At 39.0% G+C, this 127,402-nt stretch overlaps 1 protein-coding gene across 7 annotated transcripts; it reads left to right on the top strand.

Moving 5' to 3' along the window:
* The first annotated feature begins 25,084 nt into the window (after positions 1–25,084).
* COBLL1 (cordon-bleu WH2 repeat protein like 1) lies at positions 25,085–118,192 on the top strand. Of its 7 annotated transcripts, none has more exons than XM_054208866.1 (14): positions 25,085–25,970; positions 76,410–76,589; positions 83,072–83,273; positions 84,209–84,437; positions 86,145–86,183; positions 87,072–87,166; positions 87,295–87,534; positions 98,320–98,464; positions 99,068–99,136; positions 104,572–104,833; positions 107,253–107,338; positions 108,659–110,280; positions 111,416–111,598; positions 116,652–118,192. In XM_054208866.1, exons 2-14 carry the CDS (start codon positions 76,498–76,500, stop codon positions 116,736–116,738), a joined length of 3,351 nt encoding a protein of 1,116 aa, XP_054064841.1. In that variant the 5' UTR covers positions 25,085–25,970; positions 76,410–76,497; the 3' UTR covers positions 116,739–118,192. The 7 variants fall into 7 exon arrangements, with proteins under 7 accessions (XP_054064841.1, XP_054064836.1, XP_054064837.1 ...); XM_054208861.1 differs by lacking the exon at positions 25,085–25,970 and adding an exon at positions 26,013–26,466; XM_054208868.1 differs by lacking the exon at positions 25,085–25,970 and adding an exon at positions 26,548–26,568.
* The last annotated feature ends 9,210 nt before the right edge of the window (positions 118,193–127,402 follow it).

Here is a 127,402-nt window from a genome sequence, read left to right as displayed (position 1 = left end):
AAAATATTTTGTTGTCAAATCAAACTTTTTACTTTGAGTTAGTTTTTGCATTGTCGTGATCATTGTGGTTCCTTTTACCAGCCATTTCTTGACAACTAGATTCATGATGCTACTCCTTTTTTGTGCTGCTAAATGAGGTGGTGATGGTTTTTGTCTTCAGTTCATCCTGCATGACAAAACTATTTCATTGGAGACTTCTAGCTAAATAGATCATTAAGAAAGGATCGCTAGATGGTGGTAATACTCATAAGAATAACACTTTTTAAAAGCAGTGCTTTCATAATAGAAGTTTTAGGTATTGTTGGGGTTTTTTTGTGGTGGTGGTGGGTTTTTGTTTGTTTTGTTTCTTTTTAAGTTGTAAAGCTATGAGCACTGGGAGTGCTGTTCTGCTTTAATTCCCCTACATAGAGTCAGCTTTGAGGGTGATTAATTTATCTGCTGTCCAAGTACCTGATACTGTTGTCAGTGAATATTTTTCATCAGTATAGATCCAGCAATAGCTGATTTTGTCTTACCATGGGTGAGTAGTCATTGGGTGGATTCCCCTTGTTCTGTGCCAAATGGAGTTAAATAGTATTTCCTCATGACAGCTAATGAAATCTTTCTGATGAATCAGAAATCTCTCATGAGCTTTTCTCTTTTCTTATTTTTTTTAATTTCTTTTGTTGTTTCAAGTACTGATTATAAGCTATCCTTGCTTTAGAGGGTCAATGGAATAATTTATAGGATGCATTACAGTATTGCCTGTTCAACTTAAAGATTCTACTGAGGGTGTGTATATATTAAATCATGTTTACATGTCTTTTATGAAGAAGTCTTTCTATGCCTTTCTGCTTTATAAATGCAGATGTAAAGAAAATTTGTTTCATGCCGCTTTGTAATTTGAAAAGTGTAAAGTCTGAGGTAGTAATGGTCAGTTAAATGCTTCCATTGCTGATAAAGCTTCTTTTGCACTTAAAAGTTTCTTTTGCCAAAACTAATTGCATTCATGTAATCATATGTTCATTGGTTTTCATTCATGGATTTGTCAGGTGACAATGGGGCTCTCCTAACATAAGTATACTGAAAAAGGGAAGTCAGACGTCTTGAATGCCAAAATCTAAAGTTAACTGCTATTTGGCTTTATAGAAGCTATGGTTCCTTCCTTTCCAGTATTACATACTGTAACTTACCTTTATTGAAATGGCAAATAACACTAACCTGCTATATGATCTCTTAGGACCTAGGAGGTCTGAAAGAAGCACCTTTTTATTTCATAATAAAAATTGTGATAGTCAGTGTTTTTTGGAAACAGTTAAGACTCCCCAAAATAGAGTTGCATCTATCATCAAAAGCAATACAGAAAGCTTTTAAGGATATAAAAATAAAGCTGTTATAAATATGACAGTAGGTAAGGCTTGATGCAACAAAAAAGAAAGATAGATAAACTTAAAAGGAAACATTGCAGAAAAAGAAAGTACAACCACACTAAAGAATTACCAGCTAATATGCTTAATTTAAGCTTCAGACAGAACTGTCTTTCTGTGACTTAAAAAAATAAGGCAAGAGCATCAATTTACAATCTGGTAGTTTTAATGGAGCTCACTGAGAATGAATGAAAAGTAGTTACTCCCTGTGTTATGCTATTGGACAGACTTTTGCACTGAAGAGTAGCTTTAGATTTGTAGCTATAAAGTGGGTTTAGTTGGTAAGCTAGAGGTATTTAGCATTGCTTAACTACGGAACAAATCACAGCCTCTGGCACTTTATGTTTCAATATGATAAAGTTTTCTTTCTCATCTCAATATCTTATCAGATTTTTATCTTTGTTTTTGCTTGTTAACAGTGCAGTCTGGGGTTTGTTCTAGCTTTGTAAAATCCATGGGGGTGCTCTCACTGGCCTCAGCATGTGCACGATCTCACCGCTATCATAGTACTTAAAGCAGAGGTATGTTGTGCACATTAGTGGAAGGAGTGTGCTGGAAGCAGCGATGTCCCCAACTTCAAATGCTCTGTGGTGACAGGACTTCACGGAGTCCAGGCGCAGGGAGAATAGCAATGTTCCACAAGCACTTGCTGGCAGGGTTTTCACATCAAAGGCTGGTAGTGTGACTCGCTATTTCTTCCAAGTTCCTCTCTCCAGCTGAGAAGGCATTTCAGGACACCAGATGTACAGTCACCATTCTTACAGGAGCTAAGCAGACTGTAACTTTCTAGAGCAGTGTGCTTCTCACCAGTCACAGACTTAGGCATATTCATAAAATATTTTCTCCGGAAAGTTTGTCAGATGAGCAAACCCCATGTAGTACTATAGACTCCTTAGAGAATTTTCCTTCCTCCTCAAGTTTCTCTATGGGAGGGGGCCACAATGTCTCAGGTTTGATAAGTGGACATAATTCTAGATATTTTTCACACACAAAATCTTTATATCTGATATAACACATCTTATCTGGAGCTGATACAGGAAGGATATTTACTTAGTAGATAAACTATTTAGTATTTGTGACTTGGTAGCAGACAACTTAAATGTGGTGTGAGGATTTATTTGGACTATGTCTGGTGTAAACACTGAATAGAAGTTAGGGAGAAAGATGAAAAAAGTAGCAGACTAAACAAATGTATTGTAAGTGCAAGGCATGGGATTGAACTCATTCCTATAGCAGGAAGGAGGGAGAAATCAAAAAACAAACATAATGCACAGAAGTTTAATGTTTTTATAGTAGTTCTGTTACATGAAGATTTTTAAGCAATTCATGAGTTTCAGCCTAGAAACTGTGTTGCAACAGTTGTTGTTTGGATTTTTTTTTTAGAATTGGCATGAGTTCTACAAAGTGAAGGGTTTGAATTCAGGCCAGTGAAGGAAATAAGTAGTTTTCCAGTTTCTGTCATTCAGTGCTATTGGAGAAGATGAGACTCAGGTGCATGCTTAGTACAGATTCAACATTTGGCTCAAAACTCTTCATGGAGAGAAATTAGATCATTTGATTATTCATTTTTCTGCTTATTTTTCTGTTCCCTTTTAGCTAAATGTTGAATCTAGGTGCTTCATAAAACAAGACCATATGGAAAAGCTATAGATGCTGTAAAAATAACATGCAGCAGACATTCAAGAAGACTTCAGGAAGGTCTGAATTTTCACGTGTGGTTTCCTAAGGAGGCAATTTCAACACTGGAAATTCACAATAAAATTAATGGACTTACTGAATTCATACAAGTACTGAAGTAAGGAGTTGAAGACAAAAAGAAAGTTAGAAACGAGGTGAAAATTACTGTTAGACACTGTAGGAATAAATTACAGGTGTCATTCTGTAAAACCTGCATTAGGTGGGATTGTGCAAATCAGCTTTCAATGCCACAAGCAGTACACTTGGCAGGCTCAGCTGTAGCAAGTAGAAAGCTCTATACTGAAATAATTCCACACAGCCTGCTCCAGTTACCTCCTATTTTCCTTTCATTCTTCAGCAGTGTCCTTTGTCTTGATGGCAGCAGAAAAACTTGACAGTGGCAATACTGCTGTCTTGCCAAGACTTAGATTTTGTGGTGGTATCTTGTAAACACCTGTCATGACTGTTGTTTCTAGAGGCAGAGGCTATCTTTTTTTTTTTTTTTTTTTTTCTTTCTGTGTTCATATGCTGCTTAGTACAGTGGCTTCTGATTGATGACAGGGCCCCCTAGGTGCTGTAGTAACATAAGCAGTAACTATTGTTCTTTGGCCATATTGTGCTGTTTCTCTATTATTATATTTTGTCCCTATCATGAATAACAAAAATATGTCACTGGGTGACAGAGGGTCCTTTTGCTTTTATTTGTGGTTCAAATATTTTTGGGGGAAAAAAGGCTTAGAAGATGTCTCCATACTTGGTTCACTGCATTTTGTGGCTCTTCTGAAAAGGACACAGGTGTCAAATACCTTATTTATGTAGCCAAAGTGGTTAGTAGTTATTCTAGTTTTTGTAGTGCTGCATGAGAACTCTTGTGAAAAAGCAGTACCCTATTATACAGAATATGTTCAAATACAGGGCAGTCCTGGCCCCCTTGGAATGCTAATTAGCTCATCAAAGGAGGCATGGCTGGGGTCGCATGATATTTGATGAAGTGACAGCTGTCTAATTTTGGCCTTCTTTCATATCAGCTAATTTGGAAAGATAATTTTGAGAGCAAAAGACAAGTAATTTCTTTTAAAACTAAAACTGCTTGGATGAAACGTAAATTATTAAGATAGACCCTACAGGGCGAAAAAAGTTACATGATTACAGGGACTTATATTTAAAACTCTTTCCCTTATACTGAGCACTAGCTTTTTTTCCTTTCATCCTACCTTCATATATCATAGAAAATGAATGTTTCTAATGAACTTCAGCGAGTAAGTTTCAGGCTCTTTTCTATCATATTGCAAGAGAGATGTTGGCTGAGAAGAGGCAAATACAATTACCTTTCTATGCTCTTTGCTTTACTTGACTAGGCACTAACATTAAAAAAAAAAAATCCTGGAAAAGAGATGATAAAATGTGAGCATATTTAAACAATGTTCAGATCACATAAATTCACTTCTGCTCATTTGCTCCTTCTCTTTCCATCTTTTCTCTGTTTTATTTTCTCACAGAAAGTATTGTCTGTCTTTTGAATCAGGTCCATTATATTGCAGCTCAGAGCTCTGATCTGTGAAGCATGAAGTCTTTTCCATCTATTTTTCTTTATGTTAAAATTCTTAGCATTGATCTACTACAGAATAGTAATTGTCTTAAAATAACATGAGTTTTCGCTGAAGGATTATTACCTTCCCAGGACTATGTAGCTAGCTGTCTTCCAGAGAAGAGATAAGGCCCTAAAATTAAACTTTGACGGAGGTAAGGTATAAGACAATACTATAGCACAGTGTTTTGCAGCGTTTTAAATTAGTGGCATGCTGTATGCTGACACCAAACATTTGTAACAGTGCTAGTCTGCCTGCAGTGTGAGACAAATGATGCTCCTAGAATCCGTTCATGTATTTAACAGCATATATTAAATCTGTTTCCATCCAGTGACTGGGCAGTGGGATGAAAAAAAAAAGGTTGTTTCTTCTAATAAGACAGTTATTTTTAAACTATACAAAAAGATTATGGTATAGCCCGTTTTGTGCAGAAATCTGATTGTCAAAGAACAGTTTATAGCATGCTGGTCCTTCCAGAGTGTTCATAAACGATCATGAAGCCTTGCCTGGAGAGGTGGGACAGGTGTGAAGTTACTCAGTTACCACAGGATAATTGACATTTTTAGTCTTTCAGAAATCCATTGTGATTTAATCCAGGTTTTATAAAAGGGTAGTCGTCAATGTTGAAATGCGAGTATGTATTGGTGGGACATCAAATAGTTGCTGGCGGGCTCTGTTGGACTTGTCCCAACTCTGGGAAAAGCATGTGGATGCAACAATCTTAAACCAGCACGTTGGATAGAGGAAGTGGAGCTAGACCCTAGAGGTGTGAAGCACCACCAGTTTTCTTAATTTAGGTTCAGCTACCAAAGCAGTGGGAATCAACAGCATAATACACATTTCGTCCTCGTAATTCCTCTCCTCAGCCTTGTGTTCCCAGTCCATTGCATTAAGTCGTTCATGGGGCACTGTAATAGGAAAAGACCATGAGAGTGAGTGAGCTGGATCAGTGTTCTTACTTTGCAGGTAGAGAGATGAGAGTGTGAGAGGCTTTAACAGAGGGAATAGCGTGGCTGTCAGTCCTGCAGATCTGCAAGTGGACTGAAGACCTATGCTATTATACTTCAAGGTGAAGTAACTCATTGTGAAACTGGATAAGAGACCCTGTTTGTTTGATTTCATGCGCATGCAAAATGCAGATAACATGGCATAGGAAGTTTGTTATTTTAAAATAAGAACTGATACTTTCATCTGCTTTCTGCAAATATCCAATCTTGTATTGCCTAAGAATACCAAGGGTAAAGATACTAACACTTCTGCTTGCTGTAAACAAATTCAAACTTTTGGAATTTATTTAGTCGGCTCTGTCTACTCTGAAGTCCACTGCAACTATTGACTAAAAAATCAGAGAAATGCAGAAAGGTGCAAGGAAACTTGAAACTAGTCTTTCACTTTGGCAGTATCTGCTGTTATTAAACATCAGCTGAACCAGGAAATCAATATAAACATTTAAAATGCAAGTCTTCTTTAATAGATAGGAATACTGTTTCCTCTAATACACACATAACTCAATCTGTAACAGTAAAAACTGTGGATTTCTTAGAGCAGAATTAGCTCTAAAAGATTCTCAGAGTTCTGTTGCATGCTAATTTGTATTATTAATTGGTAGTCTGGTAGTCTGTTCCCACTTTACTTTATTAGGGTGCAGTTCTTCCTTAGATGGATGTTCTATTGTAATTTTTTTCCTTGGAAGACCGTGAAACTTGCAGGGGGCTTCCAAGAGGGCTTATATCTTGGAACTAAAGCAGGATGCAACAAGAAAAACATCCTGAAACTTTAGTAGGGCATCAAAAGAGGAGCGTTCTGGAACTGAGGAAGGAACATTGTTGAAAATTGCAAATACTCCCAACTGGTGGTTAATGGTTCCAAAACTAGAGCCAAAAAACCCCCAACATTGTGCTTGTTGTGCTATAGTTAGATATGAGCTGGGAACTCACTTGGGCCTCATTTGTAACATCAGTATTTTAACAATGTAAACTGCATTTCATTGGACTGTATTTTTAAATTGTTGAGATAGATAAGAATGTTTTGCAAGTAATTATTGCTTATGATGAGATTCAGTAACTTGTGCAACCACTTCTAGCCATTTCCTATAATAAGTGGGATGGTGCCAAATGTAGAATTATAAAATAACAGATCCCCTGCATCAGGATGTCACTAGATGCTAGACAGAGTATCATGGGACTGGTACGAGTTCTGGTGTGAAGAATATCACTCTGACCCAAGAGAAAGAAGTTGTTAGTGCAAAAAGATGCAGAGAACTAGATACAACCAGGCAACTAGATAAACTGTTGTGTTTAAATTTTTAGTTAACTTTCTTTCTCTATAGAACGATTAAATAAAAAGTTGTTTATGTATTTTCATCGAGTATATCTGCCCCTTTTAGAAAAAAGAAAAAAACATAAACCAAACCTTTAAACTGTGTTTTGCAAATGCAAAAATAATGTCTTAATTGGAATCTTAAAGGAATTGCAGAAACATTTCTGTTTATGTTATTGCAGAATCTTCACTTTTGGACTAATTCTACTGTCAGTATTCTTGTAAATGGAACTCTGTATCAATACCTTTGGGATTCCTGCAAATTACTAATAGGTGTTAAGAATTAATTGCACTTTCTCTTTTTAGAACCATCTTGATCCAGACTAACAACTTGGTTTTTTTTTTTTTCTCCTGTATGAAGTGTTAGTGTTCCTTAAAGTATTAATCACATTTCAATTCTGAAAGGACTCCATTCATGAACAGTAGTGTTCTGCGTGCTCTTTTACTTGAATGTAAATTTTTGTGAGCCTCCACAGGGAGGAGCTCCTGAACGTGTATGGTTAACTAAAAATGCAGAAGCAGTCCTATTTACTTCACCATGAAAAAAGAAAAAAGGTCTAAGTGTTTGGAATACTGTACGAATCAAGATGTTACTCTGACAACAGTCAGCTGTGAAATATTGACCATTACACAGAATATACCCAGATTGACTACAATATTCTGGGCAGTAGACAAAGCAATTGTGGAATATGAATAAATTAATAATTCAATTGGTAATTGTCAGTGACTATTCAATAATTCAGTACTCAATTAAATAACTGTTCAGCATATCAACGGACCGGCATTTTATATCTAGGTGTTGCAGGTTGTACCTTCAGTTTGATACTGAAACTAATTTTTATTTAAATTATTTGATATTAAAAAATACTTTACTTCATTATATGTGTTTGTGGTATTTGTTTGTCAGAAGCATGGGAAGAAAGTGGCAAGATTCAAACGCTCTCTTCTAAACTGGACATTATAAGGTAATTCAAACTGGGAATAAATTATCTTCAGCAGAAAACGAGTATAGATTTCTTATATTACAAAATATTTTGGTAAAATGCAAATTAATCAAATATTTATTTAGTGTTCTAGGGAGAAGGAGAATAGAATAAGGCTCCAGATTTGCTGATAGTTAACCCCATCAGAATCCAGGCTCCTAACATGGGACTTTGTCATCTTGTCCTAGAGGAAATGTCAGGTCTTTCTCCTTCTGGGATGGAGTAAGGAGAAAGACGGGAAAAACAGATGGCACTGTATTGCTAGGAGCAAGACGTGAGCAAGAAGTAATCATGATGATGTATTTGAGGGTGAGGTTCTATCTTGGTAGATTTCTCTAGAATCCTTTCCAGTAGTATCTGAGAATCTGCAAGAAATAAAAGATGGCAGTGATGCCTCTTCTTTCCTTGCTGACAAGAGTTGTGGTAGGGGTGACATATGGTACGTTAAGACTAAAACAGTGGCCAAGTTGCTTTCATTTGCAGTGTACTTTAGAAACCTTTTCAGCTTTTAATGGTGTCGCTGTGACAGGCTTATCTCAACTTATGTTAACCGCAGAGCAGCTATTTTAACCTTTCCAGCACATCTCCTCTATAGCCGTCCATTATTACATGAATTCTGTTATTTCCTCTAGTATGATGATAATGCATGAGTCATGGGAACTTTTAATAAATATATAACAAAATAAGTGATAAGTCAACACAGACCTGATCTGTATCTGGATGTCACCAGCATTTGAGAAATTTGGTTGTCGTTTTAGAAGCAGACCAGCAGATGGTGCTCAAAAATTAATCACAGGGTAACTGAGTTGCGATGATGCATTTTCAATTCATTTCTTTTTCTTTTTTGTTCTTTATAGAATGGTTATTACACACATTTCTTAATTAAATTCAAATGTGAATAAGGATGGAAGAACAGAGTGCACAACACTTCTTGGAAATCAATCTCTGAATGCTTACTATTTTTCTTCTAGCAATAATGTTGGTTTTAATTTCATAATTTATCTTATTATATTACTTGATTTCAGTTCAAATGTTAACAGTTTTATCTTAAAACTCTAGCTTTCCACCTAATCAGACTGAGATGGGTTGCCTTGTAGATTTAAGAATAATAATAATGATATTTGAAGGGGTGATGGAAGCTGCAGGTGATAGTTATTAAATTTAAAAAAAAATTAGAAAAAGTCCCTGCCTGAACTGCAGCCTAAGCTGCAAATATATACCTGTAATCGTAAGAGCCTTAGGACTTTTGCAAATCAGAAAATTCAATGCTAATTTCATATTCACAAAGCAAGCATTGGCCTGTGTTAAAATGCAGTAGACTTAACATGCTCTGCCATCCTGTTAAGTCTCAGTTTACGGCTGTGACAACCTGTCGACGTGCTGTATTCTAGATGCTGTGAATGATATGCCCAGGTACTTTGAAAGCTGGCAGCTTTTACAGTCCCCGCTTTCTTGGATATTTCACTTGCACACACCTTGATAAATACCCGCTTCAGTTTATGCAACAGAGTGTGAAAAGGAACCTGGCTTGGGAGCTTTGGTAAACCCCACTCAAGGTGTATTGTCTGTCTTTAATTAAATGTATTGGCAAGTTAATGAAGCTGGTTTGTTTGAATAGTAAAAGCTTAACATTGGCAGTAACTGCCTTGAGGTAGCTGTACTGGAAAGAAGAGAGTTTTGAAAAAGAATCAAATATGTGACAAATGGTATACTGGTGGTGGCGTTTTGTGAAGGAAGAATGAATTAGACTGGTCTTTGGCAGGACAGGATGTATACAGTGGTAGCTTGTGTATCAGTGGAGGCAGACTAGAGAACTCACAATTAATCTAAGAAATATCTGGCAAGTAACAAATTTTGGGTTATGTAAATTCCAGGAAAATACAAGTAGAGTACACGCTACAGAGGAGTTTAGGAAGTAGAAATTATATGTGTGTACCCCGCCCCCCCAACAAAAACAAAACCACACTACATTCTTTAGAAAGGAGAAAATGCAATTTAGAAACAGGAAAAACTTAGAAAACAGATCATTTCCACAGCATGCAAATAAATCAAGGTACTTGTCTTTGTCTCTTGCGGCTAAGCTCATTGTTATAGACTTGGTCTTAAAGATAAACTTTACATTAGTGTTTCAACAAATGCATCAGGGGAAAAAAGTAAAGACTTATCTGCTCTGCTCTCTATTAGGTTGCATGTAAAAGGAAAGGCATTGATATAGGACCTTCAAAACAGCATTTTCAAATAATCACAGCTCTTATAGTTGCTCTGTATAATCCTTAGTGCTTGGCACACCTGCAGCATCCATGAGAAGGGTGTCTCTGTGTTAAGTTTTCCGCTGTAAACTACTGAGACTGCTGCATTTCCAGCAGAAAAAAAAAAAAATTGCTAAAATATAAATTAGGATTCAATTGAAAACTGTGTAAACATACATACAATGTGATTGTCATGGACCTTAAATGTGACTTAAGATCTTTGATAGACTGAGAATGAGTCAGACTACCCAGCAAGTCCAAAGCCATATATATGGAGACTGACTGACTTTCAAGTCTGCCATAGACATGAACAGAAAAAGAAAGGTATTTTTGTAACTGCCAGTGTCACAATAATCCAGTTTGGAAGTTACATATGCTGTGACATGTCTTTGAACTCAAAGCTGATCAAACAGTTTTCTGCTCCTCGGTTCTTATTCTGCTGGCAGCTTAGGCTTCCGGATGTAGAACACCTCTCTGCTTTCTCCCATGTAGGAATGAAGTCGTTTGTTCATGTTTTTAGTGAACAGACAAGCTTTGTAATGGTGTATATTGATTTTGTCGACTGTATACATTACCTGAACTTCCATGGCAGAGTTAGGGACAAGTACAAGCGAGTCGTTTATCAATACAACTAGAATTTTTGAATGCAGCTATTACTCTGTATTGCGTATGAAGTTAGAACTGCAGCTCAAATGCAGCTTGAAATCAAGGCCATTTGTTAGAGTGAATCTAACCTGAAGCAAAGGTGTTTTGGGCATGTTCTCATGGAAGTGGTCAGGACCTCCTTTGGAAATAACAAAGATGATGATGACTATTAAAATTAAGCATGGCCATAGATTTTTCTTTGTCACTTTGCCATCCTTTCTTGGTTTTGATTTTTAGTACTTTTCTTGTTTTGTTACTGTTGTTGCATTTGACATTTACTGCGCTCCACATGGTGTCTGTCAGCCCTCTTATTCCAGTAAAGACTGTGTTTAAAAGCCTCATTTTCTGCTTTAAATTCATAATAGTTTTCAAACAGCTTTATTCACATTCATCTTTGGCTAGGGGATGAGATCATTCTTCTCTTAAACTGAGTGCGTATATTTATATTTTTGTTGATCTCATCCACAGTAGACTTGGCCAATCGGAAAACCAGCATGGATATGCTGAGATGGAGGTCATGGGGCCGAATGTCACAGAGTTCAGGCATGCGGTAGTGCTGACTGCTGTTTTTCTGTGCAGAATAGGAGATCACTGTGACAGAGGCTCTGAAACCTCTGGCAACATGTAGCAGACAAAGACAACTGTAGGTTCAGAGCAGGCATGTATAAGCCTGATGGTTTAGCATCTGTTTCAGTAATAGCTTCAACAGGAAGCTATTTTCACCCGATGCTTGTGGGCTACCTAACATATGGCGTCTCCCACACTAAATTGGCCTTTCAGGAAAATGCAGTATTGATTACCTCAAAACCTGGCTCTTGGTGTAGGTTATTAAGGCTTTAAAGAGAGGGGACAGGTCTCTAGATCAGAGGCCACATGGCACAGAACTGGATGTGTCCACAATACATGTCAGCTGGCCCTTGATGTCCCCTGGAGAAAATAAAATACTGCTCTGGCTCTAGGCATGATTTGTGTGTACATGCACGTGTGTGCGTGTGAGAGAGAGAGAGAAAGATATTTTTTTTCAGCTCAAAATATTTAAAATTATATGAAGGATGTGCAGCAGCTCATGGGACCGATAAACACTCATAGATAGCGTTATACAGAGGGTATGGGAAAGGATGCTAGCTGGTACAGGCAAACCACACCAGAAGTGTGGAAACAATTAAGCAGCATTGATGAACAAGGGCTCAGGGTTCAATCTTGCTCCACGTTTCTATACAATTCAGCAGTATAGACATATTTATGACTGGCGAAAAGTCTGTGATAGATTATTACCTGTCTATCAACGATATCAGAAGATACCAGTGTACCATTTACAATTTTCAGACAATGTCAGTAGAGGCTAATAAGGATTAATGTAGAGTTGTTTATTTAGTATCTACTTAATAAATAGACAAACTGAAATCAATCCCAGAATTATCGCGGTTTCTTGTTCTACCTGCAGAGGGCATTCATACTATTCAGTATGTCATTCCTCTCCAGGTGACAGTGAATTCAAGGAATTATTTATGGTTATCTCAGTTAAGGGTGCGTTAATCAGGAGCAGTGTGATACTTAGTTTAGTGAGCATACCTCTCTTCTGTGAAGACTCTGAAAATCTAAAGCTGGGGATATATGAAACAGCTGAAAAATGTGGTTGTGAGAAGAGTTGTAAGAGATGGTCAGAAATTTTTGTAAGCAAAAATACCATTTTGCTTGCTGAACTACTGTTTCATTTTAGTTGTAAAGTTTTTTAAACTATTGTTATTACCAACTTCTAAGCCTTTGCATTTTAATAATTTTTTGCACTTACTTTGTGCACAGTGCTAAACTCAAAATCCTTTTCAATAGAACTACTCTACAAAGCTTGCACTGAACTTGCAAAGAGCAGCAAAACTTGCAAATACAAATATTTTGAAAAAGACATAATGAAATCAAGCTAGAGCCTAGAAAGATGGTATTTTATTTTCTTGGAACCAAGAAGCGTAAGAGGAAAGAGATCATTATATCAGGGCTATTAACCAAAATATTTTTCAAAGCATTTGTTTCAGTTTTATTATGAAACTGATTATTGTAGTTTTCTTGAAGAGGGAGCATGCCCCTTTGGGAGGCTCAGGAAGTATCTTCGTAAAGGATCTCCCCATCCTGGAAGTGGTGAGGGCAAGGAATGTAGACTAGCTGGAAGAACAGGTCTGATAAATGGTAACCCAGGCCCATTGTACCAGACAATGGCAACTGCTGAACAAACACTGGCAGGGCAGTATTAGTCTGCACAAGAGAGAGCTGAAGCACAGAACACTTGAGATCCTATTCATGAGATAGTTGTTGATCCTTAGGTGCCTCTGGAAGGGAAGATGACTGCTAGAAAGTTAGCAGTCTACAATAGTTGAGAATAGAGCTGTAAGAAACAGAAAAAGAGAGGAACAGGAGTTTCTGCCCCTTTTTGAGACTAGTCATTCTACTTTTGGGCATTCATTCTTATCACAAGCCATAAGACAATATTCTGAGGAAGTCTGTATTCATTATGTCAAAGTGACTGTGAAGTATGTCACTGAGAATCCAGGGCACCGAGATGAGGATAAGGTGCCTGTCAGGAAGGTCATCCTTGGCAGCAGGCGCACCTGTATTGGCAGAACACAGTATCGCTAGAACTGCAGTTTCCTTTCATGTAATAATCCAGCGCGTATTCATGAAACTGAGAGTGACTGAATGCTATATTCCAGCTTCTAAGTGCCTGACAGCTCTCCCTTTGGATGCATATATTTCTCTAGTCTCTTTATACTGTCACAAGCTGCTTGACACACAGCTTTCTCCTCTGAACTCTCATCAGCTCTCTGACAAAGCTTATTGATTATTCCTTAGTGGAACTTACATAATAAATATTGAGTGCAATCACTGCAGATGGTGTGCTAAGACTTGCCGCTCTCAATCATATTTTTAATACAGAGGCCTTTCTGCTTATTCACACTTCCAGTAAAATAGTTTATGAGCCTTAACAATTTGAAAAGTCACTAGGGTTTCAGTGATTGCCAGGTGGAAGAAATTCAGGAAAGCTTTTCTTGCTGTCTGACACAGAGCTCTCTTGCTGTAGAATCCCCCCCCATCCTTACAATAGGCTCTATAATATTTTAGTAAATTATTTTTATGATGCCTAGTACATGCATTTAGGTATGGGAATACAAAAAATACTCTTGGGCCTGCTGGGTCAGATGTTGCTCAAGAGATTAAATTGCAACAGTTACCTGATTTTTGTATGCCTCTGGGTAGTGAAAGGGAGGACGGGAGGAGTTGTTGGAACTTGCTGTTCGTTCTAAATTTGGCAGGGGATTCTACCCGTTTTATTATTCCTCTTTTCTGTTTCATGTACTGCAGATTAAATACACGTAATATTCAAGCAGGATCTGCTGGTGCAGTAGGTCCTGAAGCAAAAAAGGAGCCAGATTTCTAGCAGAAGTGGGAAAAGGCATTACCACCCCATTCCTTTACCACCAGTTCCATGGTGGCAATTAATAGATTAGACTATAATTCCACGGTTCCAAATGGGTCCCATTTTTTGTCACGCCTGCTATGTAAATGTGAGGCCTGACTTAAGAGGTGTTGAGGTGACTTTTACAAATCAGTAAAATCGCTGTGTTTTTTCTTTGGACAAGGTGAAACCGTTAATAATCTCTGGAAAGTACATTTGGCCTTGATGAGACTTCTCACTTGAAAATGATAAATTGCATGCAAAAGTTAAACCATGTACAACAATCAGGTCCTGAGGTTTTCCTGTAACTTCCAGCATGACTTTTTTTCATAGCTTGCTTTTACCAGCTACTAATTTTCTCCTTCCATAAATGAAATCTTTTCTGTTAATCTGTAACTGAAGTAGACTGTTTGCAAATGAAATGCTACCGTTCTAATCAGATTGCTGTCTACTACGGCATTTTGCAATGTGTGGTACTTGCTGGTATCTGGCGCAGCCTGGAGAGATCTTTGGAAAGGCAGGTTTGCTGGATAAACACAAGGAGTGAGCTGTGTTGCATGGACGGATTTAAGAAATATTATTTCACTTTCTTCTTCTCAGCATCAGGTTAAAGTTGTCATGATTTAAGCACATTACAGATTCCTGGTATTCTCTGTCATATCATATTGAACTGTGCTATACTCTTGTTTTTTACCTGGATGATATTTGACTTGCGCAGTCATCAGATAAAGCTTCTGGATTTTAGTCTTTTTTTTTAAGGAACTGCATACAACTTAGATTCCTGTTTGTAAGAGTTAGCTACAGATAATTGCTACAGCTCTAAGAGAAGATCCTCTTCACAGCGGCTGCGATAATGAATGCCGAATGCTGCCCTCACTATCTCCCCTATTTTCTATTTTGCTGAAGATTGCAAAGTGCTTCTTTTCTTATCATAGGCCCCAGATTTCTAGGATTCTTTCACAGAAGTAACTTTCAGAATATATCTTGTGATTTAATTTGGAGTTAAGAGAGAGACTCAGTTAAAACTAGAAAAATGGACATGTGTAAGGATAAAACTTCAATATATTACAAAATTTTTGCTCTGAAATCTGCCCTCTGGCTTTTTTTTCTCCTTCAGCACTGTGGTTCAAATCTTTCTCTGAACTTAGACAAAACTGTGGAGTATGTTCAAAAATGAGTGGTGTAAATCTTTATGAACTAAAGTTTACTTTTTGTCAGTAAACTTTTATTCTGTAACAGATACAATTTTTATCATAAGAAGGATTAAAAATCTGTTATTTTATTGAAAAACATGTGCAAAAATATTTTCATTTATATTCAGTAATCATAGAATCATAGAATGTGTTGGGTTGGAAGGGACCTTTAAAGGCCATCTAGTCCAAGCCCCCTGCAGTGAGCAGGGACATCTTCAATGAGATCAGGTTGCTCAGAGCCTCATCCAGCCTGGCCTTGAATGTCTTCAGGGATGGGGCCTCCACCACCTCTCTGGGCAACCTGTGCCAGTGTCTCACCACCCTCATTGTAAAGGATTTCTTCCTAATGTCTAATCTAAACCTACCCTGCTCCAGTTTAACACCGTTGCCCCTCGTCCTATCGCTACGTGCCCTTGCAAACAGCCCCTCCCCAGCTTTCCTGTAGGCCCCCTTCAGGTACTGGAAGGCTGCTATAAGGTCTCCCCAGAGCCTTCTCTTCTCCAGGCTGAACAACCCCAGCCCTGAACCCACCCCTGAACAATTCCAACCAAAAATTGCAGTAGTCTAGGTAATCAGAAATTCAGTTGTCTCTGCTATTTTAGTTCGAAAGACCTAAATTCAGATTCACATTGACTACCTTTCAGGCTTACATAGGAATGATGCCTGCTTGATGAAGCTGCATTATTTTGCTTCCGTTCTTTTCATACATTAAGACAGTAACAAATCTGATTGCCTGCCTCAGATAGATAGTTGATCAAAGTCATTGGAGCAAAAACCTTGAAGAGTACCAGCGTTAAACTCGGTCACTCTTGACTAAGGGTGAAATCATGGCAAAATTCGTACTGCACTTTTCTTTATGGACTCTGCATTTTTTTCATTGGTGGCATGTGAAGTGGAAAAAAGGTGGCTTGAAAAAGTAAAAATAAAAAAAGGAATAGTTTATTTGCTAGAAATGATGACAAATAGTTATTTAGATTTAATTATTTAATAGATTAAAGCCTTAGTATGCAAGGTTAATGATCTGTCCAGCCCAAGAACATTATTTTTACTTGTGCCACGAATCTATTCCTGTACCTTTGTGTTTCTTAACCATGTAGTCTGGCCTTGCCGGACATTTTTACCTCTTGGTTCTTTTCGTCTCAGTCTTCATATTTTATGCTGAAAATTGTCAAGTTTCTTTTTAGCGTTGATAATCACAGTCTATGTTTTAAAACCATTTCCTTCTGCCATCACAGGAATCTATCTCCTGAGCCACAGTGCAGCTCTATCTCCCTGCTCTTTTTCATTCACTTTAAATGTTTTTAAAATTTTCTGCCCTTGGGCCAAGGATTTTTCTAAGGTGCATCTTGAATTGTTTAAAACGGGTTATGCAGCAGGGTTCTGTCTGTAAAATCAAGAGAGGAGTTAGTTCACTTGAAAAATGGTTGCGTGACTCAACCCAAATTGGTAACATGTTGGAGTCTACAGCTCATTATTTCTCAAATGCAGTTTCATAAGCAGTAAAATAAAAAAGATTATAAACCATTTAGGGTGACTCTCTATTTCCCCTTCTTTTTTCTCCTGCTTCTGCATTTGGGCAGCTCAACTCTGTTTCAATCTTTTCTCTTTAACTGTTTGGCCTGAATAGACTCTGATGCATTTAATTAGCATAAACGTGTTTATCTTTGTGAATCTTAGCTTGGAATGAAGCCCAGGAACTTGTATCTGACTATAATGGGCTGACTTTTAAGGTTCAACCAGGTCAATAAGCATTTCATACACTGCTAGGGAGAGATAAAACATCTCCTTGTCCCAGTGCTGTCACTTTCACACACACTGGCCTCAGAGTTGTTAATAAGGCCATTCAGCATCGCCACTTTACATAGAGCTTCTAAAGTCAATACCCAAGCAAGCCATTCAGCAGAGCTGTAATTTACCTTCTAACACCACCGAACTGCCTTTACCAGCTCTTTGAATGCCTAATGCTTGAAAGGTGTGGTGCATTACAATGTAAAAAATAGGACTGAAGGCAAAATCTTGAAATAATAATTACAGTAGGTTCAAAGAAACCACAGACATCTATAGCACTCCCTTACCTTTATTAAAAAACGAGGCCTTTCTGTTTTAAAGTCAGACCTCCAAATATATCTAAAGAACCTCAGAACATAGGAATGGCCTCTCTACGTCAGACCGAATGTCTTATCTGGCCTGGTATCCTGTCTCAGACAATGACCAAAAATGGATGTTGAGGGAACACTGTAAATGAAGGGAAAGCATATATACTTCCACAATTATTCCTATCATCCAGCAATCTGTGGTTCAGGAACTTCCTGAGCCAGAGATGGTGCTTTCTATTTAATAACTCTTGATGGATTTCTTTTTCATTAACTTGCCCAGTCTTCTCCAGGAAGAGATAGGGGAGATAAAACTGGTGCCCTTTTCATTTTCTAACCTTTATTTCTGGGAAAAACATTGGCCCCGTTCCACAAAGACAGAAATAGCTGTAGTGCTGTTATAGCAGCTGAGTGGCCTACGGCTCCAGAATAGAAGGACGATGGCAATTTCACATCTCCTGGCATAAATGTGTGACACTGGAGCTACACATTGATCATGGAGTGGGACTGACTGATGCATTCAAAATCTTTTTGCTGTATTTAGTTGGATTTTTTCTTTTCAAAGGAAAAGGTTAAAAATACCTTTAACGAGCTACTTAAAAGTTGAATCTTGAGCTCTTGTGTGATTGCACTGCTATGAATAAAACATTGCATGGTCTTCTAAATCTGGTATAATTCCCAAGTCAAATTGTTTGAGCTAAGGGCACATCTGTTTGCTGGTTCCATATGGAACATTTAAAGCTCTAGCCTATCTTGTTTATTTTTTTACTTTATTTTTAATGAAAATATCTAGACAATTTCACGCAACCTTTGTCTCTGATTAGTACACAGTACTTAACTAAACTAGAGTGAATTAATAGATTTTAATGTACAGTAAAAAGCAATGTAAACTGCTGCATGTATACGTAGTAATTAACACGTGAGAATTCTAAGCGTCATTATATTTGTTTTTATGCCATAGTAAACAGAACAAAACCAAACTAGATTGTTAAGCCTTTTTTTCCCTCCTGACTGTGTCAAGATAAGAATGAAACTTTCCAAGCTGTGCCATACTCAGTGGATAGTATGCAGTGACTTTAGCATAGCGGTTTGGAGGGAAGGAAGAATGAAATAGCAGCAGCTCTGATGCCAGGAAGAGTGCTTCCCAGGGTGTATAGACACAATCGCTCATTCAAAAAAAATGGGAAAACTAATGCTAGACAATGCTCCATGCATTTCTTAAATAAAATTAAACTTAGCTTAAATTAGAAGCATTTCAAGATGTTGAATATATACACTGCAGTTTGGTAAATCGATAGCAAATAGGCATGCATACAAGCTATGTTTTTATACAACACACACAAAGGCTAGACAGCTTTCTCAGTCCACGTTGCCATAGGCTTATTATTATGTATGAGACTATTTTGCTGCTTAATGACCATTTTTTGTTTACAGGGTAGATACAGTGATATATATACTGGTGCATCCGTACCAGAGAATACTTGTGCTGTCCTTGAGCTATCCTGTCCTGTGTGCTGCTGCTAAGCATAGCCAAAGAGATAAAGAATTTAGCTTCTATGTTCTCCAGGAAACCTGGCTCTGGAAATGGCCGTTAGCCCATGCTGAGCTTCACGCAGCTGCTAGTTTCAAACTGTCTTTGACATGTCTGCACAAGCTGTGTTGAATACACATAGATGCTCACTAACGAGGTAATTCTGTAAGGAGACACTGGCAAACTGCAGAGTCAAAGCTGGGCTTTGAAATTACTTGAAATTATTTATGCGAACTCTCAAACTCAGATCAGTAATAATTTTCAGCTAAAGACCTCAAAGAATTTCTGCAGCTGATGTTTCATCTCCCCCCCGGTGAGGCAAATACTAGACATAAAGTCACATTCAGCTGTAATACACAGCCTTGAGCTCCCGTCCGTGTTCATTCTTGCTTCTTAGAATCATAGCGATAAGTGATATACTTGGGAAACGTGTTTGAAAAAGTCGTGGGAATTATCACAGTTGGTAAACTCTGCCAGGTACTCTGACTGAAACCTTTATGTAAGTAGCTCTTCGAGACTTTTATTCAAACGTTTATTGGGAAAAACAATCCAGCTTTCCAAAAGATTAGAGCACTAATAATTTTTGGACCTATGAAGCGGCATATGTGCCTACAGTATGACTTAAATAGAACTTGGTGCAGTGTTGTATTCTTGAACCCGCCACCATTTGAAGGTGGGATGAGCCTTTTTTTCCAACAAATAGATTTCTCCAGGTCCCTAGAATTCACTGTATGCACATTTGTGACCAGAATTATCCTAGATCTGTCTGTGCTGAACATCTCAGTACCATCTTGTGTTTAAAACGGACACGATAAATACTTCCCTTTGGAGCTCTGTTGGGGGAGCTCCGTTCCAGCAGTAGGTCCCTAAAGCATACCTGAATAAGCGCAGAGCTTACAGAGAGTTCCAGAGGAGGAGCACCTCTTTCCTTTCTCCTCCCCGATTATTAAATTGTCTAATCAGAGCACACAGTTCATAACATCCGAGTTAAGTATTTAACCCCCTCTCCGTACTTCAAAAGCATCTTAACATATGGCACGAGATTCCACCTACACGTATGTAGTGCCTCAGAGGATGTCCAGAAAGCCTGAGCCTTATAAACTTACCCAGGCTAGTTCTGAGCGAGCTAGCTAAAGTACCAAAAGATACAAATTTGTGCAGCATAAAGCTTCCGGGCTAATACGTCTTGCTTTCGTGCTATAGTATAACCATAGCAATATAGCTTTCAGGACCTAAAATAATTCCTCTCTGATAGCTTAGTTATTGCTACATTTTCTGTATCTCTGCTGAGGAAATTCTCAAATCTCTTTCAGAACAAAGTGTATTTTTCTAATAGGAAAAGGAGATTATGTTTCTTGGTGTGTTATTTTATGACTCAATAAGACATAAACTGATGCATTACTAATCACTTGAACATATATTGTGAATGTATTTTTTTCCAAAGCTGTTTTTCTTCATAAATATTTTTAGTGTTTAGACTTCACAGACATCAGTGTTGAGGATTTTTGCACAACATACTTTCCTAGTTATATATGAACATTCCTAATTTGTAAATTTAGTGCATGATAGAAATTTAGTGAACTTGTAGTTCCTTCTAAACCCTAGGTAAGATTAACATTTAAATTCACTCTTATCTACCCTTCATTGCAACTATCGTGGTTAACATGATTTGAAAGCATTAGAGAAAGCTGTTTTAAAAAATAATTAACGTTGCAACAGGATACTTCAGGGCATATGTGATTCTGTATCTTAAATCACTCAGTACTCCACATCATCTGAAGCTTTCTAATATTACTCAAATGCAAAGTTATTCCCCATGCATACCTCACTAATTGTTATTTAATGCATTCCCCAAAATACTGTTCAACAAGCAAAATAACTTACAAATCATGACATGTAATGTGGTAAAACATTCACCTTGATGATCCAAAGGCAAAAATAGAACACTAGCAGAGTAAAAACAGAACGGTAGCAATGGGAATGCATCATAGGATCATGCTAATCTTAAATATGACACAAAAGAACAATGTATCTCTAAGAAAGTAAGTGCCCATAATGCACACATCAGGAGCAAAATATATTTGGGACGCTATTAATGAAAGAAAAAAATATTTTTGAATCTGACCCTGGATTTTCTATTATATGTAGTAGCAACTCTCAGGAAAACCCTTTATAAAAGGCAAAAATTACTTAGTCCTGTATCTGACAGTAAATGGGGTACCTTTTTGTGGTCTTATTTGTAGTTCATCTGTCAGGCCAACGCACTAAACAGAAAACTGCATTGCCTACAATTTAGAATAATGTGATCCGTCTCCTTCTCAGGGTGAAACCTGTCTTTATGTATGTAGATGGCCAGCATAGATATGACCTATGTATAAATTATTAAAATATAACATTAAACAGAAAGACTAAATGGCGCTATGTGTGTAATCCTGTTTAGGTTCATGGAGTCTGTGATGCTTTAATTACTGTAATTGAACTCCATTGCAAAGCAGCACACCAGTACAAACCCACCTGCAGGGTAATTTTAGTATTGCTTTGGGTCACATAGATAGGCCAGTACTAACTTGAACTATTTTCTACTTTCTCCTTGTGTAACAGGAAATAAATCATTCTTTTATATATTCCATTGCACTAGTCCAAGTGGTCAGGCAGTTGGACCAGACGATCATTGTAGGTCCCTCACAACTGAACTACCCTACCCTACCCTACCCTACCCTACCCTACCCTACCCTATCCTAATTTAAAAAATCAGTAGCCCTACCATAAACTGAATACAAATCCATCAACATATTGCATATGATGTCTTTATGCTCAGATGTTTACCAAATCCATGTCTCAGTACCCTACTTGGTAAGTCTCTGATGCAAATTTTGAGCCTACTCATTTAAAAACCAGTTTTATAATTTTCCGTGTACTTAAATATATAGCATCCACCCAGGCAGTTGCTTTTTATTATTGTCATCCAATTTTCTTTAAGATCATCTGCTGATGAGAGTAGAGGATACAACTAGTCGTGATATAAAGTAGTGCTATCCCAGTTGTGCTGTTAACTAGCTGTGATTTTAGCAAATTGTGTAATCTCCGGACATCGAGGTTATTAAACATTAGAAGTAGAAATAATAATTTTAACTTATTTATGGTGGTAATGTTTTACTATTTAGAAATGCTCCCCAAGAAAATGCCTGCTATTCCTTTTGTGTATTTATAGATGAGATGTGTATAGTGTTCTTCAATTAAGCACACAGTTTAGATGGGCACAAAAACCTGTCCCTCTGCCTACAGCAATACTTTCAGTGGCAGTATGCATGTGTGTGCACGCTTCCCAAAACCTCACCCACATGCTGGAATGCAAACACAGAACAGGCAACTGTTCAACAGGATGCGATGTAAGCCCATTGCCTGCTCTGTAGAAAAAAATTACATACAGATTTAGTTTTCATTTAAACAAAAGCAAGAGTCATATAATAATTCTTTGTTTTATGTTTACGCTATAAGGGTAAAAAACTGATTTTTATCATGTTTATTATACTGGCAAAATAAAGCAGCCCAGCTTTCTAATATATTTTAATTATGCATCATAAAATTAATTTAACAAGGAAAACACCCTTTGATTCCATATTCTATTTCACACCTACATTGCACAATATTATTCAAAACAGCTACTGTGTGATACAGTATGATTTTCTATGTACAAAACTACATTAAGAGAGCATTTGGGTTACATCCTTAAATCACGAAATGCCACTAATACACTGTTACATATGAATAAATTTAAAAAGAAAGCCCTTGTAAACAGACCTTTACAACAGTGAAAAATATTGTAAGACTCCTGTGGTCTCTTTAACACTTCTAATAGCTTTCACCACAGGCAATAATAGGCATACCTGTTTGAAAATCATATGGTCTATTACATTTCTACAGCATCTTTCATCCCAAAATATTTGTATTCCACACTTCTGGCACCCTCTTGAACTGAGGAGAGCAACCACCAGCACTGTCCTACCGTGTGGGCGGAGGCATGGAGATTTCCCCAAAGCCATCTAGGACAACTCCTGACTGTTATGAAAAATGCGATGGGATATTACTGCTTTTTCAGAACAGGGAGGACTTTGTTTTCAGTAATTTAACTTGTATGAAAACCCCATACTTAGTCAGCTGCCTGGAACTCCACGTCTCTACCTAAGACAGAGATTCTCCTTCAAATAGCAGTTGGAATTAACAGTTCTCGCTACAAGCTTAACTTGAAGGTTATGCTAACAGTAATCAGAACTGGGTATTAATCTGCAAACATTTATACGGAATATACAATAGCACCAAGTACATTCTCTGGCTGCAGCGGGTGGCGACTTGTCACGGAAATTAATGCCTCCAGCTAAATGATTGTTTTACCTCAAACCATGGACAAAGGATGACATTATTGCAACTGCAATTAATAACCTGTGGCTTCATTAACTGCTACAATGATATCTTCACAGATCAGCTTGAAAAAGCTAGGGAACTTTTCTTTAAGTGATTTTTCTTTCAACTACTCAACTGGAGAGACATGAATAGTGTATTAATAGCCAATTTACTTGGTATTCCCTCTTGCAGCCTTATGTTTATTGTGTATGAGAGTGACATGTACTTTACACAAGCAACATTTTGAGTTCGGGACAAAGTTGTGAACTTTTTAAAAATAGAAAACTGAAAAAAAAAGAGAGTTTGAGTCTGTTAACATCTTATGAAACTCTAACATGGAAATATTTCTATTGCTAGAAACCGAAGTGCCATAGAAGTCTAGAATTTGTTTTTAAAAACTGAGATCCCTAGGACAAATGGTATCTCCAGTATCTTGTAAAACTCTCTATTTTAAGTCTAGTCATAAAACTGTCACTACAGAACATGGCCTGCAGGCACTCAAGTTTAGAGCCTACAGTGTTTCTAGTGATCAGCATTTCAGAAGCGCTTAGTTAACAACTGCGATTTGAACAGGAGAAGTAGTAGTGTAAGAAGTATAACCTTTCCCCTCTTAAGTGAGATTGGCATTATCCAGTGAACTGCTTTTTTAGATAATTCCACAGTCTCTATTGGAAATTGCCACCGCTAACAATTTTTTTTAGGTTATTTCCCTGATGTCACTTTTCTCCCTGGCATTGCTGAGTTTCTGTTATTAGCCCCTGTGAGCTATTCCATAGGTTGTAATCTTCATGGCATTAGTACTTGCCAAAAGAATTAGACTATAGCATGTAGTGGTTTTCAAATGAGATTTTAAAGAGAATGGCACCACAGTTCCGTATCTGTTGGTGGTCCAGCAAAGTTTATTAGAAAGGATGACAACATCACACCAGCTTATGTAAATATTCTAACTAATATACAATCAGGTCTTCAGTCCAGTTGAAACAGCACTATAGTGTTAGATCTTCACACCTTTGCAACATGTGAGTTTAATTACCATTTAGAAGATGCAGTCACTTCCAAAGAAGTAGCTGGTTGGAAACAGGAACAGTCAACATACAAAGGAATTATAGAATTTGGAATCACAGAATTGGCCTAGGTTAGAAGGGACTCATCCTAACCTAGGCAGTAGCCAAACAGTTTGAGGAGTGTGAGAAAATAAAATGGACTGTCAAAAGAGAACAAGGATCAGAGACTTACATAAGGCCTTCAGTGGGATTGTTCTGGAGATTCTTATTGATCAATTTTTTGAACACTGTCTCTTTGAAAACTGGACTATAGAAAATCCATCTGACTCATCAGTGATTAAGTTTTGGTTTAAGAAACATACACAGATTAATGGGGCGTGCCTGATAATGGCATGTGGTTATTCAGGGTGTGAACAACCTCTACAGTCTGTCAAAACAGGCAGCTTCAGGGTTATTTAATCTCTATTGAAGAAAGAGAAAATAAAAGCAGAAGAAAATCTTTATTGAAGAAGCACAGTACAAATGAGAAGGGCATACAGGGAGAAGCACAATGTTATTAAAGTACAATATCTTATTATACTCTATACAGTATTGTACTAGACAATGTCCATACTATGAATACTATTAAAATAAATGGTCAATTATAATATTTTTCCCAGATATATAATCTTAGAAATAGTCAGAAAAAAGACATTTATACTAGAATGCAATGTTCTAGCTTTTCCGGGGGGGGGAAGATAAGTGCTTCGTCGTTGGCTGTTTTTCAACTTGTGTTAAGCACTGGCCAAAATATTACCTGCGTAAAGAGTTGTATTTTGCTGTGCAATACCCGCTGCCGGGGCACAGCTGGAACGCTGCTCTCCGCTGACTCGGGGAAGCAGCAGGTGCCGCCGGCTCTGCTCGCTACATCCTGCGGGGGAGCAGCTTGCCGCGCAGGGAAGGCTGAAAGTGCCGCCGTGCTCAAAGCGCAAACTGAAGATGTAGCTGAAATCACTCCGAACGCCTCCCCGCGACAGGGGGAGGTCAGCCTGTGCTCCAGCCAGCCCAGGGGAGCAACTGCAAGGAAACTTCAAAGCACGCAGGCGGGGCAAGTCCTCGTCGCGCTCGCCGACGGGCACACGGCGACCTGGCTTCCACCGCCGAGCAGCAGCAGATCCAGCACTGCGGGCGCCGGACCCCACCGCGTCGTCCGCCCGACGCCCGTGTCCCCCCCCCGCCTGGCTCTCGCTCCCCACCTGTAGGGGTTTCGCCCCGCGCCCTGGTGGCTGGAATGGGGAAGGGCTGAGCCCGAGGCAGCCGCCGGGACGCTTTTGCTACGGGGAGAGGAAAATTCCAGCCGAGAGGAGCGGCCCTGCCCCCGCTGGCCGTGACAGCCCGCGGCCGGGGCCGAGCCGAGTCCCCGCACCGGCCGGGCCGCCGCTGGAGGGAGAGCCGGGTGTGTGGAGGCGGGCGGGCGGCGAGGGAGGGAGGAGCTGGGACGGGAACAGGGAGTCTCTGTTTCTCCACGGGTGCCGGAGCGGGGAAGGTTCCGCGTTTCAAGTTTCTCGCCGCGAAGTTTTGTGGTGTTATTTTTTTTTTTCTTTTGTGGGTGTTTTTTTCCCCTCCGCCCAAGCTGTGGTTCAGCGAGCGGCCGCCCCGGCTCAGGGAGCCCGGCGGAGCCGTGTGCGTGGCCGCCGCCCCAAGCAGGCAGCCCCATGACCGCCCTGTAAACAGCGGGGAATGCCCGGGCTCGGGGGCGAGGCGGCGCTGGGGGCGGCGGAGCGGGGCCGTCTTCCTCAGCCCGCCCCGAGCAGGTGAGGCGGGGAGCCGAGGCGCCGTGCGGGCGGATCCCAGCGGCTGCGCCCGCCCTGCCCCCAAGAGCCGACCTGCGCTCCCCCAGCCGCCGGCATGGACGGCCGCGCTCCGCAGGCGGTCGCCCCGCCGCCCCCAGGGTAAGCACAGCTCACCGGACGGGTGGGAGGCCCGGCCGGCCCCAGAGGGGCGGCCGGTGGGGGAGCCGCGGTCCCGCCGGGCCGTGCGTGAGGCCGGGTGAGGTGAGGTGCGAGGGGCGGGAGGCCGCGAGCTGCGGGCGGCGTTCGGGCGGCGGCCAGGGCCGAGAGGCGGCTGCCCCGCGCCGGGGGGCCGAGTGCCTGTGTGCGCGCCCCTTCCCCCGGCGGCGGAGGGCGCGAGGCGGAAGCCCCGCGCGGGACCGCGGCCGAGCCGGGAGGCGGAGGCAGATGGAGCAGCGCGACCGTTAAACGGCTGCCGGCGCGGCGGGAACCGGCGGGCGGCGTGGCGTCCCCCGCGCCTCGACGGTACCTCGGCGGGTTCCCGTGTCTGAACAACGGGCTCTCTAGCGGGACGGCGGGGCCTGGCGGAGCAGCGGCGGGTGCGGGCTGTAGGGCCGGCCCTTGCCAGGGGCATTTCCCTCAGGGACGGGCCGTGACCCGCCTGCCGGCGTCGCCGTCCGCGCTGCAGTATTGCCAGACACCGCTAGTGCGGTACCTGTCGGGGAGCGCTTCGTTGTCGGTCTCGGCTCCTCTGGGAAATCTCGCAAAGGCGGTATTTACCGGCCTGGCCGTCTGCAAGGTGTGCCTGTGCCAGCGGCCGGCTCTCGGTGTGGGAGAGCCGGGGCTTCTCCGGGCTGTGGTAACTGCCCGCGTCCGAACAGGAAAAAAACCCCAACAAACAAGCGGCATCTGTTGTGAGAAGTAAAAGGGTTGGTTTGTTTTTAAAGCCTAGGCTCCTCCGACGAATTGCTTGTAGTCTGTCAGAAAATGTAGCTTTAAAGAATGTAATTTTAAGTCTTAGTAAAACTACCCCAGCTACAGATCGGGAGGAGGAGGGATTCCCTTTCGAGTTAAGTAGTCAGGTGTGTTTGAAGAAAATTAACTCACTCAATATTAGCTTAGTAGAAACTTTAGGGATTCAATGGAGTTACCTTTAAATAGAAGGGACAAAATACATGGTGAGTGTATTTTTTAACACCAAGACTTCCTTGAAACTTCCATATCGTATGCAAAAATGGATTAATTGGGTTTCTGACCAAATGAATACAGGATGAAGAGGTGCAGTTGATGGTAATTTACTGTAGTACTTGCAGTAGCAATCAGATCAGTTTGAAGTCATGGCTGTAGTGAATGTGGAAGGCTCGTAGAGGAGGTGTATTTATTCACTTAGGGTCTTGTGGCAATTCCACGTTTATGTATGGACATTGAGAAATGAAGTTCATGTTTTTAATTGATGTAGAACATATAATTACAGTATAGATAATTACTGCATATTTAAAACCTCGGTTATGTAAGCTCAGTTGAGAGGACTGAGCGTGTGAGAATAGAGCGTGATACCAGGTTAGGAAGTGACTAAAACAGTAATGTCTTGAAGATCCTCAATTTTACTTGTGGGCAAGAACATGAAAACAAGCGAAAAGGCACAGTTACAAATCTTGCTTGTTCTGACAGCTTCTCTGGGCCTGTCGCCTGCCATAAAGCTGTTGGTTATACTGAATTTTGGCTGCTGCTTGACTTCTCTAAGTCAGGAAGAGTCGTCTGTTCCCTTAATGTGACTTCAAGCATCTGTCAGCATTCACATCTCAGTTTTGAAAAACATGCGGCTAACAGCAGTACTCATCTGCCTTAGCCCTGCAGATATATTTTCAGGCCTTTTATCAGCTGTTCTGATATAATTTGGTACTTAGGAAATCAATTTACCATTCCTTTCTTGTTGCAACAAGAGTTCTTTATTGGCAGTCTTAATTATTTCCTGAAGATGGTCTCATTTGCTCATCCAAATGCTGGATTTGAGGGGAAAAAAAATCCGGATATACCAGCAAAACCAGCAACTCCCAGTTTACTGAAAATGATCCACAGATATGTTTTTTGAGTAGTGAGCAGTACTGTAGTTCTCTCTCTGAGGTGATAGGAAAAAATTGTGCAATCTGGGAAGAATTCAAGTTGAAATAGCAATTTTCTTAAAATGAATTGCCAAGTGATATGATACTGCATTATATCCCTTCTTAACCTGTCTAGCCAGGTGGGCAATGTTGTTAATCCACAGCTGAAAAAATTGTTTACCAGTAGATGTGTTCTTAAATCATTGTTTGAAGTTATGTGGTGTAATCACTGATAACTTTTCACTGTTTAGAAAGTCTGTTTATGCTAACTGCCAAGAAAGCTGGAGATGTTGAAGGTGTTTTCTGAGTTTTCGAGTGTTGATGCTTATTTAGCCTTGGAACTTCTATATAACTAAATCATCAGTGGCTCTTCAATATGGAATTTTGTTATCAGTTCTACGGGGACAAGCTTTGGGAAAGCTTGTAATTATATCCTGGAAGACAGTGTTTTTGCATGCAGGATTATGTTTTCCTATTGAAAAATTGTTTAGTAAAACCAGTTGGGGATAAAAATGTTTGCTTGAATTTGGGGAAAACATGCAGGGGTGTATGCCAGTGTTATTCTCATCATACAATCAAAGTCAATCAGTAAAGATTTTTAAAAACAGTCTCTGCTGGATTTTTTTTTTTTTAAATGTGTTGAACAGAAGGTGTGCCCAGTAACTAGCTGGAATTTTTTGGAATATGGTGAATAGAAGGTGTGCCCAGTAACTGGCTGGACATGACACATAGTTTCTTTTGGTAGCAGAAGAAACTTGGCTGGACCTACTTTTAAGGCATTTTATAGTTCATCTATCTTGCCTTGGGTCTGAGCAGCACTCATGACAGTGTGCTCTTGCCAGGCCAGTTGACACAGTCTGCTCCTGTTCATCACAGAGCTGAATTGGCTTTATGTATTGGCTGTGTTATGGGATGGTAGGAAAATGTGTGTTTTAATACTTTTAAAAAAAAAAAAAAAAAAGTGGCTGTGTTTGTTATCCTGCCTCTTGAACACAGTTTTCCTGCTGTTGCTGGATAGCAATCCTGTACCCTGGATTAAATACACTTTTGCATTACCAGGTAGGTTAAGTAGACTACTAAGTTTCACTAGTTGACACAGGCTTTTAACACGATGAACTGTGTTGTAAGTTAATATGCTGTTAAAATATTGGAGCAAATTTGGATTTTGGTAAATGAAAGATTGATTTCCTTTGAAATACTGGCATGTGCATTGAGGTCCACCTTTAATTTAATTCTAATAAGTTTCTGATAATTTTTCATTATTTTATTTTTTCCCTTAAATCATACTTAAAGCTACATAGCTACTTTCAAAATAACAGCTTCTGGCCTGCTTTACCTAAGCAAACCCCTTTGTTTTGTCATTTTCTTTTTGTGTGTCTAATGAACACATGCTTAGGAGATGCAGCTGCTCTCCAGGGGATGAAGATAGAGATGGTTGTATTGGGGGAAGGAGAGCCAAAGTGAGTTTTGGTTAGCTTACTGCCAGAAAGACTCCTCATGTGTGTCTTCATGCTCCAATTCCCTGGTTGCCTGGCCTGGTGAATATATTTGAAAAGTTCAATAAGAGGAACAGGAGGGAAGTCCTTTTTTCCCATGGTTAGGGCTGTCTGAGGAAGTAAGAGATGTTTTCAGAAAGAAGAAGAAATATAGCTTTTTTCTTGTGTGTGTAACCGTTGAGTTTTTATCAAATCATTTCAATCAGATTACAGATCTCTGGAGGCATCAGCTGTGGCTCAGTGTTGAGAAGTGCCTGGTATCAAGCTTAGAATACTGATATGACCTCTCTTCCTCTCTTTAACGTTGCTGGTTGAGTCGGTTCACAATATAGCCACAGGTTTGTTCAAGTATAAATGAAAGTCCTCCCAGTCGTGGGGTGTGGGATGGGACAGAAAGTGTAGCAATAGCTTCAAACCAAGCATTCTATTGCCAAGCCACAGCAGCAGACCTGGGGCTGTGGGGGGCGCGTGTGTCTGAATTTGCTGTTTGGTGAAACTTAGGGCCAAAACTACATTTTTATCTTGCAACAAATTAGCTGTTGCTGTTGCTCTGTATACTGCATTATTGTACACACTTGTGAATAAATGCAAGACCTTTTGTTCTTATGCTACTAAATGGTAGCACTATCTAGGATCAGATGTTAGGCTTGCATGGGTCTAACAAGCAGTCTGATCTTAGATGTGCTTATCTCTTAGACTGAGGACCTCAAGATAAATAGTTAGGTTATTTTTTTTTCTCACACCCATGACCCTGATGAAGATCAACTAATTGAGCAATAACGAAATGGAAAGAACTTGGAGAATTTGTGACTGTAGAGTTTGCTGGTTGTTTGAAACAGGGAGTTAGCTACTTCATGGGTGGATCCCCATCAGGAGCCACTTGAATGCTAATCATTCCAGGGGGTAATTTGCCAACTGAGTTCTGAACATGCACTTAATACTTCTTGAGGTGATTATGCTGTTCTTTTTAATGTATCTGCCTTAACCAAGGCAGATAGTCAAATAGTTGCATGACACAGTGGTGCCATGTACTGAATGTTGCGTTTAAAAGCTGGTTTGATTACTCAGAGTCTGAAGTCATAGCTGGGTGCCTATAGAGTAGTGGGTGGTAATGTTCGCTGTTGGAGTGTGTTGCTGTGGGAATGAGATCAAGGAAACATTAGGGGGTTGAGGAATGTGGATACTAGGGTGAAAAAATGTGTGGGAGGGTAATACACAAATAGAGAAATCAGCAGAGTTATTTGAAAGCTTTGTCCAAGTGTGGTGGGATCCTTCGAAAAGAAGAAGTGAGAGCTAGTCATTAGTGAGGTATCAAAAGCATGTGAGGGGAAAAAGTGCTTGAGACTAGAAGGTGGGTTTCAGTGTGATTTTAGAATAGATTCTTTTCTTTCTATTGTTACTGGATTTTTTTGTGAACTTTAAAGGAGATTACGGTGTTTATGTAAACCTGAAGATCACTGTTTATGTTGAGTCTGCGCATCTGTGTTGGGTAGGAGAAGAAAAAAGCCCATTGTAGGGGACCAAAAGCTTAGATTTCAGAGGAAACTGAAGATATTTACGGGATTCATGTCATCTAACAGATAAATCAACTCACTAGGAATATTTTAAAGTCACAAATAAATGGTTTCTCCTGTAATCTGGCAACATCTAAATATGTCTCCTTTCACAAAGTCCAGTACTGCTTCTGACTTTCTTGACTGTAGCTTGGAAGAAAGTTTATAAACGTGCAAGTTCTTCTAGCTTGACAGCTGTTGTTTCTAGCTGCCACTCTTGTAGTTTTATGTGTGCTGGGGAATAGCAGATGCCAAATTATCCAGCCAGCCATTGGAGTTGTAAGTAACAATGTTAGTACCTGCTCAGATGATTTTTATTTTTATTTTTTTCTAGACATAAACAAGTCAATATGATGAGTTGCTGTCTTAATGTAGTGGACGCAAGGAATGCCGGGTGTTCTCTTTCATGGCTGCTTGCAAATTAAAGCAAATCTGATTGTGCTCTTTCTTTCCTTTTCGCCTGGCTCTTACTTGCTTCCCCAACAGCTGACCTGCTGCTCTGGCTTAAGTTCACGTGGCTGCCTGCTGTTTGAGAAAGAGTTGCTCTTTACTGTGAGCATTTGCTGTCGCTGTGTACTGCTCTAAAACTCAGACAGTTGACGTCAGGGCATTAGAGGATGACAAGAAGCCGAGGTGTTGGCTTCTAGACTCCTGTAGAGTTCTGTGGCCATGCCCAGCATTAGCACAATGAAGAGGAAACTGACTGTGCAGCATACGACAATGGAGAGCTCAAGGGGGAAAACCACCCCTTGCTGTTTTGAGCTGTAACAAGCAATTAAAAACTTGAGGTTTCACCCGAATTCTCTCCTAAGGTAAGGTCCCACAATTAAAAATGCAGCTCTTTGCATGAACGTAAACATTTACTAACTGGGGTTCTAATAGATGCGTTCTGACTTAAAATCTGCATGGTGATGGACTAGTGCATTTTTGTCATAGTTTGACAAAATTTTTTTATGCATCAGAAGTGGAATACCATGGGAATCTTTACAGAATTAAGGGTTCTTGGATTTGCTTTTTATTTATTAAGAGGTTATCCAGTTCAGAAGGGGTATGTACATTTGTATGTATCTTTCGGTGGTTGTAAACGATCAAAGTGCTGTAGGTGGTTAAAGGATGGATCTATCTAGGAAATGTCTCCCTGGGGAACTTGAATGTAAGTCAACTGTGCTGGGAGACTAGGGTTGTCAGGATTACTATTTTCAGTTAAAGAGAATAGAACACATGAATATTTTTAGCCAGGCATAAGCCTTCTTCCGTGAGAAAGCATTGGTTTCGTTGGAAGCTTTAGTTCTACAGAAGTTTTCATTGAAGAAATAGCTTCCAAGCCGTACTTTCTTAGCTGTATTCTAAAAATCCATTGTGCACGCTTCTTTGAATTTTATTTCTATTTTGGAAATATAGTTACTTGGTTTGGAAAACATAGATCAGTCTTACTTAAAAACAAACCAACCAATCTTTCCTCCTTCCCAAGCAATGCAAATGATTATGCGAAACAGAAACATTGTGTGCTTGAATTTTTCTCAAATACCAGCAATGGTACAGTCTTTATTCTTTGGCCTACATCTCTCCCACAAAGTGATACTGTCTTAATTAAAAAACACTCACACCACTCTGTCTCAACAGCATTAGAAATGTGTGTATTTTTCTTTAAAATCAAATCCCTTTTCAATTTAATATTCCTGAGTATTGATTAACTGTTTTAAAAGTCTTGTTCTTTTCATGGGCCTTCTTTTCCTGTTGGGAATTAATTTTCCCTTTTTGGTATTTTACCTGGCTCTCATGTCAGACCTTCAGATGCGTTTTCTTCCAAAGACTAAGGCTCTATACGTGGGTTTTTAGCAGGTAACTTCTAAATGTTCTGCTATGGGAAAGGCATAAGGATCTCTTCCAGTTGTCCCTATAATACAAACGTATTATTGACAAAGTTGCCTGGAGGGACTGCTTTTTCTAATTTTTTTTGGTTCTTTTTTGTAAAATGAATTGTTTTTTTGTTATACGTTGCATCTATGTTGCATTTGACTCCTCCCCTACCCCCCCCACCTGGCCTCAGTTTGACATGCTGGGGACTTTGCTGAATGAAGTGGGTTAAATAAGAATGTTCCAAGGTATGGGACCATCAGTAGGTTAGCAGTGGAAACTTTGTGTTACAATTGCCCAGATACTCTTAATATGTAGGTACCCAGGTAATTAGAAGAGCAGTAGGGAAGAATATTGTGCGTCAAGTTTGGTTTTTGTCATTTACCATGTGTTTAAGTATCACTGTATTGCTCTTGACCTTTGTAAAACCTAGAACATGCCTTCTGTACTGTCAAACCAGACTGACAAAACAGCTGGACATGATACTGCAGGTAGAAGATGATCCACTGAGGTATCTATTGTTTAACTGTCCTTGTCACGGCAATGTTGAAAGCACTTTTTACTTGGGAGGAACAATGTTTTGTCTCTTGATCTAGTGAAAAAAATTGAGGAGACAAAATGTCTGTTAGTAACAAAGTTGAGAAAACAAATGTTTACAACTGGTCTTGCTGGGTTATAACTCCTTTGGGCAAAAATGAAGTACCTCTTTCTTCACCACTAGCTGTGGACTTAAGCCTTTTGTTCTTTTCATTAAAAATGCACGTTGTACAGAATAAAATATTAAACCATTCCGGCTTTGAGAACATAGAAGCTACTAGCATGGATGTATGGCTTTTTTTTAGTCCTCTAGTTTGTAGGACAAACAAGACCTTAGTTAGTTGATGATGATAGTGTAGTACATGGAACTTCTAGAGGTGGAATTTGTGGTGATTTTCAAGAGTTTGTGTAAAATCAGAAATTCAAGCCATGACAGAAATCTGGGCTTTGACAATTTTATTTTTTTTTTAATTCAGAAACTTTTAATTCCTCAAAAATCAGGTACTGCTGTGTTGAAAGTTGTCCCTACGTTCCCAAACTTTAATTTCTTAAGAGTTATTGCTTTGTCCATCTACCCTATGAAGTCTCCAGACATAAACTTTTCTGTATCCTCTCTTGGTCTCTGATTCATGATCTCTCACTTCCCCTTGCCTGCAATTTTGATCCTCTACTTCCACCCACGCTGCAAAACATCCTCACTAATTCCATCCTTGGCACCCTCCTTGAGCTATTTTTACCTCATTCAGTTTTTAAACTACTTACTACTTGGAGAAAGTCCTCTTTTGCTGAATTTTCAATGTACTAGTGCTTCTTTTCTAAAAGCCTTTCTCATAGATCATGCTTGGGAACTTTGAAGTATTGTAACAATTCCTAAGGCACCTTAACCACTGTGTTTTTTAACATTTGGAAGCTAAAGTGGTCTTCCCCATCTGCTTTTATTGGTGGCAGATACACTTGAAGACAATATTTGGGTTTTGGGTGTTTTGGGGTTGTCTTCTTCCTTTATGGGGGGAGGAGATTACTTCCTCCTATTACCTTAAACCGTTTTGCAATGTATAACCCTATCCTTAAACTCTTTCATAGACTTCTGCTTTGAACTTTTTGGATTCTGTTTTTGTGTGTTATTTTACATTTTGAGATTTAAAAAGAACCAGGCCCTTCAGCTTGGTCCTTCCATCTTTTATTTTTTTTCCTGTGTCCCTTTCTGCCTGTATCTGATTTCTCTTCCCCTGACTTCACCCTGAAATTATAGATTCTTCTTTTTCTAAATGTGGCTTTGTGTTCAAGTATTATGTACGACATTACTTAGGTTAATGCATCTTATTCCCTTGTATTTACATGGGCATGGAGACTATTTTCGCTACAGTGTTTAAGGGGAGAAAGGCTTCCCAGGCCCTTTTATATGGCACTTTAAAGAGGTCATTGGCTGTCCTTACAGTTGCTGTTCTTGTTCGCTCGCTTATCTACGGTTGAGTAATGCCTTAGACATCGCAGAACTTGGAGCTGAGATCTTAAGGCAGCCGTGATAGCTTGAGACATGAAATAGGATTTATTTTATTCTTTTTCTCCTTTCAACTAAGTCAGAATTTACTTATGACTTTGTTGGGCCAGTAGTAGTAATTTTCTTAATGTATTATATGCTGTCCTTCCTCAGAATTAGATGTATTTAATTTGATGCCTGCATGACAGGTTATCAGGACATTTGTTGTAGAAATGAACTGATGGAACTGGGTCAGATGTGTCTCTCTTCCTTCAGCTCCTTAAGGCTTGTCTTTTGTTTCTTGTTGGTTGGTTGGGTTTGTTGGGGGGTGGGGAGAAGGATCTGTTTTTCTTCCAAGTGATATGTAGAGGGATCAGAGGATTTTGAAATCTAGGTAACTTTTGGGTTTTGTTTTGATTGTTCTTCTGCAGTTTAGGACACATTTCCCCCCCACCCCTGTTACTGAGATAGTTTCAGCACACCAGGCAATGCCTGTTCACTTTTATAGAAAAGCAAGCTGGAAATCTAGAAGGTATGGAAAACCACAGCATTTAATAAGTGCTTCTTCAGAGATGATTGTCAATAGTGAGGGCAATAGGAGAGAATCTGAAGCAGCTTATTTTGGAAAAGTAATAAGGATCTGACATCATTGTCTGAGCTGTTGGAATCTTTGTCTTATTTCTAAGCATCTTTCTTTGACTGTTCTCATATTTCCACTGCCCAAACATTCTTACAAACTTTCCAGTCTTCCTCCCAAAATATGCTGCTGTAATGCTTCTTTATCCATAAATCTCAAATGAATAAAGGAGAAGGAGGGAAATGCAATGAACTGTAGATGTTAAATGAAACATTAAAAGTGTACAATGATTTATTTTAGAAAGAAAATGGGGTTTGGTGCAATGATAGTTTTAGAAATACTCAAACAAATAGATTGGTTCTTATGTTTTCTTTCTGATGGTGTTCTTTTAAGATACTGACTTCTGTCTGTCTTTTTTTTTTTCCTTCCTGCTTTTACTTACCAAAAATTTTTCCTGGATTCTGTAGCTCCAATATGTAAAGCCTGCCAGCTAATGGGTTTATGGGATTTTATTTTATTTTATTTTTTTTAAAGACTCCTTGCCAGCACTTAGTCCAGAGTAAGTTTTCATAGTAAAATTGAGAATGTTTGGAAATAACGACATATAACATAAATGCTGAAATTTCATCCTATACAATGCCAAGCAGTATTTTATATGCGTTGACTGTAGATGGAGATTTTAAAATTACCTGGTACCCTGACTGAGTGGTCTCATGGGAAGATCTATATGGTGTCAGTCAAAGCTCTACACCTCTGCAGAGCAGACAGACATCCTGCATGCTGTCACTACTATAGAACAACTTCTGGATTTTCCTTCACATTTCCTGAATGAAATCTGTCTATGCTTCAAAATGCTGATGCTGCCTCTTTCTGTTTGTGGTGCAGAGATCTGTAATAGGAAATGAAGTGCCCAGTGAGTTGTTTATTTTGTAAAGAAATGTTTATCAGAGCCACTTGGAAGAACTTTAGCAACTTAGAGACAGAAATACCCTTGCAAAATCGTACCCTGGTTAATTGAGAACCATGCAGTTCATTTGCCAACAACATACTCTCAGAAAGGAAAATGGTTGAGTATGTAAAGAGTTCTTCTGTTACATATGAACAAACGGACCAAGATTAGAAGTCATAATTTTATGAGTTTTTAACTTTCATTTTAAAATAAAATAAAAAGCCAACGAGATTTGTAACACTATCTACATTTATTGTCCTTTCCCACATCCCGTCACATCATGTTTCACATCTCAGTCATACACTGTTTCCTTGAGTCAGTTTGTGATGTGAATAAATGCTCAATATGGTAGAAAGATCTCCAGTATGTTTGTAAAAGAGCATGTGATACTATCAAAGATAGGAAGGGATAACTAAACATGGCATAGAATTTGTTGAAATTGTAAAAATTCAGTCATTAAGCTCAACCCATTAAAAAACTTGGCTTCCAAAAGTAAAATGTGATCTGTCAGAAAACGTGAATCACATCCTCAAACTGACGTAGCTGTACCAGTATTATGTACCAGTGTGTTTATCTGTGGCTTTGATTAACAAATATTTTCAGTTAAATATTTAAGTGGCAATGAGAAAGAAGTGGTTTGGTGACTCTTTATGAGAAAGACTGATTCATTCAGAGATCTGCAGCTGGATATGGAGATTTACTCTTCTCTCCCCTCCACGCTGTGTATTTTTTGTTTTGTTTTTTTGATAGTAGTCACATCATTAACAGAGGTGGCATACGTGTCTCCCTCCCTTATGGACAATCTAGGTGGAAGGAAGTTTCAGCGTCACCTTCTGAACTGAGTAGGTTTGCTGCTGCTGTTGTGCTGGTGGAGTAAGTTTCTTCCAGCTTCTTTATGTCCTTTTCTTCAGTTAGAAGTAGTCAGTGATAAGCTGTTTGTAATCAGGAAAGTCGGAGGTGATTCCTTCTTCTAAGGTTAGGCAAGGCTTTTGTTGCTTTGGGCCCTCTTCCCTTGCCTGTATTAACCTTAGGATATTCTTTTAGTTTGTGGATGTTTTTGAAGTGTCAGCTTCAAATTTCTGGACCCAAAGAGAGCCTTTCTGCTTTAAGCTAGCAACGCTATGGTAGTGACTTTATATCCATGTAATAAAAATTCCAAAAATTCAGGGTCGTTGTTATTTTATGTGTGTCAAAGGAACAGCTGGATGGCCATTAGCCACAACTTGAATCTTCTTTCCGATATGAAGCCAGGATTCTTTCTATGGATTTCCTCCTTTGGGCAGCATTTGAAACCCAACCCTTAATTATTGGGAGAGAGAAAATGTGGCACTTCGGAGAGGTTGATGGGGTTTATGTTACTGGCACTTAGAGTTTGACTCGGTAGAGTGAGGGTGAACTTCTCAATTTCACAGAGTTTGCAGCTGAATTTTAGCGCACTTTTGGTCATGTCTCTTTCTGCTCCTATAATCTATATAGATAACTGCCCATTAACTTTTTTTTTCAGATTGATGTCCTGCTCTGGTTTTCATCACATTAATTTTAGTTTTATAACAACATTCTGTGTTGCACTGATCTAGTACACTTAAGTTTGGGGATATTGGGTCAAATTTAGAAGATATTAGCAAATGAACTATCTGCAGCTTGTCTCTGACCTAGCTCCTGCCACTAAGCACAAGAGTAGAAGCTCTGGTCTAGGTGATGTTCTGATTTACACACGCTGTTACTGAATCTGCATTGGTGGTAATTTTGCCTATCCTTCCCTCTTCACCCCTACCACCTACCCCACACCAGGCCTTTTTTGGCCAGCGTCAGCAAATTCAAGTTTTTTTCTAGCGCTCTTGAATCAGGGTCATTAGTTTCTAATTAAGAGGTTTGCCCTGTATTGGTATTAGTAATTGTCCTTTGGTTTCCACAATGTTCTGCTGGCATGCTGCTTACCACTTGCTTGAAGAGAAATTGGTAAAAAATGTGGATGTCTTGTAGATATAATTAGCAATACATTCCTCATAAGTTTTTAGTGATTTACTGTATTCAACAAGCAACAATTTCTTCTAAAACTGTTTTGAACAAGTGCAGTGGTTAACAGTTAAGCACTCTTGGTCTTTCTATTTCTAAAGTGTGACAACATGTGAATGGCATCTTCATGAGTTACTGCATGGTTACAGAATATGAGCATGTAAATCATTCAAAATGCTATTTGGCTGGTTACTTTCATGGGTAGGAATGTGGAAAATACTGGATTTCTCACAGGATTTTGACTGTTGTCAAAATACAATAGGATACAGAATTATTAATTACTTAAAATCATCTGAGAGGTGTCTAATCAAACTTGCTTATACGTATATTCTTTTAGGCATTTTAGAGAGATTTTCTGTTATATTCAGGGAAAACTTCTAAATCCAGGGAGAACTTACAGAGACAGCTTCAGATCTCAGGAGTTTGTGTCTGGTTTAAGGGCTTTATGAGATCTTACAGTTTAGATCGTTCAAGCAGTATTGCTGTCCTTTCCTCTGAAAGCCATAAAGTAAGAAAATCCTTTTCCTCTGAATTTTCTTGGGTGTTTTTACATGTCTTTGTGGATAGAAGAAATGTGGTACTTTTTTTTTAGTTGATATGTATAAACTTAAGTCACGTTCTTTCAAAGTACCTAGTGTACATCTGTGTAGTCTATAGATCAGGTAGGTACCATATTCGAATTTCCAAAAGGAAAGAACCAGGAAGATAAAATGCTGCCACATCGGAGGGTGCTGTTTCTTCAACCGAGAAGGCACTCGGTTGTAGGAACTCTGATGAACAAAGCCCGTAGACAAACTGCCCAGCTGTACTTTAAGATGAAAACAGGATGTTGGTTGTATTGCTGGAGGACTACTGTATAAATCAAAGGATATGCTATTATTGCTGTGTAAGGAAGCTGTACTCCCTTAGAGTAGTTCTGTGTATAAAAGAATGGTAATTGCCATCCTTATCAAGGACTGGCAGTTCTCCTTTTCCAATTGTGACCTGGTGAATCCACCTCTAGTTCATGACTTAAAACAAAACGTTGCCAGTTATTTTAATACACTATTCAATAGGACAAACAGAATATGGTTATTTTTATCTCCTTATGGTTCCTTAGATTATACAAATAGAACCCCCCCCCCCTTTCCTATATTGAAGCCAAAGGTGGTTTGCTGAGAGGAATGTGGATTGTTTCCCCAGTGCCTGTTAAACCCTGCCAGTTCAAGTTGTGTCCACTTAGTCATGTCATCTGGAAATGGCCAGGTGGCTTTCTCCCCTTGCTGATGTCTGACCTTTCTTTCTCATAACTGTTTGGTTGGTGGTTTTTTGGTTTTGGGGTTTTTTTTGCCCCCCCCCCCCTTTTTTTTTTTTTAAATGTTCACTTATGGCCCCTTTACTTTTGTGTTTATTCTCACAAGGTTTTTTAAAGCATTTCTCTGCCCCTCTTCCACTCAGTGTACTGTTCTGCTGTTCCTCAATACCAGCTAGAGTGGTGTTGCCTTTAATTTTGTTTTTAAAATTAATTTAATAATTTTTATGCTTCCAAGCACTATATCGAAGTACACTTTCTCTCTTTAGGAAGGAGGTATGTCAGATTACTTTTCTGCTTTTGGTTTCCACCAGTTGATTTCCCTGAAGAGAAAAATAATAGGATCATAGAATTGTTTGGGTTGGAAGGGACCTTTGAAGATCATGTAGTCCAACCCCCACAGTAGATCGGTTGTACACTGTAGGATAGCCTAGATTGTTATTTAAGAAATATAAATAAGTTTCTTTCATGCAAAAGTAGCTGAACCTGGGACAGTAAGTATGTGGATAAAGGTTAAATTGATATTCCTGTAATATTACATGTGTTTTTATTGACAATTTTTTGGGATAAGTCCTCAAAACCAGAACTGTTTTGGTAGAGTGATTTTAGCATAGTAGTTTACACTGGTTAGTAGAGAGCTGTCAGCCTCTTAGTATTTGTACTCGAGTGCAGAGTTAGCCTCCTTGCAGTAAGCTTCTGTGAATCAGATTTGAAACCAGTCCATGCTGCTGGTGCCTGCATGGTAGAGGAGCAAAGAGGCTGATAAGAAAGTGAGAAGGCAATGGTGAGTCAGTTATGCAGAACTGTAAGGGAAGGCAGATATGCTTCACTCTTGAAGGAATCTTCACTCTTGAAGGTGTTACAGTATAAACTTAATATTTTTTTAATACTGATTTTACGTTATACTGAATTATAAATTAATCTTTCAAATTTATTGTTTTCATGAAGTTGGATATTCAGAATTACTTTTCTAATATTTTCCATTGCTTATCTACATTTCCCTGAAGGTCCGTGAGAGAAGGATGTTGCAGGAGCTGTTTAGACTTATGTAACAAGTCTTTGTAATACCTAAAGGAAAAATATATCTATAATACAATATTCCAAAAGACATGTCAGTCTGGTTGTTTTGATGGTAGCACATCTGAAATAGCAACTTCTTGAAAGGGTTAAATAGTGCTGTAATTTTTGAACATTTATTCTTACAAGTTTTCACAGTTGAGAGAACTGGTTGTGTTAGGTTAAGGTTAAACAAGCTACACTCCTGGTGTTTGGGCTCTTTTCTAAATCACACTTCAGTTGCCACATTATTTGCGTATACTAGAAAACTATTCAGTCAGAAGTCCTGGAGGTCAGATGTTCTCAGGGGATACCTAGTGGAGCACTTTCTTTTGGTTTTGTTTTTTTTTTTGAACATAAATGCTGATAAAATAACTTTAGATTTAAAACTGGAATGTAACTGTATGCGAATATCAGTTAACGGATGTATTTCTGAAGAAGTAAGGCCTCACTAATCTGCTTTCTGCTTTTTCACAGGGTTGAAATAGAAGTCTCAAAATCTTTGAATTTGTTTCATGTCTGTATTAAACAGTTGTAGGAATTAATCAGGAGTGTGTTTCTTTTTGTTGAAACACAATGAGTTCTGTAGTACAGATTGAGTTACATTGGATGTACTTGGGAGGATACCGTATTACATGTAGAGATAGGTACTTCCTATGGAGGGAGAACCTTTTCTGGGGCCAGAAACTAGTTTATTTAGAATCATAGGGTCATAGAATGGTTCGGGTTGGAAGGGACTTTAAAGATCATCTAGTTGCAACCCGCTGTGTCTATAGCAGCAGTTCATCAAATAAGGGTAGCTAATGACTTAGGATAGACCAGTGATTTTGGAAAATGCATATAACTTCTAAGTAGTCATGCCCTATGGTCATTAAAGATAAATTTTAAATTCTAGCTGTTCATATAAACACATGGTGTTCTTTAACAGGCCAGAAGCGTGGTTATCAGGAGACATGCCATGGAATTACCCTGATGTGACCTTGTAACTGGCGGATTTGAAAAGCATTAAGCATTATTTGAACTGGTACAGTACTCTGAAGGCCTCTTAATTATACCGCCAGTATTATTTTTCTTAAAACTTCTAATGAAGGGGGATGTACTCTGGAGGTCTTGTCTAAGTTATGCACTCACGCAGGCATGTGTAGTTTGTATTGTTCCTTAATGATTGTGATTTTATGTGTGTGTTTGTTTGTTTTTTAAATTTTTGAGCAAGTATCACAACTTTTCATCCACAAAGCAAGTAGTTATTGCTTTTGATTAGTAACTTAAAGCTTGGCAAGTATGTAAATTCCTCAGCAGGGCATTGGTTTTGAAGAGCTAATTATGTTCCAGTGAGAAATCTTTTGACCAGATTGTTTTAGAACATGTGATTTTAATTATTTTTTTAACTTTTTTTTTCCTGCTTCTGTACTACATTATCTGCATCGATTTACTCCTTTCCTTCAGGAAACACATTTGCATTAAAGATCCGGTCTCCTGTTTATTTAGTTCTTGCTGCTTATTTCTTCCATGGGGTCCTCTTTGACCTTACAATTAACAGAAAAATAACTGATATCCTGGGAATTAAATCAAGAAGAAATTAAGTACAAGGACCTGATAAATTCTGATGAATTCTTTCACTAAACAGATTTCCATTTTGATATGCAAAGATTGTCAGTAATAGTAATAAAAATAAATAAAGAGATTTAAAAAGCTATAAGGAGCATGTTTTTTATAGCATCTCTCATGCTTCATGGAAGGCTTTTTGTATCCCTACAAGAGTTAGGGATACCACTGGTTCCTACTGTTAAATGTTGGTTTTGTCATCAGAAAAAGTTCAAGTGTATTTGCTGGAATGGCCTGAGACAATTTTTATCTGATCTGTTTTGGCTAATTGCCTTTTAGGTAGAATATATGCATTGTGCAATAGCATTTCATAGTCCCAGCTGATGTACCCCGACTTCGATTTTAAATTGGTTTGCTGGTGTAAGGATTGTTTTAGACTCAATTAGTGAAATAGTAGTAAGTTTATGAGATCACTCAACTTGCTTTTAAAATTAATCACATGCCGCCAATCCAATGAAATAACAGTGACAGTTCCGAGATCTCCTTTGTTTGTTTCTTTATATTGTATAATATTATAATCTTACTGGAAATAAAGATGACTGGTGAGAGATAAAACGGGGCATATCAATGAATTAAAAGGGTTGATCATAGTGTTGTCTGCTTAATGTCACTTTAAATATCTAGACTTGCTAATTTGAACATAACAGAGTCATGTTTGAAGGCAGAGGATGCCAAGAAAGGAAGGAGATGATTTATATCCGTTGAGCTTCCATAAGTGTGAGTTTCATATTGGAATTTGACTATAAAATACTCAGATTTTTCAGAAACAGCTACATGATAAGACAGGATGGGGTACCAAGGCCTGTAACTGCATCCTTTGGCAACTTAGCTTGTATGTACCTTTTCCAAAATGTGGGAGAGAGACTGCTCTGTCTTGGCAAACAGCCAGCTTGTTTCAGTTTCTACTGTCTTGAGTTTTACAGTGTATTTACATGTTTAAAAAAGAAAAAAAATGTTCAAGCTGGTATCATAAGTTCTACTGTACATCTTGAGACTGGGTTCTCCTGCAACTAGCTCAGACTAATCTTAAATTCTGGTTACGTATACTTACTGACAATGTTTGAGTTCAAGCATGTTCCTTTGTTTTCTAGAGTTTAATCTTACAAGTTATGCATATTTTCAGATAATGATGTTGTATATGTTGTCACTGTTGGTAGTTGTCAACAGCAGAAATGATCTGCCAAACATTAAATGAATTCTGATTACACACTTTTCTTAACACAGCTTCTAAAGAAAGCAAAGTGTCTTGAATTCCAAGTACACAAACAAGTACACTCAATATATATATTCTTTTTCAGGGATCTGTGGTGACAGCTCTTACTGACCACAGGTTCACATAAGCTCAAGAAGAGCAGGAAGATTGTTCTTAGTTTCAGTTTGTGTTCTTGTTCACTTCCAGCCCCCTCACGTAAGAAGCATGGAAGGCTGGGACTTGTAGTCAGTGTTATCCAGTGGGATATCGCGGGTTTGTCCACTATGAGCAAGCGGGGATGATTTCCTTTCTTCTTTTTTGCATTAAAAAAAAATAATTAAAGGAATATGAACAGGAGTGGACAACATGAAGAGGCGGTTTCACCTTTCTAATGAAAAAGGTGAGGAGTTGGCAGTGTTAGGTTTATGGGTGGACTTGATAATCTTAAGGGTCTTTTCCAACCTAAATGATTCTATGAATTCTGTCTTTTCCTTCGCCAGCCACTTAGCTGCATCACTTAGCATTGGTTGTGATAAACTTAAGCAGCTATGTAACTGGGGCTAAAAAAGACCAGTAAAAAGATAAAGAAATGATAGCTCAGCCTAATGGTAAAATTTGTCTTGCAGTTTTCTCAGAAGCTTATGTCATTGTTTTAATTATTTGCCAGACTGTTTCCTCTGCCTTTACCTACTGTAATCCCTAATTTGACAGTAGAATTCTGGTATCTCCTAGCAGTAAGTCACAGCTTGTTTGGTCCTCTGTACATACTGAAGTGACAAATAAAGCCATAGCCTATTTTTCTGATCCCTATCTGGATGTCTGAGTCAATACTAGACCAGCTTTGTCTAATAAACTTAATTTGTGGCTGTCCCAACATTTTCAACACAAAACCACTTAGGTATTACGGTAGCTGCAGTTGCATGATTACATCTGTTTTAAGTGCACATTCACTACCCAGTTCTACTGAAATTGTTAAAGAAGTCCTCATGTATGCAGGCTACATCTTAAAACTGAGTAGAAATCCAGGGGTGGAAGTACCTTTTTCATCCACTAGATAATCTTCATAGCTGTTATTAATCTCTCTTTTAAATAGATGATAAAACAAATTTATTTCCCCTAGAAACATGCAGCAACATAGCACAAGTTTTAGTTATACGTCAGCAAGAGACAAAGACAAGACAGTCATAGTGTGGTGGGTCTTGTGCAGCATAGTTTTTGGACCCCTTCTGGAGTGATCTGATGATAATAATAACCTGTCTAAACTGCTAAGTTTTTAATTTTGCATAATTTGTACTTGTGAGATACTTCTGTACTGTTCAGTGAAACAGGAGCTTTGCGTGTGTTTTTACCTTATGCTGTCAAGCATACCATACTAGCAATACAGATATTTTTGTCTTTTCTGGATTTTTCTTTTTTTTTTTTTTGATCTTGCAGTAATTGGTTGCTCATATAAAAGGAAGACATTTGTGTTCTAAAAACAAATGACACACACACAGCTGTGTATCCAAGTGACCCAGTGAAAACGAGTTCCCATGGTCTATGTGTATGTGCAAGTGACGGGGACCAGAACTTGTTCTTTGTCCAATAGTTCAGTTGTGCATGGCCTCAAGGGAACGTGTGGCCATGCTCCTTGTACTGTTAACTTTCCATGGGAATGTAGGAATGTGTCTCACAGTGCTGGGTAGGAATAGTTGGGGGGGCGGGGATGGTTGTTATGCTTTTTAAAATTTGTTTACTTATATATAAATTCCTGTGGGTTGTATAGAAATTTGGGATACATATTGATTGCACTTTTGAGGAAGAGCGTAAAATTGTGTAATGCTGCAGTTGTTAAGGAGTGGACGTAAGTTTTGTGTTGCAGTGACAAAAGCTACGTAGCCATTTAATTTCTGCTCTTTATGTTTTTGAACAGATACTTCTGTTCTAGAATATTTGAAAAACGAAGGGAACTTCTTAGTCATCTGCATAAATAAATAGATACGAAGTTCTCAGATGCCTGAGATGTGAAAATATAGATTTATTTTTTTAATTATTATTTTTTATTTTTCTACAGTGACTGAGACAGGACTAGGATTGGCAGAATCCTTTCTTTGGCATTTGATTTTTGTGAATTAAAATTACAGTATTTGAATTTAGTTTTTTTTCCTTGGGGGATGTGTATGTGTGTAACCTCTCATCTGGAATTGAAAAGTTCTGTCATGCTGTATCATAGACCAAGTGCTGTTCAAGTTACTAATGACCAACTATGGAAGCTTAATGGATTAGCTAGTTCTGAAATGATGATTAGCAATTTGATTATTAGTAATGTGATCAGTAAAACTAGCAACTTAATTGAATAGGTTTCCTGGTGCCATCCTGCGGCATTATTCCAAACCTGTGCAAAATTGTGTAAAAAATTAACTAGGAACACTTCTCTGCCTTAAGTAAGAAAACTAAAAAGCAGAAGAAAACAGAACTCAAATAGAAGACATGCCAGTTACTTCCTCCATATATCTCATCATACACAGCTTTCTCAGAGGTCATACTTCTAAGAGTATGGGTTTGATGAATAAAGTACCTGCTTCCCCAATTTGTGCAGTTCGGTTTAGCTTTCTATTAATAATGTTTAGCTTTCTATTAATAATGGCGGCAACAGAAGTGGACAGAAATCCTATTTGAAGCACTGATAGATCGCATCTAGTGTGTCTATTTTTAACTTGAATAGTTTAGTTTATTTCAAACGAATGGAGCTCACTTCCATTAATTACATCAGCACATGACCTTACTGTGCTATATGTAAATAATATTATAGTTTACATAATTGATGAACCGGGAAGTTATTGTATGAAGTGTTGTAAGTATAGTTACTCAGTGTCTACAGGCAACGGCTTCAGGAGAAGCCATTGCTTTCCAAACTCAAGCAGTAATCAGTATTTTCCTTTGTGTTTTGCTGTTAGTGGGTGGTGTTTTTTTGGGGGATCTTAAGTATTGTTCTATTAAGCACATGATATTTAAGAAATACTGATTACAGGCACTGAGTTTTTGGTCCCAAAATCAATTTATTTTACCAACCAGGTCACTAACTTGTTAACTTAGTATTTGTCAGGCGCATGTTCTGAGATAGTTTATTAGAGTGCTTTAGTATAAGAGTCAGCAAAACAGATAAATAATATGCTCAAATCAGATTTGTATAGCTTCAGAAATCAATACTATTATGTAAATCATCTTTACCCAATGTTAAAGTCACTGCTATATTGGTGTATTTCTTTGCCAATATGTTAATGTCATGCTATCTAACAGCAACATAATCCCCACAGACAAACAGTTTAAGAAATGCAAGGAATAATCTTGTAGCAAAAAGAATGGTTTATAGTTACTTGGCAGTTTAAGCAATTACCAATCCACTCTTGAACTTCTCTGTCTGAGGGAATAAAAATTTCTGTTTTGTAGATTTCTTGCCCTCTGGGGTAGGAAAAATGACAGCAGATGAATTGGTGTTCTAGTTTATAATATGATGCAACTGAACTAAAATACAACTTTTTGCTTATTTTAATTTCTTACTAGAAACATTGACAGGGAAGACTGTTGCTGATCATACTTTCAAACTGAAACCTTAAAATGGTCTAGGACTGCAGGCGACTCAAATGGTCGTGCTTAGTCATATATTGTCTGTTAGTTTAGAATCTACTGAAATATCAGGTTTATACCTTGAAGGAACCTTTTGTTATATAGAGTGGAAAGTAACTGTTGCAATCCTGGATGACCTCCAAATCTCTGAAAATCAGTTTCTTCACTAAATGAACAGGAATAGCTTTTCTTGCAAATGTTTTGGCTTTTAACTCCAATGCCAGGGATTTGAAATTTGGGGAAGAAGAAGCCAACAAAGCAGATTAAATCGACTCCTAAGTCTAGCTTTGAAATATTGCTGTACTAGGTCTTCTATTTTGGATGGAATGATGTATGATTCTTTTATATATGAGAAGGAAATTGTTTTAAAAGGATGTGATAGCGTGGAATGCAGTATTAAAACTTTTCCACAGACTGTCATTCGCTTTCTCAGAAGTTAATACTGTCCATCCAAAGAGAGAACTGTTTAGAGATTCTGCCATTTTAATATTGATAAAAAGTCATGGTATGAAGAAAATTCTTTAGCTTTTGTATGAAAATGCACGTATTTTATGAAGATTTTTTCTTAAATTATTTCAAAATGAGCAGACAAACCCAAAATATGTATCAATTCTTAGCATATCTTTGCAATTGCATTCTTGTGTTATGCTCTTAAATACCGTTTAATGAATTTATAAAAATACCCTGATATCTCTGCAGTAGAGTACCTCTTTTAAAATGCGATTTGTATTCTGGGGATATTTGTTGCTGGACAGTACGGTGCTTGAAGAAAAACTGATGAACAAGTCTGCTTTATACAGATGGAATTAGATATGCTCTGATTTGCCTGTAAAAGAGTAAGAAGCCAAGAAGTTTTAAAATATAGCCTACCTGCAGTGCCACCCTGTGGCTTTTTTTTTTCATGGCTTCTCTTAAATTAACCCGTTTCTCTTCCCTCATCCCCAGCGGGAAGATTACTTGTGAACTTCTAAAACGTCTGTATTCCTGGCTGCAGACCTGGTCTAACCGGGATAGTACAGCACATCTCTGTGCCTAACTTCTGTCAGGCAGCATTATTTGTCCCTGCTGAAACCTGCTTAGATGGACAACCAGGAAGAGGATTTCTGAGCAATACTGGTTCATTCACCAACCGCATCAAATCACTAAGCAATGGCTTGTTTGGCCATTGAAAAGAAAAGATCACAATGGAGCTGGAAAGCAAAAAATGTGTCAATTCACGTAATAACTTGAAGGAGCATACTAATTGGTCTCTCGTGTTTCAGCAATGCTATGTGTGCATATAGTTTATTTCCAGATAGTCAGTCTTCTAGAAGATGGTTTCATTTTAAAATTAGGCTGTCTAGGTAGACACAGCATTTCTTACGGAAATAGTTGATACTATTTTGCATTCAAGACATCTGCATTTTCGTTGACTTTAATTGAAGGATGTCAGAGAGACTTTTTTCTTAAAAGAGCATTATGCTTTGAGGGATATGTTGTGCTTTGCCTTGCACCGTTTTAAAGAGTCGGTCAAATCTTGGTGGGTAAGTACCTGCAGGTTTAAGACTGTGGTTTTTATGTATAGGAATTAATACAATGTTGAGGATATTCCACCCCAAGCAAGCATATAGGAGGGAATTTACTAGCACTTCACTTGCCTGGCCTGCCTCAGAGAGCAGAACCTGTTTTCTTCCTCACGGCCAGCTTAGTCGTACTAATGTCTCTGGATAAAAGGCAGGGGTTTTATGTAAATATATTTTCTACCATTCTGGCAGGCAACAGAACAGGCTCTTTTGCCCCTTCTGCCTAGGTGGCAGCACTAACATCATCGTTCAATGCAGGAGCTTCAGCAGCGGTTCCCTGGGCTTACCACCACCGCCCAGCACCTCTCCCCAATATACCACCACCTGACCTGCCACTCTCCAGTCCAAGGGGAGTGTTTGGCTACACTTTTGAGTGTTTAAAATTGGTGCTTTTAATGTTATAAGAGTTTTTGTTGTAATGCTTTGAATGTGCTTTCAGTATTTTCTTGCTCCAGAAGTAGTTACTTATTAAAATAAAAATGAACGCTTGCTTTGCTCTGCTGTTAGCCTGATGGCGCTGCCTGGGTTTCCTTGCTTGCACAGAGCGCTTGCTGCCTGCCCCAGAGTTACTTGCACCGTGCGGAGGCAGGACGAGTGACTCAGGGGACAAATCGAGTCTAGGCTAGCAAAGCCTCGGTATGTGTTATTCAGACACCGCTGGGGTTTGGCATCTTCACTGAGGGCTTTGTATGTTTCTGTAATAGGAAAGTAAAATGTGAGAGCATGGTAAGTGTCAAGCTGTATATTTAATGTGTATAGGCTTTCTCTCATAAGTAGGGGCTTACATTACAGTCCTAATTACAGAAACTATACTTATCCTTTTCTAGAAAGCAGATACGTCTTTTTCTGAATTCACATATCTTGCTTGTAAACTGTAAGTAGGGGCATGTGAATGTGGGGTCTGAGTTCTTGGAGAATCTTAAAGCCAGCAGTAGAAATATCTGAAACTACAGTCTGTACCTGTAGGTTGTACTGTTTGTTATGTGGGGTTGGAAAGTCTTAAATAGTGAGAATTTAAAATGCGGAGTTTTTTTTCTTCCAGTGTTGGCAGAAGGATTTCCATTCTTTGATGCAAAGTGCAGCTTTTTTTTTAATTATGTTTAATATAAATGCAGTGTGTATCTAAGCACAATTATGAACAAAAGGTTTAAAAATAAACAGTTAAATAACTGTACTTTATTTTCATAAAACTGTTTTGAATACTTTAATACTTGCAGTTAAATACATCCTTCTGGAAGCCTGGATTTCCAGGTAGTAACAACCGAAAGTAGGAGAAGTGGATATGAGGGAAAGTAACAGAGAAGTTTTTGATTACTCGTATTTTTTTAGGAAGCTTGTTGTCCCTTTCTAAGGCATCAGGCTTCTGCAGCATTGGGGTTGTGTAAACTAAAGAGTCTGTGATTAAAGGTAGTTATTGTGGAATCTCTTCAGGCTGCTATGAATTGCAACATAAGGAACAAAGTTGTACTTTAGATCTTGTTTTTTGTTCAGTGGATGATTTTCAAATGACTCAAGCGTATGTCATGGACAATTATGACTATTCTTTCTTAAAACAGAATATTGAAATGTACATGTGCTTGTACATTCTTGTGTATCACAGTGTCCTTCCTGTATTAGAAATTTTGGCTAGCAAAATGTCTCACTTCATAGCCTGAGTCACAAAAAAAGCCAGACTTTTATTTTCAGAAAACATATTTAAAAACTTGTACACCATGGGATTCAAGTTGTGGTAAAACGTCAGCATTGAGAATAAAAGTCTGTTAGTGTCTGCGATGGCACTTTGTTTCATTGGGAAAGAAAATCTGTGCTTGCTGTTGTGAAAGTGAAATTTGTGACTGATCTGTATGCACTTCTGTATCTTCTTAATAGGTACTTTTGTTTATATCTTCCTTTAAAATAAAATTTAAAAAATTGACACATGAGCTCACCTATAAAACTTCTTATCTTTGGGAACCTTGATTAAAAGATGCTGTTTGGTTTTTACAAACAGCCCACAAGGGGAGGGGAAAACAAAACCAAACAAAAACCCAAACAAAGCCCCCTTAGTGTTGATGCATGCTGTTCCTTCAGTTCTGTGATATGCTGTGTCTAACTTGGGCTGTTTAATGTTTGGTAGAAAAAATTTTGCCAGAAATAGCCAGCTACCATAACCGTTTGCCTTTCTGTTGAAGGCTTGCAAAGTATACAGGGCTAAAGTAAAACACTGAATCACAAAACCTTGGTATATTGTATGACTAAGTTTAAAATTAGATAATATCAGGTAAGCAGACCAAATGTTCTGTGGCTTCTGTATCACTCTACAATAACATAATGTGTGTTTTTTAGCAGCACATCAAGACAAGACATCTAGAAACTTTCGTGAATTTCTTATGGCATAAGAGGCCTCTTGCTGCCTGAGTAAATATTTATTTTCCTTTTCTCTCTCCCCCTTTTTCTTTTTTCTTTTGATCCAGCAGAACTCATCTTCATTAAACTGTGCTGTTGGCGCTACTTCTTTCCTCCTGCTTTCATTCATTTTGTTCTTTGTAAGCTTTTTCATTTGATAGGATTCTAGAATTTGTACTCCACACAAACAGAAGTGTTTGAATACTTATATCACCTCTTTTTTTAATTTTTTTTCTGAATAGGTAGAAAATCAAGCTGACAGTCCTGCTCTGTGAAGAGCTTATAAGAACTGGGGATGTTTTAACATACAAAATTTTGTTAAGCATCTGTTTGGTGCTATTGCACGGAGGAGACGGGCTGCACAAGTGGTACAGCGCTGTGTGATGAACCATACACCCATGCAAGAAAGGGTGTTGTACCTAGTTTCTAGAATGTCTTGTTTATCTAGTAGCAATTTCAAGGAGCCTACGAGCCGTTCTTGAGGTAGCGCAGGGAGGTTTTCTACATTGAAGTGGGCGTTCCAGCAAAATATTACAATGGTGGAAAATGCATGGTTTTTTTTCCCCCCACGTAATAGCTTGTGGCAGGAGCGTTTTTCTAGGATTATACTCTAGATTTTCTAAAAAAATAAAAAAGTAAATTCCCCAATACTGTAACATGTGTAATAGAGACTGAGTATGACTGGAGCACTTGCACTTCTTCTGAACATTACTCTAGAGTTATGCTTTGAGGCAGACAAAACCAAACTTGAGACTTTTTTTTTTTTTTTAAATTTAAGTCATATTGGTGCAAAATAGCACTTCCAGGGTGCTAACCTGTTAACGTTTGATCTTCTTGGAGACTATTTTAAACAGTTTTTTTAATGGTACCATACTGTCTCTGCTATATCTAGAATGAAGTCTGTATTTTGGAAGACGTATTTTCTTTTCTTTTTTTTCAACTTCGTTGATTGGAGCTTTCTTCTTTTGAATGCTAGAGAGAATCCCCAAGCATGACTAGCTGCCCCTTCCAGAAGTTGTATGGTACACTCCCACTTTAGTTGTCCGTGATACTGATTCTGAAGATAGGTGCTTATCTGAACTAAGGAGCTTGTTTGTGTGCATATTAAGTAAGAAAGAACACTGTATTTTTCTTCCTCGTTCCTGTCTTAATGGGTAGCAGGGAACCTGAGGCATGTTCCTTCCTATGTGCCATCTTTGTGACCGTGGGCTTTTGCTTCCCAGATGGCTTCTTACTCCTTTGGAATGAAGGCCCTCCTGTAAATCAGTTTCAGCTCCTGTGAAGCAAACCCTGATCTGAATTATTTGATGTCATCATTAAAAAGGGAAGGGCTTTTCATTACAAATTTTAATATTGATCCCAGTGTGATTAACTGTAGAATTTTTCCATTTGTCTCATGTTTACTTGACTTTCAGGAAGTACACAAAACTTGCACGACAAAGTTTGTAACTGTAGTATTACGTTTCTTTTGTTCTGTTTGGGTGTTTTTTGGGGGGAGGGTGGTGTGTGCGTGTTTGATATCTGATAAGCACAGAACTCAAAAGATTAAGAGAATGCCACCAGATACAAAGTTCTGAAGAACTGAGTGAGAGCTGGATGAAGCAAACACAAGGTGTCCTTGCTTCACAAACTGTTTAGCATTGAAACATTGCAATTATTTTTAACTTTTTGCTTTGGGACAAGAAGAGTGAGTGTTACTATTACTAAACTTGACCAGAGGTACCGGTTTTTAAAAACAGCATTATACTACATGTAAACATTCAGAACAAGAAACTTGTTCAACTTATTAAAGCTACATCTAAATTCCTTACAGCAACAGTGCCAGAAAAAGATCTGTCAAACTATCTGTCAGACTGTTCTGTCAAGGAATGGATATGATTATGAAAACTTGTATGTGAAACTGGATCTGAAAGCTTCTGCATTAAAGCATGGGATTTTCCAGAGGAAAATCACTGTGGGAACTTTTACGTTGTCTGTTATTTTTTGATTAACTTTCTAGGCCTCTGAGAGCGATTTAAGGAAGCACAGTAACTCTGTTTGGAGCTGTAATTCTCAGATTTCCAAAAGCACTGCAGTTTTTTTTCAGTTGTTTGTTTTTGGGTACATTTGATTGTTGAATCCCATGGTGACATCTACTATTCCAGAAAGTCTTTGTTGCATGTGGCTCCCACTTCCTCTGGTTAACGAAGATAATAGTGTTTTGGTTCTCCTTAATGTTGTCTAAATAAATTGTGATGAAATGGGAGGGCTCCAGAATCTTGCAGAATAGTCATAATAATAATGTGTTTGTTAGAAAATCAAAATTCTCTCTCCCTGCAGCTCTCTGTCATAAGAGAGTATGGGGGCTTAGAAGATATTTTCAGCATTACAACTTTTACATCATTGGATACTGTCTCTTTTTAACTATGTAACTTCAGTCACAGGTCAGGTTTCCGCATTATGTTGCTTTCATGATGGCTTGGCAGTAGCTGTCCTCCTTTGAACCTCTAGCACTTCAAAAAAGCAGTGCGGTTGTTTTCCATTGGTCTTCGCCTGGTAACTCGGGATGTTACTGCTTGTACAAGACTGCTGCATTTTTCGCAGCGTAGATTTTTGATGATGGCCATTTAAAAAAAGAAAAAACCCAACAATAACATTCAATAATATTTTGGGAGCTGGTTCTGCCAAGCTCCCAGTTTTCTTGTGTCACAACACCAGCGCAGGTATCGGTTATCTGGGGATACGCCTGTACCACCCCGCGAAGGCGTGACTGGCGTGAGCACGGCTATTCACTGCAACTTTAATCTTTTAGCATAAGTAACTCGGTAATGAAGGCGCAGTGTCATCAGTTAGTAACTGGTGTGTGGATTACTAAACCCCAGAGGGCTTTTAGCTGTGAATACCACATCTTTCACTACTATTTAAATCATATGTTTAACTTAGAGCTAGCATTATGCCTGTTTGTGTTACAGCAGCAGCTTCATTTATGGAAATAACCTGAGTACAAGATTTGTGGTGATTCTTTATTTCTTCTCTTTCAAGATCCCAGATTTAGTGGTATCTTGGTGTGGTGCTAAGCATATGTCATATTTCAAGCTTTTGTGGATGCCTATAAACTGGAATTTTTTTTTTTTTTTTTTAAAGAAAAGAATGATTTAAACATTAATCAATGATCTTATGGTAACTTTGTAACCAAGAGCTGTTGATCCTAGCTTTTCTGTAGAGTGTTTGGTGTAACGCGTATTTGAAGAATTCTGTAAGTGTAAGTTGGTATCTCTAAAACAAAAACAAGCTGAAACTTCCCAGAGGCAGCTGAATTAGGCCTGTTCATGGCTTTCCTGCCTACACACTCTGCTAAATAAAATAATACAGTTGTTTCACAAACAGAGGGAGGGTTATAAAGGTAGCTTTACTGTGACATTAAATCTGTCTTGAGAGCTTTCCCAGAAATATGAATATCGTAATTATATGATTAAACAATAAGGAAACTTTTTGGGTTGTGCACTTCCTCAGGCTATTAACCTAACCACTAATTAACTAACAGGAAATTCCAGACCTGAAAGTTTCATTATTGCTGTACTAAACTGTGAAAATATAAGTGTGTTAATGAGGATTTCATTATAGCCATCTGTAGCTTGTTTTTAAATTGTGTCAAAGCAGGAAAAACATAATATACCATCTGTTACCTAACCATATCAAGTTGACATGAAAAATATTAGAAAAAAAATCCCCCAATGCACAGCCCCAGTTTTGTCTTATTTCTTGTTTTTTATTTGTGGCAACCACTAGTGCCACAGCACTCCTATTACTGTAGTAATGTGTCCCTTATACCTTAAATGATGTATTTTGTTTAGTTTACAATTTCTATATTATAACTTCAGTATTTGGGGAGGAAGAGGTGCTGGCTTTCCAAAATGGTAATTTCTGGGCAATTAATGACCCCTCAATTTCAGTGTCATATTCTCTCAAATATGTCTGAATCACCAAAACACAGAAGCTGGGGGTTGTCTTGCAATTTACAGTTCTTTTGGGTTTAAGTAAATAAAATTTTCTGAATAACTTCTATTAGTGTTCTCTCTTTCTCTGAATAGTGAGCATGAATTGAAGCGTTTTGCTCTTATCAGACACTGAGGTTCTTGCTGCTCCTTTTGCCCTAATTCTTGTATGCTTTTTTTTTTATGGATTCTTTTTCTCTAGTATTTCCTTGTGTTCTGCTATAGAGCTTCATCCATACAAACTTCCCAAAGTCCCTTGATACATGGTTCCCTTTGACCTTAAAAAGAAGGGAAGTTGTAATGTATTACCACGTACTTACCAAGAAATATTTTGGATTCTTAATTGTCAGATGTTTGTAGGCGTAATGCAGGCAGAACCTTAGGTGAGGAGGTGGTGATGGTCCTATGGAAAAAGTTACAAAAATTGCTCTTGGGAAGAGAATCGGTGCAGATGAAAACACTAAAACAACTGTGGGATAATGAGGCCGATTGAGATGAAATATGACTCAGTAAAGTCATAAAATGTGCTAATGTTTGCGTATTGCCTTTTGTGCTGAGTAAAAAGGAGTAACCTATGATGCAAAAATGAGGATAAAAGGTTGTAATTGAGATAGAGAGGTGGAAGGGTCATGCAACAGTTTAAGGGAAGTCATGCTGTGGACAGGCAGCCCAAAATATGGGCTTGTCCTTTTGTCCCCAGCAGTTTTCTGAGTAGGCATTCTCTTTTTGTCCTGAATTTGCACAGCAACTAGCACAGCTTTAGTGAGGGCTCTTAAGTACTACCTTAGTATTCACGACAAACTAGAAATTTGGTGGCTGAACTTATGAACATGGGTTTTTCTGCCGACTACGATGCAACAAGCACAGTGAGAATAAAATGAGGAACTCTTTGATATAGCAGTATATCTACAATGTAAATATCTTAATGCTGTAAAAATATAAAAAGAATTTACGTGCTGTGCTGACCAAATGGATGAGGAAAAGCTAGCTGTCTTTCAAAAGGCTTCTGCTAGTCTCTAACCTAAAGCCTTTTAGGAAAACTAAACAAACATGGCATAAGACAGTAGACCGTGCAAGGCTAAATAATTTGCCCAAAAGTAAGAACAGAGGTATGGTAAGTGGTCTGCTATGAAGGTGAAGGAAGGCCACCTTGGATTTCTACAGGAATATGTGCTGGAACTCTTAGTTCAACGTGTTAATAATCTAGAAAAGCAAATGACTGGTGAGGTGGCAGTTTGGTGACAGTAGAAAGTTATTATTCGTAGTAATGAGAGGAGACATGACTCTGAAGACTTGCAGAAGGATTTAACAAAAATAAATGAATAATAAAATGAGATTAAATTCAGTTCAAAGAAATTTAATACAAATCATTTTGCCATGTGTATTAGTAAAGGCATAGAGAAGAAAAGAGAAAACATGATTATGCCACTGTGTAAATCTGTAATGACAATACAGTGTGCAGTTCTGGTCTCTGTCATCTACACAAGGATATCGTGGAACCAGAGAAGATTCAGAGAGGATCGACAGGGATGGTCAAAGGTGTGGTATGGTTTTCATATAAGGGAGATAGTGACATGGTCTCTCTGCTCTCATGTTCTTATGTTTACCATTTGTACATGTACCAATTTGTTGTGTTCTAACTGTTCCAAGTAAGTGAAAAGAGAACACGCAATAGAATTGTCTAATGCTGCTGCATAAAATCCTTAAACCAAATGTTAATAATGGAAAAATAATTAAGTTTCCCTTAACATTGAGTTATTATACAATCTATAATCAACTTTCCTTGTTGATGTGTGACTTGCATAAGAAAAACAAGTTCTTGGTCTGTTTCCAAGCCATTTGGAAGCCTCTTGTCTTTGCTCTCTTCTCCAGTTCTTTTTGATAGAACAAAACTATTTGCCTTTCCCTGGAGACTTGACTGTGTTGAACAGTCACAGATGAGATGTCATTTCAGTAGGTACAAAGCAACTGAAGAAATAGAGTATTTAATAAAGCAGGAATTTTATCTGGAAGAATGCCTATTTTTAGCCTAGTAATCCAGGTTTCCTGCTATTCTTGCTGCTTTCAGACTTTAGTTTGTCATGGATATTATTTTAAAAAAAAAATAATCGTTACTATTTCAGGGTTAGATGAAATATCAGATAGTTTTAAAAAACAGTCTTTTGTTTATAACAATAGAGACAATAGGTTCAAAGAACTACCAATTTCACAAATGTGTCCCTTTGGGGATTTTTAAAAAACAGATAATAATTCTGACCAGCTTTTCCACATGCAGATAATTGATACGCATCCGTTGAGTTCTAACAGCCTACTGGACTTTTGGAGGTTTTTGTTTTGGTTTTTTTTTCCCCCCAGTGCAGAAATACTCAGTGCTCTGGATAATCACAGACAAATTAATCTGAAGGTATTAAAGATCTAAACCGGAATATTGGGAAGCTTTTGTTTTGCTGCCCTCACTAATATATGCAAGTTTTCGTATCCTTTTCTTCTTGAAAACAATTCTGTGGATTAAAGAGCATAAAACATCTGTACTGAAAATGTGACCTATACAGGGACCTCTTTAGAAAGTGTTTTGTATTTAGCACTGTACTCTCATTGCATTTAGCAAAATTAGATTGTTTACTTCTTTTAAAGTTTACACACAAGAAATAAAATAAATTCCATGTTTATGATCCATTCCCATGCATTCCCTTTGCTGCTGCTATCAGACAGTTGCTATTTGCTTTTTAGGGAATGTTTGCTAATACAGCAGTGCCAAGATACGAGTAGTTTAAGTAGATGCTTTATGTAAAAATGAGAAGCATTTTAAAATTCTAATCCTAAAGAAATTCTAACAAAATCTTTTAAGTCCATTCCCATAGATGTTTGGTTTGTGTGCTTGTTTTTGTTTGTTTGTTGGGTTTTTTTTCCTAATACCCTGTTTAAGCTTTCTTCCCACCCCATCTTTTAAAATTCTTGACATTTTACCTTTCACAAGCATTCTAGGAACTTAAGAAAAAAAATAATATAATGGTAGCCTATGCTGAGTGATATTGGGGGGGGGAAAGTAAAAGTAACCATGTGAGATGCAGGGGAAATGGTCAGTCACATACTTGCAGAAATGGAAAACCTTCCTTTCTTCACTTCTGGGTTATCTGAAATGTTGGGCATTTGCTTATCATGGTCGATAGTACTAAATTCCATTGGTGACTCCCTGAATGAAAACCACACCACCTGAAAACCACACCACCACACCATCTGAAAGCCATAGGAAAGGAATTGCTAAGTAGATAAACAGCAAGATGCCATTAGAACAAAAAAAAAATAATCTGGTATTTTATTATTGTAAATATTAATTGAATATTTCTAGCTACAGCCCTTAGACCCGGATAGTAATTAATGCCTCCAAGTGGAATTACCAAATGTTATGTCCTGTGTAGGACATACTAGCCGACGGGAACGTGTTGGTATTTTAGACAACATTGATAACCCTGTCTGCACTGACACTTTTACTAGTGGCGGTTTAGTCCTGCAAGTCTGGATGCGCCTGCATAATCGCTGTCCCCAGCTTTTCAAGCAATTAACATTGCTTCGAGGATTTCTGTTCTTTGTATGGTTACGGCTTGGAGCTTGGTTGCAGAGTGCAGTTGACTTGGAACACAACCAGCGATTGATCTGGCTGTTTCATTCACCCTTACGCACATTAGGTAAAACTGACTTAGATTTCTGTTTTGTCTGACATAATGGGGGATGGATGCTGGTGATAAAATTGTCTCGGGTAAGAGAGGCTGGATAAAGAACTGTCAGTAACGTCGCTCACTCAGCACGCATGCACTCACACAGATGTTACCCTCTCAGTGAAGTGGTACACAAGCCACTGCAAAACGCTATGTGGCCTGGAAGACCCATTTACCAATGACAGGAACCTGCAGGATGTTGCTGCTGATGGTAGCGCTTGCCTGAAAGAGTTTGTTGACTGCATTCTTCCCCATTCCCTGGGCAGACTTAATTGTAAGCTGTCCTCACGTGGCTGTATGCGTTAGGTTTGACTTTGGGAAGAGGTAACTGAATTGAGAATTGCTTTTAAGCAGCTTCTGTTTGTAATTGACAATGAAGTCAAGCTTCTGTAAATTATCCTACTTCAAATACTGCAAAGTTGGTTTTTTGTTTTCCTGATAGCATAAATATTGTACTTTTGTTTGTGAAATTGAGTCATAGAATCACAGAATCATAGGGTTGGAAGGGACCTCTGGAGACCATCTAGTCCAACCCCCTGCCAGAGCAGGGTCACCCAGAGCAGGTTGCACAGCAACGTGTCCAGGCGGGGTTTGAATGTCTCCAGAGACGGAGACTCCACCACCTCTCTGGGCAGCCTGTGCCAGGGCTCTGCCACCCTCAGAGTAAAGAAGTCATCAAGATCCTAAGCTTCAATAATTTTGTAGGTAGCACTGATGATCAAATTAACTGGGTGTAAATGGGATCTGCCTCTGCTGCTGAAGTATTTCCACTGATCACTAAAATTTGCTCCCCTGAACGGTTTAGTTGGGTATCTTACAGACAGAGAAACAGAGAAGGCTAAAAAGCACAGAGGGAAGGAAGAGTCCTAATTCTAAAACTTCCCATTAAACTTGTCTTGCAAAAATAAAAGGGGCACGGAAAACAGGATTGGATTCTTTTTATGGTATAAAGCCACAGAAGACATAACAAAGCTACTTAATACCCTCTCTTGAATTGGCTGAAGTAGATACGACAGGATTAATGGCTGTGCAAATCTCTAGATGTACTCTGTAGGCTGTTTGGTCAGGTGGTGGGATTATAAATAGGTAGGCTTACTGATGTCACCAGCAGTGGAAGGGAAGAGGGAGCTTGCTATGCACACACACACTCCGTCCCTTCCACCTGCATATGCGATTGAAAGAAATTCACTTGATTTTAATGGAGAAGAAAAACCTGTGTTGTCTTGGAGGTAAGCAGAAAAGTAGTTTAATCAATTTTAGCTATTCTTCTTCCCTCTCCTTGTCTAGCTGATCAGCAGAATGGCTTCAAAGTAATACTTGTATTATCTTACTGTCATACTAACAATAATTTTGTTTGCTGTACACGGATGAAACTTTGACCCACAGAACTGTTCTGGTTGCTGTAAATGGGAATTCTGGAAGTGTTTGTTGATGTAAAGTGACACATATTTTGCAAGAGTAAGGATGCAAATGTTGGTATTTACACAGCATTTCCTTGCTTGTTTGGTTGAACTTGTACTAACACCTGCTGTGAGAAAAAATATTTACCAACAATTATATATCTGCAGCAGCATTTGTCATTGCTCTTTGAGGGAAAGCAGAATTCAGGTGTAGGGCAGTACATAAAGTGCCAGAAATCAAAGGCCTGTAAAAGGAAAGAATTAATGTCTTTTGCCCTGTTTTCAGAGAAAGTATGTAATTCTTCCAATCCAAGGTACGAAAGCTTTTTTTAATCCCATTTCTGGCCCAAAGATGAGGGTGTATAAAGACATGTAAATTTATCCGTGTGGATGGACTGCTGAAATTTCAGTGGTCTGTTTCTAGGTATAGAAGCTGTTCAGTATTTTATTTTAAGTTGATAATTGGGGCCTAGAGGTTCAAATGGGGGTTACTGAGATTATTTTAAATGAGGAATGTTGTTATTTCATGCAGACCATAAGACTTTTCTGACTTTGCTTGTCTTTCATCTGATTTTGATCTAAAATTTTGTTTGTAATAACTTGTAAAAGTCAATGCCTTTAGTTTTTAATACGGTAGAGTCCTTGATGTGTATTCCTTGAATATTATATATCGCTTTCATTTATCATGGAAAGCATTAAAACAGAGTAAATAGACTAAATACCTGAATGACTGCACAATGCCAAGACATACTTCGCTTACAGCAACGAAGAAAGAATGTAAGAAATCTTGTTCAGTTGAACTTCTTGTAAAAGTCAGTATGCTTCTGGCACTGAATTGTAGGTTAATATGTTAAAACTCAGCAGCGAAAAATACCGGGTGTAAACTTGTGACAGTGAAAGTTGAAGACGTTGTGGGGGTGATACAGGAGTTGAAGTATAGTGGTTACAGCAAATTATTCATCAGCATAATTGTATAGGAAAATTTCTCTACATTCCCTGGATCAGAGTGCTGATGATGATTATAATTGTTATAAAGGTTAGTAAGAAGTATGCTTCTCCCTTTCCTAAAGAATTTTTTCCTACTTTATAGTTAATGCTGAAGCCCTGTACCCTTTGTCAGAAAGAGCAGAGACTTTCTAATGGAAGTAATGGGTCATCCAAAACAGCTTTGGTGTTACCACCATCCTGCAGGCAGCCAGCTTTCCTTGGCGAAGTATCTTCCTCTTCCTTCCTTGCTTGTTGCAAGAATCCAGTAAGAAATGGATCTGGGGGATTGTGAGCGTGCAGAAGAAAGAGGAGAAGGCCTAATGACAGCCCTTGTGTGTCGATGGGGATGAGTTTCGGGGAGGAAATAACGGCATTCATTTGGGGCCCTGAATTGCCAACCAATGAGGGAGTTTAAGTTAAAGTAGGACAAAGGGGAGGGAGCTTCCGCTCTTAGCAGCAGCGAAGGTGGCTATGAAAACTGCTGGTCAGGCTTATGCTGTGAAGAGAGCTGGGATAGGACTTCTGGCTGTGCTTTGTACCATCCATCTCCCCTCACACAGTGCATAAGAGATCAGGCTTGGGCTCCAGCAGCAGCGCTGACATTTGAGGAGCTAGTAAATGGAACTCTGTTCCTGAAGGTAAGAAGGTTTTAACTTTGCTTTCTGAGGAGCATGCAGGGAGGGGAGTGAGTGTTGAGGAAGAAGCTGTGAAAGATGAGCAGGAGAATCTGGTGGCAGGTGGGTACTCAAAGCATTTCTTCCTAGTTTGGCAAGGAGCGTTAGCCCGAGATGCTTGGTGCTTCTCTTTGGGAAACGAAAGCTACGTTGTTCATGCTTCGGGAGAAACCTCTTTATAACATCCTAGTTTTCTGGAAATTAACTGCCAAGATGGTTCTCTTGCAATCTAGTAAAGAAAATGCTTGTTTTAATACAATTTCTTAGCCTTAGCTTAACTTCTTTTCTTTCATTTTCCTCCCTGTAATGTATTACGATCCCCTGTTTGCTGACATGATTGTCTGTATAGGAAATCTCCATTCTTCGTGTGTCACATAGCATCTGTGTGTGTGTGTGTATATATATTTTTTTTTAATTTTTTTTTTTAACCTTCTTGCTCAGGATAGGAAACTTTCCCTGCTTCCTGTTCCCTTCTAATGCTTAATATCATGTCTGTTCTCCAATTAACTAAACCCTTGTATTTTTTCATTGTGTACATGTACGAAACACTTTGAAGATTTACCAGACTTAGGTAGCTGAAGAACATAACTGCTAAGAGAAGGCTTCTGGTGGCTGAAGAGCTTTCTACAAGGGAGAAAGCTTGTTCTGTTCCAAGCACCTGCATAAAACCTGGGAATTAGCTGCAACGCTTTCCAAAGTCTCTTCACTGTGCTTGGCTCAATTATTCTTCCTGTATCAGAGCCTTCAGCTGGGGAATGGGACTGTTGCAATTGAACCCAACCTTTTATAGCAGCTTAAAGGAAGAGGGAGTAAAGTTTGTCTTCCCTGTTGTTAGTGCAGAGCTTCCTAGCTGCTGTCCTGCATTATTTTATCTATTGCCCACCCACACCTACACCCATATAGCTACATTTGAGGGATGTGTATATGTGAGGAAAAAGGGAAGGGTCTGTATTAGTTGCTTTCCTGGCCACTGTGATACTGAGTGGTGATGCTTTTCTTTTCCTTACCTTTCCCAGCCTCTAAATCCATCCAGTGTTACAGCGCCTGCCTCCAGTGTTACTTCTAAAACATGATTTTGAACAGGAGAGAAACGCAGCAGCAGAAACGCTCAGATAAATTGACAATTCTTACTTCTATTGATGTTCAGAATAGCAGCTGAAAAAGCCATGAGCAGAGCTAGGTGTTTCATCTGCAGGCTTTGAAAAGACAGTGGTGTTATACCTGCTTTCATGACTAGGAGATAACGGCCACAAGGGCACATTCAGGTTTTGCTCTATTTGAGAGCCCTTAATTGAACTTTTCTTACTGGTCACGGGAGAAAAACATCTTTTTTGAGCATCCTTTTGTAGCAATTCTTGAAAAAAGATTTGAGGGTTTGTTCCTAGTGGAGGTAACATACGTTTCCTTGAGTTTTAAGCATTTGTTAGATTTATTAGTGTACCAAAGGTTAAGCTCCCCTTTTCAGTTCAAGCTGCCCTTTGTTTTCTTTTCCTGTTTATTCAGCCAGTTATATATTACTCAATTACTGTTACAGATTTACTGCTTTCTCTTCCCTGCTCCTTCCTTTCTGTCAGGCTGTTTTCATAACTGTAAATATAATAAAGGCTAAGTGAGTCATACGAAGTTTTAATAATTTTGAATGTCATTCAGGTTTTTTTGCACTTTCTTTTGAAAGTGAATCTGGGTTATTTTTTGCATTTTATACTTTGTGAAAAGGTTGCAAATAGATACAAGTATTTGCTTACTGCAGAGGTATGTTGCACGCGGACATGTCAAGTTTGTACTTTGTGTTAGCCCCATTTACTTCAGAAGTCTAAGTTCTTAACCTCCTTAGAAATAACACTGTTGGAACTAATTTTCAACTACACCTCTTCTTTTTTGTTTGTGGGTTTTTTTATTATTTTTATTTTATACTTCTTTTGGCACAACAGAACGTGCTGTAAAGCAACTTCTGTATCAGACCACATTCCTATAATCCCTCAGTAATAATAATAAACTTTATGCTAATTTAGAGCATAAAGTATTTTTTATCCTCTGTTGCCTGCTAAGATTCTGAGCTCTTGTCTGGCTTCCTAACAGCGAGGCAATTCTTATGCCTAGAGAGGAGCTAACTGTTTTGTTGGACGGAGTAAGACAACACTAAGCCAGTGGCTATCTGTGTTCAGCACTTGGGTAGTCTTTCATATGTCTGAAGTGAGCTTGAAAAGGTCATCGTAATAATAGTTATGATTTGGCTTTGAAGGGCAATGAATGAATCATTTTTCTAGAAGAGTTTTAAATTTGTGCTTGGCTTAATTATGTTACGTAAGCTTATATTGGAGTTGGTGCCCCTTTAATCCTAAAAGGGGCACAATTAAAAACATGCCCTTACCATAGCGATTTGTGTTTACATTGCCTCTGAATCTCCCCTTTTTCCTTGTAATAAGAGAAAACATTGCGTGAATTATGGCTCGAATACAGTCTCTTCTGTTTTCAAGACTACCACTGCCATGGGGACAGACAATCAGACGGGCAAGTGTCTGTTCCAAATGGTCTGGAGGGAACTGGAGGATTCATTTGCTGCTTTCTCGCTTTTAGTGTGAACCAGACGTCCGAAGATTCCATTAAGCTTTCACCTTACTGTCATGGTTACCGTCCCAGTCCTGTGATTTATTTCTCTCTAGGATAAGACTTTTTTTAAAAAAACTCTTTTCTTCAGAGCTATGAGGCTAGTTAGCGGGGGATTCCACACATCCCGTTAACTCGGAAAAACTTTCCTCTAGCAGGAGCTTTGAAAACATGCCTTGATTCCAGGGGTGCCTTGTTATCTTGATTGAATTTATTTATGGAAATAGAGTGGAAGTGTAGGTATTTTACATGTTTTGCTTTCGTTGAGGCAGCCATATGAATACAGGCATAAGTAAGAGAACATTTGCAGATGATTTGTTTTTGACTGGAACCTCACTGAGTTAACCCATAGAGATAATCTTCAAAGATCAGTTATTAATAATTTTATCACCCGTAGTATTACTACTGGCACGTCAGTTGGTGTATCAGTTGTGTCACACGTTTTTGTGTTGGGAGAGCTATTTACTCAGTGCTGCATTTCCAGTACCATCTTATTCTTATATAATATTTTAAAAATAACAGTATTATTTGCGGTATTGGTTTCCTTTCAGCCTTACGAATCTGTATTTCACAGTACCCTTCTCTATACCCCATTATCACAAAAGATTTACAAATTGTTCATGTTTGTTCCTCTACCTGGAAATTGAACTTCAAATGTGTTTCTGAACTTCGGGTTTTTTGGTAGCTATTGAGCCACCTGCTAGACACAATATCCATGCAATATAGTCTTAGAATCATCCCCAAATGACTAAGCAGATGAGTTTAGAACCTGAAAGCTCATATTTCTCTATGGAGAAGGAACAGCAAATATTTTTCTGTTATTTTGTCCTACATGTTGCATAAGCCTGGCTTGAAGGGATAACCTAAGAATGGACAGTGCTTGACTTTCATTGATCCATACCTTGATCATAACATCCAGCTGGTGCTTTTATAGTAGAAATAAAGAGATAGACTGCGTATCAAACAGTGATATTGATCTAGAGATGAAAGTCTAGTATCAAGGCTGATAGGCACGTTATATAGATGCTATGAGGCTGGTATAGCAAATACTCAGGCTGCTTAATGTAAAGGAAGAATATTAGAATACTACAGTATGTTAAAACTAACTTAAAAGTAACCTTTTTTTGCAGCATCTCTGGCAACCCAAATTTTGTGTAGAAACCTGTGTGCCTGGTAATAACATAGTCAAGATGAATAGAATGTGATATTTCAACTAGCCAAACTCCAGTTAAAAATTATTATTTTAAGTGCCACCAAAAAGAAAGGTGCTTTTCATGAGCCAACAGCAAACTGTTCTTTGAATGTGATTTTTTTTAAACGTTCTTTTGTCTTATATTCAGTTAGCTCTCATATTAAAAACCTAGTAATTTCAGGAGTGGTAGGGAAATAAATTCCATCTAAATTCTCATTTATTTAACCAGTAAGGAAAATCAGTAGGCCTACTAAACCTCAAAAACCTTAGGTAGAAGTAGAGGTGATGGCAAGTTAGAAACTTTGTGGAAGTTTTCAGGTTAATCTTAGTGTGAGAATGCCAGAAGTGGCGAGAAAGCTCCATTAGGAATGAAATGAGAATAGTTCTTAGATGAATTTTATGTTTACAATCCCATGTGTGTCCCTATTCTTACAAAACATCACCCACAGACCTAAGTGGGAAGTTCAGACATTTAGTTTGAGGGTGGGAAGAAGTTTCCACTTTAGAAACTGATCATTATGGTCTGCTGATACTTTAAAAATAAAATTGTAAGTCTTCTAATATGCAGAACAAATCTTAGTGTTTTGGAATAGCTTTTCTGTCATGTACCAGAAGTTGTCTGGTCTTAAGGATTGTGATTAAGAAAACTTTATTGTTTTAAGATTTTCATTAAAAGATAAATGTGGACAGTGTATTGCAGCATTAGAGAAAGAAGCAATGTACTGCTGAGGAGTCTCTTTTCTGTGCTCTGAATGCGGTTGTGTGAAAAAAAAGTAATCAAGGTCCAAAGGAAGACACAATATTATCAGTTTTGTGACTTTATTTTCTTTTTTTTTGGAGGGGGGGAGGGAGTCTTGGCAAGGAGTGCTGGAGTTGAAAGCAAAAGTTAAATTTGCCGTTCAGGACTACCTTCAGTGTTTAATTTCCTTGCATAAGAAAAATTTAAAGCCTGTAAGAAGGGAGGAACATAGAATTTTGATGGTGTATACGTACAGCTATAGATCTTAAGCAAAGGTAAAGATTCATGCTGAGTCTAATGACTGTATACCTATTTCATTAATTATAAAAACGGGGGGCCAAAGCTGGGAGTAGTTGTGATGCTTTTGGTGTCTACCATTCTATGATAGTTCTTCGAGGTGAGACGTCTGGACTCTTCAGTTTGTTCATCTTTACAACAGATACACAATGACCAGGAAAAAGTGGTTTCTGTTTTTTTCCTTCAAATTTTCAGCATTTTGGTTTCTTTGGTTCTTTGGTTTGCTTAGTTTCTCTAGGCTATAGTTTATTTCATGCTTGTTTCTTGACCTCCGTGCAGGTTGTTGTCGTTTGCTTTCCCAGTTTATCTGAGCCTTTTTCCCTGTTCAGGTGTTCATTTGTCTTATTCTTCAGTGCAAGACCCAAACACATTATGGGCTCTACCAGTTGACAGTAACTTTACCTGAAGAAAGGATGCATGTTCTCAAATGGCAGCTACTTGACTTGATCCATTGCATGGGCTTCTGCTGGAAACCCTAGACTCCACTAAGGGTAGTTTTCAGGAGTTGCCTCACTTCTATATCATGCCCACCTCAAGGTGGGAACTTTGTTCTTGAGGACCAAAGTCTACTTGTTGAGTTAGTTCTGGGAGTTCACCTTCATAACCTTATGTGCTTAGCAAGTTGTAAAGATTCAAGGAAATGTCTTTGTCATTTCATGTGCCTCTACTGCATAGTGCCCGTTTTCCACTATGGGATGGTGTGCTGGTTGACCCTGGCTGGACGACAGGTGCCCACCAAAGCTGCTTTATCACTCCCCTCTTCATCTAGACAGGGGAGAGAAAAAAAGCTTGTGGGTCAAGACAAGGACAGGAAGATATCACTCACCAATTACTGTCACAGGCAAAACACACTCAGCTTGGGGAAAATTAACTTATTACCAATCAAATCAGAGTAGGATAATGAGAAATAAAAGCAAACCTTAAAACGTCTTCCCCCCACCCCTCCCTTCTTCCTCAGCTCAACTTCACTCCTGATTTTCTCTACCTCCTACCCCTGCCCAGCGGCAGAGGGGGATGGGGAATACGGCTTGTGGTCAGTTCATCACACATTGTCTCTGCTGCTCCTTCCTCCTCAGGGGGAGGACTCTTCACACTCTTCCCCTGGTCCAGCATGGTGTCCCTCCCATGGGAGACAACTCTCCATGAACTGCTCCAATGTAAGTCCTTCCCATGGGCTGCAGTTTTTCCCGAACTGCTCCAGCGTGGGTCCCTTCCACGGGGTGTGGTCCTTCAGGAACAGACTGCTCCAGCGTGGGTCCCCCACAGGGTCATAGGCCCTGCCAGCAAACCTGCTCCAGCATGGTCCCCTCTCTCCATGGGTCCAGCCAGGAGCCTGCTCCAGTGCGGGCTTCCCACACGGTCATAGCCTCCTTCAGGTGCATCCACCTACTTTGGCATAGGGTCCTTCACAGGCTGCAGATGGATATCTGCTCCACCATTAACCTCCATGGGCTGCAGGGGGAAAGCCTGCCTCACCATGGTCTTTTACCATGGGCTGCAGGGGAATCTCTGCTCCAGTGCCTGGAGCACCTCCTCCCTGTCCTTCTTCTCTGACCTTGGTGTCTGCAGGGTTGTTTCCCTCGCTTATTCTCTCTCCTCTGCTCCAGCTGCTCTTGAGCAGCAGTTTTTTCCCTTTCTTAAATATATTATCATGGAGGTGCTACCACCATCACTGATGGCCTTTGCCAGCAGCAGGTATGGCCTTGGAGCTGGCTGGCATTGGCTCTGTTGGACACAGAAGAAGCTTCTAGCAGCTTCTCACAGAAACCACCCCTGTAGCTCCCTGCTGCTACCAAAACCTTGCCACGGAAACCCAATACAGACAGTCACGGTACAAATTCTCTTTTGTAGCAGCTTTAGGGCAAACCAGCACTGAACATCTGGAACTGACAGAGTAATTCTGAAGAAAATAGGAAGAAAAGTTGAGATGTTGTATTAGTCTCTGAATGGTTTATTTGACGTTCTTTATTTCAGAGGTTTTCTTTCCTCTGGAGGTGCTCCTGAAAGCATACTCTTTTCGGCAATCATTGTTCTCCATTAGATTTAACTGATGGCTTGATGTCTTATTTGGAGGAGTATTAGAGCTAAAAGAGGGACAATGCGACTGTAAGGTAGCAGCAAATTTAGAGACTTCCCATTCCAAGCCCTGATCAGAGAATCTAAGCAAAGCAGTGAACTGTAATTTGCCAATGAGTGTGCCATAACATAAAAGGTACTGTATAGAAGCAACTGTATTTTCCCTGGAGGATGATTTTGTGAGTGCTTGTTCTTACTGAATGTTATAAATACATAGACTTTTGCTGATACTAGTTAGTACTATTCAGTAAGTGAATCATAAGAACAATACAGTTGTGCAGAGAGTGTTTTAGTACAAGTATAGCGTTTTGACATCTTGTTCTAAAATGTCAAGTGATTGAAAAAATTCTAGAATTTTTTTCAAGCAACTTATAAGAAATGTGGGTATGGAGGAGGTAGAATGCAGCAAACAGCAGTGAAAGGCAGTTAAGATGTAGTGTAGGTAGTTACAGGTAACGTTCACACTTTTCTGAGTGTAACAGTCATTGAGGGGGAGAATCTCTAGAAGCTTATAAACAAAATGGCCTTTTCTGGTTTTGGAAAAAGCTGTAAGTGGTGTTTTTTGTGCCCAGTTTGACTTCCAGTACGTTCTTTTTCTGTCAGCTATAGACTTGGACTAGAATAAGCCAGGATGGGAATGGGTGAATCCCAAGATGTGAAAGGGAAGCCTCTGAAAATGAGAAAACCAGATAATTGTATTTATTAACGAAATAAATACCGTTTTAAAGATGTGCTAGCAAGTAGACTCATCATCCAAGAATTGCAAAGTGTTAAGATATGTGCTTGCAATAATCATGCGCATGTGCTGGTGTAGCTATATGTAATACAACACTGTTGACTTTAACTGATTTCATGCAATGTTTCCACATAACGATGAACAGATAATTTAGGGACTCGGGAATCTTCTGCTCTTTGGTAATAGGAAACAGGAAAATAGAAACTCGTATATTGTAGGATGCTAGCTGTTAATTAAGGTTTTGGTTTTAATTACAGATTTCTAATGAAGTCACTAATGAAAATAAATACATACCTTATTACACATTGGTCATTATTAAATTCTGTGGTTTCACTGATCTCTGGAAGAAGGTTCTTTTGCTTTAAGAGACTAGATGCCAAGTATCAGGTCATAGACAGGGAACAAAGCTTAATGTGCCTAGAAAAATCCTGTGCTCCTATACAGGCTATTTTGCTGTGCTGATGGGGAGAGAGGTGGGAAGAGTAATGGTCCTATTTCATGAGCATTTTCATTTCAGTCTATCACAAGGTTATGCAGAGTGGCTTTACAACATCTCTGTAACAAGAAGAGCCGAGTATTCCTGTTTTCAGGCTAAAAGAAAAATATTCTATGTGGAATAGCTATGTCAATGTGATTGTTAGTATTCAGATTAAGAACAATAAAAATGAAAATCGAGCTGCATTTCGCTAAAGGAAAGAAAACAAAAATATCATCTATAATTATACTGCAGATGAAACCGGCCTTTCAGACTGGCCCATAGACAATAGACACTATTGTAAAGTACTCCATTTTTCATGTGTTTGATTATGTAATTATCAAGTCTCAATTTGGGAGCTCCAACTTGGAAACTAACTGAAAATGTGGATTTCTGAACATCTATGTCTTATGAAATATTTCACCCCTCCTTTTTTTTTATTCTAATTAATTTAATTCTTAATTCTAAAGAATTTTAAAATTCTTTAATTCTAGAATTTTAATTCTAAATACATACACCTGAAACAATGCAGTGATTGCATTGATAACTTCGGTCTTTTGATGGACTATGATGAGTAGATGAAATAGTACTGCTGCAGTTGTCTCCAAGCTTTTTCCTAGCAAATAGTGTTTGACCTTGAAGATGTGCAGTGGTGATGCTGGGAAACCATAATCCCCAAAGAGGGAACTGAATAAACAGGGGGAAAGTTGGTACTTCCATGATTTTTGCTTAGTGTAGAATACAAATTTGTTCTGTGAGTATTAAAGATAAGTATTGGGCTGGGAATGCCTATAGGCAAAATTAAATATTTTGTATACCTGTTGGCCAAAACTAATATAGCATTGTAAACAAAACAAATTAATGTACTTAATGTAGGCCTGAACTCTTGTTCAACTGTTGTTTGGTTGAGCAGATGATGTGCAAGGTTTCAGCTGTCTGCTGCTGTGGTGTAGCAGTGGAGCAGCATTATTGTAATAATCAAGAAAGCATTATAATAATTGCTTGGGGTGAGAGGTCAAAGACAAGAAAAGCTCTAGAAGCAGCTTTAGTGCAGTGGCCTTCTTCCTCTCGTGATGTGGTCTGAGTAGAGCTACATCCTTCTCTGAGTGAAAATAAAATGAAGTGCTGCTTGTACTTTTGGCATATATGATTTTGTAAAGTTTGATATAAAATATTGTGTAATTGCTCTTTGTATAAAATGGTGTTCTTCATGGTGCCGTAAGTCAAATAAACAAACTTAAGTCTATCTGTTGTGCAGCAGAAAATTCTTATTGTACTATGTTTAATGAACTTTTTCAGTACCCGAGAGATGGCTGAATTGCAGGTGAGGTCCCTTATGACCTTTCCTGTCTTAGGTTGTTGCTATAGAAAACTTGAGATACGGTTCTGGTGTTGGAGGCCAGATCCAAAGTAATTTCAGTGAGAGGGCTATCAAGCTGTCTTTGTGTGTCATGTAATGGTGTTCAAGATGGGAAGTGCTGTAAACAATATTCCTTGATATCAAGATTTGAAGAGATGGGTTGTTTATGCGGTAGCCTTTAGTTGTGCACAAATCTAGCAGATTTCCTCCTTTTTTTCTCCATTTTTTTGGGGAAAGTGATCCTTATCAAGAGGAAGTGCTGGTGGGTAACTGCAATATCCAGGTCACTGTAAGTTCAAGTATTTCTCATTATTTTAGGTGCCATTCTCTGGATACTGATAGTTAAAAATACACTGCTTGTACCTTTCTAATAGGAATTGAAAGCTTGTTGGTTTTTAAAAAGGTTACCTCAAATAACTAGATGCTTTATTTATTTAATCTATTTATCTATTTATTTTTGAAAAGGGCTTCCGCACATTCAGTTCATTGACACTGTAATTTTTTTGGCAAGTAGGAAATACATTGAGATACAGCAATGACACTTTATTTTGTAGAAGAGGGATCTGAAACACATAAAACGTTGACTTTATGGCCTTGCCTTTGATTTTAAAAGGCGTATTGTTTTTGTTAACAAAAAGGTGAAATCTCCTCTCTGCATTGGGCTGAAAGAATTTTTTAATGTGTTTACACGAGTTATATTTTATCACAAAGGGTGGGGAGAATTGCAGGTGGGACTTCAGAAATTTAAATTTCTGAGAGATATGAATCAATTCTTTTGGGAACAATATAATCGCACAAGATGAGGGCTAGTTGAAAGACTTGGCATAAGCAGTGGGCTCCAGGTACACCAGTAACAAGGGAAATACAAACTCTCCCCAGGCTGCACCAGCTTGTGCTTGTGGGACCCTGTGAAAGCATTGTGGGTGTCCCTCTGTCTGCCTTTTCCAGGGCTAGGAAGAATCAGAGAAGAAAGATTATTTCTTCTTCCTTTTTTTTTTTTTCTTTCCTACTTAATGTCTTAAGATACTGATTAAACAGAAGATGACATTTGAGGTGTCGCAATGTAATAGGTAGCTGGAATTGTTTATCTGCTGATAAACAGTGGGGAGCGCATCCCTTCAGGTGAGTTGAGATGGGCAGTTTTAATGTCTGGTGTAGGGAAGATCAGTCCGTTGATGGGACTGGGGCCTGTGGAGACAAGGCAGGCGTGAGGACCCTCATTGTGTAGGATACTGCAGCAGTTTCCAGAGGAGTTCGTATTATGAGTTGTGGCCTTATTTGGTTAAAATTTCTCTTTTAGCTCCCTCTATGTCATAGCTAAATAAGTAGTTTTATATAAATAATAAGCTAAGTACAGCTAAATAAGCTGTACTTTGATTCTTGTGCAGCTTTCCTTTAGTTCTCTAGTGGCCGTGAAAATAAAGAGTATGTTTTTGAATGTCCTAACTCTTTCTAATATTTACTTTGAAAATTAGAATAGGTCTGCGTAGCTCCTAGCACACCTGGAAACTATCCTGAAGTGCTGTTTTTATATGATTGGGAATTTATTCTCTTTTTTATGGTTGTATTTTGTTTTACGGAAAATCAAGGGTTTTCTTCTTTTCAGGAGAAGAAACTACCTTAACTACTTTCTCTTTCTTTTTAAGCAAATTCATTAAAACCCAGCAGCTCTCTTTGTTTGCCGAGTACCTGGTAGAGGTGTGAAGAGGCAAGAGAGAACTGGGCTTTTGTTTGTTCTTTACAATGAATAAGTGTTTGAAATGATGGTGTAGACTTGGAGTTACTTGGATAATGCTGGCTTTCCTTTTTTATGTTTGAATAAAATGGTGTGTGCAGGATGCCTTTGTGAGAGAAATCACCTGTGTCAGCTTTTTGAAGGCTCCATGGTGCAAAAGAGGAGGGTTGTAGGTTAAAATTACCCCTGCGAGTGCATTTCCACCATCCTATCACTTGCCGCTCTTGCTTTGCACCGGTAGATGTAATCACGGTGACTTGCATTGTTCTTACGGCCCAATACCAGCTGGGAGCGCAGGGCTTCCGCTACCTGTCACAGCCTCTCCTGTGACAAGATAGAGACACAAACTCCAGAAAAGAAAAAGCTGCAAGAACCAATGTAAACCCTTTGGGCTAACAATGAGAGATGAGAGAATTGGTGAAAAATGAAGAAAAAAGAGACGTGGCATCTGAAAACAGAAAATGAAAGTATTGGGATCCCTGTTGTTTAATAGGAGGTTGCCAAAAACTCAGTATAACTTCTGAGAATGGATACTTGGAGATTTTTCCTCCTTTGTGTGGGGTGGGAAATGGAAGCACAACCATCCATGAAGAACATGCGGATGGGTAGGTTACATACCTCTGCAGTGGTGGAAGTGGAGGCTCGGACGACCTTCTTAGGCTGCCTGGCCCCGGGGATGGGGGGGTGTGTTCTTGTTTTTCATAAATACATGGAACTTCACCTGTCTAGCTGCTGCACACAGGTTTGGACGAGAGTATTTTATCAGTTCTAGCTCTCTATAGTGTAAGTTAGGCACTGGGTAGATAAAGCCACATTTTACTGATGTGGACCGTGCATCTATTGCTGTGTGTGATTAAGCGCTCTCTGGTCATAGTAGAGTTCCAGCAATGAAACTGCATTTGTCTGCTTAATGGAAAAGAGGGTTCAGTAGCATTTGCAAACAAATCTTTCTGTGGCGTGTAGTCTTCAAAGATTAAGTTCAGAATTCAGTTGCATTAAATATCATGTAACAATCACTGGAAGTCACTTAAAGATGTAAGAATGCATACAGAAGGGGAAAAGCAGTACTGCTTGACTTGGAGCTTGTGGTTTTTTGGGTATTAATGCCATAGGGTGAGTTTTTAGTTTTTGGGGTTTTTATTTTAATAGTTGTATTGATGGTCAATTGGCTAGTACTTTCTTTTTGGTGGTTATATGAAAGCTAAAAACCACACCAAAAAAAAAAAAAGAATTAGGGGAGGAGTAAAAAGAAGTTTGATTCATACGTTTTGCAATGTTCACGTAACCCAGAAACAACCCGGGCGAGTCCCTGTAGAGACCGAAGTTGAATTTGCAGCTAACGCCACGCTTCTCAAATCGTATGTGCAGTGCACCAAAACTAACTTAAAACATTAACAGAGAGGAGGTATAAATTTTGATGGCGAATCCTCATTCAGTTTGTTGGAGGTCTGCGAGTACTCCGGTTAGCCCGGAGAGGCTGTGAATAGTTAATTTCTTCAGCACGGAGTTCTGAAGTTCAAAACTCTAAGCACTTTCAGCAACAGATCCGTCATGTGAAGTCTCATTACACAGGCGTCTGTTGCGCTGCTGCTTTGGACCTTGTTTGCTCTTCATTGTGAGTGACTTTAAACTTTGTTTTCCCAAGAAAGATGTGTGTTTCTCACTGTTGTATGCTAGATCTTTTGTTTTAATTCTGTGGGACAATTATAGAAGTTAATTTCTTCGGTTTTGTTTTAAGTAAACAAACTTTGGGAGGGTGCCAGAATCTAGGTTGCAAGCACAGTTTTGGAACCTTTGTGCATTATGTTTTAAATGTATTTTAACCTGCTGTGAATGTGGCTCCATTCAAGCTTTTTAAAAGAATGTTTATAAGAAATTAAAAAGTTCTCATGAGGTAATGTGTTTACACAGTGTGTTCTGGTTTTGTTTCTAATGGTGAAGTTCTCAATAATTCTGTCTTTTCCGGTGACTATATTGATGAATTGTGTGAAGTTATTTGACTAAAAGGGGATGCTAGACTATATGTTGTAGGACATGAGTCCTGCCCTCGGAATTTACTGTAACGTAAATATATTAAGAGATGCAGACAGTTTTCTTTTTATACTAGTCTGGATTATTTTTTTTTAAGTGAAATAAGTGAAACTTATTTTGTGATCGCTCTTTGCATTCAAGATTACACTGGTTTTTCCATAAGATGGGAAAGGATGGCGAGAAAATTAAAATAGGAACTTAGCATAGGTGAAGGGAAAACACGAAGGCATAACGTGACTGAAATGTCAAGAAATTACAACCCAGTGGTATTGATTATACTGCTGTTTTGTTACCGTATAGAAGTAAATAAACTAGAGCTGTTTCAATGATTTTGATAATCAAAAGAAAAAATTGGGGAGAAAACGTGTGATTATTCCCTCACCTGTCTCTCCTGTATGTTAAACATACCGTCAGTGCAATTTGGCTTCATACTGTACGGTACAGTATTTCTGTTTATACTAATCCTGTAAATCTCTTTGGAGAACGCAAGCCCAGGGTTCTTTGCGTAATCCAAGGGAGGAAAAAAAATAATTAATTTACTCTTGTAATGTATATTTAAAAACCCTTTTTGTTTTGGGCTTGATGTTTATTGGGCCTTTTTTTTTTCCCCCCAATATGATAGATACTTTAGCCTGCTGTATCTTCTGTCACCACTGATCATATGTTTAAAATGTTCTCTTATCCCTTACTTGCACGTATCGCTTACACAGTCTGAGTGAAAAGAATTAAGTGTAGTTCATTCCTGTTCTGGGACTTCTTAGTTTGCCAGTATGGAATCATATGTATAAATAACATACTTGACTTTTAATTTTTATTTTTTAATTTTTATGTGTTTATTTCAGAAGAAAATCTAAAGCACCACCTCCTCCATCTGCAACAAAACCCATTGCTGTTTCTCCATTTGATGACACAGAATCAGCCAACCTCATCATGGAACAGAAAGAGAATGTAATCGATAAAGACATTGAACTATCAGTGGTTCTGCCAGGAGATGTGATCAAGTATACTACAGTTAACGGGAGGTAAGTTACACAAAATGATGTTTTTGTTTAATTTTCTGTTCTTGCTCTAGTCACTCACTAATATACATGAGTTGTTTAAGCCTGAACGTTTTTGGGTAGGTGTGGAAACGTATAGTTTATACATTTTCCTACTTTTTGGAAAAACTATATTTTGAGATTCAGAAATTCTGTGTGTTACCTGTCAGGAAGTGTAGCCATACCTGTTGTTCATTCTCGTCGCTGCAAATCTCTAGAGAAATACTGCTTTGTATGAGTCACTGAATTTTCCCACATAGTTTTCCTTGTTAGACCTAAAGATGAGTACCTGCATCCTATTTGGGCGCGAAGTCATGTATTCAGCACTTGCTCAGCACTGCTACCTATAGACTACTAGCAGTCCTAAAAAAAAAAAGTGTCATTGCTTCAGGCAAAATCTATAATGCTTCAAAGAAATAGTTTCTAGCTACAGCTTTGGAAAACCTTTTTTTTTTTTTTTTTTTTTTTTTTTTTAAAATTAAATATATTTTGCTTAGGCTGGTTTTAATTTGAAATACATATTTCATATTGCTAATCGGTAGTATAGATAATGCATATAACTCTCAAGTCACCTTCAGTTCTGAAAGACTTAGACATTGACCGGTGCTTTGAAAACATAAATCCTGGGACTTAAAATGTTTTACTAATTATTGTAGCAGGTCTACTAAGGAGGCTTCTGTGTAAGGCCTTGTATGGATCAGAGCAGTTAGGATGCCAGTTTGTTGCTTTCCTAAGCTGAAATGGAGAAACTATTTGTATATTGTACTTTCGGTAGTGTATTGCCAGTGTCTTTGCTACTGAAAGCAAGCAGTATGATTTATTTATTTATTTATTTATACCAGTTAATGTAAATGTGTAGTTACACTTCACTTCTTAATGAAAGCCTTTTGCGGCTTGAGTCTGTTTGCACGCTTTGTCATTTGCTAGAGTTCGTGAGGTTGTTGCTTAGATATGAAATACCAGCTTGTTCACCAGAGCTGCAATGGATGAACTTTTGTGGATTCCTCCTCCCCACCCCCCACTCCATGTGATTTTCAGGATAACTTAAATCTGAGGTAATATTTCTCCGAAGAAATTTTCTGAAATAATTGGTGATGCTATGATGCTTTATGGTGTTCTTGCTAGCGTGTTTACAGCAAGGATTACTGCTGCCTGTAAATATGGTGCCTTTCTCTTTTTTAAAAATTTCTTACAGGCGAGACTCCATGTGTACGCTGTCAGGCGTTTCTCTCTCTTCTTTTCACTGCCGTTGTCCACACTTAGGAGTACCGTGTGCTCTCTGTCTTGCTTTGCTCAGAACGACGTGCCAGAAAGGGATGTTGCATGTATCTTCCTTCACTCAGTCAGATTACATTGTGTGTAATTACTCAGTGTTCAAGACAGGCCTCACAGGCTTATCAGGAAGCGCACACGTTTCCCAATCAGTTTTATTATCCCTTGGTTACTGTTGTTTTTCGATCAATATACTGTATGGGATTGATTTCATAAGTGGCTCTCTTGCAAATAAGAACCTCTATTACCACCTATAGGGCTCACTCAGAGTGAGGGGAGATACAGAACGGGACCTGCAGCCCACTGTGAAACAAACCCTCTTTTCTTCTAGTTTTTTTCTGTCTTCAGTCATATTTTGTGGACAAATAGGCAGGATCTCTCTAGAAATGACATAAACAGATAAACTGCTAATTTGTCTCTTTCCTGTTCATAATCAGAGATGAGCAGCAAAGCTCCTGAGGAGAGAATACCTTTTTAAACCTCATACTAGGAAAAGCAAAACTGTGAGTTTGTACAGCCACGTGCGCAAATGCCACAGTCCAGCAGAAGAAACTTCGCTGCTGTTCTCAGATGAAGTTGGGTTGGTTTGCTCCCTGCTTTGGCACAGTGGATAGCAAGAGCTACGCAGAACAAAGCAAGGTGTTACGTAGATAAATATCCTGAGTGAGTAGGAGGAGGCAGAAAAGGATCAGAATCCAAAAGGGGTTTTAGAGAAAAAGATTACAAGAGAGAATAATTTTTGATCCTTCACTTGTCCTATGGGCAACTAAAACAAAAAACTGAGAGACTGAGGAAAGGAAGAAGGACTGAAATAGCTCATTCCTCATTCTGAAATGGGTGAATTCTTTTATTTAAGCCTAGACACCAATTTGTATTTTGTAGTGGTTGGTGAGCAATGAGCGGTAGGAAGTAAAGGTACGCTGTTCAGAGGAAGGAATGGGTAAAGAGCTTCACCCCCGCCATTGGAATGTTTTTCATAGCGAAGTTTCTGAATCTTATCTATTGATTCTAAATACAGCACAGAACTGAGTTTTCTGCAGACACAGAGAAAAAGATAACTTGAAGAACTATTTTATTTAGCAGCCTAATCATTTTAAGTTAGTTGTTCTGTTTTCCCACAAGGAAGAAATGCAGAGTTTGATAAAGTTTTCTCAAAATTGAATAACTAGTTTCAGTTGTATGCATCATTCAATGAACTTAAAGATTTCAAAGGCCATTTTGATAGTGACATGCATTTTATTTGGAAGTGGTGTGTCAAACAGAGTTTTGCAGGATATCATGTTCAGGGCTTCAGTTTCACATGCCTTTCAGCGAGCCCTTAGCTTTGCTGAATATGTTTTCTTAAGAGTCCTTTGTGAGTTCCCATTTGATCCGTTCTTGAGTATTTTCAGTCATTAGGGTATTCTTAATCAACTATTGGTTTAGCTAGTGAATAACATGTTTTGTGGTCTTTGTGGCCCTACTTTTCAAAACCTATTGTACTTACATCTGTTAGTAAGAAATTCTGGGGTCTTTGGTGGCTTTTTTTGTTGTTCTCCAGGAAAACAAATGACTTTTTCTCTTTAGAGAATAGGATTAGTAAATATTTTTGCAAGGAAGGCCATGAAGCCATAGGCTTAAGTAATCAGAGATCTACAGAAAGCCAAACTGTTTTGTTGTTGTTGTTGTTTTTTTGTTTGTTTGGGTTTTGTTTTTTTTTAATTCCATCCCTACCTAGGAATACTTCTGGTGGTTACTGACAGAGTTTTGTTTGTTCAGTGATGCTTACTGAGTCTCATGATGGGAAGACCTTGTTCCTGAAGTTTGATCATGTAAGAATCTCAACTTTTTTTTTTTTTTTTTTTTTTTTAAATAGCAAGTTTCTAGCCCTTATTTTTGGAGAGGAGTGTAGAAATTCACGTTATTTTTTTTTCCTTTAAACACTTGATCCAGTATTTAAAGTGGCACCTTTCACTGTTGGTTACACACATAATATGGTTTCATACGTTCTAGGTGAAGGTTCATCATTTAACTAACAGTTACGTCATGTCATGAGAGTGTGCTTTTAGCCACTTTTTGTTGTTATTTAGTCAGGCAGGAATAACCACAGGAAAATAGATGAGAGATGAAGGGATGCAGGAATATGTAAGTAAACTTATGATCAGAGATTTTCAGAAATCCAAGCAATGTAGTGAAGTTAAAAGAGTTGCAAATAAAGGTTTTACTGAAATTGGATAAAGGAGAACAAGCAAATGATGTACTCTGAGACAGCTGATGGCCACTTCTTGGACTTTTACTAAATATTAATTATGGAAGCTGTTAAATTTACTGTGATATATGTGTTTCTCTACCTGCAATTCTTGGAGGCTTCAGCAAAAAATAGTTTTGCAAGTTTTGGAGGATGTGATTACAAAAAAAGATTACTTTTTGTATTACTGTAGAAATACATGTCTAAAGAAGTTGTTGAAGGTGTCTTGGCCTCCAGTGGAGGGGGGAGACTTAGTCTAGCATCTTCCAGTCAAGCAGGTCATTTCTGGAAGTACCAATGGAAAGCAAATTTGCACTGAAACGCTGTTTTCATGTACTAATTTGCATGTACCTGTCTGTTGTATTTGAGCAGCTATGTTTCTCACTTATCATTCTGTCACTTCTTGTGACTGTGGTTAACGTGAGGGCTTGCCCCTGTCACCGTGGTGCATTTCCATAGGATGGCTTTCTGCGATCTTTGCTTGTGAATTCTCGTCCTGGTCATCTTTGGTGTTCTCACCCTTCTCCAATAACTGAAGGCCAGAGGAAGGGCAGCTTTTAAAGCCAGTCAGTGTATAAAAATGCACCAGAAAAAAAGTAATGTGTAACTTATTGGATAGACTGATAACCAGAAAGGTCACTACAGAAGTAGTATCTGCTGTTTCCTCTGGCTCCCTCCCCTGCCTCCAGTGAAATGGGGGAATGACATGATTTGTGTTTGCAGCTCTTTTCTTATTAGGGGGGGATGGATGGACTTGTTCTATTATGGGTTGGAAGTACAAGAAACATAGTAGTTCCTTCCTTCTTCTAATCAGAGCAGGTTGTGATATATATGAGGGAAGAATTGAAATAAGCTCTCTGGTTTAGCTATGTGAAAAGGAAGGCGTAGTTATTTTTCTGCAGTGCTTGGTGCATTTCTCATGGTATTCCTCAGGCTGACATACATCATCTAGATAAAGGCACAGGAGTATATTACGTTCTTCCATACCTCTTTAGACTTATCTGGTAGCTGCTTTTCGACACCTTGGAGCATCATTTGTGTATGTTTTTTGGTTTTACTGTTCCTCATGCCTTTGTCTCTTGAGGCAAGTATTCTGACACTTAAGCAGACAGAAACTTTCCTCTGGCGGAGCCGGGGGAGGGGGAAAGCAACAAGTCTGCAGTAAATATACCTGTCAGCCTTCAAACTGTTTCCGTCTTCTGGAAGTGCAGCATGTGCACCAGGGAGTCCAGCCCTGCTTCTAGAAATCAGTAGACGATTTGCTTAAGGAACGCTTGTTCTCCAAGACCAAGCGAAAACAGGAATGATATTCTAGGGTTAATTAAAGGGGGTGAAAAACAGTGTCCACGGTAATTTCTTAACACTGAGTCTTTTTACGGAACCATATCATAAGAAAAAATTTAACTTCCTACTTAACTGTATTCACAATCTTTATATTATCTAGAATTCTGCCTTGCTTGATGGCTCTTTGTAGAAGCTATCTATTTTCACATTTGGCTATGCTACCAGAATACTTCTGTCTGTTATGAGATTACATCTAGAATTTAAGATTTCCGATAAAGTTATACCAGTCAAACCCTATACTAATGTTCTCTTAGGCACTGCATTGTTTTTTTTTCAATGTAGCATTTGATTGCTTCACAGACTTTTAAATTATTTTCATAATACCCTTGTTGGACAGAGCAGGTGATAGATTTCCCTGTTTTGTAATTGTAACAGAGAGATGCAGACGGCGTCAAAATGAAATGCTCCTTGCAGATGATTACCCAACTCTAAAAATTATTGAGGAATGACCAGTTCCAGTGACCTGATAGGACTGTAACCTTGTTTGGTGTATGTAACATGCCAAGTTAGGATACTCTCCTCACCTTTGGTCTATTTAAACTTCTATGACACTTCTGTTTAAAGTACAGTTTTAATAAATTTATTCCAGTAGCAACTGGGAACGTTCACCCTATCTTACTACGTTATTTTACGTGTTCTTCATTGAGCACTGAGAGAATAAGGACATAGAGTTAGTGACTACATATGAAAAATTCGGTTTGTCATACTTCAGTGTGGAAGGGACATCTGTTGCATCACACAGAGCTTCTCAAGAAATTGCATTCAACTAATGTGCTGTCATTTAGCTTCTTTTCCTCTGTCTCTGTTAAACACCTGGCTCTTATTTTGGCATCCCTAATGCAAGAATGGAATGAAACTTCCTAATGGAAGGAAACTATTCTTAATGAACGGCAGGGTATTTATCACCACTGCTATAGTTCTCATCAAATGTCAAATGAATTGGCTAATCCACATCTCCTTGCTGACCTCAGGAAAAACATCACTTCATGCAAGCAAAAATTTCCCCCTTTGCTCAAGCGCTTGGCCTACCCTACTTTTGTGCAAGCTGGTTTTATTTTTTTTAGTGGTGATTTTTTGGGTTTGGTGCTTTTTTTTTTTTTTTTTCTTTCCTAAATGTCGAAGAGATTTAAAGTTGGTACCTGGCTGAGGAGAAATAACTGGACTCCAGACGATCCGATGTGAATCAACAGAAGCCGTTTATTAAGCACAGATCATCATCTTTTATACCCTGTGTTGTAGCCGTACACGCGACTCGCTTATTTCTGATTAGCTCGTTACACTGTCCACGCGCTGTCCATGCAGTTCATTCACACATCAGATTGGTTACAAGAATTCGCATAGTAAATTGCTTAGTCATTAGCACAACATGTTTTCTACCTTCTCAGTTCCCGTTTTTCCCATGTACTAATTCCATCTTCTACCACCTGTTTTGCTCTTAATCTAATCTCTCATAGTAGGGAGGCTGGCTCACATGGCCATTTTCTCTCAGACACATTCCTACACTCGGCAGTAATTATTTAGTCATGGAAGGAAAAGGATGACTTGGGTTAAATGTTTAGCATCACGTTTTGTTATAGCCTGCTTAATTGTCATCTGTTGTGACAGTTCCATTTGTCTTTTACAGGAAGCCCATGATGGACTTACTGATCTTTCTCTGTGCACAGTATCATTTAAATCCATCAAGTTATACCATAGAGCTGGTATCAGCAGAAAATAGCCAGATTAAATTCAAACCCAACACGCCAGTGGGAATGCTTGAAGTGGAAAAGGTGTTTGTAAAGCCAAAACAAATGGATAAGAAGAAACCTGCTCCAGTTATACCAGAGGTGAGAACTAAAATTAAAGTGTATTGAGAAATTAGAGTCCCTCTTGGATTCAACAAGTTGAGTTTGTAGCGCAGCCTCTTGTGTCAGCTTCTCCTGTTGTCTCACCCTCTCACCATGCACCCCTGTGAAATGCTTGGCTCCATGTTATTGATAAACTCCTGTTAGGTAAAATATGTCTCAGTTTGCTACAGCAAACATCTTTGCTACCAAAAGAAGGAAAAATTACAATATTATTTGAAATCCCACGCCTTACTGTCCTTTTGACAAATTCTGCAGATGAAGTGTGGCTGAATACGGCCTTCCATGAACTGAAAATCAACAACTTGTACCATCTGTCATGCTGTGATATATATGCCCTTCTGATTGTATGTTCATTTTCCTTTAATACATGCTGTACTTTTTTGTTGTTACTCGGCTTTTTTCATATACCCTTAAGAAGGGTAAGAAGTACTAAAGCAACTTCTGGGTGTTGCCTAAATCTCTCCTTACGCCTTTGTCTTTCTGCTCTATAGGAGAACGCTGTTTTTTAATTTACCTGAAGCGCTTACACAGGGCCAGGGGAGCTCTTCTGCTGCCCTTTCACCTTCATCCTACACACGTGTGCGCGCACGCACACACACACACGCTCACTCAGTTGTGGCTCATTGACTTCTACAGCTACTTGACGTAACCTAGTAGGGCATCTCTCTCCCGGCGTGTACCCTGCTGGACTGGCAAATGACAAATGCTAAAGGAGCAGACAGTTTCACGTGTTCTTTTCTTGAGTAGAAAGGAATCACAAAATAGTTCTTAGTTTGTCCTGTAAGGTTACTGAATCTATAACATTGGTGAAGTTGGACAGGAGAGGAATTCTTGTGATTACAGTAAGGCTGCTGTAAAACCACCAGCTGTTTCAGAACTTCTGCTGGTATTTATTGGAACTTTCTTCTCTTTAGCAAACAGTAAGAGTAGTGATAAACTACAAGAAGACACAGAAGACGGTAATAAGAGTTAGTCCACATTCACCCCTTCAAGAACTCATACCAATTATCTGTAGTAAATGTGAGTTCGATCCTTCACACACTCTGCTGTTGAAGAACTACCAGTCTCAAGAACCCCTTGATGTGACAAAATCTCTTAATGACCTTGGACTAAGAGAATTATATGCCATGGATATCAGTCGAGGTAAGATAACTTTTGTAAATTACAGTTATAGCAAAGATAATGACTTATTATTTCAATAACATATATGTTTTGCGGGGGTTTTTTACTTATGAAGAAATTGATTTCTAACAATTACGTATATATTCCATTTGTCTTCCATAAAATTGAAACTGGAACAAGTTTGCCTGCACTTCCGTTTGAGAAGTGCTATATAAATGTTTCATTTTCTAACAAAATGTTAGGTACCAGTGAAGGTGGCTAAGTACAAATCATCAATTAAAAGCAACCCCTTCCTTTCCTTCCCCCAAAATACCAACACTGCTGGATTTCCTTTAGCTCATAGAGAAGACATAGAGTCGTGATGAGCTGAAAAGAACAAACATTAGAGAAATTGTTTTGGTTTAAAAATATTTAAAATTTAAAAAACGTTAGAATATTCTGATGGTGTTTATGTATATTTCTGAGTGCTCTTTGCTAATTTTATAGATTATGAAGGAGTAATAATTCTCTTTTTAATCACGGTCCAACAGGGGCACTCTGAACTAACTTCCTTATATTTGTGCAGGCATTCCTATGCCTGGTTTTAACTTCAGCTGTAAGCCTGTCTTTTTCTTGAAGGGTTTATTGTACTGTGATTAAAAATTCTATACGGTGTAATTTATTCTCTTTCAGACACTTCTCACAGGAAATTTTACCACAATATAGAATGCAGTAATATTGGCTCGTTCCTGTTCTTGACGACTGTTCTATTTCCTTGTTTTTCTTCCTGCTCTAAAACCTGGGGGGGTTGGTTGGTGGGCTTTTTTTGTTGTTGTTGTTTGTTTGTATCTTTTCACCCCTTCTACCTAAATACGGTAACCTTATCGTTTGGTGGTTACAGTTTCAAGAGTTCTCTCAATTATTTCCCAAAGGCCAGTTATCTTGAACAGGAGAATGCCAGATTTGGAAAATATGTCCTTTTGCCATGGAGAAAACAAAACCGAAATATCTTTCCCTTCCTCATTGGAAAATGACGTATTTTTACTTGCCTAAACATGTAACTTGGACTACGTGTGCCCATCGTGCATTGTCTTGTTGGTTGTCTGGCTACTGCTCTCATCTACCGAGTGGCAGAGCTGCCTTTTGCACGGTATGACGTGTGCTTCATTTGAATCAAGAGCCAGACGTCCTTAGGAGAGAATACAAGGGCACACGCGCTTCCCACAAGGCAGTGCTGCGCTAGCCAATTTAGGTATACTTCAGTTCTCTTAACACAAAGTAGTCCAGCATTTCGATTTTGCAGACAACTTCTAAGCTCTGAATTTTTAGCTTTCTTTATGAAAGTAAATGGTGAGGTATACATTTACTTAATAGAATTTAAATTCAAATCTTATTTTATTCAGATTACATTTTAATTGTACATTCGTTTTCCAAGTTTCCAAGCCTGACAATCCAAAACTTACAGAAAAAACTAGTCTATATACTAGTTTTCCTCTTTCTTTCAGAAATATAAATGGACCCTCTCTCCTTATTTATAAAATTTTAGTCTGTGTTGTATGTCTTCAGGCTCAGGTTCTGAAAGGGCTTACAGCATTAGGTAGTAAAGATACACGTCCTTTTACTTCAGGAAAGTATCCAGTTACTTTTTCCTAATGCTGAAGATGCAGCTTGGCTTTCTCTGTTTGTAACTTATAACTGCATTCTTGATTCAGATTCACATTTTCTGTCTTTCTTTTTGTCTTTCTGTAGCCACATCACCAGTTGATTTAAATTTACCGTCTTTGCAAGGTACGATTTACTGAAATAGGCGGTGAAACTGTAGCACTTAGGTGACATTACCATCCGCTCCTATTATAACATCTGCTTAACTGTGACATGAGCAATTATCTCTGTCCTATCGTAAATGCATATTTAAAAAGATAATGCAGCAGTGGATATACCCAGCTATATATAAAGTATTTCTGTATATTTTTACCCTAGATAGATTGATTAAATTTACAGTCGTGTTTATATTGGTAATTGTACCAAGGCCATAGCGGCCTTGCTGATTTCTGTTGCTCATTACGTTTGCTTTCAATGGGATCTCTTTAAGAAAATTAAAGCTAGTAGAAATTAAGAGACAACCTTTAGGTTTACAAGCTGTCTGCCTGAATAAGACAGCATAAGGAGGATAAATTCTGCAAGATACCGGAATGGACTGCCTTTATGATGAGTGCCATGCAGTTGTGCGTGCAGCACCTATCAGGGGTTTCAGTGATCTTTCTCCATAGTCAGACCATGCGCAGGCTTGTGCCTGACTTGTCCCGCTTCACACTTTGCCATGAATTGAAGCAGTTAGGAACTGAGAGCTGGAGAGGCTGATGCCCTTTTTCCCTTTTACAGCCTTTGTGATAATGAACCATAACATATAACAAGTGGGATGGGCTGGATTGAGTGCTGGGGGTATTAACAGCAGCTGAAACTCATCTATTCCAAGTTCTGAGAAAGACAGGAAGAACATGGATGGTAGGAAACCTGATCATTTTGCAGTGTTTAGAAAAAGTATTAATATAGGTGATTTACGATGTGTTTTGTATATCCTTCCAGGAGGCTTATGACAGACAGTGAAATAGTAAGAATGCCGGAGAAATAATCTGTGCAATAAATAACATCTAGAATTACTGTTTTCTGTTTTAGACTCTTACCAATCTGAAAACTTAGATGTTCTGAAAGAGAAAGAAAACAAAGGATTTTTCAGCTTTTTTCAACGAAGTAAGAAGAAAAGAGAACAAGTAAGATGTAACTTTGTATAAGCAAAACTTCTAGAAACATGTTCTTATTTAGCAATCAGTACTGTTGGTTGTTTTCCAGAAAGTATAAGTAACTTGGCAGTTTTTTTTTTCTTCCCTCTCACCCCAAGGCTGCCAGTGCCCCAGCAACTCCATTGATGAGCAAGCCAAGGCCAATGTTTATCACGAGATCCAACACCGTTAGCAAGCAGTATGATTCAAACACTCTGCCATCTGAAATGCCGAAGAAACGGAGAGCTCCTTTACCGCCTATGCCAAGTTCTCAGAGTGCTCCCCAGGAACTTGCACAAGGCCAAGGCAGACCAGCATCTCATATTGTGAAATCCAACAGCCTTGATAGGAACGAACAGGTTAGTGACGCTTGCTTCACTTTGGTTAAATCAAGAAGTTCAGGCATAATAATCCTGATAATCCTGTTAATATCTGCTGAGGCTTGAAATAAATGGGAAATAAAAGTGCTTTTAAAAAAATTATTTTGAAAATAACTACAGAAATTGAAAGATGTGCTCCTTTTAAACTTTATATCCTGTATCCAAAGTAGCTGCTGTATTTTGAAAAGGCAAAATCAACCTCTCATATATGTTGGTATTCTGAGCGCCTTTTTGTTCTTTTCAGTCGTTTACATATTTAAATGTGAGAACATTGTCTCACTTTATCATATCTAGGAATTGATATTTTGATCTTTGCAGTAATTTTTAATGTTTTCATTACATGTGATAGAGTAGTTTGTTCTTTACATTACAATACTAGAAAAAGGTGGAAATCTTGGGAAGTCTTAACCTTCTTGTGCTCCCAGCAAGTTGAAGTAAGGTTTTATTTCAATCAAATAGGGATGTATTTAATTGAAGCTATGAGATGTGGGCTACATATGTAAGTAACCTATATATCCCATGCAGTGCAGAAAGTCTGCCAACAGAATTTGGGAGAATTGATGCATTAAGTATTATCCTGGTATTGCACATATTATCAATTGTGAATTCCATTTAAAGATCAAGGCTAAAATTGTCATTATATTTTTTTTTTAATTTTATTTCATACTTTGCTTTGAATGCAGTATCTAAACGTGGACTTTAAAAATTAGGTTATTGGCATGCCAGAAAAATAAAATGCAGAACTAAATGAAATACAAGTCTGAGGGATTAATTTTGTGTTAGGCTCAGGGACAAGAAATTTCAAACCATGACTTCCTTTATCTGTACACAATGATTTACTCTTTCATTAATGCACAGAACCACAAGAGAGCACTGTTTAACTGAACTTCTGAATTTGTGTATTGTGTCCTGCTGAAAGGCTTTATCATTTTAAGAAGACAAAGGTTTCTTTCTGTATTTCAATAAAAGGACCTTTGGAGGGGAAAAAATCATGATTTTTTTTTTTACCTCATCATGTTTGTCTTTTAATTGAATTCAAATTTTTTGAAAATAATTTATTAATGTCAATATGCTTTAAATGATTAATACCCTATTATGTCTAACAGTAATGTATGACTGCTGGGCTAGGATCTGTCACTCAACAAAATTGCTTAGATTTATTATTTTGTACTGACATTTCTTATTCATCTAAAGTGATGTGACTGAAGCTGAAGAGCTCATGAAGAAAGGACAGAAGTCCAGATTAAGTTATATTTTTGTCTGTATTTTCTATTTTGTACTACTTTGTGCAATTCCCTCAGAAGCCTTTGGCAGGTGTTTTTTAAGACGACTTCTGTTTCTTTCGGATTTGATTGCACAGTGATTTATCAGATAATAGAGAGCTTGGGACTTAAATGTGGGCATGTATTTGCTCTGTGGTTTGAATTTTATTAATTCATGTAAAATATTTTGTCTTTTTAATATCCACTTTCCAATATATACCATCCGATGAGTGAATTTGGACTGCACAGTACATATTGCTCAACTTGATCAGGGAACTCTTAGGAAGGATCCTATGAGAGACTTCCTTGGAGGATAAAGCTGCTCCTTGGAAGAGTGCTGAGGTGTTTTCAGAGACAGCCTTCCTGCAGCACAAGAGTGGTCCCATTCCCCTAAGTGGGAAAAGGAGTAGGCATAAAAATAAACAGTCCCGTTTAAATGTGCTAATGAGAGAGCTCGAGTGCAAAAATAAGCATGTGAGGGATGGAAAAGGGACAGAGCAATTCCCCAAAAGAGATACGGAGATACTTAGACATGCAGAGATGCAGTTAGGAATGCAAAGAAAGCCTGGAGCTTGAAGCAGCAGATGTCAAGAATAACAAGAAACTTCTATAACATCTGCTTGCCACTAACTTTTGTAAGTTCGTGGCAAGCAGAAATCCAAGGATAAAGGATGAGGTCATCTTCCGTTATTTTAGCAAGGTGTTTGTCACAGTCTGCCTCAACATTTTTTGTTGAAAAGCTAATAAGGTATGGACCAGAGAGACGAACCACAAGGTAGGACAAAAACTGGCTAAACAGCTCAAATGGTGGTGGTGGTTAATGGCTCACAGTCAGGCTGGTTGTCAGGTGGAGTTCCTGAGGAGTTGTAGTATGGCCTATGGCCAATAGGGATGCAGGAGACCTGCATGGTTGAGCAGGGAGCTTCTGAAAAAGCTCAAGTGGAAGAAGGAAGTTTACAGTAAGTGGAAGAATGGACTGACCCCTTGGGAGGATTACAAGAATGCCACCAGAGCGTGCAGGGATGAAAGAAGGAAAGCCAAGGCCGCCTTGGAATTAAACCTGGCAAGGGATGTCAAGCTCAACAGGAAGGGCTTCTACAAGTATATTGGAGGCAAAAGGAAGACCAGAGAAGTTGTGGGCCCACTGTTGAATGAGACAGGAGCCATGGTGAGGGAAGATGTGGAGAAGGTGGAGTTACTGAATGCCTTTTTTGCTTTGGTCTTTACTGCTTGGCCCAGCCCTCAGGAGTCCCAGGCTTTGGGGAAAGTAACAGTGAAAGAAGACTTCCCCTGGGTTGAGGAGGATCGAGTGAGGGATCAGTTAGGTCAATTAGATATTCACGAGTCCATGGGTCCTGATGGGATGCACCTGAGAGTGCTGAGGGAGCTTGTGGAAGTCATTGCTGGGCCACTCTCCATCATCTTTGAAAGGTCCTGGAGAACAGGTGAGGTGCCTGAGGACTGGAGGAAAGCCAGTGTCACTCCAGTCTTCAAAAAAGGCAAGAAGGAGCTGCCGGGGAACTACAGGCCGGTCAGCCTCACCTCCATCCCTGGAAAGATGATGGAACAGCTCATTCTGGGCATCATCTCAAGGTATGTAGAGCTATCAGAAGTACTCAACATGAATTCACCAAGGGGAAATCATGTCTGACTAATCTGATAGCCTTCTATGATGGCATGACAGAATGGATAGATGAGGGAAGGGTCGTAGATGTGGTCTACCTTGACTTAAGCAAGGCGTTCGACACGGTCTCCCACAGCATCTTCATAGGGAAGCTTAGGAAGAGTGGGTTAGATAAATGGACAGTGGGGTGGACAGATAACTGGTTGAAAGACTGAGCTCAGAGGGTAGTGATTAGGGGCACAGAGTCTAGTTGGAGGTCAGTAACAAGTGGTGTTCCCCAGGGGTCAGTACTGGGCCCAGTCCTCTTCAATATATTCATCAATGACATGGATGAAAGGACAGAGTGCACCCTCAGCAAGTTTGCTGATGACACAAAGCTGGGAGGGGTGGCTGACACAGCAGAAGGCTGTGCCGCCATACAGAGAGACCTGGACAGGCTGGAGAGTTGGGCGGAGAGGAACCTTATGAAATTCAACAAGGGCAAGTGTAGGGTGCTGCGCCTGGGGAGGAATAACCCCCTGCACCAGGACAGGTTGGGGGCTGACCTGCTGGAGAGCAGCTCTGTGGAAAGAGACCTGGGAGTCCTGGTGGACAACAGGATGACCATGGGCCTGCAATGTGCCCTTGTGGCCAAGAAGGCCAGTGGCATCCTGGGGTGCATCCAGAAGAGTGTGGCCAGCAGGTCGAGGGAGGTCATCCTCCCCCTCTGCTCTGCCCTGGTGAGGCTGCACCTGGAGTACTGTGTCCAGTTCTGGGCTCCCCGGTTCCAGAAGGACAGGGAACTGCTGGAGAGGGGACAGCAAAGGGCTGCCAAGATGCTGAGGGGACTGGAACACCTCTCTGATGAGGAAAGGCTGAGGGATTTGGGTCTCTTCAGTCTGGAAAAAAGACGGCTGAGGGGGGATCTTATCAACGCTTATAAATACTGAAAGGGGGGGTGTCAGGAGGATGGGGCCAGTCTTTTTTTGGTGGTGCCCAGTGACAGGACAAGGGGTAATGGACACAAACTTGGGCATAGGAAGTTCCATCTAAACATGAGGAGGAACTTCTTTACCCTGAGGGTGGCAGAGCACTGGAACAGGCTGCCCAGAGAGGCGGTGGTGTCTCCATCTCTGGAGACATTCAAACCCTGCCTGGACGTTGCTGTGCAACCTGCTCTGGGTGATCCTGCTCTGGCAGGGGAGTTGGACTAGATGATCTCCAGAGGTCCCTTCCAACCCTGTGGTTCTATGATTCTATGAATACTGTTAAACTGCTTTATGAACAACCTAGATGATGTCATTGAATGCACCCTGAACAAACTCAAAGTTGACACCAAACTGAGTGGAGAGGTAGGTACACCAGAAGAGCCACCACTCAGGGAGACAGTGGCAGGCTGGAACTGCATGAGACTTAAAAAAGATGTGTGTGGGATTAGAATGGACTAATCCCAAGCACCAGTACAGGCTGGGGTCTGGCTATGTGATCCACCTTGAATCCAGTGTATTTGGTACTTTTTAGGCCACTACTATGTCCAGATTTGGTTCCTGCAGTTCAAGATAGAGATTAAAAACAGGCAAGAGTCCAGTGGAGGGCCACCGTGATGTTTAAAGGTTGGAGAACATCAATGTTCTAGTGAAAAGAAGGCTACAATGGGATCTAAATGCATTCTTCTGATACCTAGAAGGTGTTACAGGGAAAGTAGAGGTATACTCTTCACAAGGATGCATGGTGACAGGAAAAGGACCGATAGGCACTAGTTGCTTCGGAGAAAATTCCTTTCACATGCAAGAAGAGAACTAGTCACTGTGAGAACAACTGAACATTGGAATAGGTCACTCAAGAGAAGTGGTAGAAGCTCCCTCGCCGGAAATATTCAAGCTGTGTCTTGACAGGCTTCTGCAATAACCTAATCTAAGACCTAGAGTTCAACAGAAGGCTCGTCCAAATGATCTCCAAACGTCCCTTCCAGCTTCGACTTTTCAGTTTCACATGGCTGAATCAAATCTTGATTTTCAAAACTGTATGCACATAATTAGGAGAACAGAAAAAATACAATAGGGCTTCATCACTAAGAGAACCCAAAAAATACTGGTTTTTTTGATGTGAGATCAAGCGCTGCTTGAGTAATGTTGGCAATGGGAAGATTTGGAACCTTGTTTCTCAGAGCTTCCACTAAAGTCTCTAGAGTAAGCAAAAAGGTATCTCCAGCTATTGAGACTTCTGATTTCACGTAACTGTAAAATAAAGGACGGTTCCCTTTAAAAACATAAGGTGTTAGGCAAGGGACAATGTAAAATAATTTTATTTAAATTTAAATGTCATTTACAGGTTTTGCAACTTTATAAATGAAATTGGGCATTATTCAAATACCTAGTAAGTCTTGATTCCAATAGTTAACATCCTAAATGCAGAATTTGAAATTAAACATGTAGGTATTGTAGAATAAAGTCAGTTTTGATGGTTGCACAGCATTTCATCATCTGTATCATGTGTATTAATGCTTTCTCAGCCCACGATGACCAATTTATACTCGTCTAATCCAAGTTCTCAGTAGTGCGGCAAGTACAATGGTCACACTAGACTACAATTATTTCATTGTAAACAATATAAAAATTTGTTTTCTCATATTCACCACTGTTGAAAATATGTGTCCTGCTGGTAGGATTTAAAGTCTTTTTCGGGTTGCTCACCAGGCTGATGGGTGTGTTTGCTGGGCTGTTTAGTATGTCTGGGAGATTGACTTTTATTGCAGTGTCCTGTTAAATTAATTTAAAAAAAATAGGATATACTTTTTTTTTTCCCCCTTAAGGGTTACTTTTTATCTGCTTTTGCCTTACAAGAAGCATTTCCTTGCAAATCGTGTTGCTTTTAAGAATGCCTAAGTTCTGAAGCCTGCCACTCAGTTTATTTGGCAGATTGGGTACATACTTTATTTCTTCTATGGACCGGGATGACCTTCTGCATGTGCCTTATTATAGACAAATCTCTTTTGTAACATCCACAAGGAAGACAAAGTGAAATGTCAGTTTTGCCTGGATAAACTGTTTGCCTGGTTTTGATAGAAACATGCCAAAGTAGTAACATCAGACAACACTGAAATGAGCCAACTTTAAGGGAACAGTGTTCTCACTGTTGTCTTTCTTCAAATTCACAGTGTATTGTAGTCCAATTTCTCACAGTATGAAAAAGGGTTTTAGTGTTTACCTCCTACAGCTTCTCCACGTCTTTTCCCTTAAAAAAGAAACTGCTTTCTCTTTATATGAGCAGTTACATTCTGGTATGAGGGTTGGAATTTTTCTGCTTCAATTTCAGAGTGATTATAGAATTAGTTTTGGAGATATGCTCCTATTTTTAGGGGAGAAATTAGTACAGTGGATGTAAGGGTAGCTTCTACAAGTTATTATGTAGCATGGTTTGCTCATTCTACATGAGGCTCAGAAGATGACTGGTAAGCTTAAATCGTTAATACTTGTCCAGCAAATGTCTATGTTAAATCAGATTGGAAATGCGCATGTTAGTCTCCAATATTGAAGTCCCTCATTTATTTGGCAGTTCTAATTTTGGGCAAGATGGCTTTTGCCAGAAGTATGTTTAGAACTAGCAAGTTTAAATACACTTGAAAGTAGAGTGGACTCGCAAGAGTTTTTGCAAAGTGCTTTTGTATAATGCAGTACATGTATCTTACGTGTTTTCATAAAAGTGTACGCAATTTTCTAGTAATAACACTTCTTCTAAAGAAAATTTATTTTAAAAGAAAAGCATTTGATTATGTCCAAAATGCCATTGCTGATTTTCTTCCTAACGCTTCATTTATAAAAACTAGACTGCGATATCTTCATTTTATCCCATGGATGTTTGTCTCTGGACACTGTTTTCGGTTATTGTAAAGGAGCATATGTAAACTATGCTTGGGTAGGAACAATTAAGTGGAGATTTTTAGTCAAAACATTTACAGTTTTAAATGATGGATAGAACTTCTCAACTGTAGAAATACTGCTTGCTCTTATTTACGCAACCCGAACTCCTAAAGAAATTGAAACCTCCAGTCTACCCTTTAGAAAAGAAAGGGAAAAAGAAGATGACAGAATGCATGGAGGAAGGGTGGGAAGCGACTAAACCATTAAGTATTTCTGAAAAGCCTATTAGCCCCTGTCATGCAACAACTTCATTAAGATTTCGGGGAGGAATGAGTTCCATGCTTAAGAAGTTACACCCAAGTGCTCAGTTGCCTGAAACTTGGTGGTCAGCCCTTTAAAGAAGTTGGGCAATGATGCAGCGAGTGCTACGAACGTCAGGGAGGTCTTGAATAAAGCCAGCGTTACCTGGGAGAAGACAATGCTCAGGACTACCTGTTTGCTCTTGCTGAAGTTTGCATGAAGATCATTTGATATGATTCTGATACCATTCAGAATTGGCGGTGAACACCGCACGCATCTACTTTTCAGTATACCAAATGCATAACCTTGTCCCCTTATTGTATGTACTTCAGTACTGGCAAGTATGTAGATAAATCATAGGAGAGAACAGTGATATTGGGTGTTGGGACAGAAGAACACCAGCTGAGTTTCTCCGAATATATTCTGTATGTGCTTTCATTCCAGTAGGTCAGAGATACATTACTTCCCCTGTAGTACTTTCACTAAGTTTAAGGATTTTGGGAAGCCTAAGTCGTGTAATAGAAATTGAGTGCATATGAGAGCAAATATGATCCGCCCCCCCCGTTATTCCTTGACCATACATTTGTCTGCGTACTGGTAAAAAGGGAAGAAAGAAATAGTAGCGATACGGCTAGCAATGTGCTTTGATATCCCAGTCGCCTATCTAGCTTCTGTTCAACCTGGTTATCTGTGGAGCAAAAGAGGTAGGTACTGGTGGTATGAAAACGTGTATCTAGTGACCCTTGGTGTGAGGTATGCTTTCCAGCACACTGAAATGCTCCACTACCACTATGTTTTTTCCCAAATTCTTTTTTTTTTTTTTGGGCCTGCCATTCCAGGTGCAAAGTTACTGTGGCTTAATTGCCTTTCCTTCGCTCTTTGAAATGGTGAGAAGGGCCAGGCCCCATGTCTGCCACAGCTTTCAGGGGCAGGAACTTGGGAAGCACTGGCCTCTACACATCTCTGCTTGGGGTGGTGTGGGATTTCGTGCTAAGTTTGTCTGTACACGTTTGAGGCGAAAAAGCTTCATATCCAACCTTGTTCCAGGATGAGGAGGGTGTGCAGTGTGTAAAAGTGGAACTCCTGCATATATTGTGGAAATTGTGACAGAGTTCAGTGGTGTTTCTGCACAGGCACGGTTAATTATTTTAGTGATTCTAACGTGATTATTTTTAATTTAAGCGTAACTGATAAAGCACTGGTTATCACTGGCAGGTGGTATGACACATGAACACCCAGATGTATATTCCAAAACTTTGTCAGAGGCGTCTTAATAACATTATTTTTTTTTCCATCTGTTTAAAGTACTATTTTCACATTACAGCCTTTGTTAGGATTTGAAAGCTCTTAATATTCATATGTTGAATAATTCCTGAGAAAATCTGTTCAACACTTGAACCTTAACTGGAACATTTAGTACTTTCTCGAAATCTCTCTTTGCAAATCGTTTGTTTCTTTGGATGCAAAGGGCAGTAGAAAGGCTTATAAAAATCTTCTAGTAGCATTTGTGCTCTTATGCTGAGAACATTATTTCCCCCCTACACACATACTCTGTCTGTGCAGGAGGGAACTCTGGTGACATCTGTTTCGCTGAGTGAGTGTGCGCAGAACTCTGTGCCAGCCAAGTCAGCTGAGGGAGCCTGTGCGAAGCAGATGAGGGTGCAGACCTCTGAACAGAGAGACAGTGTCTTTGTGCACAACGGAGGGGCTACAGCCTGGAGAGCAGCTACCAAAGAGGAGAAAAATGAAACTGCCCAACAGCAAGGAGGAAAATGATTTAACAATTAAAAAAGCCTCCTCTGGGGAAATAATATTAGATTTGACATCCCCTCCTGCATAAATTCAGATGCTGAATACTATTCATTCTTGGGGGTTTTGGTTTGGTTTTTCTTTTTTATATAAATATTTGAGAACTGTGGATGAGAAACTATAACAGTGTAAAGTGATTTTTGTTATGTGATGTTTTAATCTAGAAACTGACTCGTTTAAAAACTATTCAAGCATGCAAGTATTTTTAATTAGGAGTGGAGTGCTACGTCCCTGTCTTCTTAAAAGAACATTTTGCCTCGTGCTTTGTTTTTTCTCCTTAAAACCCTGAGTCCTGCTTTGCTGTAAAAGGTTTGAGTTGCTTGCTTTGGCATTGAAGCGATAGGTTAAAGTGATAGGTAGAAGAATTGTGTGAACGTTTTGGGCAGTGTTGCTCTTTACAGTGCAGTAAAGTACCGAAGGGATCTGTCACACCCAGCATTGGGGTGGGACAAAGCAGACGACTGAGTGTGCCCAGGGGAGCTCAGAGGATGGTTTTCACCATCCCCGTTCATTCATTCAGGTAGTCTATTGAGAGATAACAGGAGCTGCCAAACACTGCTTCACAAACATCTTGTGCCAGTATCTTTTCTCTTGTGACTAATTTTCTTTATAGTTTTGATTGTGTACAACCAAATACTTTAGCTTTTTGGTCTTTAGTATCCCCCTTACTGTAGGATTTGTATTTGTTCAGTGGTAATTTTCTAAAGGATAAGCATCTTATTTCATGGATATTGACACGATCAAGAATTCTGTTGTCAGTGATGTTTTTGAAAGGATCGTCAGTGAAACAAAATTTGTAGGTGCATTTATGCCACTTCTGTTCCTCGATGTTCTTTGTGAAGTGGGCTGGTTAATTGAAGCACAGAGGAGTTCTCTGAAGATGACCCCACATCCAGTCACTGTGCGGATCCTCCTAGCCAGAAATGGATGTCGCTGCTGCATTTTATTATATTGTCGAGTAGACAAGTGATAGGAATCATAATTACTACAGAAATAGGCAGCTGTGTCTAGTGCCGAAATACACTCCTTTATTGCTGGGATCCTGAGCGTTATCATAATACATGTGGAAATACACGGTTTCTTCTGCATAAGGCAAGCTGCAGTTAAGAGTGGCAGGCAAATTTTCAGCCACTCTCTTCTTGAGACACAGAATATATTTTAAAAACAATTTCAAATACAATTGGACTGCTATATCATAAAACTATGAAGTCTTCAGTAGGCAGCCTTTATCCTTTTTTTAAATGGTTTCGATTATTTGTGAATTAGGAAAATTTTTTGTCTTTTGCTACAATAACGAGGACGTTATTACAATTTAACATCAGTAGGTATTATAATTATTGCTATTACAACTTACTACAATTTAACTTCAGTATTATGATTATAAGACAGTTTTACTTTCCATGATAAGTTTTGAAAGCTGGCATTCAAAAAATTTCTATAAAAGTTCAGGTATTTCAAGTAGAGAAACAAAATCCTAATAATTGTGTATACAGCCCATTTAAGACTGCTGTTCAAGGAATGGAGAAGGAAACATTGCGTCGTGTCATTGCAGTGGGGTATAGTTGAAGCTTCTTTCCGCAGTGATTTTTAGCTACTTTTAGAAAAGAATTATTTGGGGTTTGTAGAATAGCCTTCGGGCATAAAAGAATTCAAATTCTCTTTCATAGTATATGTAACAACTGATTTTATTTTACTGCTGTATCTTGTACCTCTGTGAATATATTCAATTACTCTAGAAAAAATTTTTTTTTTTTTTTGAAAACTACTCCTTGGAGGAATTAAGATGAGAAACATATGTTTGGTAATAGGTATATACTCTCTCTTTCCCAAACGTATATTATAAATACTTTTGGAGAATAATTACTAGAGCTATTTTGCTGTCTTTCTTTGATTGCTGATAATTTTCTTCTTCCCCTGCCTCCCTTCCTAGGCCCCTCTGGGATTGGTACGGAAAGGTTCTCTGCCGCTCAGTGACACCGCTTCTGTGAACTCCTCTCTACGGAGGATGAAGCGCAAAGCACCCTCTCCACCCTCTAGAGCACCAGAAGATCAAAGTGAAAGCAGTAATGAGACTGGTAATCTTTTTATGCTGTTTAATTGGGAGGCAACAGAAAGTATGGCAATTTGGTTAAACTTTAAGGAAATACAACCTTAGGAGACAGGAACTTCAAGTAAAAAAATGAGTGCCGAACGTCTTCGGATTGTAAGGAGCGGTAATGCTGCTTTGAGATTGGCTCATGTAGTGTGAGAAAGTAGGCAGGTTCTAGGGCACGCAGATCAGAAAAAAAGCAGAAAATACCAAATTCATTACAGTTAGGTTAACTATAGCAATTGTGTTTGTGTTAATCAGATGGACAGCTTGGCGTGGGGAGAAAAGATTAGCTTCTCTGGATCAGAGAGGGAATGGACTGAGAAGAAGAATTTTAGAGAAAGTTTTATATTGTTCTTTTGTAATTCTTCTGTTTGAACAAAAATTCCGTTCCCATTGGTTCCAAAATACCTGAGAGTTGAGATGAAAATATCTGGGAAATGTGACAATGAGCACTGGGTGCTTACGAGAAGGTGCATTTTTTTGAAGAACTTGTCAGTCTGTAAGATCACAGTTTAACATTTTATCTAGAACTTTTCTTGGTGCAGAAATTGAGAGACAAAAAAGCTTGTTACTTGACTTTTTGCAGTAAGAGAGTCAACAGAATCAGCCTCTACTAAAGCGGAAGAAAGAGCCACTGAAATGCAGTCTGAAACAGGTTGGTTCTTTTTCCAAATGCATTGATAAAATCTACTTCAAGCAAGCTATGATAATTCACAGTAATAAATTATTGTATTATAGATGTGTTGTAAGTATAGAACTAACTTTAATGCTTCAGATCAATTAACTTTTCCTTTTGAAGTACAAAGATGGTTTTCTAACATAAAGATGTTTTACCTTTACTGTCCACAGAAATACATGTTGTATTTTGTACTGATCTCTGTGCTTTACATCTAATAAACTAAACATTATCCCTGTTTTCCCTCCTCGTTCACAAGTCGTAGACAAGAACAAGCCAGAACTTCTGTGATTTTTGTGTATCTCATAACAAGCCTTTCAAAAGCCAAAGCCTAGTCTTGTTTTCAGAACCCTGCCTTGTGCTGCCCACGGCCTGCATAACCAAGGGGTAGGAGCAAATCTGTGCCCGTCTTCCTGTTTGCATCTCAACAGCCTTTGAAAACAGAAGTTGTAAATATAAACTGTATGCAGAGATACTTGTTTATACATTAAATTAAATAATTTGTTGGGTGCTGTGGAAAAGATGTGTTACGTAAAAGTATACTGTTTAAAATACAATTCTTTAGCTGCTGAACATAATACTTTTTTAATTTATGCAGTTTGTACTATTAAGTACTGTTGCTTGTAAGCATCAGACTGTAGGGTTCAGATTACAAGATACAGCATCTAAGAGTCTTCTGAAATTTATAAAAGCTTTTAGAGTAATCAATGCAGTCTGGAAAAATCACTCTTCAGTGTATTTCACTAAGAATGAAATACATAAGCACTGAGCCTGTGGAGTGCCACTGGCATTATATGAGGCTAAACACCCAGTTTCTGTGCTAGTTGACAGGAGCTCTTAAGTCGTTTTCCAGCTGTTTTATGTGGGTTGCCAACCAGGTTGGTTGCAGTGGTAAAACACAAACGTACCACAAGAGCTGAAAAAGCCACCTGCCATCCTAGGTCTCTGGCAAAGGGGGTGGGGGGTGGGAATCGGTAATCAGTAAATTTGGACTTGGTTTGTGTTTAGGGCAATTTATGTAAATTGTCAGAAAAGACCTTTAATAGAAAGAACATGTAGCTTAATAAATAGGAAGTGTGAACCTATACTGTGCAGTCTGAGGTTGAAGAGGAAACGAAGCTGCAACCTTTCCTTTTCCTAGCTGTTGCAGCAGATGAAGGAGGGTAGTCATTCCTCAGGGAATGGCTGTTAGTGATGTTTATTAGTACTTAATTTTCTGCGTTGAAAACTGTGTTTATCTACATGTGAGGCGTCTAAGATGATGAGTGAAGTTATCATACTATGATTTAGAAGGTTTTTGTTTTATTTAGCTTGTTTCTATTTTAAGATTGTAGATCCATGCTAGAATTTCGGCATTTCCCATCACTGTGATGTCCGAGTCCTGCATGGATAAACAGCCCTGAACTTCATAGAAACGGCTTGTTTGCTTTTCCATAGATTTAGGAACCTCTGCTTGAGGCATTTGAGTTTTGTAATGAAATATTTTAATTTAAGCTGTAATGGAAAGAAATAGAAGAAAAATGTAATCATCTTCGCTGGACTTAGAACAGTCTGTGTTGAGCACTGGGATTTACCTCTGCAGTTAGCGACAGTCTTTGTTCTCTAGTTCTGCTGCTGCTGTCTTCATGCAATGTCCTTTGCTGAAGACTTAATGCAATGCGTTTGGTTTTTTTTTTTTTTTTTCAAATGCAGAGACAAGTCACATGGCACAGCTTCATTGCCCTTTTTTTTTTTTTTTCTTTTTCTTATGGGATACTGCTGCTTTTTGGTGAAATCTGAAACCGTCCTGAGTCCTATGTGTAAAAGGTCCTTTTAGCAAAGCCCATTGTGCTGTGAGAACCAATATTCACCTGCAGCAAAATCAATTGCAGTACACTTGTCCTATTCCTAGTCGGAAAATTATGCACACTTGGGTTTTGTTTTAAATGGATAAAATAGTTCAATATCTCTTTAGTTGCTAAATTGGACGTAATTTTAACTTTACATAAACTCGGTAGTTCCTTCCAGTTGGATTAATACTGCTTTGATTGTCAGGCTTCTGGAAGCATTGTGGGGTTTAGCTCAGCGGTGACTGGCATTCCCAAAGTAGTTCTGTTGTGCGTTGCTGCTTTAGCAAATAAGCCAAAAAAAAAGTTAAGCCGCAAATACAGAGTTACCTTCTGCCCCGTAATGAACCATTACAAATGTTCAATATGGTATCTAAGTAGTGCATAACTAACAGACACGTGTACATTAAGTGGAACTGTGCTATAGAATTTGGAATAGGCAACATTTCTGTTGTGAAATGACAGTTTTTCCATGGTGTAAAAACAGACTGTACCTTGACAAAAGTAGTTTGAAGGCATACATCTACTAGAATAAACATTGACAGAGAATTAATTTGAACATTTGGGATTATAAACAACAACTTTTTTTCTCAATTATGATTTTTGTTCCTCTTCCCAAAGTTTAATTAATGCTCAGTCTTTTTTTCTAGGGAAGAGGGTGAAATGATGTTTAAAAGAAATCATTTAAAAATTACAGATTTTTTTAATAATTTCCCATCAAACAAATCCCTTGATATCATCTTCTTGGTTACAGTATCTCTTAAGAAACTTGTTAAGGACTATAGAGTCAAGAGCAAAAACACTGGCAGATTTGCATGATGTAGTCGGGCTTTCTGGCTTTGGTGCTGGCAAGACTAATGGCTCAGAGCAGTGTCAGCCTGTTCGCTGCTGTGCAAAGAGTATTCTCACTGACCCAAAAGGAGTCTTGCAGTTGGTATGTCAGTCCTCTTATCAGGTATGTCTTCACAATGTCATCCTGTAGGTTTTAACAGTGTTCTTTTAGGGCTGATTAAAACCCGGTGACTAATGTTCATGGAGAATAAGTTATACACAGACAAAAATGCAATTTATATTATATATGGACTTACACATAGAGTATATAAGCAATAAGGCAACAGTATGTAGCTAGTATTGCCATAAGTACTTCCTAGTGGTATGTTGCATATCAAAACTCTTAAACTGAGGGTTTGGAAACAAGTCATAAAATCGGAACTGTTCCTGTGGGGAGTTAACTGCATGGTGTAAGTGAAGGATGGCTGTTAAATGTTCTATCACATGCACTCAGACTTGATTCTGCTGCAGTGATGGCCCAGGTCTGGAATGAGATCCAGTAACAGATGAAAACCCCCAAGTTGAAATTAGCTTCAAGCAAGGCTGGTATTATGCTGACAAATGAAGTAGAGCACTTTGGAAAAAGTGTGAGGGTCGTTTTTGTTTGGTATCCTGCATTTGTAGGTCAGGTTAGCCCACTCCGAAGCTCGGAAGGGTTCCTAGCTCAGCAAAGGACAGACTTTCACATAGCAGGAATGTCAGCAATGTCTCCTACCAACCCAAGCTAAGTTTCCATCCCATCAGTATAGATACAACTCAGCCTTTGTTATACTTCTCTCCAGAGGAAAAGCAACAGAGATGACAGCAGTGCCTGGGCACAAAGCCATTGCAACTCCAGAATGCTTCCATTTGTCTTGTCAGAAGTCCTGGCTGTGCTTTGTTGTATAATTCAGGTTTCCACAGAGTATTTAGATTGAAGGTCTTAGTCTTTGTTCCTTCAGCTGCTGATGGCTCAGGCCCATAATAGTTCTCATCCGTGAAGGAGACAGTGATCTTGAGAGATGGTTGTGGGCTGTGGAATAGTCTCAGCAGGTTGGGGTGTGGGGGAAGGAAGAGAAGGCCCTTACTAATAGTAAATTCTTAAGGAGTCTTCTTAATACCAGTGTGGCATATTGGTATGTACCTGTGCTTAAATCACATGGAAGGAGCCCTCCTGCGCTACTTTGCAGTCATGCCCCTCTTTCCGTGGGGATCTAAATCACCTCTGCATTCAGAGCTATGACACATGTTGACCACATTACTTAACATGTAACTACAAAATACAAAAATACCGTACACAATACAAAAAGCTAGAATTAAATAGTAAAATGTTTGGCTTTTGTAGTTGCTCTGTAACTGTGAATGAGTAACTTTGGTATTACTGAACTCTAAACTAGTGACCCTATTGGAAAAGTCAAAGTTTCTGTTCTGTACCGAGACTCTTCCCGATATCTACAGTCCTCTCATGTTTCTATAACATTGTACTTCTCTAGAAGTACTGGAAGCATTGTAGGATACCAGTCTGTACCAAAAGAAGTGAATCTAAGATTTTTTTCATACTCTGGGATCTGTTACTTTCCAGTATTGCTTGTTTTAAGCCAGTATTTTGTTTTCATTGTTAGCCTTGGTTTACGCTTAGAAATTTACTAATACAACTTAGAAAAGTCTGAAACCTAATTGCCCAAGTGCAAGGCCCGTGCCTAACAGGTATTGGTGTGTGCAGAGCTGGCAGGTATACCCTGGGCAGGTCAGGCAGAGCGCGCTGCTTATAGGGCTACAGTTGTTGCCTGTAGCCTTCCATGGCACCATATTGCGCTATATAGACAGAATTACTCTTGTCTTTATGTTATAGAACACAAGTTGCAAAGCCAAGACGTTAATTGTATGGTTTACTTACTAATATTTGAAAAATGTGAATCATCGTCTTGTTGTAGGAAGAGTACTGGCAGGGAGTGAAGCTAGAGATGGTTAGTCCCTCTGAAAATCAAAATAAGTGGATTTATTAGTTTAACTTCAGGTATGCTGAATTATGTGCGTTCTAATCCAGTAACTAAACCTTTTAGTTCAACTATGCTTTAGCTGAAAATTTATACCATTTTTATGGATTAACATTTTCCTATGTACTTTATTTTTGTCCACTTCTACTGTAATACAGGGTACTGCGCAAGATACATATAACTATGTTTTAATACACAGGATAATTATGGGAAATTTTTGATGGTGAGCAAACTTGTTCAAACCGTGGGCAAAATTGAGATTTGGTTTACTCTTTAGTCTGTGTGTGATGTGGGTATGTCAGAGATAAAAGGATATCTGATCTAAAGGAACGTGTGTTTTAAACCTCGTTGGAGAGCTAATGGAAGTATTAAGAAATCTGGGTAAAATAAACTGCCTCCGTGAAATTTCGGATTATTATATTGTTAACTATATTTTGATCTGTCCTAATCCAGTACTTGTGTTAAACAAGGAAAACGTTATGCAGTTACAGAAACGGACAGTGGCATGGTGATGAGTGTATTCTCACATGTAAAAAGAGAGAATTGGAAAGAACTAGAAAATACTGTGAAGTTAAAACTCTGAATTAATTGTGGGGTTTTTTGGGTAGTTGTTCCCCCCCCCCGAATATGAAGAAAAGTCTCCTGAGTTTTCCTTCGAATTACTTAGTCTGATTTCACAGTCCCTGTGTATCTATACCCTGCATTGAGGTTTGTGGGTTGTTTCATTTTGTTCTTTTTTTTTTTTTTTTCTTTCTTTTCCCCCCTCTTTCTGAGAATGTAGTTGTAAGGAGCACAGAATACAACCTGGAAGAAATTGATGAAAGGGAAGAAATGAGCGTGCAACAGACAGAGGACAGTGAAAGTGCAAATACCCCTCTCGGGACAGCAGGAGCGGTTCCTGCAGCCTTGAGCTCCGCTGAGCTACCACTGGAAACCGAAAAAAATAATCGTGCTTCATCAGCTCCAGTTCCTGGCAGTGTTTCTGTAGACAACTCGCAAAGCTTCAAGGAAGAAAAACAAGAAAATATGAGCACAGATGGCAAGTAAGTACGTTTTGTGACAAAGAAAGGAGCATTGGGGAGGGAATGGGGGAGGCAAATAAAACGTAGAGTGCTGTTTCATTGTGGAGCACAGAATAGAGAATTGTGAGAGAGGAATGAGCTTAATATGCTTAGCTTTCATCGTAGAACTCTTCTGTGCACAGTAATTCATGCAGCTTTTCAGCAAAAATGACAGTGTTCTGCAGGCTATTCTGTTTAAGCCTCACTTTCCTTACTACTCAAACAGCTGGACCCCAGAAAAGCTGAACCTGTCTCTAAAATACCCAGCGTATTTGCTAGAGCAATATGCTGCAAAAAAAAATAAATTGAATTGATTAGTTAAATGAAAATGTACAAATTCATTCTTACAGTTGGGGAAAACCAGGTAGATCAGCCATTTCTGTTCTGAGCACAGTTATCTGTTGCTTGTGTATTTGATTTGGTTTTAATTTTTCTTTTGTCTTTTCCTTATGTGCTAGCCAGTTGTCTTGACCTGTCTCGATCCATCTGCTCTCAGGAAAACAAGTTAATTCTTCCTTTTTAAAGAATAAACACATTAGTTTTCTTAACTGCTCTTTTTCCCTTCTGGTGATGCTGTACCTTTGCCCTTCAGCATGTTTGTTAAACTACCTGACTCAGCAGGTTTCCAACATGAGTTAGTGCCTGCTTGAAATAAATGTTGATTGTCCAGAGAAGTCCCATTGTGTTAATGTAATTCACTATTTCTCTGTTCCCTGGGGCAACTAAACTGGCTACTGTTCCCAATTTAAATTGAAAGAACTATTTCAATTATTGTACTGAAGCCAAAATGCAGCCAAGAGCTTTCAAGGTAGTATGGAGAGCTTTGACTTGTTTTTCAAGGGTCTTTTTTGTCAGTCCAAGGCCAAAGGGGGCTTTGCAAAAATCTCTGGTGCTCTGTCCTGACAAATACTGTGCCAGTTGCTTGGGTGTGTCTGCTCTGTGAGGGGCTACGAGGAGGAGGATCAGCCTAATGTTATTTTTAAGTTGTCTTGAACTTGCAAATTACCAGGCTTGTGTTATTGGGTCAGTGTAGCCAATTGTCCGGGGGTGTTTCTTTTTTCCCCCGCTAACTTGTAATAGCCTTTCATGGCCTATAATTCTGGTGAGTATCATTATCATTTGATATTTCAGATCTTTTATATAAGAACTAGTTACTTTGAGGAAACGTGTTTTAATCAAACCAGGGATACGTGTAATATTCCAGTCAAACCCCTGATTTCTATAATGATATTCTGTGGTGTTCTGTGGCTCTTGGGTTTTGTTTTTTTAAAACAGTTCAGCCTGTTGTGAATACTTGTAGTTCGGTCAGCTGTGTTCAAGGGAATGGAGATAAGCAAGAGTACAGAGTGCAGGACTGAGCTTTAACTTTCTTCCAATGATAATTTTGAGAGCATATGCTCCTGGTCAGTGGTTTATTGGACACTTACCGTATACTTTGGACTGTACAAGCAACATGAGGATGGATGGTTATTGAGAAATTTGTAATTTTAAATGATTCAAAGCAGATGTTTCCACTTAAGGCACTGATTCCTGACAACTAATACATTTGAAGTGGCAAATGAATTGGAATCTTCATAATGCCAGTATCTGTAACTACAGAAAATGCAAGTATCTTAAACAGAGATGTAAGTTTGAAGTTCTAATAATGTTTTTAAAAGAGAAATTTTTAAGTATTTTGGCCTTTTTCATTTACCTTTTTAAGTCAAGTACTTAATATTCCCCAAAAAAAGATGAGGGGGTTTTGCAGCATTTGTGCGGTTCTCTTGTCCACCGTGATCTGAGAACAGGAATTGTATGCGTTTGCAAAATGTTTAGTATGCAAGTAACATGCTTGATGCCTATTTCTTTGTTGTTCTCAAGACATTTCTCCAAAGGGACAGAAAAGTTTTCATTACTGTGTTGAAAAGTCCGTACTGCTCAGTTCATGCGTTCATATGCAGTTGGTGTCTCATGCAGCTTCCTCTGCATCATGTTGGGGTGAAAATCAAGGATACGTTTTAAATATCGGGGGTGTCAGAACGCTTCACGCTAGGAACACTGTTACACAAATGATAAACCATCACCTTTGTGGCTGCGCTGAAACTGAGTTGTTACTGGGAAGGGGCTTGTTCAAACTGCAGGAGTAAACAAAAGGAGGGGAAGAAAGGAAAGGAAAACTGATCATCTGCTTACACAGAGGAGAGTGAAGCTGCATGTCATTTCGGTAAAATAGCATAGCAGCGTTTCCTCTTGTTTTTAAAAAAACAAAATAATCTATTCTCTTGAGTACTCCAGTGTTTGGCAGAGTGATTCTATTTTGTCCATCTGTGTTTGGAGAATGTTGCCAGTTCTCTTGCATCGTTTCTTGTGTTTACTGAAATGAATGATACCAGCATATTTAATGAACTGTTGTGCTTTGCAGAGGACTACAGACTAACATGAGCAGCGAGCAAGCTGCATTTGAAAAAGACAGGAAGCTCAGAATTTTGGATCAAAATAAAAACGACGGTGAGTAGTTCCCACTCATTTTTAATACTGCAAAACAAGGCTGAAGAGAACTTCTCTGTTCCTGTCAAAAAAAAAAAAGAAAAAAGAAAATACAGTCAACTCTTGAATTGCTATCATCCGATTATTTTTTTTATACTTTCTCCTGCTCTGGTGTATCCTCTTTGAGATGAGGTGACAAGAATTGACTGCAGTTTTGTTTTTTTAGCTTTTCATTTTTAATATTTTTTTTTTTTTAATTACTTCCTATAGCAGTAGTCAAGTCTGCACCACACTGTTGTAGGGCAGTACGGGTGGAAAGGCCATCGGTTGTTCTTTGCTTCTGAAATTAGCATGAGTTTTTTGCATGAAAATGCAAATATTTTTAAATACAAATAGAACAAAGTGATACGCTGATTTGAAAAGAAATGACGACATCCTGTGCATCTAACGGATCATAAATTTTTCTGTGGATTTAGTGACCTGACTAATTTATTTCACCCTTTTGTGGCACTGATTTTCAGATCTATATACTAGGCCTTCCATAATCTTTTATATTCAGTATACCTCTGTTTATAAATCATAACAACATACTGCGTGAGTCCTGTTTATATGTGACATAAGTTTTATAACATACTTGAAATTAGGGGAAACTTTCGTCTGTCCTTTTTTTTTTTTCCCAAAATACCACCCCACATTATTTTTCCTAAAGAATTCAGTTTTTCCCAATATTGTATTTAAAACAATTTGACTGAAATATTCCTGTGTTTTGGAGAGATCTACATGTGTTTAGTCCAGGGGCAGAAAATGGAATTATTAGACCTGCTAAACAGTTGGAAAAATAGAGTTGGAAAATTGTATTTGTCCATATGTTTTCCAGTTGTTCTCCTGTACAAATACATAAGGTATAGTTGACAAATAACATTTGTAATATTAAAACTAAAGATCAGAAGCCACAAAAGCGTGGAACTAAATAAAAATTGTATCTAACTTAATATTCAATAGTCCTTGAGCTCTTGAGTCACTGATGCCTATATAATCAACTGAAATTCATTAGCACTTTTTAAATGATTCTAGAATAGATTTTTCTATTAAGTTGATGCATGGCACCAGTAGCTTGTTAATTAAGGAAGAATACCTGAGTTAGAATACTATTATTTGGCAATATTAGTAAAATATATCTTTAAATAGCCTTTAAAAGTAAGTGTTAAGGAAAACTTTAATACCAGTGAGGAGCCAGTTCTTGTAGTTAACTACATTGGATGTGGGGCTTCATGATGTAAGGGGGAAGGTGGAATCCTTTTGGTATTTGTATTAATTTTGGAATCTCTCTTTAACTTAAAGATCACAGTGATACAAAATTCCTTCCAACAACAGAAGAAGGGAAAGAACTTCAGACAGCCGAAATTAAAACAGTAGATTTTAGAGAAAATAAGAAGCTTGAAGCTGACAGACTATCAAACTGCCAGGCATGTAAAAATGACCTCTCTGTAAGTCATAGGACTTATCCTCAACTGATTCCAGAAAAGCAAGATCAGAAAACAAATCAAACCAGCTTGGACACAGTAAAAACTCAGGATGTTGCAATCCAGACAGGTCCATTGGATAGCAGTTTGGGAAGGACTACACAAAAAGAAATTATTGTTCCTCAAGATTGTGAATCATCCACATTCGGAGGACTGGTCCCAAAACACAATACAGATACAAACAACCCCCTTCTTCAAGTGATGCACGGAATACAAGAGGATGAAGATACTTCAACAGAACAAAAACTTGAGAAACAAGAAGTTACCCATGAAAAAGTAATTCCCATGAAAGATCAGAGTGACATTTGTGTAAACGGCAGTAATTTTGCTTCACCAGAAACAACTGCAAAAACTCCAGATGGCTCTCCTGTAAAAGCTTACCCTCTTTATAGACAGGACACCAAACCTAAGCCCAAACCCGCTAATGAAATTACAAGAGATTACATACCAAAAATTGGAATGACTACTTATAAAATAGTGCCTCCAAAATCCTTAGAAATAATGAAGAGCTGGGAGTCAGAAATTCCATCAAATTATAAGGATCAAGAGGTATCTACTTTGGAAAACTCTCTGAAGCGTGAAGACCCCAGAGAATTCATAGTGCAAGCTGAAATTCCTCATCTTCCAAAAAGTGTGGGTCATTTACAGACTGGTTCACAAAATGAACCTGCAGCGGCAAATGATCTGCTGCACAGAGCGAACAGCATTTCTGAACGTGTTGTGACGTCTGGAGCTGAGATTACTACTGAGAGCAATCGGACGGAAACAGTGTCTTCCAAACAGCGTGTCCCTCTGGTGCTGAGCTTGGGTAATACAAGTGCTTCTTCTGAGACTCAGGACAAGTCAAATGCATTAAGTCCTACAACAAAGCCTAGCTCTTTTTATCTGCAGATGCAACGAAGAGCTTCAAGTCATTATGTGACATCTGCAGTTGCCAGAAGTACCATTTGTGCTCCTAATTCCATTCAAAATGAATCTAAAAATACAGAGATGGGAAAAAACATCTCATCACCTGATCCACCTTCTTTACCTTTACATAAAACAAGTACTTCCTGTCCTTCAGCAAATTATGAAAAAGTTGATGATGGAAAAAAAATTGAATCCTCCACTTCTGTTCAAACCAATAAACCTTCAAGTTTTCCCTCCTGTCCATCAGCACCATTGAACCTAAGAACTCTAAGAAATTTTGCAGTTCCAAAGCCGTATTCCAGTTCGAGACCATCTCCTTTTGCTCTTGCTGTCTCATCCGCAGTCAAAAGGTCACAATCATTCAATAAGACACGTACAATCACTAGCCAGGCACCGAGAGAGGAATTCCCTGCGGAACTCTCCTCTGCCTCTTCGACAGCTGAATTCCCCTCAGCTACCTCTGTGCCTCGAGTGAACAACCCTTCCTTACAGACCGTAACAGTGGGGTCACAAAATAGTCCAATGGATGAGGTAAGCTTTATTTCTAACATTGGTTGACTGTTGATCCACTGTCATCTAGTGTGATTAGTCTAGAGGCTCGTTTCTGAACTTCTCCCTGATCAGAAAGAGCTGTATTCATACAGTGGTAAACACCTCGTGGTGTCCAGCAGTAGCACAGCATCATAATGACATACAGGATTACAGGGAATGTTAAAGTGAAAAAGCCTCATTCAAATTATTGGAAATAATTATTTCTTGCCATAATTAGCATCCCCTACTTCGAAGAACAGTAAATTCATAGAATCATAGAACACCATGTTGGAAGGGACTTCAAGGATCATCTGGTCCAACCTTTCTTGGCAAAAGCACGGTCTAGACAAGATGGCCCAGCAGCCTGTCCAGCTGAATCTTAACAGTGTCCAATGATGAGGAATCCACCACTTCTCTGGGGAGATTCTCACAATGAGATCAGCCACTGGAATAAATTTTCCTCTTGTGTCTAATTGGAATCTCCCCAGGAGTAACTTCTACCCATCACCCCTTGTTTTTTCCATGTGATTCCTTGTGAAAAGGGAGTCTCCATCTTCTTTGTAGCCACGCTTTAAATACCGGAACATGGTGATAAGGTCTCCCCTAAACCCTCTTTTCTCAGGGCTGAACAAAGCAAATTCTCTCAGCCTTTTCCCATATGCAGGCTTCTCAGGCCTTTGATCATCTTGGTGACCCTTCTCTGGACCCTCTCCAGCCTGTCCACATCTTTTCTGTATAGCAGGGACAAAAACTGAACACAAATTAAATAGAATCATTTATACTGTGTATATGTATTTTTATGTTCGGAGTACTTATGATTTGTCCTTTATGGTTCCGTGTGTTGATTTCTTAAATTTAATTCTGAGCAGTGTGATCAGTTTGGCTTCAAGTGATCATGGCACAAACAATCCCCCCTTGAACGGGGGGATAAAATTTTGCCAGCATAGTTAGCTGAGGGAGAAACTATGTGCTGTAGTGGAAATGTGGCTGATCTCTGAAATACTCAATGATGCAAACGCTACAACAGTGGCAGTTTGCTATGCAACCTTGTGCCAGTTGACTTAGTTTTCCATTTATGACTAATTCATGTTAAAAGGTGTTGTTTGGCTTTTCCTCCCACTTCCTTCCTTTATAGAAAGGCACCAATGTGAATAGTGAGCAGAAGAGTCAGGCGCAGTCAGGTGCTTCCACTGACCACCCACCCCCTGTCACTAAGAAACAAACCGCGATGACATTCCAGCGTTCTGACCCAGAACAGATCCACCAGAGCTTGCTGGCTGCCATCCGCTCTGGAGAAGCTGCTGCCAAATTGAAAAGGGTGAGTTTTCATCATTGCATCCATAACAATGAACTCGTGGTACTTCCTTCAAAATTACCATATTAATGCCTGACACTGAACGCAGTTAGCTTTGGCACAAAGTGCTGCTGGGAGGTCTCTTAACCGTGGGAAGGGAGGTGGGGAAGAGAGTTTGGTTTTGCAGAATAAACTGGTGAATGCATGTGCAAAGCTGCTTATGTCCATATTTTCAAATGGTACACATCCAATCAGAAAGATTCCTGAAATGAATTAGAAATCTCTACGTTATCAATTAAGTATCTCTTTCATAAAATCAGGAATATAGTCAATTATTTGTTTGTGTTTAGATGGTTTGAAGTGGTATGGTTGCAGACACATTCTAGCAGCTTCACCCTAGACCCGCAGTAGCTGCAGTCTTTTGCAGGCAGGAAACACAGAAGTTCTGAAGATTGTATTTTTCTATTTATTAGGCTCTATCAGGTCCTTAATTCTTCTCGCATATACTTCAAACCTCCTGCTGCTGTTTGGTATCATTAGTAAGATATTTCTCAATGTTTTGTCAACGGCCCTGGTAGGACTGTCCCCCACCCTCTCAGGTTAAAACTGTGGCTTAATTTTTCTTTCCCCTCAAATTCACCTGTACTTCTCTCATTGGGTAAAGTATTGCACACTTTAAAAATCTATATTGTTTTAAATGTGTAACCAGACAATTTAATGGTAGTCTGACACAAAGCTTTCTTGACCCAGCATTAGTATTTTGCATTCTGTATAGAGGAATAATTTCTCATTGCAGAAGGTTAAAGAAATCCAGTAGTTTTTGTTTCTCTTCCCTTTTCCACTTGAAACTTGAAAGACGCAAATGATGTGTAGTGGGCGGATGTGAGGGGTCTCTTTTTGTTTTTATGGAAGTCTTTGATTCCCTAGGGTCAAAATCTGCCAGTGGATGGTCAGATATTAGAACATTCCATTTCATGTGTAAGGCTTTGTTTCAGTGTAGTGCTGCAACAGCCTCTCTGAGACTTGCAGAACTCCCATCATTTCTTCATTGAATGGGAAGATTCAGTTTCCTGGAAAGGTTACAATCACGCTCAAGTAGTTTTTGACCTCTAGTCAGTAAAAGTGGTACATAATGCACCGGAGTATTACTTCTAACTCCATGTCGCTAACCACAGCCGCTTCAAAACCAGGAGAAGATTAAGCAAATGCTGTACTCTTCAGAGTCACTTAGGGGTCAAATCTATCCGTTCAACCAGAAATATTATATAGATTTTGTTTGCATGTATTTTTATTAAGGTGTTTTTTTTTTCCTTCCAATGCATAATTACATTCTGAACTTCATTTATTTTGCATAGTGTGTGAACTGTGTTTTATGATTCTATGGGAAATATGCATAGGCATGGCTGTTGGCACAGTAGCTTGTAACTGTTTTAAAAAATAAAATTCATAATGTGCCTTTCAAAATTCAAGAAGTCTATTTCTACTAGAAAGAAAACAAAGAAAAACTTCATTATGTGGTTATTCATTCTTTTCTAATAGAAATGTTCTTGGGGTACATTTGACCCATATAGTCTTTCTCAGTCTAGGTACAAGAATGGCATGGCGAAAAAGAGATGATGATTCAAAGTCCCCTTCCCCTCCCGTCCCTTTCTCTGCTGTGGGTGGGAGATGTTCTTTCTCAGTATCGTATCTGTTGAGGCTGGGGTGAGACGAGGGCTATACTTTTTAAGGAAAAACTATAATAACGAAGATGCTGTAAGCATAAAGAAAAGCATTCTGCAACACAGAAACCTGAAACGGGCTTCAAAAAAAAAAACCAACCCCGAAGCGCGCGCGCGCACACACACACACACACACACACACACACACACACACACACACACAAAATGCAAAGAAGAACCCACTGAAATTTTGCCAAACATAAAATTGTACACGCTGTTCTTTTCGCTCTTACCCAGAACACGCATGCTGTGGTACAGGTGTGTCTGACAGCACAAAGAGAGGGGTTTTGGCCTATGGCAAATTTAATGAAAACATGGTCTCATTTGATGTTTAACGTGGAGCATTGGCAGTAGTAGGACAGAGAAGGAAGCATTTCATATCAATAACTTATTAGCACCCAAAAGCGACTTCCAATATTGAAAGGACTTTTTAAATGCATGCACCTCCTAGCTTCCACTCTCGTGCTGCACCCAGTAAAAGGAGCAATAACCTGATCCATTTGAATTGTGAAAGAGGCTTGTCAGGTGCTTACTTCTCTTTTTACTGCTTACCATACTTCCCCTTCTTTCAGCTCTGTGAGGGAATCGTTAAAAAAATAAAATGCTGGCACCACTGGCCAAATTCTTTATTTTTGTCCCATTTTACTTAATATGTTGTGAGTATGCAATGCTGAGATCTGTGGCCTTTTGTATTGCTGGTTCTTTCTGTTCAGTAGGGCCCTCAGTAATTACTAACCTAAAATGGGTCAAGTGAGGTTTCTTTTTAACCATTTTTCTCTTCAGAATGTTTTCATTGTGCTTAGTAAACTGTGTGCTGTGCTGTGTGGTTCACGTGGCTGTGGAGCCTCCACAGCTCCCATTAACTCCAGTTGGAGTTGTTGGTTTATGCAACTCCCCTGAAAACCAGGTCTTTGCTATCTATCCTAGAAGTTATAGTTTGCTCCTGATAGCAGAAACATTACCATGGTATAAGGAAGCGTTAGAAGCTTTTGTTAGAGGTCATGTCTATTCAATATTTAATAAAAAGTGTTTGGTTTAGTGATGTTTTTTTCAAGTATTTCTTTGCAACCAGGTCTGGAGAGGGACTAAAACTTATGCCCATTTTGAATAGTTATACACAGAATTTTTAGATAGGATGAAAGACGAGCCGACAGGGAAGAAGGCCGGCCTGGCTAAATAGAGAGCTTTGGCTGGACCTCAGGAAAAAAAGGAAGGCTTACATTCTCTGGAAAAGGGGCTTAGCAACTTATGAGGATTATCAAGATATAACAAAGCTATGCAGGGGGAAGATTAGAAGGGCTAAAGCTCAATCAGAACTTAGCTTGGCCACTGCAGTTAAAGATAACAAGAAGAGATTTTTCCAGTATATCAACAGAAAAAGGAAAACTAGGGAAAATATAGGTCCACTGATGAATGAGACGGGTGCCCTAGTGGTGGAAGACACAGAGAAGGCAGAGTTACTGAATGCCTTCTTTTCTTCGGTCTTCACTGATAAAGCCGTCCCTCACGCATCCCATACCCTGGAGGCAAGGGGGAAGGTCTGGAGAGAGGAAGATTTTCCCTTAGTTGAGGAGGACCGGGTCAGAGACCACTTGGCCAAGCTGGACATTCATAAATCCATGGGCCCTGACGGGATGCACCCGCGAGTGCTGAGAGAGCTGGCAGATGTTATCGCTAGACCACTCTCCATTGTCTTTGCAAGGTCATGGGGAACAGGAGAGGTGCCTGAGGACTGGAGGAAGGCTAACGTCACTCCAATCTTCAAAAAAGGCAAGAAGGAGGACCCAGGGAACTACAGGCCGGTTAGTCTCACCTCTGTCCCTGGGAAGGTAATGGAGCGACTCATTCTGGATGTCGTCTCCAAACACATAGAGGAACAGGAAGTTATTGGAAGTGGTCAGCATGGATTTACCAAGGGCAAATCATGCCTGACCAATCTGATAGCTTTCTATGATGTTATAACGGGTTGGCTGGATGAGGGGAGAGCCGTAGATGTCATCTACCTTGACCTTAGCAAGGCTTTTGACACTGTCTCCCATAACATCCTCATTAGGAAGCTGAGGAAGTATGGGCTAGACGAGGTGACAGTGAGGTGGATCGAGAGCTGGCTGAGTGACAGAACCCAGAGGGTTGTGATCAGCGGCACAGAGTCCAGTTGGAGGCCTGTAACGAGTGGTGTCCCTCAGGGGTCAATACTTGGACCAATTTTGTTCAATATATTCATTAATGACCTAGATGAGGGGACAGAGTGTATCCTCCGCAAGTTTGCTGATGATACCAAGCTGGGAGGGGTGGCCGACACTCCAGAGGGCCGTGCTGCCATCCAGCGTGACCTGGACAGGCTGGAGAGCTGGGCAGAGAAGAACCTAATGAGGTTCAACAAAAGCAAGTGTAGGGTCCTGCACCTGGGAAGGAAGAATGCCAAACACCAGTATAGGTTAGGGGCAGACATGCTGGGAAGCAGCTCTGAGGAGAAGGACCTGGGGGTCCTGGTAGACAGCAAATTATCCATGAGCCAGCAGTGTGCCCTTGTCGCCAAGAAGGCCAATGGCATCCTGGGCTGCATAGGGAAGACTGTGGCCAGTAGGTCGAGGGAGGTCATTCTCCCGCTCTACTCTGCACTGGTGAGGCCACAACTGGAGTACTGTGTCCAGTTCTGGGCTCCCCAGTTCAAGAGGGACAGGGAACTACTGGAGCGAGTCCAGCGAAGGGCAACCAAGATGATTGTGGGACTGGAGCACCTCCCTTATGAGGAAAGGCTGAAAGAGCTGGGACTCTTTAGCCTGGAGAAGAGAAGGTTGAGGGGGGACCTGATTAATGTTTACAAGTACCTAAAGGGTGGGTTTAAGGAGGACGGAGCCAGGCTCTTTTCAATGGTTCCCAGCGACAGGACAAGGGGCAATGGGCACCAGCTAGAACATAGGAAGTTCCGTTCAAATACACGGAAAAACTTCTTTACAGTGAGGGTGACAGAGCACTGGAACAGGCTGCCCAGGGAGGGTGTGGAGTCCCCTTCTCTGGAGATTTTCAAGACCCGCCTGGATGCAGCCCTGAGGGATGTGCTTTAGGCAACCCTGCTCTAGCAGGGGAGTTGGACTAGATGATCTCTAGAGGTCCCTTCCAACTCTGAAGATTCCGTGATTCCGTGAAATACGTGTTTAAGTAATTTCTTACATTTCCACTTTTGTAGCATGTGTGCTTTGTTCAGAAATCATATAGTAGGTCTTCCATTGCCATGAGAAAAATGCTGACTGAAGTAACGGTATTTCTGTTTCCTTGAAGTAATACTGTGTAACAAGTATCTGAAAAGTTAATATTTCTTTTTTTTTTTTTTTTTTTTTTCCCTCTGGCTCCAGGTTGGTCCTCCATCAAACACCATATCTCTCAATGGAAGAGCCAGGCTTACTCATTTGTGTTCCACAGAAGCAAAAGCTAATCACTAGATACCATACCAAATATTTTGCACTTTACTACTGCTTCATAGGCCAATTTAGTACTAACTGCAAATTTTTGAAAGTGTAAATGCAAGTATATGTTAATATATTTTTGTCAATTGTTATAGGAATTTCAAGTGGGGTCCTTTGATGCCTTGGAAAGATTATTAGAATATGTAAATTATGGTAATATTTTGCCTTTTTCTCTTTATAAAGCTGACTATGCTGCTAAAAAGGTTTAAGAGAAGGTGCAGATGAGCTTTGCTTATGTTAAAATGAGATTCAAAAATTCTTAATTTTAGCCTTCAAAACTGAACAATATGTAGCACTATGCTGAAGTTAGATTTAAAACAATCTAAGAATTTTAGAGCAATAATTTTCAATTGTGTGTTACTTTAACAGACTGTATGAATTTAAATCTACCACATGCTGCCTCCATATTACTTTGTTAAATTAAATTTGTAATTAGTAGAAAATCTTAATTATATGCAATACTTTGTTGCTCTTTAAAAAAAACAGATGGTTTCGTTCCTTCAGCTGAGAGTAGTTGGGATAAGTATTTTGATTTTTTTTTTTTTAAATCTCCTTTAATTTTTTCCTGGTAGCACACACACACAAAAAATTGGGACATAAATTATTGGAAATTTTTGTACTACTAAAACTTTTCTTAACAGTAGCACTACATGACGTTTCTCATCTACTCTTTGACTACCTGTATATAGTATTTACCTAGCACTCAGATAAGCAATACTTTTTGTGAACTAGATATATTTTAAAGTAGTCATCAGCATATAGTCACTTACTGATAAAATGCAAATTCCAGTTTTGATACTTAATGAAATAGAAGAATTTTTTTTTTCACTGGAAGTATGATTAAAGAGTGAACTACTTTGGACTTACTCATGTAAAATATTTTAATCTTAAAACAGCATGATAACACAGTTACAAAGCATTCTTATGTCTGAGAGCGTCTATTTATAGATTAAGCATTAAATACCAAAATGGGAGTATATATTAAAAGAAAATGCTTCGTATTCTATTTTATGTATTTTCCATTTCTTGTCAAGGTTATACCTTTTGGGGAGAGGGGTGGAAATGTGATCACACTCGTGATGAAATAGCTAGATTATGGATGCTTGCAGCAAGTGCTGGGGTATTTGCCATATTAAAATATTTTCTTGCTGGACTTGATTTAAATAAAAAGAATTGTATTTAGTTTCTATTCTTTAACAATATATTTATTTTGTACTTTAGAGACATTCCGTAATGCTGTTTCAGAAACTGATCTATATGTGCATTTCAAAGGGTTATTAATGGTTTGCTGCCAGGTTTTTGTGCAATAATCTCAAAGAGGTCTCATTACTTTTTTAGCACAGAGTCAATTATTGATTACAAATAACAGTGTTAACTTAATGCTGAAATCCTTCAAGGAACGTTTTAGTAAATAAAAATTCATAAAGAAAGCTGATGAACATTTGTTCACTGCTGTTCTCTCATGTTTTCTCTCCTGTATCTTAGTCCCCTGTCAAAGTGTATTACCACTTCTTTCTCCACCTTGTTCTTGCCTCCAGTCAAGGGCTAATTCCAAGGGTGGGGGGAACCCACGCGGTAGTTGAAAAGATCTCTTTCAGCATCTGATTGCAAAAGAACGCTTCATCCTTCACTTGAAAATGGTGAGATAGAAGAGGTAGGTTTGTTTTTTCCTAGTTTCTAACGGGGGACAGTTTCTTGAGGGACAGACTTGGAAATTGTAACTCTCCCAGGATTCTAGTGTGAAATGTGAAGTCCGTGTTTTCAGCGTTCCTGTACAAACGCTGATCTGTCACTGCCACAGAGAGGTTGCGCTGCAAAAGGAACCCCCTTGTTTGTACTTTGGGTGGGAGGGGGTTACATGTTTTTTCTCAAACCTTTGTATTCTCTGCCAAGGCGACTAAAGTTATTTCATAGGACTAATTTAATCTCCATCTGTGGTAACACAAGTCTACGTGACAGTTCACTATTTCAACGAAATCAGTGGAGTCCAATTAGTCTGTTTTGGGGGAAAGATCAAACAACCTTGCTTTCTTGTTGTTTTCTTAGGTTTTGCCTACAGAACTATACTACTGTGCATTCCTTAGTCCCATATGTTAAAAATACATTGCCCTTTTATGTGAACTCCTGAAGGCAAACATCTTACGTAACAGAGATTAAAACTAAACCTTGCTTGAATTTTAGGATTTCTTGTCTTTGTAACTGAACTTGCTTGATAATGAACTGAAATGTCTACACACAATAGTACTGTGAAACTCTTTAATGAGATTTTCTGTTACTAGCTGGCAGTATTGTTTAGCAACTTTGTCTTTTTCCCCTTCTTCTGACGTATATATTTAAGACATTTTTAAATCTTGCTATTGTACATCATCTAGAGACTCATTTTATTCTTATACTCTTGTATTAAATTCTACCAGAAAAACTCCTGTTGATGAACTTGATGTGTTTATTCATTTTTCAACAAGAAAACATTTCTGCTTGAGTAATGAGTAAGTGTTTCTAGCAACTGCAAGACCAAGTTAGACAGCAGTAAATTTTTTGATGTGGGTGCCTTAGCAGGAAACCAGGAAAATAACCTGGTTTTTGGCTCAAGAATACTTACAGTTTGGGTGTCCTGTACTCCAAATGTTTTCCAGCAGAAGGCACCTAGTTATGCCATATCACTCACAATCCCCTTGCTGCTTTGGAATGGCAGTCAAAATGTTTAGGGAAGGAAAGTCAGGATATTGCTGCTTAGAATCCTGTTTTAATACACAGTTGTTGAGAAGGTTGAAAGAATTCTGTTAAATAGAAACAAAGAAAAGATGCTGTTGAGTTAGTGGGGTTTACATCCTTGAATGTAACGCTTGGCCGGAGAGCATCTATCAGGTGTTGGACAACTACAGTTAGATTGAAGAATAACTTAAATCACTAAGTTGATGGGTTGGTAGCCAAGCAAATAGAGCTCGTCGCAGAAGGGACAGTGTGTCTTAATTGTCTATGTCCATGTTAACAGAGTGTGAAGCTGAAGTTAAAACAGTGTGTTTGGGTTGGAGCTGCCATCTTCACAGGCATAGCACCTGTTTCTGGGTGCTGTGAATGGTCTGAGGTTCTGGAGCTGCAGTGGTCTGTTCAGCTTGGTTGCTGACAGGAAAGCTGAATCCAAAACATCGATTGTTCTAGACGGATTTCTTGTGAAGTCTATCCGATAATTAAGTAAAGCTGTAGCAATATCAGTGGAAGTGCTTCACAACATATAATGAATGCTTTCTGTGTGGATTATTTTATACAGTCCAATTGAAAACCACAGGTAAAGTGGATATTTTCTTTTCTTTGCAATTTCTGATTGGGTAGCTGTGTGAGAGGGAAGGTGTCCTTGTTAAAATGACATGAAATTTGCAAGTAACAGGATACTATTAAAAAATACATCCTTTTGTTTGTCTTCCTTACAAGAACTGTGTGTCATGGTAACTAACACAGAAACTCTCTGTCAATCCATTGCAATGTCTTGCACATGAAGTTGCAGTATTTTTTGTCAGCTATTCCTGCTCGTTAATACAAGCACCTAACACCTTAACATTTTTGGTGCGTATGCATCTTCAAGGAGCTGATTTGGAAGAGATGTGTAGTTTTCTCTTTTTAACTGTATTAAACCTCACATTCACATAACTACAACAGTTCCCCTCCCTCCATCACCCTGGAAAGACTACTGAAACTGTTAATGGACTTAGTTATCCCTAAATTATTCAAGACGCTTAAGAGAATAACATTAATGGGAGAGGGAAGGAGAGGGAATGACGTAGAGAAAAAGGAGTTCTGTTTTTCTTTGTTTGGAGAATCACCGCTTGTGTGAGTACAGGCAGAAGGATATTTCTGATCCTCCCCTGTTTAATGCACAACAGAGTAACCTTCTACAGGCAAATTATCAGTTGAGGAATGATGCCAGTACCTCCCCAGTGGAAGATTTTGAATGAATTTAGTATTCTTCATCGATGTCTTACAATAGGAAGTGCTGCTTCTCCCCCTACCTTTCATGTTCTGTGTTTTCTGTTCTGGCTTCAGGGTTCTACAAATATTATACCATTTTGGAACTTGTAGGTACAAGCCAGAAACTAAAGGCTTAACTCTGAAAGCCTGATAACTTGTGATCATGTAATCAGTACCATGTTGAAAATGCAATTCTGTGCAGGACAGGCATTGTTCCACACTCGCTAATGTAGCAGTGAAAGAAAATCTCTTAGTGTTGGGAAAGGGAGAAACAACTCTATTTGAAAAGGACACTAAAACTATTAGGAAATTTTAAGTACATCTATTGGTAATCGCTATTTCAGAGTGACTGTGCGTGTGTAACTTAGGGCCTGCAAATAACAAGGGCTGTGTCATCTCCAGCAGAAATAGATATAACTACAGTGCCAAAAACAATCCAAAAGAGTTGGATTTGGATGGAAGTTGCTAATTCCTTTGTGAACTTCTCAAACTTTGAGAACTGTCTTTTGCCAATAACATACTATAGCCAATGGGATTATACACAAATGACAGTGACATTTACTAGTTACCAGTTTGTGATTGTATAATGAGTGTATTTTTAGTAGCGGTTTTGTTGATATCAGCTGCTACATGTGAAGAACAACTGTCTCCTGTTTCAACAATGATCTGCTTGGCGATTTCTAAAGCATTTGTTTCCGTGAGTGCATGGGCATTCCCAGACAAAGCTTACAAGAGGAGTTCAGGGGTAGGGTGGGAAGCTAATTCTTAGGTTCCTCCTTAGTCATTTGAATACTCCTCAGAGCAACTGGTAAAATAGATGAAGAGGCTGAAGAAAAACTTATTCAATCAGAGTGGAAGACTAGGCTTTTCTGAAGAACACACTCTAGTCTTGTCTTACATGAAATATAAGTTGGTATTGCTTTGTTATTCTAATTGATAGTGGCCCAACTCTCTCAGTAAAAAGTGGGCATCAAGAGGTGGGGGAGGTTGGGGTGAGGGAGGGAAAGCTTCGAGATCAATGTAGTTGAACTCCTCCAGAAAAAAACCCACAACTTGCTGATGGACCATTCCTTTGTTCCTTCCATTGGAGAGAATAAACTGCAACACCTACAATTTAAGGCCTTTATCTTTGATTTCACAAGATTGGCATGGTTCTTCATAGTATACCTGACCATGTGCTGTGTATTAATTAAATATCATATTCCCTTAGCTATTTAGTGGCAAAAATAAACACCTGCCACACGAGTCCAACTCAAATGATTCCGTAATAAAAAATGGAGATAGATCAACATGTGGAATATTCAAAAGCATTCACATAGCTACTAAATACTCACAGATTTAATCTTATGATTTGTCCACAGTTCTCTGCAGCTGTGGTATCTAGTTGCATCAGGTGATGTGAATTGTAAATCCGTAAAAGTCTCCTATAGCTCAGTTTACTGTGAAGATGAGAATTGCCATTGTGCCAAGAAATGCTCACTCAATATTCTACCAGTCTTCGAAGTTTCAAGTTAAACTTTAAAATAAAGCAATTGTCAGTATAAGGCGTTCTGCTTCTGCTGTTGCCGTGCTCAGAGAACGTCAAAGCAATGGGGCATCACTTTTTTTATAGTATGAAGTCTATTTGGATTTTTTCATCTGAATTTCATATTGAACGTAAATGTTGAACAAATGTTCAATTGTTAAAATGTTTTAACATCTTCTAAGTGTGAAGGATCCCCAGATGTTTAACAGTATATAATTAGGTGGACCTGTTCACTTTATTCATTAATAAATGGCAAAATACTGTCACTTAAGGTATACAGTGTCTTTGATTAAAGGCATTCCCTTATTAAATGGACTAGAGCGGGACCTGAGGATGTCTATACTGTGTCAGTGATTCTTGAACTATTAAGCTGTTCCTGTTTTAGTAGTCATGGCTCCTTTACAGCTGTTTGTGGTCATTTTTAAGATGTAAATTCAAGCCTGTTCTGATTTATGAATGGGAACATTGTGTGCTGCTGACACTAATGCAAGAGTAAGTGCTGCTCTGTTACTTGCATAAGGAAGTCAACATTATTAACATGAAAGAAATCAATTAACCATTAAAGCAACTTCCCACAGAAAATATGTTTAGTCATTATTTACAGTCTGTATGTGAATTGAGATCTAACTTGATTACAAATTACAAGTTTGATGCAGAGATTGTTGCATGAGGTTATATAGTATTACCACTGCATAGGATTAGATGGTCACAGTGGCGCCTTATTATCATGTGGGTACCAGATACCTGAATTCCTACAGGTAACAATGGAAAAACACAGAAAATTGTGTTAATTTTGACGTAAACTGATACAGAAGCACGGAGGAGAAAACATAGAACATAGTGATGTATTGTAAATAGTGAGGTTTAATTGAAAAGACAAAACATCAAATCACGTGAGTACTTTAAAGAAGTCTCCAGCTGACGGTTTTTTGTTCAAATAAGGATTGGAATGGTTGAAATACTGAAACTGAAGTTTGTGAATAATTGTTTTGTACTGATCGGTCAGGTGTAGACTCGCATTAAAGTGTTGTAGAACAGTCTTTTGCAAGTGTCAAAGAAAGTTGGGTGTGGAGAATATAGTTACTTAGAATACAGTATGGCTGGAGAGCTGATGTTTCCACCTCTGCAGAATTGACTTTGTCATGTCTAGTGACTGAAGAGAGCTCTTAGTCCTCCTTTTGTGCCCACTTTTGTATAAATAATCAAATTTTAATGCAGCAGGGTTTTCTAGTACTGTTTACCAATCTGTAATACAGTAAGTCAAAAAGCAAAATACCAGCTACAAATAATGCAGCACCCTCTCCTGTACCACACCAGAGGGTAATCGCGCTTGTTTAAAGTCTTCCCTCTGAGTGCTAAGCAGGGCTGACCTTGCGTAGCCTGTGATATTTGGTATCATCATAGCCAGAGCAACAAGAACACACTACAGTACAGTACATACAAGGAAATCTTTGCAAGTGACAGACTAGTTAAAAGAATGGGAATGTTAAAGAATGGTCTTGCGTATGTGATAATGAACATCCAGAGGAGTAAAGGAGTTAAAGAATACAATCAGCTCAGGGCCAGGAGAGAATTAAGTCCACGGAACCCGCAGTTGCAGCAGCTGTTAAAGAATAAATCTGGCCAACAGCGGCTGTTTGCAAGTACTAGTGTACTAGTGCTGGTGTACATTAACCACTAGGCTACTTACTAATAGTTACTGTATTTCCACTTGAAAAAATAATTAATAAACTATTGTTGGGCTCAGAATTCCATAATTTTTTTGCAGCTATATGTGTGCGTCTGCCTGTTTGTTTACTCTCATGTTGGTTTTTTGTTTTTCCCTATGTGATGCTGAGCAAGAACGAAGACGCGATGGCTACAGTCACACTTAATCTGAAGTGGTAAAGCAAGGACAAATGAATTTATTTCACAGTTGCTTAAGGCTTTATATAGCTCTGATTTATCAAAAATACAGTGAAAATAATTCTTAGAATAGTTAAGCTGATTGCAATTTTCTAAATGAAACACTCAAACTAAGGGGGAGAGGGGAAGGAATGTGGAGAGAGCTGCAATTGGTCACCTTGGTTAAACAGCATGATTGATCCCAGCAGCAGACGCTGTTCCATTTCTTCAAATGCTAAAAGCTAATTAAACACTTGCGCTTTGCAAACTGAAGTGTATTTGGCCACACAAATGCGGATGACATCGGGGGACACCTGCAGCTACAAAGTGCGTGTACCAAGCAACTAACTCCCTACGGTGTGTATGCCAAGCTGCTGCAATTCTAAACTCCGGCACCCAAGTGATACGAAGAGGTGGGGCAATGGCTGAAGGAGTGGATTGCAGGTGACTTCCTTTTTAAATGGGAGAGGACTGGGAGAAAGATGGGCATCGAGGCAGCTGCAGTTGGGTGCCTCACTTTCAAGGATTAGCATACTGTTAAGCCTTATTAAAAGCTGCAGTACCGCTAGGGTTCATTCTTGAAGGGTCAGAAGGTCTGTCGGGAGCCAGCCAACAGGCAGTCAAGCTGCTGGTGGCCCCGGCTCTTACAGCTGGCATGTTTTAACCACCTCCAGAGCGCTGAGGACAGAAAGGTCTCCGATAGAGACACTGTTCACCTGAGTCTCCCTTTACCAAGACGACCGAGGGGTGGGAAGAGGAGAGCAATACAGTTTGTGTAGCTGCTGGTAACTGTGTGGTTTCTCTCTTACACACAGCTGTGTCTCTACCAGAGAAGCCACCGTGAGGCCCAGGCACGAGCTGTACGCATGGAGTTCACCTGGGGCAGGACCATCAGGACAAGGCACCCTGAGAAGGGAAGTTTGGGGGAAGTGGGCTTCGGGGCTCTACCTGGAAATGGTGGATTTAATTTTTTTTTGTTATTCAAATGGTGTCTGCTATTAATGCCTTTGTAAAAAATGAGAAATTTTGCAAATAAAAAAAAAAAAATATTCTGGGCCGTGAGGTGTGTTTGGAAGTTCAGTAAATGTGAAAGGCTTATTCTTTGGTGCCCACTAAAGATAAAAGGCAGAAAAAACAAGTAAGGAAGGCTCTGATAGACCCTATTGTCAGGAAAAGGAAGTAGGTGAGTCTTTTCTTCTGTAACTATTACACTAATTTGAAAACATAATTTAGTGGTGCTGTAAAAGGTAAGTTGCCTGATCATCAGTGGGGAAAACAGCAGAAATCAAGCTGCAACACAGCAGGAAGGATTTTGTCTCAGAAAATGGGGAAAAAAAAGGCGGTTAAAAGCAACAGATATTTTAGATTGAATTCTGACTCTTTAGATTGATAATCTAAAGGTGGAAGGCAATTTGGGTGAGAGAGAGAGAATAAAACAAGAGTTATAAGACCTTTAGAAAACATGTCAAGAAAGATTAAAGGAATGAGGTTGGTTTAGTGTAAAAAAAAAAAAAAAAAAAAAAAAAAAAAAAGACTGATTAGGATGACATAACCATGTTTCAAGACAAAAAAGTTGCTACACCAAGGCAAGTGATTAATCATTGCATCTTCAAGCAATAGTCTGCTCCAGCTTTAGAGCATAATGGAATAACGGCTATACTGGGTCAAGCTGAAGGTTCATGTAACCTGTTACCTGGCTTTTGACAACGATCAAAAATTCATGCCTAGGGAAAAACATAAGATTATAAACCACGCAAAGTAATACTTACCCCAGGTATGCTCAACCTTCAACAATTTCTAGTTCTGAGAATGTCTAAGTGAAGATGATTTCTATGTATTTAATAGTCTTAGTCATTCAAGAACTCAGCTACTCGTTCTTTCAACTCCTGTAAACTTTGAGCAGTGACAGACGGTACTGGGTGACAAGGAGTTCTTTGACTTAATGACACACTGTCTGAAGAAACATCTTTTTTTTGTTTGTTGTGAACTTCCACTTGCTAGCTTAATTTTATCCTCTCCAGTTCTTTTGCTGAAAGAGACATTAACGCATCGATCGCCATTCATGTTTTCTATACCACTCATGTCTTTGCATAATGTAAAGGTTTGTAAAATAGGCATTTATTTATTTGAGACTTGTACGCTTTTGTGATTTTATCTGTTAGATGTCATCGAGGTTTGTGAAAACAAAGATGTAGGTCTGAGCATGCCTTATGATTCACTTCTCTCTGTATCTTGGGAAGAGGATATTTTCTCTTGGCCACGTTTATGTTTCAAATCTGTCTCCTTCTGCAGCTATTTGCCGTAGTGGGTCACCTGCCAGATGCCACTATCTTCTGTACAAGATCGAGACTTTGAGAGAATTTTGTGTGTCACACTTCTAAAGTGCTAAATATCCAGCTGAATAGAACCTTGCTAAGCCCTGTTTATTCACAGATGATCTTTTCAGTTCTCTGTCCAGTGAACAAAAGAGTTTAAAAACTTGCGGATGTGATACGTAGGTTGCTCGGTTTACTGTGATAGTTGTTCATTAGTTGCAACTTAAAATAATGAGATTGCTTTGGCAGCTAAAACGCGCCATCTTTACATGTGAAATTTCAATCCATTTTTCTGGTAGGAATTTCTACTGAAATCCACTACCAACATACTATATTTGATTAGAATAGCTCATCTAATCTTTCTAATTCATCCATTAGCAATTTTCTCAGGAAGTTATCAAGGCATAAACATACAAGATTTGCAACAATGAGATGAGAAATGAAGAAGCTTAACAACAACAAAACATTCATCTTACCTCCCACCTAAGCACCAAGAGCTATTGCTCCCAAAAGGATGGCAAGTCAGAACCCATCGTGGTAACACAGCGACCCTGCTGGGCAGGGCCCCGTCCCACCATCCCCGAGTGAGGGAGCAGGGCAGGCCTGCAGACAGCAGCCAGGGTCAGCCAAGAGTCCAGATTATCAGACAAGTCCCTAGAGAAGAGGAAAAGCCTGTGGCTCGGGGTGTAGACCAGCAGGTCTGTGGTAAGACACAGGCATGGATGCAGCAGGAACTGTAGCTCAAGTGGGGACAAAGCACTAGAGCCTCAGATCAAGAGCAGCTCCCAGGGAAAGGGACAGCCCTGACTATAGCCTCCCCACCGAGCTGTCTGAAGAGCTCTTCCCAAGGTCACCAGCTGCAATGGCCTGGCCTTGAGCTCAGGGAGCCAAACCCACAAGATAAGGGAGGATGTGCTTAGGGCCTTGACACCCTGCTCTGATGGAAAGTACGC

This window comes from Rissa tridactyla, chromosome 7 (genome assembly GCF_028500815.1).
Source record: "Rissa tridactyla isolate bRisTri1 chromosome 7, bRisTri1.patW.cur.20221130, whole genome shotgun sequence".
In the NCBI taxonomy this organism is placed as follows: domain Eukaryota; kingdom Metazoa; phylum Chordata; class Aves; order Charadriiformes; family Laridae; genus Rissa; species Rissa tridactyla.
The sequence above is the reverse complement of the archived record's forward strand: the minus strand, read 5'-3'. Positions and strand labels throughout refer to the sequence as shown.

Bases quoted from the DNA above. Each gene is read 5' to 3' on its own strand.
- COBLL1 (XM_054208861.1), top strand. From the start codon at position 26,423: ATGGACGGCCGCGCTCCGCAGGCGGTCGCCCCGCCGCCCCCAGG. The intron at 26,467-76,409 runs GTAAGCACAGCT...TGTTTATTTCAG, and splicing joins GTCGCCCCGCCGCCCCCAGG to AAGAAAATCTAAAGCACCAC. The intron at 110,281-111,415 runs GTAAGCTTTATT...CTTCCTTTATAG, and splicing joins AAAATAGTCCAATGGATGAG to AAAGGCACCAATGTGAATAG.